Consider the following 144,179-nt stretch of genomic DNA (forward strand, 5'->3'; position numbering starts at 1 on the left):
GCTGCTGGGTGACAAGGGCTATCCCCTCAAAAGGTGGCTCATGATGCCTCTCCGCCATCCAAAAACAGAAACTGAGCAGTGGTACAAGAGGAGACATGCCTCCACAAGGCTGTGGTTGAGAGAGCCATCAGTCTTCTCAAGATGTGCTTCCGATGCCTGAACTGCTCGGGGGTGCACTCCAGTACCCCCCAGATCGAGTGACGGTGATGGTGGTTGCATGCTGCGCTCTCCACATCTTGCGCTGGAAAGGGGGGATGCAGTGGACAATGAAGACGTTGACACAGTGGCTGTGGATGCACACGATGAGTCCAGCAGTGAGTCCGAGGATGAGCACGCACAGGGAATCACCGAGGGGGTAGACGCTGACCCGGGCATACTGCAAGGAGGCAGGGACACCATGAAGGCTTTAATCCAACGAACCTTCAGCTAGCGCACCACAGATGGACCTCCAGGACAAGCCTGGGCTGTAGGCTCCATATTTGATACCTCAGTGCAAAATCTGCCAGGTTAGGAACAGTAACTAAGGATCTTGTTAATAAAGCTGAATGTCCAGGAAACCATACACATGCAGAAGAAAAGAGGCACTCTTAGCCATGGTCACATGTCTGAATTTAATATCACAAGAAAAGAAACTTAATCCAAAAAAATGACAATGGTGTTCCAATTCAAAGCAAATCATAAAGACCTCATCTCGGGCCAACACAAAAGCACCAGGGATAAACCTGTGGTGTGCCTAAGGTGCCTTATGTTTATGATTCTGGATGCTATGTCTTGGTGCTGCCCCATCGCTGGGAGTGGCATCTGAGACAGCCTGCTGACTCTGCTGTCCTGGACGACCTTGACGGTCATCCTCTGCCCTCTGGAGCCTGTGCTGGCCCTGCCTGAGAGGGATGTGTCAGTTCCACAGCTGGCATCTCCCCAGTCTTCGCAGTCTCACCGGATGATACAGTCACTAGGAGAGGGCCGGAGGAGCTGCCGCCCTCATCCGGAGCGCCCCGAGAGGTGCCCGCAGAGACGACAGGCAGCTGCTGCGCCTGTGAGGTCACTTCAGACCTCCCTGCTCAATGTGGATGGATGGGCACCGAGCTGGGAAACTTGGTGCCCAGACCATCTCCCACACTGACACTGACTAGCTAAGGTCAATGCTGATGTGAGGTACTTGCTGGTCGGAATGCATTCCCAGGAAGCCCTGACAGGTCTCCTGGAGGAGCCTCTCCAAGACAGTCGCCACTCACTCCATGGAGGACCCATGGTGCTTGGACATGTGGCTCATTGCTTCGGTGATCGTCCGTGTAGACTCCTCCACCACGGAGACCAAGCCAAGCATAGCCTCATGTATCTCCCCCAGATGCTCCCGCACATCCGGCCGTATTTCCTGTCCCTGCTGCGTTGCACACGTCTCCAGAGACACATCATCAGCCACATACTGAGCATGTGCCTGGTCCCCTGCAGCTCTCTGACTGCTGGCACCATGGGCACTCTTTGTCTCTGCCAGTTCCTCCAGCGACTGTGAAGTGCCCTCATTGCGGTGCCACGGGACACTAGCCGATGTTCTAATTCCCATTGGTGCCTGCCTGGCAGAGATGGTGTGACGCTGGTGAGACTTCAGGGCTCTCAGGTGTGAGAGGGGGCCTCTGTTGCTCCTCTTCCTGGACCTGCTGCTCTGATGCTGAAAGGAAGAACAAGGAATTAGGATGAGTTAATGTGGAGACAATTTCAATGTGCATCCTTGTCCCCTGGATCATTAAGCGCTCATCCTTCCATAAGCAATGGGTGAGCCATGTTGCAAAACTAAATCTTAACTTTCAGCACTGCTATGGCTGTTGGGAGAACAATGCTGACCTCACTGCTGGGCGAACATACCTGGCCGTGGCACCCCAGCCTCACCGACACCAGTGGACCTGGGCGCACGGTGCCTCTCTAAATCCGGGGCCTCCTGCTTAAACCGGCTGAGAATGGCCATCGCCAGTCCTCACAAACGCTGCAGTATTATGTGCATTCTTCTCCTGAAAATGAGAGAAAAGCATTGCTTTCTGCAAATTGCACACGGACTGTGTATCTGCACAGCCCACCCCAACCAGAGTGGGACATATCAGGGCTTCAGTGCCTCCTCACCCCGCTGCTGCTGAACACTCACACAAAAGGTGCTGGGCCTGTTCCCCAATCACCCCCCACCCCGCCACATGCTGCCTACATCACATTAGGCACACACGGTATATCCTTCCATAGCAAGGAGGCACAAGCACGTGGAGCGCAGAGGGCAGCAGATGGTTCGTTGCCATACCACCTTGAAGCTCCCCTCCCAGCATGTCATCACCCTGACCTGGACATGTCCTGGAGTTCCAGCACTGCGCCTGGGTGCAGCTCCTTCAGGTTGCCCCCAAAACAGTCATGTGGGTCTTAGTGTACCACATGCTGCGGGCGCAGAACCCATCTCTTCACCACCTCTCAGGCTGACCTCAGCATGGGCAATATCTGCTGGCCCACCCAGCAAAGGACACATGCTGTCAATGATTCAATGCAGTCACTACACTCAGACTTGGGGAGGGAGGAGGCAGCAAGGGGGGAAAGCCGACCTGCTGGGTTAAGTGACCAATGTCAACATTGTCCTCGCCCTTCCAGAGCGCAACAAGTCATTGAAGCGCTTGCGACACTGAACCCGGGTGCGCCACACCACGTCGCGGGAGCTCACCACCTCCGCCACCTCCTCCCAGGCAGATTTCGTCATCTGGGGGGGCCTCCTCCTCCCGTCCTGGGGAACCAGCACCTTCCTCCGTGCTGCCACCTCTTCGAGGAGGGCAGCAAGGCAGTCATTGGAAAAATGAGGGGCACACTAGCCTAGCATGTCCCGATGGCCTACCCTCCGGCTTGGGCTGCCTCGATGGCTTACCCTCCGGCCTGGCCTGCCCCTATGACCTACCCTCCGGCCTGGCCTGCCTCGATGGCCTACCCTCCAGCCTGGCCTGCCTTGATGGCCTACCCTCTGGCCTGGCCTGCCCCGATGACCTACCCTCTGGCCTGGCCTGCCCCGATGGCCTACCCTCCGGCCTGGCCTGCCTCGATGGCCTACCCTCCGGCCTGGTCTGCCCCTATGACCTACCCTCTGGCCTGGCCTGCACCGATGGCCTATCCTCCGGCCTGGCCTGCCCCGATGGCCTACCCTCTGGCCTAGGCTGCCTTGATGTCTTACCCTCCGGACTTGCGTCACCTCCATTGCCCCCCTGCAGAGCCCTTCGCCCAGCCATTGTGAGCAGCTTTTCCAAGGCTGCCAGGCCTTCCTTTATACAGGCTGCCAGGTCACTACTAGACTGGTGGGCTGAGCGTACCCGCCACCGCCCGCCCACTCCCGCTATGTGTGAAGTACGCTGAGCGTAACCCCCCTGCCACCAGCCAGAAAATTCTGCCCAATGTTCCATTCCATGACTGGGAGGACTACATGCAAGGGCATCACACAGAAAATTTCCAGACACATACCTGGGCTAAATCCGGATACAGAGTTGTCTCAGGCAATAAACTAATTCTGCAGTCATTGTAGGAGGTCCCACACAAGATGAAGTTATATCAGCCATGGCTGACCAGAAATCTCTCCCACTTATATCACCTGTCACTGGTGTGTGTTGGAAGGATTTAAAAATTATACTCAAAACTGTTTGGTACACGTTATGAACCTGAAGTGGGACTTGAACCCAGAGCATCTGGCTCAGAGATAGGGACACTGCCCACAGCACAAGACCCCTCCCTGAGTAAGATTAGCGGTGAGGATAACCAAAAGTTAAGGAAAGCTGTGAATTATTGTCCATAGTTTCTCATGGAGGAGATTAAAGCAGGATATCAAATAGGGGATTGAGAAGGAACTTCTTTGGAAGTAGTGGGAATGTGGAACTCGCCAGCAGATGGAATGGTTGAGGTCTAAGAGGAAGCTGATAAACACATGGGGAAAAATTTTCCCCTGTTGAGGGCGGGGGGGAAGTGCAAGAGCAGGTATGGACAGGCGCGCCTCCGATCGGTGCTTCCGATCCGGGGTGCGCTGCTATTTTATGTGGGCAAGCCAATTAAGACCCTATTAAGGCCCGCTATGTGCTCCCTGTGCGGGCGGTGGGGGATTCCTTCAGCCGAGAGTGCGCTCTTTCGCGTGAAAGAGCGCATTGATCTCCCTGAGGCTAAGTGCCGCCTCAGGGAGATCGGCTCCAAATTTAAAAATATTAAACAGACAAAAACAAAATTTCCGTGACATGTCACCTCATGTGACACTGTCACATGAGTTGGGACATGTCCTTCACTTTTAGTGAAACCTTTATTAAATATTTTAAAACCCTCATCCCGCCGGTGGATGAGGTTTCATGCTTCTTCTTAAGCCCGCCAAGGCTCCCAGCCTACCCGCCAACCTTAGGGTTGGACGGGCAGGTCCATTAATTATGTTCAGTATTTTTTAAATGGTCTCAATAGGCTGGTGACAAGTTGGGGGGGTGCACAGCTGATTCGGCTGCGCCCCCACTGAAAATGGAAATGACGCGGGGTGACGTTGGGAATTCCATCTGATGTCATCCCGTGTTATTTTATGTGTCGGCGAGCGGTTCTCACCGCAACCACCCCCCCCACCCACCCTAAAGATCCTGCCCATGATGAGGAAGGGAATTGAGGGGTGTGCAGTTAAGATTAGATAAGGAAGGGTAGGAGGAGCCTTTTGTGGAACATAAACACCAACATGGACTTGGCTGAGGCTGTTTCTGTGGTTGTATATTCTAAGTAATCCTATGGAATAAACAAAAGCTAAGTGATAACAGAAAATGCTGGAAATACTTAGCAGTTTAGGCAGCATTGCTGGAGAGAGAACAAGAATTAACAGGCTGGATTTTAACTATCCAACTGGCTCATAATCGGGAAACCCGTAAGTTTCACAAGTGTATTTGTCAGTTGTGCCACTGGCCCTGATTTCCCTGGTGAGTTCCAGGAAGCTCAGGAAACCCATGCACAAACATTTTGCCAACACAAAAATAAAAATACCTGGAAAAACTCAGCAGCTCTGACAGCATCTGCGGAGAGGAACGCAGTTAACATTTCGAGTCCGTATAACTCTTCAACAGAACTAAGGAAAAATAGAAAAGAGGTGAAATATAAGCTGGTTTAAGTGGGGGTGGGACAGGTAGAGCTGGATAGAGGGCCAGTGATAGGTGGAGATAACCAAGAGATGTCATAGACTAAAGGACAAAGAGATGTTGACGGTGGTGATATTATCTAAGGAATGTGCTAATAGGTGACATTAAGGATAGAAAGCAGGACGAGCAAAGTACAGATAGCCCTAGTGGGGATGGGGTGGGGGGAAGGGATCGAAATAGGCTAAAAGGTAGAGATAAAACAATGGATGGAAATACATTTAAAAATAATGGAAATAGGTGGGAAAAGAAAAACCTATATAAATTATTGGAAAAAAGGGGGATCAGAAAGGGGGAGGGGATGGAGGAGAGAGTTCATAATCTAAAATTGTTGAACTCAATATTCAGTCTGGAAGGCTGTCAAGTGCCTAGTCGGAAGATGAGGTGCTGTTCCTTCAGTTTGCGTTGAGCTTCACTAGAACATTGCAGCAGGCCAAGGACGGACATGTGGGCATGAGAGCAGGGTGGAGTGTTGAAATGGCAAGCGACAGGGAGGTCTGGGTCATGCTTGCGGACAGACCGAAGGTGTTCTACAAAGCGGTCACCCAGTTTACGTTTGGTCTCTCCCATGTAGAGGAAACCGCATTGGGAGCAGCGAATGCAGGAGACTAAATTGAAGGAAGTGCAAGTGAAATGCTGCTTCACTTGAAAGGAGTGTTTGGGCCCTTGGACGGTGGGGAAGAGGGGAAGTAAACAGGTAGGTGTTGCACCTTCTGCAGTTGCATCGGAAAGTGCCATGGGAGGATGCTTACTGCACAGTGCACATCGCACTAAGATTAAAAGTTAAAGTTAGCAGGTTGTTGCACGCTTCCTGGCAATTTCAGCCTCCTTACTCACTGCAAACCTGCAAACCCACCCAGCATTTTCGGATAATATTCAACTGCAACTACACCTGTGACTCTTCACACACCCTCCCCTCACTTCAACAGTTTCCAATTTCCTGGCCCTAACCATCAATTTTTTTCACCATAAATGTTCAATCTCTCTCTGCACCACTATCCCCAAGCCTGACAACTCTCCGCTTCTTCTTTTAAAAGGAAGGTCAACCAGTTCCCCATCCGCTCCTTCACTTGGCTGAACTTATTCTCAAATTAAACCACTTCTCCTTTCACCCCACTTCCTCCAAATAACAGCTGCTGCTAAGAAGGCAAATGGAATATTGCTATGGGGTTGGAGTTTAAAAATGGGGAAGTCTTGTTACACCTGTACAGGATGTTGGTGAGGACACACCTGGAGTACTGTGTACAGTTTTGATCCCAGTATTTAAGAAAGGATATCCTGGCATCGAAGGCAGTTCAAAAGACATTCACTAGGCTAATTGCTGGGATGAAGGGTTGATTTATCAAGAACGGCTAAACAAGTTAGGCCTTTATTCATTAGAGTTTGGAAGAATGAGGGGTGATCTTATTGAAACACACAAGACTCTGAGGCGGCTTGACAGGATAGATGTTGTGAAGGTGTTTCTACCAGTGGGGGAATCTTGAAGTAGGGGATCTCATTACAGAATAAGGGGGCACTCATTTAAAACTGAGATGCGAAGGAATTTCTTCTGTCAGAGGGTAGTGAATGTCTGGAATTCTCTAGCTCAGAGAGTTTTGGAGGCTAGATCACTGAAAGTATTTAAAGAGGAGGTAGATAGACTTTTGAAATTTTGGGGAGTTGAGGGCTATGAGGAGCTGATGCGAAAGAGGAGTTGAGGCCTGGGGCAGATCAGCCATGATCTTATTGAATGGTGAGGCAGGCTTGAGGGGCCAAAGGGTCTACTCCTGCTGCTATTTCTTATGTTATTATGCTATGGAAACCCATAGAGGGCCTGTCTGTTTTTGGGATATGTGGAATGTTACTTGTTCAGAATTGAGTCTATTTTTGAAGGACGAAGTTCCGTGTAGAGTTGCTCTGAGAAAGGCGAGCCGAATAGTCACATTGTTTACCTTGAGACAGGATCTGCAAAAACTACAGGATCAATTACCACTCCCTTCTCCTGGTGTTAAAAGGATAGTAACGACCTCAAAATTGGGTTGGTAGCCTCACCACCCCATTAACATTGGCGATGATTTTGAAAGGGGCCTCCTGCCAGGTGTCCAAAGCATTGCTTGGTTTAGGCAATAGGCTCCTGTTGAACATGGAAATCGGGTCCCATGATGCAAATAGCACCTCAATTGTCATTTCAGGTCGGAACAGATCAGAATCTGTGATGTGCAGAATCCAAAAAATTCCATTGGTAATGGAACTGAAGAGGCCCCACTACAGTTTGGTGTTGAATTTTTGTGGCCCCTGGAGGAGCAGAAGTGACCCACAAAAATAATCTGGGCCGCTAGTGGCCCGGGACCCCCACCCTCTCTGATTGTGATCCCTCCTCCCCCAATGCACCTTGCTGATGGCTTCCCTGCCCTGACCTTGAGGCTTCTATCCACGAAGTTATACTGGGGTGCTTGTCTGTCCTCTTACACATCCCTGATTTTAATTGCTCCACATTGGCGGCTGTGCCTTCAGTTGTCTCGGCCCCAAGCTCTGGAATACCCTCTCTAAACCTCTTCACCTCTCTCCCGCCTTCTTTAAGACATTCATTAAAGTTTGTGTGTTCACAATGAGGCAGTTTTCATACTTAAACCAAAAGTTCTTGAGCCTCAGTCAAAGCAAACATAAAACAGATATAAGACTCAGAAATATAACTGTGTGTTTGCAGTAATCAGACCTAGTCTCAAATGCTCATAACAAATATTATTAGTAAAAAGAACATGAAGCACCAACTTTAGTGAGACACTGCCAGACTTCAATAAATAGAAATTCTTGCCATTTTTAATACCTTTTTATTCATTTAGTGGAAATCATTTGAAAAGGAGTTTGATTAACAGAGCTATTATTCCTTATAGCACAGAATTTTAATGGCACAGGAGGCCATTCAGCCCATCGTGTCTGCATCAGCTCTCCAAATGAGCATTATGACCTGGTGCCATTGCCCCTGCCTGTTCCCCGTACCCCTTAGCATTGTTTCCATTCAAATAATCATCTTATTTCCTCTTGAATGCTTCGATTGAACCTGCCTCCATCGCACTTCCATGGGCCATTAACTTAGTTTAATAAATGAGCTTGGTTGTATAGCATTTATACTTAAACTCTAGTTGGAAATGTGGTGGAGAGTCTGGCAGTAACTGCAATTTTTGTCTTGCATGTTGAACAGCAAAGAACACTTTGAACTTTGCTTAACATCTCTGTGCAATCACCCAGTTTCTGATGGTGTGAATTTTCCAACAGGGAAGTGTACTAGACTACAGAGAGTGTTCTTCTTTTCACTTCTGTAGGCTTTCCATGTTATTGTCATTTAACTTTGGAAGGAAGTTAATAGGGGGTGAAATATGAGCTCACAATCTAGCCTCTGTTTAAACCCACTGCTAACAACTAATTCTGAAAAGATGAATTCACTGTTCGCCTTTGACTTTTCATAATGAGTCACACAGAGGAATTTTAACACATTGAGATGCACGTCGGTTTGGTGGAGGATTGGAGGAGGGGTGGGGGGGGCAGCGGGGTTGCAGGTCAAATTGGGTGCAAATGTCAGCTCAGAAGCCGGCTCCAACATATTGCCTTCTGACGGTAGGGTGTGTTTAGCTGCATGCATTAGCAATTGGAGTATTTAAATCAACATATTTCAGCGACATTTTAACCAGCGTTTAAATTTAACAATACACACACTGGTTTCCCTGGACTTCTGAAACTTGCCATTGAAACCAAGGCGAGAACAGAATGGCAATTCATGGGGAGCATTAATAGTTGGGCAAATGCAGCAATAAATACTCAGCGTTCATAGCTGCTTTCTTACCCACCACTGGGCGCTATGACCAATGCAGTTGTTAAAGTGGAGTTATTTGAAAATCCTGAAATGCTTCTCTCTCCACAGATTCTGCCTGACCTGCTGAGTGTTTGCAGCATTTTCTGCCTTTATGATTATTATTATTGAAAGAAGTATACTTTAGCTGTGAGCCGCTGCCACATTAGTCTGCCTGCAGGTCCAAAGAGGTCAGGGAGGTTGGAATTGTCACAGGTTGGAAGCTCCTTGGGAATCTGAATCACACCTGCCAAAGTATTTTCCAACTGCATGGAATGGGAGCTGTTGCTTTGGTGAATACTCCTGGTTGTCCTGGGCTTGTGCCTTTGGGAAGCCAGCCAGAGACACAATCCCGAGCACCCACTCTTTCTGACTGGCGTTATCATCGGCAACGTTAACTGAAGGTGAAGTGAGGAGGAACAAGAATGTTCTCCACATTGGAAACATGGGTCATCCCATCCCAATCTCCTCCCCCTATCTCACAGACTTTCTGGGAGCTCATGAGCTATTGTCCCTGATGACCAACTTTATCCTTTCCAGGGCTGCCTCTTGTGACATGCTTGGTGACTCTAGCACTCCAATAATGTCCTGAAAATGCAAGACGATCAATTTTTGCGTGCTCCTCTTACTCAACGTGGTGGTTACTTGTGGCAATTGGTTTCATTCACCCATCACCCCCTATGCTCTCTGACTACCTTGGCTCCCGGTCTGGCAATGCCTTGTTTTCAAACCCCACCATGCCCTTGCCCCTCCCTATCTCTGCAATTTCTTCCAACCCCACAACTGCTCTGTATCTCTGCACACCTTCTTCGGTCTCTTGAGCATCCCTAATCTTAATTGGTCCATTAATAGTGGCCATGCCTTCAGCTGCTAAAGTCCTAAGCTCTGGAATCCCTTCTCTAAACCTTTCCACCTCACTACCAAACCTCTTGCTTTATGACACTTCATTCCTATTTCTTTGATTAAGCTTATCCTAATATCTTTTTATAAAGCTGTCAAATTTTGTTTGATAATGCTCCTGTGAAGCACCTTGGGATGGTTTACCATGTTAAAGGTGCTATATCACTGCATGTTGTAGTTACTTCCATCATTCTCCATCCAGCATTATGACGGGAGAGTGAGTGAATCTAGGTGAAATGGTAGAGTCTGTCCATCTGTGCCACTTCCCCTCAGCTCTTGTTCATTACAATATCCATGTCCACATTCATTATGGGAACTGTCTATGTAAACATCACAGGAGGTGCACCACCATATTTAACTTTCATTCTTGGCATGTGGATATCACTGGCAAGGTTTGCATTTTCATCCATCCCTATGAGGGTTGTAGTGTAACTAAGGGGGGAGTTTTATGCGGAAGCAGTGAGTCCCCCAGCTTAAACGTAGAGGGCGTGCCTGCCTTTGCTTGACCGGGTTGCCCCAAGCCAATTTAATGGCTGTGGGGTTGTTGCTGGGGACAGGACTTCTGCCCCATCTGAGAGGCCCTATTTCCGACAGCTGCCAGCCAATCAAGTAACTAGCAGCTCTTTAGTCCCAGCAGCATCACCAGAAGCAATGGCCACTAATCCCAGTCTCCAATGCAGCGAAGGCGCGGAGACCCAGGAAAATCCAGGGTTTTGCTGCGTCCAGGCAAGCAGGCCCAAGTGAGAGATTGGTGGAGGCAGAATTGGGAGGGGAGTAGGGAGGACCCTGTGGGGTGATGCTTTGGGTGGGGGAAGGACCTCTGTTGGGCACAAGATGCCTGAACAGGAGGCAACCCCCAGCCGACAACAAGGCCATTAGTGTGCACCATGCGGACCATGCAACAAACGCTTCTGGTAAAATACCAGCAGTGACAGGATGAGGCCTTTAAGTGCCATTTATGCTCAAACAGCTCCTATAGGGGTTCTAGCGAGATGCTAACAAGAAGGAACACACATACAATACATGCCTGGACATAGTTGGAAAGGAAGGAAGATTGATTTGCATTTATATAGGCCAGGATTTTTCATTGGTCGGGTGGGCTCGACAGGGGCGGTTCCCGAGCCGCCCACCGCCCGCAATCGGCTCCGCACCGCGATTTCATGCAGGTGGGACAATTAAGGCCCGCCCAACGTGAAACAAGAATGGTACCTGTGCAGGTGGGGGAGGGGAGGGAGAGTCGAGTCCAGCGCTCTTTTGCGCGTGCGCGTGAATGAGAGCTTCAATCTCCCTAAGGCACGGAGCTGCCTCAGGGAGATTGAAGTGATTGTTAAAAGAATATCTGAAAACATAAAAAATTTAATGAAACATGTCCCCTCATGTGACTGTGTCACATGAAATGGGAAATATTTTTATTTTTCACAGAAACTTTTTATTTAAGTTGTAAAAGCATTAGGAAACCTCATCCTGCTCGTGGATGAGGTTTCCTAAAAATCACAAAGGCCGCTTTGCCTTTGCACCTGCCGCCAATTGAAAGGTTGGACAGGCATCGTAAACTCGAAATTAATCACTTCATTAATGGCCTTAACAGGCCTTTCAATTATCGGCGGGCGCACAGCCGACTCTGGCGTGTGGCTGCCGAATGAAATATCGCGAGACAGCGTGATGACGTCGGGATGCACGCCCTGCATCATCACGCGTCATTTTATGTTCCGGTGTGTTGGGCCCGCCCCCGCATGCCGAAAGTAAAATCTTGGCCAGAGAGTTTTTCACAACCACCTGGCGTCTCAAAGTGCTTTTCAGCCAATGAAGTATTTTTGAAGTTTAGTCCCTGTTGTAATGTAGTAAACATGGCAGGCATTTTGTACACAGCAAGCTCCCACATACAGGAATGTAATAATGAGCAGATGATGTATTATGTGATGTGGATTGAGGGATAAAAATTGGCCAGGACACCAGGGATAACATCCCTGCCTTTCTTTAAAATAGTGACATGGGATCTGTTACATGCAATTGAGAAGGCTGAAGGAACCTTGGTTTAATGTCTCATCCAAAAGATGGCACCTCTGACAGTGTAACATTTCCTCAATACTGGAGTTTTAACCCTTGATTTTTGCACTCAGTTTAGGCAGGTTTTTGATTTGAAGTGTGCTGTATATTACATATCTCAGACCTGTGCAGAGATGACACACCAGCTTATATGTGTGCAACAGTTTTAATTTACAGTGCTTTAAAATGTCTACTCCATACTTCTAGCTCTAGCTTCCGGCTGTTTCTACAGCTTTGTTTACTTTTCTCTGAGTCTATACCCAGGCTAAATCAATCAAGCACAGTGAGCATCTAGAGTAAGCAGACTCATGCTCAAACACAGAGTCATTGAACAATACAAAGTGAATATGTCCATATTTGGCAGCCTTGAAACTTGGTGAAGGGGCTTTCAAATATGATTGAAGCTTATTAATACAGACTTAAATTTTTAAACCGGGATACAAAAATTCAACAAGAACCCTCTAATATATTTCAATAACTAATAGGCACATAACATGAATGCTCCTGAAACCTATCAACAGGAATATAATGACCTAAACTTTATTAATTATCTACTCAAATATATAAAAACTATTGGAGTATGTGTTATCAAATAACACTGGAACAGATGTTCCATGTTATTGATCTTGTTTGATGTGCTTCAAAGGAACTGAGATCTTTGCTAAATCTTAAATTGAACATAGCATTTTAGAATTTATTATCAATGAATCAAACATTGAGCTAAAGGTCAGACACCCATGCCTTGGGGGGAATAGTGAAGTGGTCACTTCAGGATAACAGTCTTAATTAACAACCTCCATGTCCAGGAAACTCAGAGTCCAAGCCAAGCCACAACTACAACAAAAATCGCACTGGATGCCAATATAACCATCAAGTTCAAAGAATTATTCCTTAAGTGGTGAAGAAACTCAGTTATACAATTAAACAGAAAACTATTCTGAAAGAGTTCAAGAACAGGGCAGACAGATCCAACATTCCAATTCCTTTTTCAGATGAGACAGACATACATACATATACATACGAGTTGGGAGCAGGAGTAGGCCGCTTGGCCCCTCGAACCTGATCATGATTGATCTGTATGTAACCCCAACCCTACATTCCTGCCTACTCCTGATAACCTTTCACCCCCTTGAAAATCAAGAACCTATCTAGCTCTGCCTTAGAAATATTCAAAGACTCTGCTTCCAGCGCCTTTTGAGGAAGAGAGTTCCAAAGACTCACAGCCCTTAGAGAAAAAATTTCTCCTCATCTCCGTCTTAAATAAGCTTATTTTTAAACAGTGACCCCTAGTTCTAGATTCTCCCACAAAAGGAAACATCCTCTCTGCATCCACCCTGTCAAGACTCCTCAGGATCATAAAGGTTTCAATTAAGTCGCCTCTTTACTAAATTCCAGTGGATACAAGTCTAACCTGTCCAGCCTTTCCTCATAAGACAACCTGCTCATTCCAGGTATTAGTCTAGTAAATATTCTCTGAGCTGCTACTAATGTATTTGCATCTTTCTTTAAATAAGACCAGTACTCTACACAGTACTCCAGATATGATCTCACCAATGCCCTGTACAACTGAAGCATAATCTCCCTACTTTTGTAATCAATTTACCTCACAATAAATAACATTCTATTAGCTTTCTGAATTACCTGCTGTACCTGCATACTAACCTTCAGTGATTCATGCACTAGGTCACCCAGATCCCTCTGAATCGCAGAGCTCTGCAGACATTGAAATGATCTGCTTGCTTGGGTGGATGTAAAAGATCCCACATGTGTTATGTCTTCTGGTTCCCATAAGTTATAAATGATCATATTTTAAACTTAAAATGCTGGAGCTGCGTCCAGTGTATTTGTTGGTGCTTCCATGTGGCTGCTGGACTGATAGACCGAGACTTGGCATATGAATGAGTGCAGCAGTGAAATGTGGCACCCCGGATGTACATTCTCATAACAAATAGTTCCTATTTCTTTACGAATAATGTAATCAAATAAGATCATGGCACTATTTTGAAGAAGAGCAGGGGAATTCTCCTTGATAATCACGTCAATATTTATCCCTCAACCAGCATTGGTTGAGGGATAAATCAAAACTGACATCTGGTCATTATCACTTTGTTGCTGTGTGGATATTGGGTGCCATGTTTCCTATATGCAACAATGGTTATGCTTTAAAAAGTACTTCATTGGCTGTAATGCACTTTGGGTTGTAGAATTACAAGTTATTCTTTCTGTCAATGTTCTCCCCTATCACAATCAAATCACTGCTGACCACCCCCAATGAGTGGATATGTCTCCATCGCCACCCCTGCGCTCACCGGCATCCCATATCTGCTTCCGAAGTGTCTCAGAGCCCTTTGTCATCCTTCCAACCCTACAACCCACTCTGTATCTTCAGCCTATGTGTTGACTCCCTCCCAGTCACACAAACATGTCTGCTCCTGAGCTGCAGCCTCTCCTGCAGCTTTCCTGTTCGACATGTGAAGATCCCAGATTTAAAAAAAAACACTCATTTGTGGAGTCAAATCTTCACAGCGTTTGATGAAAACGCCTCCACTTTGCTTGGAAATTCCTTCATCTCCCCAGTGATCATTGGGAATGTGGGCTGATGTTTGCTTTAATCAAGTGCCTTATCAAACACAGCTTTGTTCTGGCTACAAATGAAATCCATCAAAGTCACACTGGAATGGATGTTTAATATCTTTGTGAGCGTGCTTATTTCATTGCATTTAGGCAACAGTCTCCAATTTGCAGCAAAATAGCAAATGAGAGAGGACCAATGGTGCCCCCACATCTACCTGAATCACCAGACAGAAACTCAAGACAATGACACACTCTTGGAGCTCTAGAGCATCAACCCAGACTGTACCCTTAAACCCTGGAGAATGGCTCAAACCTATAATCTTCTGACTAAGGGGTAATAGTGGTATATACTGACTCACTTGAAGTAATGGTGGAGATATCTGAGAAGCCTATATCCCACGGAGGAGTTCACCATGTTTTCAAACACATACAAGGGGTTAAATTTTACATACACAAATTAGTCGGGTCTTGTTACCCAACCCTGCCTCCCAACATGAACATAAAATAGTGGGGATGTTGTGTTGACAATACAACGTCATCACACCAGCCTTGCAAATTATGAAGGTGGGCGGGCCCAGAAATCGACACCCCGCCCAACATTTTTAAATTAATAATGAACAAGTTATCGAGCTTCTTAACTAACGATCCAATCATCTGCAATTTTTTGTTGCCCGCTAGATTTTGGGCATTGGGCATGAAAACGTTTGGGAGTCTTTTATGGCAGCAATGACGAGGATATACAAGAGTGGAAGAAAAGACCTGCCACTGGGACCACAGTTGAATGGAGCGGCAGTTTCTGATGGGAAGGTAGAAACCTCTATGTTTTTTTTTTATTTTTAAAATTATCTTGTTTTGTCTTCAATACAAAAAAAACACTGATTCTGAGAGCAGACTGCGTTTACAATTCTAGCCGTGACCGACTTTCTGTTCACGACATTACACCTCTGCCTCATGTTCCGACCTACAGTGCCAATTGGGTGCAGAGCACCCATCCCCCACCACATCCCCACCCTTTGCTTCTCTAATTGGCCTCCATTCCGCTGAACGGGCACTAATTGGCCATCCGACGCTTGTTTGGACAAACTGCGACAGTGGGACCAAGCGGACTCCTTAGTCTTCGTTCTGCCTCCCTGACCCAGTTTAAGGTGAACTTGAGTAAAAACTCTTTTGTCCTCAAGCAATCACTTGAACCAAGTGGTGAAACATATGCCTGAGATCTTCCGGTCTCTGGATTATTGGAGACTGGACGTATGACACAAGATGAGCGTCAGGACCCCGTGGAAGTCCCGATGTGCTGAGTACTTTACTCAGGAAATGTTAGACAGAAAAATCCCAGTCTAACTCCTCGGTAACTACAAAACTGACGCCCTCCCCCCAATCAGTCACGCTGTTCCCCGAGTCCCCCCTTGAATCCCAGACTAGCCCTCATGACCTTTGCCCAATCCAACAACTCCACTGACCACCCAAATGCCCCAACCTCCGATTACCCTCCCGACTACGTTAACCACCGACTGCCCCCCGACAACACCTGACTGCTCCAGACCCACTTCACCCACCTGCCACCCTACCCACATGCCACCCTACCCATCTGCCACCTGCCCACTTACCTCACCCACCTACCCACCCTATCACCCTAGCCATTCACTCATTCATCTACTCACCCATTCATTAACATTCACATTGGACATTTAAACTTACATTATGGCACACTAGTGCCATAAAAAAAGGGGCATGTCCGATCTTCCACGTAAATGATTTGGAGGAAAATGTAACTGGGCTAATTAGTAAGTTTGCAGACGACATTAAGGTTGGAGGAGTTGCAGATAGTGAAGAGGATTGTCAAAGGATACAATGGGATATAGATCGGTTGGAGACTTGGCCGGAGAAATGGCAGATGGAGTTTAATCTGGACAAATGCAAGGTAATGCATTTTGGAAGGTCTAATACAGGTAGGAATTATACAGTAAATGGCAGAACACTTAAGTGCATCGACAGGCAGAGGGATCTGGGTGTATAGGTCCACAGGTCACTGAAAGTGGCAACGCAGGTGGATAAGGTAGTCAGGAAGGCATATGGCATGCTTGCCTTCATCAGCAGGGGTATTGAGTATAAAAGCTGGGAAGTCATGCTGCAGCTGTATAGGACCTTGGTTAGGCCACACTTGGAATATCGCGTGCAATTCTGATCGCCACTTTACCAGAAGGATATGGAGGCGTTGAAGAGGGTGCCAAGGAGGTTTACCAGGATGCTGCCTGGTCTGGAGGTTATTAGCTATGAGGAGAGGTTGGAGAAACTCAGATTGAGGGGCGACTTGGTAGAAGTTTACAAAATTATGAGTGGCATGGACAGAGTAGATAGTCAGAAGCTTTTTCCCAGGGTGGAAGAGTCAATTATTAGGGGACATAGATTTAAGGTGAGAGGAGAAAACTTTAGAGGAGATGTGCGGGGCAAGTTTTTTATGCAGAGGGTAGTGAGTGTCAGGAATTTGCTGCCAGAGGAGGTGGTGGAAGCAGGTATGATAGTGGTGTTTAAGAGGCAGCTTGACAAATACATGAATAGGATGGTAATAGAGAGATATGGACCCCGGAAGTGCAAAATGTTTTAGTTTGATTGGCAAAATGATCTGCGCAGGCTTGGAGGGCCGAAGGGCCTGTTCCTGTGCTGTACTTTTCTTTGTTCCCCTTACTTTAATCCGCTGCAATGGAGTTCTCTGATGGACTTTGTGCCCTGTATTTCTGGAGAAGCCGGGTTGGGAAGTCCTGGCCAGAAATGCGGAACTGCGTCAGAGTTAAGAAAAGCGTGGTGGGAGTAGTAATCTGAAGGTGATTGCTGCTTCTCGGAAGATCCCAGCCAGTTTTCATACAACAGGAATATTATGGTCTGTGGATCGTCAGCTAGAGCATTCTTTGCATTGCACTGTGGAGTACTGATGTACAAACACTTAACCACCTCAAACATTGTCTCCCTCAATTAAATTGGGAGAGGTATCAGTTAATTTATTTTAAATTGGTTAAACCAAGGTTGCACATACAAGACTAAAAACGGTGCGGAAGAGGTTGGTTGATTGAGCTAAGAGATTTCCTGCAAGTCATAACAGCTGCAGATTTAGATAACCTCAGATGTGGCAGTAAATATACTTGTCAATAGCGTAAACAGGATGAATGGTTGTTAATTCAGATACTCAGAATTCACCACTTGGTTCAAACGATTGAGGGCAAAAGAGTTTTTTCTGGAGTTATGCAGAAAAAGCAAGGAAGCGGTTTTCATTGGCAATCTTTATCAAAGAGCTAGCACAGACACGATGGGTTGAATGGCCTCCTCCTGTACTGTAAGACCATAAGACATAGGAGCAGAAATTAGGCCATTCGGCCCAAGTCTACTCAGCCATTCAATCATGGCTGATAAGTTTCTCAACCCCATTCTCCCCGTAACCTTTGATCCTCTTACCAATCAAGAACCTATCTATCTCGGTCTTGAATACACTCAATGACCTGGCCTCCACAGCCTTCTGTGGCAGTGAATTCCATAGATTCACCACTCTCTGGCTAAAGAAGTTTCTCCTCATAGAGTCTATGAATCTATGATTCAGAGTGTGTGTTCTATTTGTGACTTTATCTTCTGTTTTTTTCTTATATCTACTTTGCATCAAGGGTGAGATTTACAGAAGCTGATAAGGAAGTATCAGGAAGAACAATTATTTATCATGTATCTTTCACATCTTGAATACATGCAAGTTGGTTCACTAAATTTGTCCCATACTGTCACAGTGTAACTTCTACAAACTATCAGTTTTTTTTAATTAATTCACAGGATGTGGGCTTCGCTGGCTGAGCCAGCATTTATTGCCCATCCCTATTTGTCCTTGAGAAGGTGGTGGTGAGCTCAGTTCCATCTGCTATTCTGACCCACAAGCAACTTAATCTCCTGAGAAGGCTAAAAAAAACCCAAAAAAAACCATGGAGTGAATTTTATGGGCGACATATCCCTCGTTCCCCCCCCAGTCGAAATGTGGTGTTGACTTTAAATCTGAGGTGCCCTGCAGCAATATTGCACTGTGGGTGGGGTGGGGGGAGAGGATGACCTTAATGAGGTAAGAACAAATCTGATTGGCCAGCAGCTCTGAACAGCCAGCTGTGCCAGAACACAATCGTAGGCACTGCTGGGATTACAGGGAGTCCCAAGAAGAACTGAACATGTCTCCTGGTCTCAATGTTTGTTCAGGAATGAATTGGCCCCAGTGAGGGGGGTTGGTGGGGTGGGGGGGGGGGGGGGTGGGGGAGGTGGCTGCAGGATAGAGGGTTGGGTTTTAAAGGTCAGGTTGGAGGCACAAAGAGGGGGGGGGGGGGGGATACCATCTTGGTGTTGGTGCCCCTCCGTGGGACACTGGGGACGCCCCTCCCCCCCAAAGGAGGTAACTCCATTCCTTCCTGCCTCTACAGTGAAACCTGCTGGGCTGCTCGCCTTCCTTCCATGTCATTGCGCCTTCCCCTGCCGCACATATTATAGCAGTGGAGGTGGTATGAGGTCCTTAAATGATCATTAATTGGCCACTTAAGGGCCTCGACAAGCTGAAGGTTGGGCAAGCTGCTTGATGCCTTACCCAAGCCCCTGTAATATGGGGGACAGGGCGGGAAGGTGATGGTCTGGCCACCTGCTTTATTTTACGTGTACCCCCACCTTCAAACATGCTGGCGGGAGGCTGTAAAATTCACCCCCGTGTTGCAATTTAGGAAAAATCTTTTTGATATTATTGCAGAGAAGTGTGAAGTGATTCATGTTGGTAGGCAGAACGAGGAGAGGCAATATATATCAAAGGATACTACTGTGTATTGCACTGACAAAAGACTAATACGGAGATTCACTGTAAAGAGCCATTATGAAACTAACTTTATTTACACCTCACTAACAGAGAGGATAGCAGAAAGGGTTCTATGCTACACTCCCTCCTCATTTTAAAAAGAAACAATATATACATCAAAATCTTAAATGCAATGTGTGCATAATTTTCCAGAATATAATATGACTAAACCAATATCAACAATGCTTGAAATTTAACAGGTTGAGTTTCAAATTTGTTTTTACTGTAATCACAACTAAAACATATAGGACCAATACTTCCAGAATAATTTACATGTAAAAATGCTTTTCCTTAACCTCAGAATGTACTTAACAAAAATGTCATCATTGGACAAGAAATAATGAAAAGAACAATCTTTTCTTCTTCCTTTCTACATACTTTCAATTAATTTATCTGGCTTCTTTCTGTCTGGATATCTTCATTATTTCCATGGGCTTGACTTTGCTCTCTCAACATCTCTGTATCAAAACTGAACTTTGACTTTGGCTACCAATTTCACCTAATGGTTGGGACTGAGACAATATGATTAGTCTTAATCAAAGATACTGGTTTACTTTGTTCTACTGGTAGATTTTGTGATACTGACAAAATTTCAGTTTCTTTCTGACTTTCCTTTTCGTTCTGACTTTCACTTTGGACTCAAGGAGGAATTTGGACAATAGGAGGGTTATCATGCTCTTCTCTTGTCTGATTTCCTCTCTCAAGCAAATGATCTACATGACACGGATACAGATTCTCTCTAATCTTAACTAGATACGTTAAGTTCACCCAATCTCTTTACAACAACAAGGGCTCAACATTTATGTACTTGCTATAGCTACCGACCAAAACAAGGTACTCTTTTCCTTCCATCTGAAAGAAATCAACATACACTTGTTCCCATGGTTTTCTTGTGTTTGACCATGGAATGAAAGGAACATTGGTTGGATCATTTCTCATTCTGAACACACTTCACAACTTTCCCCTTCTTAATTGTCCCTGTTCTTTCTAATCTAACCCGCTATTTACTTACAGCTTCTAAATGTACATACACTCGCCTAGCCTTGCAAAATGTTGGCTGTATATTGCCCTATCCCTTGACTTCAGCCTTGTAAGGCCTAATTTATTATTTGGTCTGCCTTGCTCAAAGACCACTTTGTGTTCTCTTAACACTTTTCCAATTTCAGGCATACTGTTACTGGTCCCTATTGTAAATAACTTGGCCCAATTTAACCATATCTGCTTTAGCCAATTCCTTCACATCAGGGAAACTTTGTTCCCTCCTGTGACTACAATGGCAAGAAATAAGATGTATCACCATATTCCACCCTAACACAAAGTTGACCTAACAGTGGATTACTGTTATTGGAGTAATAGTTTCACACCAGTTTTTATAGAAGGGAATGTGACTCAGGGATTTCTTGCATATCTCCGACTCTCCTGTCTACTGAAATCCTATGGACCTTCCCTGCTGGCTCAAGAAAAGAATTCCTTTGCAATTTGCAACTCTCTCTTTCTGCCATTTCCATGGCAGTGGCCTTATCACTGGCCTCAAGCCTTCCAAGTCAGCTTGGAAACTTGGTCTGGATTTTATTGTTCTTTAGGCCTACTCCGAATGTGTCTCTAAGGTTGAGTACAACTCTTGATCTTCCTGCTTGATAACATCAACTTCTGTTTCCACGGTTAGAATCGTCCCAGATTTGCACTAAGCGCAGTAGCGGCTGCTAAAATGACATTTTACCTGCTGGCCGCAATGGCGGGCTTTCACGCTGTATTGTCCGAATCCCGCCACATTACTTATGCATTGCCAGGAAACACACTGTTTCCATGGGGGAAGAGATCTCATTCACCTGCCCACCATCACCTTGCCACTTCATCACGCTAGGGGCCATATTTAAAGCCCAGCCACATGCTCACATCTCAGTGCTTCCACGACTGCTGCAGAGAAGATGATCACGACAGGTAAGAAGACTGCAGTCCCCAGGTTTGGCGACACAACCCTCGAGCTCGTTTTGGATACCGTGGTGTCCCACTGGGATGTCTCGACCCCGCTCTGGCCATAGGGTGGGCAGAGGCATGACCAGCCAGGCTTGGGAGGTGGTGGCAGTGGTGGTCAGCGCCAACGCCCTTCAAAATAGGACAGACACCCAATGCTGCAAGAGGATGAATGATCTCCTCCGTTCCACCAGGGTAAGTCACTCTTCTCATCACTCTCAACTCACACACTCACAAACCCATCACACACCCACAGGGATCTCACTCACTGTCTGTTCAAGAGACATCACCATTCACTCTCTCACACTTACTGTCATTGTCCTCATCATGCCCATGGGACCACTCACTACCCACACATGCCAGGCATACATATCATCCACCTGGCAAGCATCCTGCTTACACTTTCTCCACCTCTACTCATGCAGGACAAGCTGGCACACAACAACAGGGAGAGGTCACAGATAAGTGGAGGAATGCCTGAAATCAAGGTCCTCATGGACTTTGAAAACAGAGCCATCCAGCTGACCAGTGATGATCTGGACCAGTCCTGTGCTGATGGCGAGGTCGGCACTGCTCTACTAAGTGAGGGTCCAGCAGTGCAACATCCATCAGACAACCATGCTGTGAGTGATGTGTCCTGCTTCACAGGCCACAGCCATGCACTAATTATCTCCCCTTGCTTCTGCAGGAACATCTGGGAAACAGCCGATGGAGTCATGATCCAGGGCCTCCAACCTCAAAGAAACCTCTGAAGAGGAGTCTGGAGGCACTCTCCTTGAAGTCCCGTCACAGTGCTCATCCACACCCTCCACCAGTGCAGAGATGCACACCTAGGTCCTTGGTGGGACCTAGCTTTAGAATAGCCTCGGGATCACAACCTGGTGAGCACGTAGCACTGTCTGATCCATAGCAGGCGGAGGCAGGGACTTCCCAGGTGTCCAGCACTCGGAGGACTGCTGGAGGCCAGAAATTTGCTGAGTCCAAGTCGGATGAGGAGCCTCTGGACTTGGTCATGTTACAGTTGCTGGAGCTGCAAAGACAAGCTCGGCAACATCAGGAAAGGATGCCCGCTGCACTCCTCAGAATGCAAAGCATGATGGAGGAGTCCACCTGCCTTCACTCTGAGGTGATAGCATCGGCATGCCAAAGCAACGAGGTCAACACTGGTAGGATGGCAGCTATCATGGAGACCTTGGTCCTGGACGTCACTCCTGCACTGCTGCGCGGGCTCAACTCCATCACTGATACCATAGTTGCCTTCCAACAGTGTGTATGTGAGAGGGGTGCCAGGCAACTCAATCTCACTCCAGATACCCCTCCTCCTCAAGAACTCAATCTGGGGCCCTCGGACACCTATAGGGAGGAGGATCAGCAGGTGCACACCCTGGAGCCAATAACCAGGTGACTCCAGGAGTGTCCAGCCCATCTGAATCCCCTCTTCCTGCAACCCCAGCAGTTCCAGGAGAGTGCCACTGCCCAACAGCAGGACCCTGAAAGCAGGCTGGGGTCCTCCACAGCTCTGCCCTCCAGAGGACGCCTGCCAAAGTCCTCACAGACAGGGTGTTGTAGTCAGCAGGCTGTTTCCACCTCTGCTGTGGTTGTCCGAAGAGCACCAAGATGTAGCGGTGGGGTTAGCAAAGTTAAGAAGAATTGGTTGCACAGCCTGGGTGTCAATCACTTGTACATACTGTTCACTATTGTCAACAAGCTCTGGTGAAGAGTCATACGGACTCGAAACATTAACTGTATTCCTCTCCGCAGATGCTGTCAGACCTGCTGAGTTTTTCCAGGTATTTTTGTTTTTGTTTCAAACTCCCAAGAATGTCTCTCTGCCTATGGTTCCTTCTTCAGATGAGTAGTGTTCTTGTCACTCAGATGTGAAACCGTTCTGCATAAAATAAAGGCAGGTGTCTCAGTCCAGGGCCTCTTATCTGCGTTTTGTGCAGCCTTCAGTCCAAGGTGATGGCCCGACCTCACACTCCCTGGACACATGCACCTTGATGGTGCTTGCCATTGCTGTCAGAATGTAGTAGGCAGGTGCCAGAGTTCCGTCATTCTCTGTGTGCTCTCAGCACCTTTAAGGTAGGGTTGGCCCCCAGCTCTCCAGCATCTGTGACCAGTGATGCTGTGCTCCTGAACGGCTCAGGTGCTGAAGGCAGACAAAGGATCAGATGCTTCTAAAGATTCATCGCTGCGTCTCTATGATATGACCCTGATCACAGAGCACAAGTGAGCTGCCCTCAGCCAGACAGGAGTCATAAATTCTCAGAGGCTATGTGAAGATTTATGGAGTGTCCTTACTGCATGTTGTCATCATCCTCCTGCAATCAAGCGAATATTAGGGCCTCCATTCGTCTCCACGACAGGAGCATTCTCACAGGGGGTATTCGCGCTATCATAAGCCAGACTGGAGTCAAACGTTCAAAGATGCAATGTGAGGATCTATGGGGTCACCTCACTACATGTCGTCATCATAATCCACAAATCTAGCAGCTATGAGGGCCTCCTAAGCACACCTGTCTCGTCTGGCCATTGCGAGGGCTTCATCCCCATCATCATCACCTTCGAGGACTCCTCACCCTCATCCCCGTCAGCGTCCTCATTGGAGGAGACCTCCAGCTGCTCCATCTCCTGCTCAGCCAGCTGCTCTCCCCATTGCAATGCCCGGTTGTAAAGGGCGCAGCTGACGACAACGATGCGTGACACTCTGTGTGAACTATATTGCAGGGCTCCACCAGACCGATCCAGGCACCAGAACCTCATTTTCAGCATCCCGATGGTCTGCTCCACTAAGTTGCAGGTTGCAGCATGAGCCTCATTAAACCATCACTCTGCTGCAGTCTGAGGCCACCGCATGGGTGTCATCAGCCATGTCCCCTGCAGGAAGCCCTTGTCTGCGAGGAGCCAAACCTGCAGCTTCTGTGGACCCTGGAAGACATGAGAGATCTGAAACCTACTGAGGATGTAGGAGTCGTGCACACTCCCTGGAAACCGTGCACACACCTGCAGGATGCGTTTCTGTTGGTCACACACCAGCTGCACATTCAGCGAGCGGAACCCCTTGCGGTTGATATGGTTCACTACATGTTGCGGTGGAGATCTGAGCACTACGTGAGTGCAGTCAATGGCACCCTGCACATGTGGGAAACCCACGATCTGGGCGAATCCAATCGTTCTTGAATCCTGGTTGTTCTAGTCCCGGGCAAAATGCACAAAGTTGTGTGCCCTCACAAAAATGGTATTCACGACCTCATGGATGCATTCGTGGCTGGAGGCTTGTGATATCCCACAGAGGTCACCTATGGAGCCCTGGAAGGAGCCACTGGCGTAGAAATTGAGCACTGGCAGTGGATGCCCTCCATGCCCCCGTGGCGCCAAATCCTGCAGTAGCTCGCAGATGTGACCAACCAGTTCCCTAGACGTACGCAGTCTCTGGCGACACTGTTTCTTGGTCATCTGCAGGAATGAAAGGTGGTGTCTATGGACCCTGGGTGCCGGCCAGTGATGGCTGGCTGTGGTTCTTGGGCAGCGTGTGCAGTAGCCCCAGCTGCCCCTTCTTCCTGAGGTTGCTGCTCCTGCCTCTGCACAACCAGGAGCCTCTCTCCTCCATCATCTTTGATCTCTGTAGGCCATCGGGCATACAGCTAGTTCACCAGACTCCATGATCCTCTGGTACCCCTCCTGCAGGATGAAAGAGAAAGACGTTTGGCTAGCATGGGTATACTAAGAACCTGTCCTGTTTTAACGCTTCCTGGATAGTGCTGACCACCACTTGAATGGCCAGAGATTAGTGCACTGCATGGCTGCTCGTAACCCCGCTCCACTCCACCTGACCGATTGGCGGCAGCTTTGCCCATTGGACAGCATGCTGTGCTCTTAGCTCAGGTACAGGCATTCTCCTAACCCACACTGCAAGGCTGCACTGTTAGCTTGAACCATCAGGGAGACTGGTCCAAACTGGGATTCGGATATTGCAAGGGGCTGTGAGCGCCTCCAGTAGTGACTGCTCCTTGGCCAGCTTTAGCAAGGAGATTGTATGATGTGTGCAGTTGTCCAACTGTTCTGCAGTCCACCTAAAATGCTCGTGACTTTGCAGTCTGTGCTGGGGGGGGTGAAAAGCTTTGGAGCACTTGGTGGCATTTTGATTCCTCTGCGTTGCTTGAGTGGGCAAAGAAACTAGAGGCCCGACTCCAATCATACCAATGAGGCTGCGCCTGAACTGTCTCAGCTGAAGAGGAATGGTCACTTTATACAAGTTTCTCCAATGCTTGGCTGCTTCCTTCGCCCACCGTACCCCCCACCCTGAATGCTTGTGCGCTATATTCAATGGCAGGGCCACCCTCACCTCCCCCCCCACCCCCCACCCCCCATGTCGCCTCGACCGTAAGGCAGCCCTTGCACGCCACCCCCCCCACTATCAATGCTCCTCAAGCTTGAAGTCCAAAGGCGACCCTGGCGAGCGCTGCACATTGTTGCTGTGTACTCAACTCTGACTTCCCCGCCAAGTGCTTGCCTTTTATGTGCTGTTGTGAAACATGTTAGCGGGAAGGATGGATGATCCAGAGCGGGCGGGAGAGGGGAATGATTCCGGCGGGCTGGCCTAATAATGATATGCAGATGTATTACAGTGAGGTTCCCAATGTCCGATGGTGGGAAACGTGGCCCACTGTCAGCGGGCTGAGCAGATGATTGTGAACTGGTTTCACACTTGATATTGTCCGCTCACGCCACCAAACATGCCTGACGTCGGGAGGGCATGGAAAATCCCGGCCCATATCTATCATATGTGCACTGATTTCCAGCCTCCTGAGCAAGCTTTTGATCGACCACAACCCCAACTTGGAGCATTCCTGTGATCTGGAGCAAATGGGGGCATTTAAATGATTGGTGGCCACCATGGCGACAATAACATCTAAATTTCTGACTCTGAGGCTGTGAACTTGGCTGGCGTAGCCTGATTCCTTTTGAAATCCAGTGGACCTCCCCTGCCAGTTCAGAAAAAGAACTCTCTTGCAATTTGCAACCATCTCTTTCTGCCATTTCCATGTCCATGGCCTCAGCACAGGTCTTCTTCCATGTCAACTTATTACCTTTACTCAAAAGCTTGGCCTGGGTTTTATTGTTCTTTAGACATCATATGAATGCGTCCTTAAGGTTGATTTCTAACTTTTGCAATACCACCAACAGCAATGAGAGAATTTCTTTAACTCGAGAAAGTAATCTGCAATAGTCTCACCGGACAACTGTTTTCTTTGACGGGATGCAACTCTCAGTGTCATTTCCAAATGTCATTCTTAGCCATAATATGAGTCCAGGATTTCATTAATTTCAGCATAGTCCATAGTACTGAGGTCTCATGGACAACACTAATTAAAAGCTACATCAAAAGCATGTAGCTCCATCATGTGAGGAAAACATTTACTTTATTCTCATCTCCTACTTTATTAGTTTTCAGCCTCTGTTTATAATTACACAACTCCTCTTTCTGAGGGCTAAATTTCACCACTCTCTCCAAATATGCATTCAGTTCCATCTTTATCAATTGCATAATGTACTGACTCACTGAGCTGTAAAGGGACATGATGTACATACACAAAGCCTATTTTAATTCGCTCAAACTTCCCCAAATCAATTTTAGAATTTTGAAAAAGTGCATCACAATGTTCTTCAGTCCTCAATTTCTCAAATGAAAGGGAAAAGAGTTCTACCCCATCCTTGTCACCTTTCTGTCATATATTGCATTGAGAAAAGACTAACATGTGAATTCACTGCAAGCAGCTATAGTAGCTGCAAACTAACTTCGTGAAGTAACACCCCCAACAGAGAGGGCAGCAGCGAGGTCTCTACTCTACAGATACAATTCTAAAGGGAATGCAGGAACAAAGAAACCTGGGCGTATATATGCACAAATTATGGAAGGCGTTGAGAAAGTGGTTAAAATCCTGGGCTTTATAAATAGAGCCCTAGGATCCAAAAGCAAGTAAGGTTATGGTGACCCAACTCTGGTCTGACCTCAACTGGTTCTACTAGCAGTTCAAACCTCTATTTTGTCCAATCCTTCTAATATTCACTATCTTACCTCTTCATGAACTTTCCGTCTACAAAGATAAAAACAAAAAAACTGCGGATGCAAACCTGACTGACTGTTGTCAGATCTATGGATGAACTTTATCCATTATAACTCACTCTGTAGACATTTATAATAAACAAACTGGCTCTCTCCGCTTATCATGCTGTCAATACATCCTCCCACCAGAGCCCAGCTTTGCATTTGTTTTTATTTCTTTTGTGGGATGTGGGCATCGCTGGCAAGGCCAGCATCTGTTGTCCATTCCTAAAGAGACTTCCTAGGCTATTTCAGAGGACAGTTAAGAGTCTACCACATTGCTATGGGTCTGGAGTCTCATGTAGGCCAGACCAGATAAGGAGGGCAGATTTCCTTCCCTAAAGGACATTAGTGAACCAGATGGGTTTTTACAACTACTGATGATAGTTTCTTGGCTGAGACTAATTTACCATTACAGGTATTTATTAATTAATCAAACTTAAATTCCATCAGTTGCTCTGGTGGGATTTGAACCCATGTCCCCAGGCTAATACTAGTCTAGTCACATTACCACCAAATCTCCCAGTCTTTCAGCATGGGTTTTTTCTTTGTTTTTCATTAGCCCTCCCAGAAGACTACATGGTTGTGGGTAGGGCGTGGAGAGAGTGTGGGGGTGGAGGGGGAGATTGGAGTGGGGGAGATGGTTGTGAGAGGCAGAGAAATGTCCAGTCATAATATTCCAGCTATCCTGATAGCTGGGCCAGGTTTGATGTTAGAGCTGGTCTAATCTCCCCATCATCTTCTTCTGTCTGTATGTATACCCACCCCTCCTAAGTTTTGTACTTAACTAAAAATAATAAAATAAAATGGAAATGCTGGATACAAATAAGGGGAAAATGAATGAGGTTTAGATGAGGAATGATTTATCTGAGCAGGGTCAGACCCAAATCTTCCCCGGTCTCTTGCCCTGCTTCAGTCAAAGGTTACCACTCAACTAGATATATAATCTGTTGAAATTTTAACCATTTGACATTGAACCTGATGGGAGAAAATTGAGGCCCTGTTGGAGGTGCAGTCTTTCATAGGGGAGAAGGGAATGGAGGTAGATAATGATAGATTTAGATGAGCAAAGATGGGAAGATGATCAAGTGGAACATAAACACCAGTGTGGACTGGTTGGGCTGAATGGCCTGTTTCTGTGCTATATATCCTATGTAAGTGAGGATCCTCCTCCTCCTTTAGGTATAATGCCCTATGGACTTCGATTGCATTGGTCCATTATTATGAGTGGCAAAGAACTGCAGTGGTTTGCCATTGTAAGTAAAGATACAAAGACAAAATGAGGGCTTACCTACACCATGGGGAAAAGCTCATGCGATCTTAATTCCGAGCTGATCAAAACCTCACCAAATCTGGCAACCAGCATGGTCAAATGTTCCTCTTGGTCTCATCAGGAGGCCAAGGACTTCCCCTGACCTGGGCCCTCCACTGTCACTTCCACACCCCCTCCTCACCCACCCCTCCCCATTGCCTCATGCCTTGCTCACATACTTTGCAGGGGTATTTCCTTGATTCTACAGCTGTGTGGATTCCTGCTATCGCCTGTTGGCATCAGCACCCTCCCCGCTGGCTTCAGATGAGAGTCCATGAGGGAGTTAGGCCTGGGCCTCGTATTCCGGAGGGATTGCTGGATGGATTGTAGCTCTGTTTCCCACCCCAGGTTAAAATCGGGTCCTTAAGTATCAGCCGGTGATCTGACTTTGGAAAACTCAGCCAAGCCTCAATCTTGTCCTTGATTTTCCCACACACCACTTCTGTCTGGGGAGTTGTGTGGTGAGAGTTGGGCTGGACTGAATGCCTTTCCTCCTCTCTATCTATCTCTGGCTCTTTCACAATAAAAGAAGATTAGAATCTTCTTTTAAAAAGTAAAGAAAATAAATTTCTTCAGTAGCTTCTGTTAAGGGAGTGGTTTCTGCTGGGAAATGACAAACTTAAAAAAACTCCCCTTAGTAATTATACTACCTTCACCCGTGAGAATGCAGCTAGCTAGTGTAGATTATAACATTCTCATCCTTTACTTTCAGACTTCTCCATGGCCTCGCCCTGCCCACCACCATCCCCATTCTCTGTAACCTCCTCCAGCCCCACAACTCTCCAATGCCTCTGCACACCTCCAATTGTGGCCTCTTGCACATCCCTGATTTTAATCATTCCATCATTGTTGGCTGTGCCTTCAGTTGCCTGGGCCCTAAGCTCTGGAATTCCCTCTCTAAATCTCCCCACCTCTCTACCACTCCTTTAAAATGCTCCTCAAAGCCCACCTCTTCGATCAAGTTTTTGATCACCTATCTTATTACCACCTTACCTAGCTCGGTATCAAATTTTTGTCTGATTCTATAAATGTTTTACTCCATTAAAGGTGCCATATAAAGGCAAACCATTGTTGTCTTATCTTGTTTGAAGTTACTTCTTAGTCGGAGGAGATGTGATGGTCTCAGTTACTACTGGATCTTGTTGTCTAATAGGAACTGTCACGGCCTTTCACCTTTGAGGGAGAGGTGTTACATCTGACATTTCTCAGAGATTCAATCAATCCTTTGAGGAGTTGGGCTGAGTTGGGAGGACATGAGGATGTGGTCAGAGAGGAAGGCTCCTCTGGCAGGATTTTCCAGTGTTGCCAGGGCAGGACTCAGGGTGGGCGGGTGCACAAAATTTGCAGTGATGGCAAAAGTCTGTTTTCTCCCAGTGGGAAAATTAGTTGGAAGATTCCCCTCTGGACTTTCATGGAGGGTCGAGTTTCCCGCGGCTCCATGTCAGCAACCGCCTTTGCATTTCATGAATATGTATTAAAAACCCAGCCCGCCTGGCTCACATTCACATTCCAAATCTAATTGCGCTGTCAGTGGTTAATTAGACCAGTCTGATTCACGGCCTGATATAAGTGGCGTGCATCTGGCAACCTGCACTTTGAGGTTTAGAAACACAGTGTTCACCTATCTTTCACTGCACTGATCTCATGACTGCCCTGACTCCATGCCAAGGCTGCTCAGGCAAGACCAGCAGGAAGGGGAGGTGTAGAAGGCAGACATTTGTCTAGGGGGAAGGGTGGCTGAACAGAGGCAAGAAAAGGGGTGGAAGACAGATGCTTGACTGGAAGGGACGGGGTGGTGACCGGAACCCAGGAGGTAAGGTGTGGACAGAGACACATGACTGTGGGCATTGGTGGGACTGTGGAGCATGGGAGGGAACGGAGTGGACAGAGACACATGGCTGGAAGATGGGTGTTTTAAATGAAGAGGGGAATAATTGTGAGTCAGTCCTGGGGCAGGGAGCAGTACAGTGTTGGAGCCAGAATTTAAAGACTGTCCTGGGGCAGTGCAGACCATTTTATAGGGCTATGTCTGACACAGGTGCCTTGATCCCGGTCCATGGAGGGGACTGTCTGCAGTGTTAGTTGTGCGCAACATGGTGTGCAGGGTGTGGTCAGTTTCTCACACATTTGGGTCCTGGGGGTTGGTGACCTGGCACTGCCACAGTCAGGGGAGGCATCTATAATCTAAATGGAGAGCTGGTAAGTAAGAGGGGGGCACTCAATAGCCTCAAAGGCGGGAGGGGGTTCTCGGTAGGTCACTGTGCATAGGGCCTCAAGATAGGGAGGGGTGCTGTCGACATGGGGCATGGGGACATCAACAGAAAACAGTTCAAGAGAGAGTAGAAGGATATTGACTACAATGGCGATGGGCTCCAGGGTTAAAGGGGTAGGCAGGAGAGTAATCAGAGGGAGGAAAATCTACACATGATGAGCTTAGAGGATGATAGGAGGGACTTGAATGGTGACTGAGGGGAGGTTGGAACTGGTCTTGAAATAGAATCGAAGCAGTACCATCTCGACAGCTGATGGAATGATGCAGGTGACAAATAATCTTGGGAAAAAAAATCACTGGTTGCAGCAGTCTCTGTGGTGTCTTCCATGTGAATTACACCCATTATCATGGCACTTGGCAGAACCAGTCTGTCAAATGGTCCTGAGAGGGCAGGTGCCTCAATGTTTAACATATCATCTAAAAGTCATGCAGCACGCCCCAGGTATTGTTCTGGAGTATCAACCTAGATTTTGACCTCAAGTTCCTGGTGCAGGATCTGAACACATGACCTTCTGAATTGGAGGTGAGATTGCTGCCCATTGAGTTATAACTGACACCTTATGAGGTGCAATTTATCATCATTCAACTTGCCACTTGTTACAGGCTGCTGGAGTTTATGGAGACACGGTTCACAGGATAAATTATCACAGGGAAGGGAAAGAAACCAAGTGGGGGAATTCTTAAAGCAATGGTCACCGGAGATAAGTGCTGTTGGGATTGAAGAGCTGTCGGCCATCTGATTGGCTAGCAGCTCTTGGTGGCATGACATCTGGCCTCACAGAGGTGTCGGACATGACATCAGGAACAAATGGCCCTGAACCATGTAAAATGCTGTGGGTACCAGGGCAGGCGGAGGTGGACTTCTCCTGGACTTTCCAGTTGGTGGGCGGGGCTATCGCCTCTATGCCAAATCCCGCTTCCGTTTCCCTCTGCACAGATGTTGTCTGTCCTGCTGAGTATTTCCAGGGCTTTCTATTTTTATTGCAGGTTTCCAGCATTCACAGTATCTTGCATGAAGTGCCAGTATTTAGTCTTAGGTAGAGTTTACCACCTACTCTGGGCTACATTCACAAGCAATCTGACTTTGAGAAAACTTGAGCCAGGGGCTTCATACCATCCACAGGTTAAACCTCAATCAGATAAACTACATCACAGAATTTTAACGGTACAGAAAGAGGCCATTTGGCTCAGCGTGTCTGCACCGGCTCTCCAAATAAGCATTATGACCTAGTGCCTTTGACCTGCCTTTTCCCCATACCCCTGCACATTGTTTCTATTTGAATAGTGATCTCATGCCCTCTTGAATGCCTTGATTGAACCTGCCTCCACCATACTTCCAGGCAGTGCATTCCAGGCCCGAACCACTCATTGTGTGAAAAAGTTTTTATTCATGTCACATTTGCACATTTCATGAACTCTGTTCTCAAAGTTCTTCTCTATGAACTGTGGGGAGGATATTGATAAACTTCAAGAGGACATAAGTGGAATGGGTGGACACATGGCAGATGAAATTTAACGCAGAGAAATGTGAAGTGATTCATTTTGGTTGGAAGAACGAGGAAAGGCAATATAAAGTAAAGAGTGCAGGAGCAGAGGGACCTTCGGTTATATGTACATAAATCACTGAAGGTGGCAGGACAGGTTGAGGAAGAGGTTAACAGGATCCTGGGATTTGTAAGTAGGCACATACAAAAACAAGGAAATTATGTTAAACCTGTATAAAACACTGGTTTGGCCTCAACTGGAGTATTATGTCCAGTTCTGGGCACCACACTTTAGGACAGAGGGTAAGGCATTAGAGAGAGTGCAGAAAAGATTCACGAGAATAGTTCCAGGAATGAGGAACTTCAGTTGGGTGGATAGATTGGAATAACTGGAGCAGTTCTCCTTAAGAAAAGGAGATTAAGGGGAGATTTGATAGATGTGCTCAAAATCATGAGATGTCTGTCAAAAGGGAGAAATGGTTCCCATTGGTTCTCGATCCTTCCACTAAAGGACACTGATTTAAGGGAATAGGCAAAAGGAACAATGGAGACATGAGGAGAAATTGTTTTTAGGCAGCAAGTAGTTGGGATCTGAAATGCTCTTCTTGAGACTGTGATGGAGGCAAATTCAGTTGTGGCTTTTAAAAGAGAATTGGATAATTAGCTGAAGAAAAAAGATTTGCAGGCCTATGCAGAAAAGGCGGGTGAGTGGCACTAGGTGAGTTACTCTTGCAGAGAGCTGGCGCAGACACAACGGGCCTAATGGCCTCCTTCTGTGCTGTTCTATGATTCAAAGTGGAAGTGTATCTCAATGATATATTGCGATCCATACCTGTCAACAGTTTACTGAAGTGGCTGGTCCTTTGATTAATAATACAAAGTAAAGTGGCCATTAGAGGTTCTGTGTGTATGCATTTTGTGGAAAGCAAGGTCAGAACCAGAGATGGGAAATTCTGAACAAGAAGTAGAAGTTCTAAATGGGAAATAAAATCTAGAACAGTTGCAGTGAGTTCCTTACTTTGACTCACTCACTGGGCTGAATTTTCTCCAGGCTTCGAGGCGCTGAAGTCAGGAGTAAATTGGGACCCGAGCTCTTACTTGTCATCAGGGAAACTGGCAAAGGGATATTCCCAGAGACAGCACCCGATTCTCCCCCTCTGAGCTCAGTGTTGAATTAAGGATGGCGAGGATCTCCAAATGCTGCCGGCCCAATCAGGGGGCTGTCAGCTCTGAAGCCTCAGCAGTCCCACCTAGAGAGGTGGGCACTGCTGAGGCATGTCAGAGAACGTGAGGGTGCCTCAGCACGGTGAGTTTTAAATAAAAACTTAGAGGGGCCAAGTGAGCAAATGGAACTGCCTTTCCTGCCTGTCAGTCTCTCTTCACACTGAGGAGCCTTTGATGGCCCCATGGATTGCTCGCAGGGAGGCCGCTTCCACGGAGCTATTGGCCACCCTAGATTGTCCAACTGCAAACTGAGCATAATGGGGTGATACAACTGGGACAAGTACAGCAAATCATAATGGAGGCAACGGAGGTTCGCCAGATCAATCCCTGGGATGGTGGGATTGTCGTATGAGGAAAGATTGAGGAGACTGGGTCTGTATTCCCTAGAGATTTGAAGAATGAGGGGTGACCTCATTGAAACTTACAAAATTCTTACAGGGCGTGACAGGGTGGATGTAGAAAAGATGTTTCCCCTGGCTGCTGAGTCTAAAACCAGGGAACATAATCATAGGATAAGGGATAGACCATTTAATACTGAGGTGAGGAGAAATTCTTTCAGTCAGAGGGTGGCGAATCTTTGGAATTCTCTGCTCCCGAGGGTCGTGGATGCTCAATCACAAAGCATACTCAAGACAGAAATCGATAGATTTCTGGAGACCAGTGACATCAAAGGATTGGACATAGTGCAGGAAAGTGGTATTAAGGTATATAATCAGCCATGATCTAATTGGAGTGGGCTTGACAGGCTGAATGGCCTACTCCTGTTCCTAGGTTCCTATAACTGCTTCAAATCTCTCCAAAGGCTGAAGTTTATATCTGAATTATTGGCTATTTTAGGTCTTATTTTACAGAGTAAAATCATAACTAGGGCAGTCATATTGTAACTAGGGTTAGTTATATGGTGACCATTAGCGGGGTTAACGTTTCAGGTCGGTAACCTTTCATCAGATCATTACTTGACTTTAGTTGGTGAGTAAAATCACAACAACATCACTGAGAATCTGCAGTTAATTTCAGCATTTTCTTTGTAAACCAGCAAAGGTCAACCAAAAAGCTGCTAAAAGGAAAAAAAGAGGAAACTAGCCAGTAACATAAAAAGAGATTGTAAGAGCTTTTATAAGTATATAAAAAGAAGCGAATAGTTAAAGTTAATGTTGGTCCATTAGAATCAGAGACAGGAGAAATTATCATGGGGAATGATGCATGGTAGAAGCAGCAAACAAATATTTTGTGTCGGTCTTCACAGCAGAAGACAAGAGTTTCATTCCAGAAATAAATGGTAAACCAGGGACTAAAAACAGCGAGGAAACTAGACAAATTAATGTCAGCAGAGATAAAGTATTGGAGAAACTTAAAGGACTAAAATCTGACACATCCCTGCGGCCTGATGACCTACACCTTAGGGTTATAAAGGAGATGGCTGCAGGGATTGTGGATGCGCTGGCTGTGATTTTCCAGAATATGTTGGATTTGGGAATGGTCCCATCAGATTGGAAGTTGGCAAATGTTACACCACTTTTCAAGAAAGGAGGGAGAGAGAAAACAGTGAACTACAGGCCAGTTAGCCTTGCATTAATTGTTGGGAAAATGCTGGACTTTATTATTAAAGAAGAGTTAACATTGCACTTAAAAAGATTAGAACAAATCAATATGGTTTTACTAAATGGAAATCCTGTTTAACAAATTTATTGGAGTTTTTGAGGATGCAACTAGAAAGGTAGGTAAAGGGAAACTAGTAGATGTAGTATACCTGGTTTTCCAAAAGGTTTTTGATATAGTGTCACACAACAGGCAAGGTAAAATGTGCATGAAATGGGAGGTAATATATTAGCATGGTTAGAGGATTCGTTAACAGACAGGAAGCAGAGTGTGGGCATAAATGGGACATCTTCAAGTTGGCAGGTAGTGAATAGTGGAGGACCACAAGAGTCAGTGCTGGGGCATCAGCTATTTACATTCTGTATTAATGACTTAGATGAAGAGAGAGAGAGAGTAATGTTTGCTGATGATACAAAGATTGGTGCAAAGGTAAGCTGTGGAGAAGGCACAGAGAGGCTGCAAAGAGGTTAAGTGAATGGGCCACAAAATGGCAGGTGGATTATAATGTAGGGAAGTGTGAAGTTATTCACTTGGTTGAAAGAGTAGAAGAGCAGAATATTTTTTAAAAGGTGAGAAACTTAAGTGTTGATGTTCAAAGATACTTGGCTGTGCTCGTACAATGAGCACAAAAAGTTAGTACACAGGTACAGAAAGCAATTAGGAAGTCAATAGGCATGTTTGCCTTTATTGCAAGGGGAAGCGGTATAGGAATAAAGAAGCCTTGCTAGAGTCTTACAGGATTTTGGTGAGACCACATCTGGAAGTAGTTTTGATCTCCACATTTAAGAAAGAATATACTTGCATTGGAGGCGGTACAGTGAAGGTTTATTATGGGATGAGGGCGTAGTCCTATGATGAGAAACTGAGAAAATTGGGTATATTTTCTTTGGAGAATAGAAGAATGCAAGGTGACCTCATTGAAACGTACAAGATTCTGAAGGGGCTTGATAGGGTAGATGCTGAGAGATTGTTTCTGCTGGTCGGGGAATCTAAAACACAGGGGCACAGTCTCAGGATAAAGGGCCGATCATTTAGAACTGAGATGAGGAGAAATTATTTCACTCAAAGAGTTGTAAATCTTTGGAATTTTCTACCCCAGAGGGTTGTGGATGCTCCATCGTTGAACACATTTAAGACTGGGATAGACAAGTTTTTGGTCTCTCAGGGAATTAAGGGATAAAGGGAGAAGGCAGGAAAATGGAGTTGAAGCCCAAGATCAGCCATGATCGTATTGAATAGCAGAGCAGGTCTGACCAGCCGTGAGGTCTAATCCTGCTCCTATTTCTTGTGTTAAAATGTTCAGTTTTAGTAAAATGGCAAAAGACTTAAATCAGGCCAACTAGTTAAAGAAAGATTTGCACTGGTATAGCGTCTTCCATGACTGGAGGACACTCCAAAGCACTTTAGTAAGGAATTGCGATTGAAGTATAGTCATTGCTGTGATGTAAGTACAGCAGCTGGAAATGCGATAATGAACAGACAATGGGGATGATATTGGTTGACACCCACAGCCAATTGGCAGCCGATTTTTCAATGCGCCAGGTTTTATTTTCCATTGATTTGGAAAATATTGTCAAGGTTTTTTTATGGCAAACCAAGTAAAAGCAAAAGTGAGACTAGGAAGCGAGTCTCCAAAAACAGCTGGAACTATTGTCCAGTGAACTTCAGTGGAAAGAAGATCAGGCATGGTGAAAAACTGATGAGCCCATTCTGCACTGCCAAATTCCACCAATTTCACTCCCAATCTCTTGTCAGTGATGGCGGTGGAGGGATAAATTTTTTATCCAGGGTTCAAGGGAGAACTCCCCTGCTCTTCTTTGAAATATCAGCATGGGATCTTCCCCATCATCCATCTGAGAGGGCAGGTTTAACAGAAAAGCAAAATACTGTGGATGCTGGAAATCTGAAATCAAAGCAGAAAATGCTACAAAAACTCAGCAGGTCTGATAGTGGAGAGAGAAACAGAGCTAACATTTTGAGTCCAATATAAAAACTGAAAGTAGTTCAACATCTCATCTTCAAGACATTATTTCTGATAGTGCAGCACTCCCACACGCCTGATTTTAAATTTCACTGTGATGAATAGTTCTGCAATAGTAGTTCAGTTTATTTTTTTTAATTCAACCTTTTACTTCAAAGAGCAATTAATTCCAATATATATCTTTGCTTAATTCACCTCAGGGGATAATTGACCTCATTTACCTGAAAATTGTGAATCATCAGTGATAGACAGCATAAAGAAAAAAAATCAAAATCCCATTGGTAAGTGAAGTAATTATGGTATTTGCCACTTGAGTTTTGTCCCTTTGAAGAAAGATTTACTGAGAATTTTCTGCTGGGAACTGAAACATCCAATAAATTTTTTTAAATGTGACTTCTGAGGCCAATAGTTAATTTAGGTGATGGGGGGGGTGGGTGAGAACCTCACGTCGCCTCCTTTGGGAAAGGCCAAACAGGTACTTAAGTGGTCAGCTGGGGGCTTTCCTCAGGAAGGACCCTAGGAGATGAAATCCTGCCCCCTCGCCCACCATGAGAGCTGTCAACCAATCAGAGGTCGGCAGCTGCCCATTGCAGGCAGCGCCAGTGGGAGTGCTGGTAGCTGCTGGTAATGTATCCACCTAAATGAGGGATCCGAGGCCACAGGTGAGGGAGGCTGTGGGATGGGGGTCTTAGGAGGGCAGGGGATTTGACAGCAAGGGCATGGGGTGTCTCTCATTCCTTACCCATTCCCTATTCATGTTCCTTTGATCAGGCAATGAACGCCTGACAATAAGGGACCCCTCCACCAACTCTCCCCATCCCCTGGGAGCCCACAAGCAAATACAACAGGGTATGCTTTACCTGGGCTTCCTGCGTGGTGACTGCCCCACCCACCACTGGGTGAATACTATTAAATGCTCACTTAAGGGCCTCAATAGGTGGCAGGGCAGCAAGGTGGCTGGGACCCCATCCAATAACCTCATGTCAGATTAAATGCCCCCACCTCCAAACTTGCCTTGAGGGCATTAAATTCTGCCCAGAATCTTTCCCACAATTGCTCTGTTGCTTCAGTTTTGGATATTTTCTTTATTTATTCATGATATGTCGGTGTCACTGGCTTAGTCACCATTTATTGCCCATCCCTAATTGCTCGAGGTGATGGTAAACGGCCTTTTTGAACCACTGACGTCCATGTGGTGTATGTACACCCACAGTGCTGTTAGGGAGGGGGTTTCAGGATTTTGACCCAGCAACAGTGAAGGAATGGCGATATATTTCCAAGTCAGGATGTGTAGTGTGTGTATTGGAGGGGAACTTGTAACTGGTGATTTTCCCATGCATCTGCTGCCCTTGTCCTTCTAGATGGTAGAGGTCATGGGTTTGGAAGGTGCTGTTGAAGAAGCTTTGGTAAGCTCCTGTAGTACATCTTGTAGATGGTTCACACTGTATGCTATTGGGACAGTCTGAGACAATGAACTGAAAACCTAGAGGGTATACCCAAAACATAACACTAAATCAAGAAACCTGGTGCTCTTCGAAAGGCACTTCATAGGGCAACAACTTATCACTTTTGATACAGACATTTTCCTTCTGTAAAACTTGGAACTTTTTGACAAAACAAAATCAATATTTGTAGAAACAATTTAGGCACTTATTCCAGATTCCACCTTATTTTCTTTGCTGAACATCTCTCTTCATCCATCTGTCTTTCTCTTTTACTCTCTCTACCTCAATCTCTCTCTTCCCCTAGTGTTGTCTCCACCTCAGTTTTCTCTTCCTCAGTTCCCATTTATCTCTCCATCATTATCCTTCTTTCTCTTCTGCCTCAATCTTCCTCTGTCTCTGTCTCCATCGTGACTTTTTTTTTGCCTGGCTCTCTCCTCAGATCATTTTTCTCCACATGCTCTTCGTCCTGCTCCATCTCTCTTTGGCTTCATCATTCTCCTCCTTTCTCTTGCTTCCTTGCATTGTTTGTTGTTTGATCATTCTCAATTCTCCTTTTAATCCCTCCCCATTTTCCTTTATTTTCTTTTGCCCTTTCTATTATTTTATTGGGAGTGTTTTTCCCCCTCATGCATGTGATATTTTTCGTCACTATATTTTTGCGCAACACCAATTCTGGCCCCTTGAACATGCCTGATATTAATTGATGTACCATTGGTGGCCTTACCCTCAGCTGCCTCACCCCTAAACTCTGGAACCTCCTCCCAAAACCTCTCCACCTCTCTTTCCTCCTTTAAGACATTCCCTAAAACCTTTCTCTTTGACCAAGCTTTTGGTTATCTGGTCTAACATCTCCTAGCTATCAAATTTTCTTTCATGATAATGCTGCCAAGTGTTTTGTATGTTTTACTATGTTAAAGGTGCTATATAAATGCAAGTTTTTGTTGTTATATGTCTGAAACTATGAACCCAAGTTAGATTTCACAAAACAACATTTTCCCGCCATGGCAGATGGTGGAATCCGAATTCAATAAAAAAATTCTGGAATTAAAAGTCTTATGATGAGCAAGAAACCATTGCCGATTATTGTAAAAACCCATTTGGTTCACTATAGTCTTTTAGGGAAGGAAATATGCTGTCCTCACCTGGTCTGGCCTTGCAGATGACACAAAGATTGGCCAAGTAGTGGACAGTGTAGACGATAGCCATAATCTCCAAAACGATATAGATGGGTTGGTGGAGTGGATAGTAAAGCGGCAGATGGATTTTAACATAGAGAAGTGTGAGGTCATACATTTAGGGAAGTCAAACAGTTGCAGGGATTACAAAATAAATGGGAATATACTAAGAGGGGTAGATGAAGTGAGAGATCTTGGCGTACAAGTACACAGGTCCCTGAAGGCAGCAGTTCAAGTGGATAAGGTTGTAAAGAAGGCATATGGAATGCTCTCCTTCTTTGGCAGAGGTGTAGAATATAAAAGTAAGGATATAATGTTGGAATTGTATAAAACACTGGTGAGGCCACAACTGGAGTATTGTGTGTAGTTCTGGTCACCACATTACAGGAAGGATGTAATAGCTCTGGAGAGAGTGCAGAGGAGGTTTACAAGAATGTTGCCAGGGTTAAAAAAGTGTAGCTACGAGGAGAGATTGGATAGGTTGGGGTTATTTTCCTTAGAACAAAGAAGGCTGAGAGATGACTTGATTGAGGTGTACAAAATTATGAGGGGAATAGATAGAGTGGACAGGATAAAATTGTTTCCCTTGATGGAGAATTCTAGAAGTAGATTCAAGATAAGCGGCAGAAGGTATAGGGGGGACATGAGGAAGAACTTTTTTACGCAGAGGGTAGTGGGTGTCTGGAATTCGCTGCCCAAGTTGCTGGTAGAGGCAGAAACTTTAAACTCTTCTAAAAAGTACCTGGATCTGCACCTAAAGTGCTGTAAGCTGCAGGGCTATGGGCCAGGTGCAGGAAGGTGGGATTAGAAAGGGTACTTCGGTGTCCTCGGGCTGGCATGGACAAGATGGGCCAGATGACTTCCTTCTGTGTTGTAACTTTTCTATGGTTCTATATGGCTCCAGACCCACAGCAATGTGGTTGACTCTGATATGCCCTCTGAACAAGGGCAACGAGGGATTGGTAATAATTACTGGCCTGACCAGTGATGTCAACATCCAATTTTTCACTGAACAAATTTTTTAAAAAAAACTACACATCATAGAATCATAGAATGATGCAGCACAGAAGGTGGCCATTCAGGCCATCATGCCTGTGCTGGCTCTTTAAAGAGCTATCCAATTAGTCCCACTCCCACATTCTTTCCCCATAATCCTGTGAAGGATTTATCCAATTCCATCTGAAAGTTACTATTGAACTCTCTTCTGCTACCTGCTCAGGCAGCACATTCCAGACTATAACAAGTTGCTGCATAATAAAAATCCTTTCATCTCGTCTCTAGCTTTTTTTTGCCAATTATCTTAATTAATTTGCACCCACATTTCCCCAGTTACTCCAACTTTCCAATAATATTTACAGTAGAAATTCCTGGAGTTGTTGTCACTTGTATAAACAACTCCCTGTCTATCTTGGCATCTAAAGGTGGGGAATAGTTATTATTTCAACCCTCATCATGATCAAGTTCTGTGTGGCATAGAGCATTCATTGTAGGATTGCTACAGCTAAGCTTGGAACATTAATGAAGAGGATGGTAACAAATAGAGCAAATGGGGCACGAATCAAATCCTTTGACCATGCCTGGATCCTTTTGGGTCAATGACATGATGAAGATGTGAACGTGTCCATCCAGTACTTTATTTAACTTTCAAGTACAGGAGGGAAGGAAAATTAAAGGGCTAACAGGGTTAGCCTCAATATGACATAAGATATTAAAGAAGGATTTTTTTGCATGGCTACATGAAGGCAGAGAAAGATAATGGAGGGTGTTTGGGAGGGAGGAAGCGTTTTGTGATGATGTTTCAGCTAGGATGGTGTGGGACAATCTTGCTGATCTTGTCCGGACGTCAGTTTCATAGGCTGGCGCATCGAAAAGCCCATGGAAAGGAGTGGGTAAATCCCATCCCTCCATTTGAAGTGCCCCATCCCATAAGTAATGTCAGTATATGTCCATCCAGATGGCAGTAAACCTCTCCACCCCCAGCCCATCAGCTGCCATTTCAGTATAGAGTCCCAGTAAAGGGACTTAGGGGATCACTGTCACGTGCCTCGCCCTCCCACCTGTCACTTACAGGCTTTTTTTTAATTCTTTCATTGGACGTGGGCATCACTGGCAAGACTAGAATTTACTGCCCATCCCCAATTGCCCTTGAGAAGGTGGTGGTGAGCTGCCTTCTTGAACCGCTGCAGTCCATGTGGTGTAGGTACACCCACAGTACTGTTGGGGAGAGAGCTCCAGGATTTTGACCCAGCGACAGTGATGGAACAGCAATATATTTCCAAGTCAGGATGGTGTGCAGCTTGGAGGGGAACTTCCAGGTGGTGGTGCTCCCATGTGTCTGCTGCCTTTGTCTTTCTAGGCAGTAGAAATCACAGGTTTGCTGTGAAGGAGTTGCTGCGGTGCAATTTGTGGATGGTACATGGTGCTGTGGAACATCCCAGAGTCAGCCACCATCCACAGAAATTTCTGACCCTTGGTTCATGTTTAATGCCACTTAATTTACCACCAGGGATAAGTTATGCCAGCCAATCACAATAACAGGCAAACACCAGGAAAAGACAGGAAGGATCTGTTAGATGAGACTTCAAAACCGAGGTCTTGTTTATCTTCACAGGTGGACATAAAATCACATGACTACTATTTGAAGAATAGCAGGGGAGTTTTCTGAGGGATATCCTGGCCAATATTTAATGTCAGTAAAACAGATTACCTGCTCATTATCACAGTGCTGGTTGTGGGATCTTGCTTTGCAAAATGTTCTGCTGCTTATCCTGCGTTAGAACAGGGACCACACTTCAAAAGTTCTTCACTGGTTGTAAGTGCTTTGGGGTGTCCTGAGGTTGTGAAAGGGGCTGTAGAAATGCAGCTTTTTTTTTAATCATGACCCTACCATATCTGGAGTTTAGATGAGTGGTGATCTCAATGACACCTGTAGGGTAGATGCTGAGGGGCTGTTTCTACCTGGCTGGACAGTCTAAAATGAGGGGGCCACAGGCTCAGGATAAGCAGTTGGACACTTTAGATTGAGATGAAGAGATATTTCATTACATAGAAATTTCTTCACGTAGAAAGTTGTCAATCTCTACCCCAGAGGATGTTCAGCCATTGAGTACATTCAAGACAGAGGTGGATAGATTTTTGGATGGATAGATGGATAGAGAGAACTGGGGATAGGGTGGAAAAGTGGAGTTGATGTGGAAGTTGAGCCACGAACTTATTGAATGGCAGATGAGACTGAATGGGCTGACAGGCATCCTCCTGCTCCCATTCCTTATGGTCTGAGTTATGCAGCTGCAGAAATCTTGCAGCTGACCAACTATTTCAATGTCATTTTTTTCTGAGAACACAACCCACAGAAGGAAAGAGGTGTTAGGAAACAAAGAGAATGGTAGGCTGAAGGGCTCAAAACTCTATGACTCTATTTATCGGGGTGAATATATTTCCATTATGTCACACGCCTAATGATATGCTTTGATGTAATTTTTTGTCTTGCCCATTCTTTGTAAGAAGACAAGAACATATACTAACACTTATATGAACACTGTGCTCATTTTAAATCTGCAAACATGCATCTATATTTAACTAGCAGCATTGTGGCTTTTAGACCTGAATGCATTCTTAGAAATCAGTCACAAAACCAGACATGCATCAACAGAATAAGGCTCAGTGTGCACAGACCTGTCAATTCAGTCTTAGATTTTGTTGATATACATAGAAACAAGTGACTTGGAATTTTAAAAGAGCCCTGATAACTTTTTAATTGTTGTGTAGAACTGACACTGTTTTTCCATAAACCTTTTGTTATTTAATTGCTTCCACTCTCTGCTCTTCAGTCAATTTGCTTCAGTTTTTTCCTTGCCCCACTTTCCACATTTGCTTAAATCCTGTTCCTCCTTTAACATCTACCAAATCTGACAAAAAGTTACCAACATGAAATGCTAGCTCCACTTATCTGCCTACAGATGTTGCCTGACCTGCTAAGTGCTCCCAGCATTTTGTTTCCATTTCTGCATTTGTAATATCAACGGCAACACCTCTACCAATCAGAGTCCATATGCCAACCAAGCAGAACCTTCTTCTCATGCAATATAAATTGTTGTTCCATTTACAATTGGCATTCTTGCCTATCTGTCCTGATGAGTGCAAGATGAAAAGCTTCAACAGCATGTCTCTTTTTTCAGCAAGATTAAAGGGCATTGTTAAAAATTACAGCTTGTTTTTGCTGCTTCATTTTCTTAGAATGGGTGAATAACACCCACCGAAGAAACCAATGGAAGTGGTAATTGTATTTGGTCATACCCTTTGAATGATCATGAATTTGCAGTTAGAGAGAGACACACAAAATGAAACAGATGTGTATTCCCTCAGCATCTGACACCCACTCTGGTTTCCCACATTGTTTTCCATCCTGTTTGGCTTTCCATTTCCCCAAACCTTCACCAATTGTTTACACAAACATCAGGAAATAAGAAAAGAATAGCCAAGGTTGAGCGAAAGCCATTGTACTCGGTTAACTCTACAGTCTGACTCTCTCAGTCTTCCATTTCCAAATGCATCTTAAACTCTCCTTCATTCTCGAAACACCAGCACTGTTGAAACAACTTTATAAGATATTTGCTCATCCTCTATATCCGGGCTGGCTGCGGCCCGGTTCAAAATAAACAGCTTCTGCTCACAAATCTCATCTGGACCTGGAAAAATTTATTAATTTTGCTTCCAATCTCCACCCCTCCATCATTTTCACATGGTCCATCTCTGACACTTCCCTTCCCTTCCTTGGCCTCTCTGTCTCAATTTCTGGTGATAGGCTGTCCACCAATATCCATTACAAACCCACCGACTCCCACAGCTACCTCGACTACAGCTCCTCACACCCCACTTCCTGTAAGGACTCCATCCCATTCTCTCAGTTCCTTCGCCTCCGTCGCATCTGTTCTGATGATGCTACCTTCAAAAACAGTTCCTCTGACATGTACTCCTTCTTCCTTAACAGAGGTTTTCCACCACGGTGGTTGACAGGGCCCTCAACCGTGTCCAGCCCATTTCCCGCGCACCTGCCCTCACACCTTCCACTCCCTCCCAGGACCATGATAGGGTCCCCCTTGTCCTCGCTTATCACCCCACCAGCCTCCGCATTCAAAGGATCATCCTCCGTCATTTCCGTCAAATCCAGCATGATGCCACCACCAAACACATCTTCCCTTCACCCCCCCGGCGGCATTCCATAGGGATCATTCCCTCCGGGTCACCCTGATCCACTCCTCCATCACCCCCTACACCTCAACCCTCTCCTACATCACCTTCCCATGCAACCGCAGAAGGTGCAACACCTGCCCCTTTACTTCCCCTCTCCTCACCGTCCAAGGGCCCAAATACTCCTTTCAAGTGAAGCAGCATTTCACTTGCACTTCCCTCAATTTAGTCTACTGCATTCGCTGCTCCCAATGCGGTTTCCTCTACATTGGAGAGACCAAACACAGACTGGGTGACCACTTTGCAGAACACCTTCGGTCTGTCCGCAAGCATGACCCAGACCTCCCTGTCGCTTGCTATTTCAACACTCCACCCTGCTCTCATGCCAACATGTCCATCCTTGGCCTGCTGCATTGTTCCAGTGAAGCTCAACGCAAACTGGAGGAACAGCGCCTCATCTTCCAACTAGGCACTTTACAGCCTTCCGGACTGAATATGGAGTTCAACGAGTTTAGATCATGAACTCTCTCCTCCATCCTCACCCCCTTTCCGATCCCCCCCCTTTTCCAATAATTTATATAGATTTTTCTTTTCCCACCTATTTCCATTATTTTTAAATGTATTTCCATCCATTGTTTTATCTCTACCTTTTAGCCTATTTTAATCCCTTCCCCCCAACCCCACACTCACTAGGGCTATTTGTACCTTGCTTGTCCTGCTTTCTACCCTTAATGTCACCTATTAACACATTTCTTAGCTAATATCACCACCATCAACACCTCTTTGTCCTTTTGTCTATGACATCTTTTGGCAATCTCCACCTATCACTGGCTCTCTATCCAGCTCTACTTGTCCCCCCACCCACCCACCTTAAACCAGCTTATATTTCACGTCTCTTCTATTTTTCCTTAGTTCCACTGAAGAGTCATGCGGACTTGAAACGTTAACTGTGTTCCTCTCCGCAGATGCTGTCAGACCTGCTGAGTTTTTCCAGGTATTTTTATTTTTGTTTTTGTTTTGGATTTCCAGCATCCGCTGGAAACCAATGTGTCAGTGCGTGGTGCAGTTTAACATTCAGCAGATTCTGTTTAATGTTTCATCTGGGAAACGGCACCTCTGGCAGTGTAGCACACCTTTATGTGTTCACATCCCACCATTCACTCAGCCAGAGACAAGGATATTTACTGAAACAGTTGACCTGGTCATTATCCCATTGCTGTTTGTGGGATCCTACTGTGTTAAGTTTGACAGTGGTTCCTGTATTATATCAGTGGCTGCACTTCAAAAAGTGCTTCATTGGCTGTAGAGTGCTTTGGATGTCCTCTGGTCATGAAAGGCGCTATATAAATGCAACTATTTCCCAATTTCTTTCATAACAGTGGGAGCTTACTAAGGAAGGTTCCGTGTTTTCTCCTCTTTATCTTTTTTCTATCTTATAGACTGTAATTTCTAATTTTGTTCTAATGGTTTGTTTCTCAGTCTCTCAGAATCTTCTTAATGACTGAACACGGCATCTGTCCGCCCTCTACTGGAGACTTCAGACAGTGCAGTATCTTATATATACAGTTCAGCAAGCTCTCCCCCTATCAGCAAATGAAAATGATGACATAGTCCTTGTTATATGGCACAAAAAGATCCCACAAGCAGCCACGTGATGAATAGCCAGTTAATACTGGTTTTGGTTGAGGGAGGAATCGTGGAATAATGTCAGGGAAAGCCCCATGGACACTTAAACATTCAGCAAACTCTATTTAACATTCCATCTGACAGATGGCACCTCAGACAGTGCAGCACTCCCTCAGTGCTGCACTGGAGTGTCAGGCCTGGAATATGTGCTCAAGTCCTGGAGTGGGACTTGAACCCATAACATACTGAGCTCAAGTTGAGGTCGCTGCCAAGTTGAAGTTTAAGTCATTATGATACCAAACAGATATATAATTAGACCAAAAAATCTACGATGAGTTAAAAACTTTGTGTAAGCATGCTGCTTACTTCCTGTCACTGTTGAGATGTCACATATTAACATATTCTGTTTCTCTGAAAAGCTCTTAAATGTGTTGTCACCTCCCAAATCGGTGTCTATTAGTCCCACAACTCCATGTATGATTTCCTCCAATTAGGTTTCTGCCCTTGCCACAGTATCAAAATGGCTCTTATCAAAGACACAAATGACATCCCATGTGACTGTTTCAAAGGTAAACTTTTCCCTCCTTGTCTTTCTCGATCTGTCTGCAGCCTCTGACACGGTTGACCACACCATCCTCCTCCAATGCCTCTCCACTGTTGTCCAGCTGGGTGGGACTGCTCTCACCTGGGTCCATTCTTATCCATCTAATAGTAGCCAGAGCATCACCAGCAATGGTTCCTCTTCCTGCTTCTGCACTGTTAGCTCTAATGTCACCCAAGGATCTATCCTCGGCTCTGTCTAGTTCTCATCTATATGCTGTTTAGTCATTCTAGTTTTGGATGAGCAGAAACTTCATGGAACTGTGCCCAGCACAAACCCCGTTCCCTAGCCACTGACTCCATTCCTCTCCCTGGCAACAAACTGAGATTGAACCACACTGCTCGCAACCTTGGTGATATTTGATCCTAAGATGAACTTCCGACCATGCATTCGTGGTATCAGTAAAACCACCTATTTCCACCTCAATAACATCGCCTGATCTCTCCCCTTTCACACCTCATCCGCTGCTGAAACCCTCATTCATGCATGTGTTACCTCTAGACTTGACTATGTGAACACATACCTGGCTGGCCTCTTCCATCCTCCGCAAACTTGAACTCGTTCAAAATAGCACTTTCAGCGTGGCAAAACATCGTAAGGCGCTTCATTAGTGTGTTGTTCCTCAAAGCCTAACAGCGAGACACAGAAGGAGCTATTAAAGCAATTAAATAAGAGAGAGGTGGAAAGGTTTAGGGAAGAATTTCCAGAGCGTAGGTGTTGTAGGGTGGCTGAGTTGTACTATTAGTAACAGAGCTGAACTGAAGACACTTAAGTGGAAACATTAAGTTTATTTATAACATACTCAGCAGCAACTATGCGTGTGCTTTCAACTCTAACCCGAGCTCTACACTGACTGCTGAGGGAGCCCGCACTACTCTCCTATTGGTTACTACAGATCATGTGATCTTTCCTAACAAGCATTATTCTTAAAGTTATGTTACACACTAAATAAAACCATAATTATTACAGCTGAAAGCATGGCTGCCAGATGTGTTCTAAACTCACCATTAGCAATATCAGGACAGATCTATTCATGGTATTTGGAGGCCAATTCTTTGTTCACATTCAGCTGTTCTCAGTATTTTGTTTGGCGTTTCACAAAAATCTTCTTCTCTGTCACCGGATCAGGCAAGTTCAGAGTGATCCACAATTGCTCTGCTGCTGTTTTCTTAGAAACTATCACCATCAGCTGGAACCTCTGCAGTTTATCCATTTGCCTCTGGAGAGCTTCGGAGAATTTGAGACAGATCAATGCTGGCCTCTGTTGGTGAGCAAAGGGACTGCAGCTGTATTTTTTTTTGCCTGGACAAAATGTTCTTCTCCTTAATGTAACTGAAAGCTCCAATTTAGACACATTCTGTAATAAAAAGGTGTTCCAAGCAACTAGACTGAAACAGGCGATATGACCACTATCTGTTTGTGGGATCTTATTGTGCTGAATTTTGCTGCCATGTTTACTACACTTCTAAAAGTACTCCGCTGGCTGCAAAGCACTCTGGGTCATCCCGAGGTTGTGAAAGGTTCTATATAAATGTCTGAAACCCGGAAAGCTGTGTAAATATCTTGGAGACTCTAAAGAGCTAGGTGTTTTACCAGAAGTGGCTAAACTGTGAACTGAGCTGTTAATAGTTGGCTGGTTGTAAAGGAACTCTGGAAAGCTATACCTTCAGGGCTGTCGTGACCTGACGTAGGGAGAGTTTGTAGAATGTTCCTTGCTGATGATAATTATAATTGTGAAAATAGACGGTAAAATCTGTTATTGGGTAGGCCTCCTGACCTAACCTATGTGAATAAAGAAAAGCATATTGTTGAGCTGTGTAGCTACATGGTGCCACATTTGTGCACGGAGTGACGTGGATGCAAGTGGTTGTGTAAGACGTACCTTTGTTGTATCGACAATTTAAAGTGAAATTTACCTTTTAATTTGAAGTTTTATTTGCCTGTTAATTCATATTTAATTTGTGTTGGTTCCGATTCGTATCAAAGTAAGAGTTACAAAAATTGTTGGAATTTCTTCATTTGGAAGTCATTCAGTAAATTTGGTTATTTTAGTTTACAGATCACCACCATTCCTCTGTTCCTCACCTTATTTTTGTTAATGGTATAGATTGTCAGAGATGCCCAGGAAATGAGACTGCACCTCAACAAAATGCATCCGCCCCGCCTTCATTGTTCAGAATTCGATCATCATAGACATGATGGATCCTAGTGGGCCGGAGGAAAGTCATGGCTGATGACACCGTCCTGTTCCCCCACAATGCAGCTTGGGAAGGCTCTCACTGAACACCCGTCAGGCCATGGAGGCGGGTGACTCCTATTGGACAGCTGACTATCTGTGCCAGGTGGGCAGGTTCAGGGGTGTACAGCGGAAGAAGTAACTCAAGACAGTTGTAGGCTCCCTGTCCACTAGATTCTGCCTTTAACATGGCTGAGAATTCTGACGCACGGGTCCAGGAACCCAGGGGGTGAGGGCCATTTGGAGGAATCATCGCTTACAGCCGGTAGGGGGCAGTCTCGAACAGGGGTGGGGGTCACGAATTGATTGTCCTCAAGCTTCAGGGGTGTAATGTCAGTTATGTCAGATGACAGGGCTGTGATGGCAAAGATCAGCAACACAATCTTGCATTTATTTAATAAAATGAAATGTCCCGACATGCTTCACAGGAGCGTTATCAAATCATGTCCGACACCAAGCCACATAAAGCAGATGAATAAAACCTCAGTCAAAGAGGTTCAATTATGTCAAGAGGACCTCAAAATAATTTAATCGGGGTCTGATTGAGGAAACTTGCTGTTTTCTGCTGAGGTAGCAGCAGGACTGGAAGGGGCTCTTCTGGTAAGTGGACAAGTTTCCTCATTCAGCTGTAGCTCAATGGGTAGCACGCTGGCCTCTGAGTTAGGAGGGTACGGGTTCAAGTCCCACTCCAGAAACTTTTAAACCCAGTACTGAGGGAGTGCTGCACTGTCAGACATGCTGACTACCTATCAGCACCTGACCACATTCTAGAGACATCTACAAACACCTTACCATAGACAGTGCCATCGGGCATCTCTGGGCCAAGTTCCCTTAATCGCTCCATCTAACAGCTCCTGGCTCCCAATCTCAAAACAGCAGCACCTACCAGAACCTGCTGATGTTCCTTAAACAGTGCAATCTAACAGCACCTGATGACATTGCATAAACACTGCCATCTACTGCTGTTTTTCAGAACTGCGCCATCTGTCAGCAACTGGCAACATGCCCTGAAGAGCACCATATCTACTAGTATCTGATCACATTTCCTGAACAGTGCCATCTACCAATAAATGGCCACATACAGTAAACAGCGCTAACTACAAGTGCCCTGTCACACTCCATCGACAGCAACATAAGCTGCACCGCATTTCTGGATCAACACCATTTACCTGGAACCTGACAATATTGCCTAAATAGTGCCATCTACCAGCAAAAAGACCACATTCCCTAAAAAGTGCCAGCTGCCAACGCGTGACAGTGGACTTTAACTTCTGAGCTCCAGGGAGTCATATTGCGGGGGTACCCCAAAGGTGCGCTGGGGAACCCCACTTGGAAGTTCACAGGCAAGAATTGCAGAGCAATTGCCTGGAAGCATGAACTTCCCATGGACAATTTAAATTGCAAACTTCAGAAGGTTCCAACTGTGGTACCAATACTTGCCCAGAAAAAGTTGGAAGAATTAAAACCTCTTCAAGCTTCTGGGTAACTATTGTACAGTCCCACATCGACCCCTAATAGGTTTCCCACTGTACCTCCGAATCCCCAGTGGACTCCCTTCAGCCACCGACTATTCCCCCCACGGGACTCCCCCATCCTCCTGACCCCCAGGGATCTCCCCACACCCCACAACTACCCTCCCATGGGACTCTCCTCACCACCCCCAAGGAACTACACCCCACCGACGGAATCTCCCCAACCAATGGGAATCCCCCCCACCCCATGGGGACTCTTCCAACTACAACAACAATGAGGCCCGACCCAATATGACTCCACCCCTCCTCTGAGGCCAAACCCGACCCAACAGCTCCCCCCACCTTGCCTAAGGCCTGATCTGACCATGCCCCCCAACCACACCCCCCCCCCCCCCCCGACCTGATCCTCCCCACCAGACTGATCCGACTCGATTCCCCCAGATTTAATCCCCCTGAATCCTCCCAACACTCCCACCCCCACAAATCCTATCCACTTACCTTAGACATTTAAAGGATCCTTGACAGGCCAGGGGGAAGTTAACTTTCCTGGTTTACGACAGCTGGCACCGTAAAAAAGGGGGTGTGGCTTCCTTCCCTTCAACTCTCCTGCGCTTGACGCTGGGCCCCAGGGACACTCTTCACTGCCTGGATCTCACCCGGCCTAAGTCAGAAAGTTGGGCGAGACAGGATTGAAAAAGGTTCAGGTACAAAACCAGGAGTGGAGAGGCAATCCGACGCTGATTGCCACTCCGAGGAAGTTCAGTCCCAGTGTTCCCAAAACAACACCAGCTCCCATACATGATCACATTGCCAAAAGAATAATCTACCAGCATCTGCTCACACAAACACTAAACAGTAGCGTCTATGAGCCCCTGACCACATTCCTTGAGCAATGCCAGCTATTAGCACCTACCCACATTGTCAAACTGGAGGTATTTACCAGAACCTCATCATAGTTGCAAAACAGCGCGATCTACCAAAAACTGCCAACACTCCTGAAGAGCGCCATCTACCAGAACTTGACCACATTTCCTAAGCAGTGCCATCTACCAGAGCCCAGCTACATTCCAGAAACTGTGCCATTCACAAGCACCTGGTCACTTTGCTTAAAAGAGTGACATCTACCATTACCTGACGAGTTCCCCGGGCAGAGACAGCAACCAGAAACTTTCCACAATCTTTCCTGAACAGCGCGATCTACCAACATATGAGCACAGTGGATAAGCAGTGCCACCTCTCAGCCACTGCACAAATTCCACAAATCCCCACCATTTCCCAGCCCTCCTGACAACATATACTTAACAGTATCACCTTTCAGTCCCTGGTTACATTCACTCAACAGCGCCTTCTAATATCACTAGGTCACATTGCCGAAACAGCAGCATCATATGCTCTGAACAACGCCAATTACCAGCACCTGGTCACATTCCCTAATTGACACCATTGATCAGAAACTGGTCATATTCCCAAAGAGCTCCCCTATAGCAGCACCTGACAACTTTGCTAGAACAGCAAATTTACCAGCACCAGAACACGTACACTAAACACAGCTGGTTACCAGCCCCAAGGCCACAATCCCTCTACAGCGTCTTATACCAGAACCTTGAATATTCCCAGAACAGCTCATTCTACTGTGGGGGTCCAGCACATAAAGGGTTAATGTGGAAATGAGTACACGACCGCCACACAGTGATGTAAGAGAACACACGACCCGCACCTAGGGGTCAGTGTTGTGTTGGACAGAGCTGTTTGTAAAGCAAGCATGGAGACAGCTTGTAGTTTGGACCTTTACTGTACCTATGTATATAGTTTCCAGTAGTTAATAAATACTTCCTGTTGAACTAAGACTACGAATATCTTGTACCTACCGAACTATGCCCAACACCTTACAACATGGTGGCAGCGAATGGAACAACTCAAAACCCTGCAGAGACTGCAGAAGAAAATTAAAATCCTGGAAAACTGAAGGAAAAATCAAAGGAGCATTCTTACCTGAAGAAAAGCTCATGAAATGAAGGCATAGAAGGAAATTGCCAAAGAAAAGCTCCAAAGAAAGGCTTGGAAACTGAAGGCAGAAATTAAATTCTTCACTGCAGCAGAAGGGTCCACTGAATCCTGTGGAAGACCAACTTCAATCCAGAGTATACAGAGTCAATGAACCTATCAGGGGTGAACTAAAAATTTAAAATTCCTGGAGAACACAAGTCCTGAAAATATTAAAATGCTGCAGTGGTCAGAAATTGCTGATTAAGTCGCAGTCCAAGAAACCCAATTCCCGAGTTGGTGCCTGAACATGTGGCAACCGAACTCGCTCTGAACAGAGAGATAAAAAAAATTAATTAAAATGAATTGAGACTGAGTATGCCGCTTAAAAACTCAGCAAAAACTGCAATTCCAAGACCCGGGAGCTTTGTGCTAGAGTGGGAAAGACTCTAACCAGCCGATGCAGGCAGCCATTGTCGCAAAAATTTAAATGCTGAGATCATTAACTCATTACCGCGGGAGCCCACCAAAACCAGCAAGTGCAGGAAAACCCTGTGTGAAGAAGAGTATGGCAGCGCCATCTTGGATTTTCGGAAACTTCTTAAAGCTTTAATTTTGGATCAGAAATCCACTCTTCCAGATCAATTTGGACTTATCCAAGGTCCAGATCACTTACAAAATTGGGGGCTTTGGATAAAGAGATTCCTTAGATACATGATTGTTTCAGTCCTGGATACAAAGCTGAACAAGTTAACACACTGCTTTAATCGGTAGGCCCAATAGCTGATGGTAAACCAAGGAACCAAAGAATCATTGGCAAAATTTGACGAGGTTTTAACCTCAGAAGTAACAAAATCCTTGAAATGGGTAAATTTAATAAATGTGTTCAGCAACCGGGAGAACCGCTGATTCCTTTGTTAATAAGCTGTACAGAATGACTGAAAGCAGTGACTACAGTGACCTGAAATCTGAGCTAATCAGGGATAGAATAGTTGTAGGAGTAGCGGATGACGCACTCTGAGACATACTTCAAGCGAAGAAAGATCTAACTCTTGAGAAGGCCACCCAGATTGTCAAGCAATCTGAAATCTGTTTGCAACACAGGTCCATATTCAGGGAAGAAAGCAAGCTGTGGTATAAGTAAAACCCCAGTGCCCAGTTAATGAAACAACACAGAAACAGGAACACTCCAAGCTAAGGGAAACAATAGACTAACCAACCAGTAAAGTGACCATGCCAGCGTCCCACAGGGATGATCAATGTCCAGCAATTTTCAACCCAATGTCTTCAATGTAAAGGAATAGGACACCGGGCAAAACATTAAAATGCACAGAAGATCCCAAGAGGATTCACGAGGTCGAGACAACAAAATAACAGGGCATACAACCATGCTTCGTGGGTGAGGTCAAATATCCTGGATTTTCATTCTGGAATGCAGATATCTCGGTTAATGGCCATCTCACAAACTTTAAGTTGGACATGAGAGCCAGTGTTACTCTCCTATCGGACAGAGAACTGTGGCTGAGAGACCTCTGGCTATGAATAACAGACATACCCCTTGATGGGCCCGGAGGAATCTGATTTCCGGTCATAGGCATGATTCTGGAACCACTAAGGTATGGCAGCAAACAAATCTTCGAGCTGATGTACATTATCCGTAACCAGTCTTTTTCTCTCTTGAGCAGAGATGCCTACGTAGCCCTGAATCTCCTCAAAATGGCAGAAGATGTCAAGACAACCACTGTTGTAAATCATACAGAACTGCACATTCCCAATAGCTCCAACAAGAAAGATTCCTTTGACTGGGACTTCAGCTCTGAATTGTCTTCCTCTCTTTGCAGAGCAGGTTTGTCCACTTTCATTACAGGTGCCAGAAGCCTCTCATTGGTCAGACCAGCCAACCACTCAGATGGTTACCATGGCACCTCGAGAAGATGACAGTCAAGAGAGGAACCAGCAATGAGAAGAGCCTCAACCTCTGGCTCTGATGCCAGTTGGAGAGAAAAACCCTGAGATCACAGAGCAGAGATAACAATCCCCAGCCAGCATAACAGAGCCATAAACATTGCTGCAGCCGAGTAGTAGCCTTCCATTGACAACAGAACACCACACAGCCAAACGCAGAGGTGACCTGACCACCAAGTAACAGAACAGAAAGAGCCACCTTCCACCCTAGTTTGTGTCATGGCAAACCGCATGAAGGGAGAAAAAAAACACTATATAGACAAGCCCAGAGCTTGTTCGCCCAATAAAGAGTGGGATAGACCAACTGCCATCTATCACTACAATTGGGGAATTGACGAGGGATTCAATGTCAAAGATCAGAAAAAGAGGATGAAAAGACACCTAGACCCAGAACAACCTCCAATTCAACAAAGTTTACCTGCAGCAACAGACTCTACCACTCCTTTGAGAGTAATGAGAGTAATAATCTGGAAGGGTTATAAGGCCTCCAGACCGCCTGAACCTATGAACTATGAACTCGGAGGCTTAAGGGATGGGGTTGGGAGATAGGCTGGTAATGGTGATATTGTAAATACATGGGATAACTTGGGTTAACTTTTAAGTACATTGGATGAAGACTTGGGTGGGGTGGTGGGGGGGGTTTAGTATAAGGGTCTGGCACATAAAGGGTTAACGTGTGACTGAGTACAGCACTGCCCACAGTGATGTAAGTGAACACATGACCCACACCTAAGAGTCAGTGTACTGTTGGACAGAGCTGTGTGTAGAAGCAAGCATGGAGACAGCTCCTTGTTTGGACCTTTACTGTATCTATGTATACAGTTTCCTAGTAGTCAACAAACTTACTGCTGAACTACCTATGACAATGAATACCTTAATAAGACCTACCAAACTACTTCCAACACCTTACAACATCTAACAGCACTAATCACCTTCTCTAAACAATGTCAGCTTCTATGAGGAAATGCCAACATTCCCTAAACAGCACCATACCTGAGCATCTGACCAAAAGCCCAAAACAGTGACATGTATCAGCACAAGACCACATTCCCAGAGGCAAAAAACATCTACTAGTATCTGGCCACATGCATTAAACAGCGCCATCTATAAACACCTGAGCATATGCCATGAATAGCACTTTTTCAACATAGCTGTAAAAAAAACACACTGTCGAAGCTTTTCATCTTGTACTCATCACTCAATGATCTTAAGTTCCACTGAGAGGATGCTGTCGTTAAGCCAAAAAGACACTGTGCCTACTACACAAATCAGTAATGTGGTATATGTATTTCAGTGCTGGTGCAATGCCACATCCAAAGGCCATAAGTCCCAATGACTGGCCTTTGGCTGTTCACAATAGGCAGAGTACTGACCGTACTCAATCAACCTGTGCTTGCAAAACTCAGAACATAATGTCTAATGTTAGAAATGATTCTGTGATTAGACAGCATTTGTTGAACAATTCTGAGTGCCAAGAATTACACTAACAACCAATTTAAGATTATCAGTCTGGCTTGCAATGTGGCTCACTCTTACACTTTTCTCATATATTCATATGCAAGGGCCTGGCCTCTGCAGGTAAAAGGAACATGTCCAGGCATTGCGCTTTTTTGAATTAAACAAAAGTATTTCCCTGGTGCATTCTCTATGGCAATGCCTCAAGCAATCAGAGTCAACTTGCTAACCAATCAGCACCCTCTTCTCATACAGTATAAATTCATGCTCGCTTTGAAATTTGGTATTTTTGGGTCTGTCCTGATGAGTGCAAGATGTAAAGCTTCTGTAACATTCAAGGTCTGTGCTACCAAGTGAATATTTCAACATTTGTTATTTTTCATCTCAAAGGGCTGGAATTCAAACAGTTGGAAACTGTGCCCCAGTTGCACAATGCTCCATTAAGACGCATCTGGAATATTGTGTTCAGTTCTGGGCACTGCATCTAAGGAAGAATATATCAGTTCTGGAGGGTTGCAGTATAGATTCACCAGAATGATACTGAGGATTAGGGGGTTAAATTATGAGGATATAATGTGTAAGATTAGGCTTGTATTCCCTTGCGTATAGAAGCTTAAGTGTTGATCTAGTTGAGGTGTTTGAAATTTAATCAAGATAGATAATATCATAGATTAGATTGAGAGAAATTATTTCCTCTGGTGAGCGAGTACTGAACAATAGGCATATTCCTAAAATTATAGTTAAGACTGTTCACGGTCTAATGTCAGGAAGCACTTCATCACACAAAGGGTAATGGAAATCTGAAAGCCTCTCTGCCAAAAAGATGTTTTTTGGATAGGTTAATTGAAAAGTTTAAAAATTTGAGTGATATATTTATTATAATTAGGTTATTGCAAGTTATGAAAGCAAGGCGACTAGATTGAGTTAAAGGTGTAGATCTGTCATGAGCATGGGAACAAGCTCAAGGAGATGAAAGGGCTATTCCTGTTCCTATGTTCCTAAGTTTATCGAGGAATATGGATCAAAGGCATGATAATATATTTGAGGTTACAGATCAAACATGATCTAAATGGGTGGTGAAATGTGCTTGAGGAGCTGAATGGTTTATTCCTGTTGCTGTAAATGTATACAACTACTTCACATCAATTGTTGGAGGTAAAGAATCCCATTGCTGCCCATTGCTTGCCCTCCCTGTACTCTAGGATGTCAACACATGGAAACCTCTTATTACATTCTAGCACAGTAATTCATCATATGCTAAATGAACCCCAGGGGCTTGCCAAACATAATTTCATCAAGACCCCTTTAACTGAGGGGTGAACCCGTGATATCACAATGCAAGTCTCCCCTCACAATGCATATCACAGTGAGATCAGACATCACAATACCTTTGTAAATTTGGGTAAATGAGGTAGCAGGCTTGTTTTCTTTATTCATTCATAGGATGTGGGCTTTGCTGGCTAGGCAGCATTTATTGTTGTTCTGTTGAAGGGTCATGAGGACTCGAAAGGTCAACTCTTTTTTTCTCCGCCGATGCTGCCAGACCTGCTGAGTTTGTTCAGGTAATTCTGTTTTTGTTTTGGATTTCCAGCATCCGCAGTTTTTTGTTTTTATCTCAGCATTTATTGCCCATCGCCCATCCCTAGTTGCCCTTGAGAAGGTGGTGGTGAGCTGCCTTCTTGAACCACTGCAGTAGGAACACCCACAGTGCTGTTAGGGAGGATTTTGACCCAGCGACAGTGAAGGAATGGTGATATATTTCTAAGTCAGGATGGTGTGTGGCTTGGAGGGGAACTTCTAGGTGGTGGTGTTCCCATCTATCTGCAGTCTTTGTCCCTCTAGATGGTAGTGGTCGTGGGTTTGGAAGGTGCTATCTCAGGAACTTGGTGAATTCCTGCAGTGCATCTTATAGATGGTACATGCTGCTACTATGTGTCGGTGGTGGAGGAAATGAATGCTTGTGGATGGGGTGCTAATCAAGTGCGCTGCTTTGTCCTGGACGGTTTCTTGAGTGTTGTTGGAGCTGCACTCATCCATCACACTCCTTGTGCCTTGTAGATGACGGAAAGTCCTTGGGTAGTCAAGAGGTGGGTTACTCATCGCAGGATTCCTAACCTCTGACCTGCTTTTGTAGCCACAATGTTTATATGGCTGGTCCAGTTCAGTTTCTGGTCATCCCCAGGATGTTGATAGTGGGGGATTCAGTGATGGTAATGCCATTGAACATCAAGGGGTGATGGTTAGATTCTCTCTTGTTGGAGATGGTCGTTGCCTGGCACTTGCGTGGCACGAATGTTACTTGCCACTTGTCAGCCCAAGCCTGGATATTGTCCAGGTCTTGCTGCATTTGGACATGGACTGCTTCAGTATCTGAGAAGTCGCGAATGGTACTGGAATGTTGTGCAATCATCAGCAAACATCCCCATTTCTGACCTTATGAGGGAAGGAAGGTCATTGATGAAGCAGCTGAAGATGGTTGGGCCGAGACAACTACCCTGAGGAACTCCTGCAGTGATGTCCTGGAACTGAGATGACTGACCTCCAACAACCACAACCATCTTCTTTTGTGCTAAGTATGACTCCAACCTGTGGAGAACTTTCTCTGATTCCCATTGACTCCAATTTTGCTAGGGCTCCTTGATGTCACACTTGGTCAAATGTGGCATTGATGTCAAGGGCAGTCACTCTCACCTCACCTCAGGAGTTCCACTCTTTTGTCCATGTTTGAACTAAGGCTCTAATGAATTCAGGAGCTGAGTGGCCCTGGCGGAACCCAAACTGGGCATCAGTGAGCAGGTTATTGCTAAGCAAGTGCCACTTGATAGCACTGTTGATGACCCCTCCATTACTTTACTGATAATCGAGAGTGGACTGATGGGGCGGTAATTGGCCAGGTTGGATTTGTCCCGCTTTTTGTGTACAGGACATACCTGGGCAATTTTCCACATAGCTGGGTAGATGCCAGTGTTGTAGCTGTACTGGAACAGCTTGGTTAGGGGCGCAGCAAGTTCTGAAGCACAAGTCTTCAGTAATTTTGCTGGGATATTGTCAGGGCCCATAGCCTTTGCAGTATCCAGTGCCTTCAGCTGTTTCTTGAAATCACGGAGTGAATTGAATTGACTGAAGACTGGCATCTGTGATGCTGGGGACCTCTGGAGGAGGCTGAGATTGATCATCTACTCAGCACTTCTGGCTGAAGATTGTAGCAAATGCTTCAGTCTTATCTTTTGTTCTTATGTACTGGGCTCCCCCATCATTGAGGGTGGGGATATTTGTGGAGCCTCCTCCTCCAATGAGTTGTTTAATTGTCCACCACCATTTGCGACTGATGTGGCAGGACTGTAGAGCTTAGATCTGATCCATTGGTTGTGGGATCGCTTAGCTCCGTCTATCACCTGCTGCTTATGCTGTTTGGCACGTAAGTTGTCCTGTGTTATCGTTCAACAGGTTATCACCTCATTTTTAGGTACGCCTGGTGCTGCTCCTGGCATGCTCTCCTGCAATCTTCCATTGAACCAGGGTTGATCCCCTGGCTTGACGGTAATGGTAGAGTGGGGGGATATGCCGGGCCATGAGGTAGCAGGTTGCACAATCATTAACACTGTACAGTAGATTCAACTTATGGTTGCTTTCATTGAAAGGTTTGTCTCAACACAGTTATCCTGTATTTTAAAATGTGAAGGACTTAAAATAACTCAGTAATACTGCTGCACTATGTGGTGGAATAGTTGTATTTTTTCTCACAAGTAATTCTTTCGTGTTCCTGAAACCTGATTTCTGATGGTTACTCAACTCCCTTGTCAGGTTCCTCCTTGGAGTTCCTGACTGACTATCTCACTTTCAGTCTGTGAGTTTGGTGCTCATGCCTTGACCTTAAATATACTCAGTTACTGAACATCATTGATTGATCTCCCATGGCATTGTTTGGATTATTCTGGGGGTTGGACCAAAGTTATCAATTAGCTTTGTCGACAGTCTGAAGCGCCAGGAAGACATTTATCCCCTGTTATCTGCATGTACAGAATAGAACATAATGAACTGGTTCATCTCACATAGCTTTCTCTTTGCAAGGACTTATTGAAAAGCCTCAGCTCCAACAGCAGGTAGAACCAAGCAAGAATTGATTTAGCTCCATGTAAGGCCTGCAACAGTATCAATTGCACTTGGCCCCATCACTGGCACCAAGCCAACATCAGTGGATCCTGCTCAACAATATCCGGGATCACCGATGATCTGGAGTGCTCAACTCCACAATGCTCCAAACCCAGGAAGCTACAAGCACTGTTTCAAAGGACACTGACGAATTGAAATCAGCCTTTAAGAGAAAAAAAATGCCAGTTTGTACCAGAAGTTGCCCCTATCCCCTAAATGGTGCCATCTCCTAGCATCTGACCAAAAGCCTGATACAGTGCCATGTATCAGCACATGACCATATTCCCAGAAAAAATGCTGTCTACCAGTACCTGGCCATTTGCATTGTACTGTGCCACGTACCAGCCTATGACCACATCCCATGAGTAGAGCTATCTTCACAAGGTTTTAATCTCAGAAAGGCTGCAATACAAATGGTTTGAAGCTGTGCTGCAGTTGTACAATGTTCTGGAGTATTGTGTTCCGTTCAGGGCACTGCACGTGAGGAATAATATATTGGTGCTGGAGGCTTGTATTGTAGATTCACCAGAATGAGGACATGTGTAAATTAGGCTTGTATTCCCTTGAGTATAGAAGCTTAAGCATTGATCTAGTTGAGGTGTTTGAAATTTAATCAAGATAGGTGATACCATGAGAGAAATTATTTCCTCTGCTGAGTGAGTACTGAGCAATGGGTACATTCCTAAAATTAGTTAGATTGTTCATGGTCTAATGTCAGGAAGGACTTCATCACACAAAAGACAGTGGAAATCTGATAACCTCTCTGCAAAAAAGCTGTTTTTTGGTTAGGTTAGTTGAAAAGTTTAAAAATTAAAGTGATATATTTATAATATTTAGGTTATTGCGAATTATGGAAACAAGGCGGATAAGGTTGAGTTAAAGGTGCAGATCAATCGTGATCTAATTGAACAGGGGAACAAGCTCAATGAGCTGAAAGGACTATTCATTTTCTAAGTTTATCAAGGGATATGGATCAAAGACGGGATAATGCATTTGAGGTACAGATCAAACATGCTCTAAATGGGTGGTGAAATGTGCTTGAAGAGCTGAATGGTTTATTCCTGTTACTGTAAATGTATACAACTACTTCACATCAATTGTAGGAGGCAAAGAATCCCTTTGCTGCCCATTGCCCAGTTCTCTTATTGCATTCTAGTACAGTAGGCTATTCTAACCTCAATGAAACCCAAGGGTTTGCCAAACACAATTTCATCAAAGTGTGGCCCCTTTAACTGAGGGGTGAAACTGTGATGTCACCGTGCAATTCACAATGTACATCACAGTGAGATCAGACATCACATTTGTAAACTGGGTAAATTTGAGGCAGGAGGCTTATGTGAAGGAAATGGAGCTGCATTGACGGTTTCTATCTGGCTGATCTATCTAGGAATGAAAGCGGTCAGCTGGAACATCTGAATAAGTTTACTTTGTGGAGGGAGTGTGAACAATGATAGCATTATCAACTCATAGGTTCAATGAAAGGTTATGGACATCGAAAGATTTGTCTTAGTATAGTTACACTGTCTTGTGTTTTGTGAAGCACATAAATTAATTCATTCTGCGGCACTTAGGGTGGAATATTGTATTTGTTGTCACAAGTAAATCCTCCATGTCATTGCCCATAGGTAGTCAAGTGCCTAAAGCCTGATTTCTGATATTTAATCAGCCCCATTTTCAGGTCCCTCATTGGTGTCCCTGACTGACTGTCTTGCTGTCAGTCTGAGTTTGCTGGTCGTGCCCTGTTCAGCTATTGAATAACATTGATAGATCTCCCATGACATTGTGTGGGATATTCTAGAGGTTGGGTCAAAATTATCAATATTTGCTAGACCTACTCTGAAGTCCCAAGGGTACATGTTCCCCTGCTACAGAGCTAAATGAAAATGATTTATCTCCCATAGCCTTTCTCTTGGCAAGGACTCGTTGAAAAGCCTCTGCTCCAAAAACAGGTTTAGTGCAATAAGAAATTGATTTAACTTGATACAAGGCCCCAGTTGCACCGATTGACTCCTCTGTCTCTGGCACCAACTCAGTGTCAGTGGATCCTGATCTATGGTATCCAGCAGCAATGATGATCTAGTGTCTAGCTCTACAATGCTCCAAACCAAAGGGACATATTTCAAAGAACATTGAAATCAACCAACACCAAGAAAAGGAGGCACAGAAAAGGCAAACAATTCCATCGAATCTGCCTTGTTCATTGGGTTCTATTGGAACCTCATTTTATATTCTAGCTCATTCTGGCATGATCACCTAAATTAAAGCCATGGTTGCTTGCCCAACACTTACATCAAGGTGAGCCTCTTTAATTGGTTGAATCAAACCATGACATCAAAGAACAAGCCTCACCCTTACACTGCACATCAAAGTGAGATCACACATCACAATAAACTGGGTAAATTTGAGGCAGGAAGGCTACACAACCAGTTTCAATGAAAGACATGGAACTGCAGAGATTGGTACTAACTAGCTGATCTATCTAGGAGTGAAAGTGGTCGGCTTGAAGAACTGAACAGGTTTACTTTGTGAAGGCAGTATGACCAAAGGCAACATTATCAACCCATTGATTGGACAGAGAGCTGAGGACATTGAAAGGTTTGTCTCAACATGGTTACCTTGTATTGAAATTTGTGAATGTCATAATGAGCAATATGAACAGAATATCAGACCCATTAATACTGATGCAGAGTCGGGAGGATTAGCTGAAGTTGCTGTTGCTAGTAAATCTTCAATATTGTTGCTTATTGGTAATCTGGTTACTGATGGGTACACAGCTCCACACTCAGGTATTTCCCTGTCGTCCCTCACCGACTGGCTGCTCCCTGCCCTTAAACTTGGTGCTCACTCCAACTACTTAATATCATTGGTGGATCTCCCCTGGTGTTGCTGGTGTCCATCTGAAGGTTGGGCAGTAGTTACCAGTTTTTACTGGGCCCCATGTTAATGCCCCATGAAGGCATTTACCCATCCACTCTCTGCATGTACATCATAGAGCTTAACAGAACTGGCTCATCAACTGTGGCCGCATCTCAGGGCAATAACTTGTTGAAAATTCTCTACCTAAACAACACATATGGTGCTCTTGGAATTGGATTCACTACCATGTAAGACTCTGACCATCCCTCACCTTACTGATACCAACCAGCATCAGTGGGTCCTGATCAATGGTCTCTAGCACCATCAATGATTTGGAGTACACACTCTACAATGTTCCAAACCCAAGAAACACAACCGCTGTTTCCAAAGGACATTGGTGCCTGAATGATCATTCACCAAAAAGGAGGATATGGAGAATGCAAACATTCCACCACTGCCCATTGTCCTCGGGCCCTGTTCTCTGGCTTGTAACAACATGGAAACCTGTAACTCTTTCGAGTAAAATCACCTGTAACTCTTTCGAGTACAAACACGTTTCCATCTGTTCCTATTCAGATGAAGTTACATTGTTTCATAGTTTGCCATTGTGAGATTTGAACTCTTGATACCTGTATTTACATTCTATCTCATTCTACCATTATGACCTAAATGAAGCCCAGGTTGTTTGCCCAACACTTTCATCAAGGTGAGGCCCTTTAACTGGATGAGGGAAACAGTGACATCACAATGAGCATCACAGTGATGCCAATTGGGTAAATTTGAGGAAGGAGGCAGCACAACCAATTTCAGTGATGGAAATCAAGCTGACCTGATTCTTACTCCCTTTAGGATCTAATTTAATGCAAGAGAGAGCAAATCCTGACCAATAACCCATCAACGTCAATAGAGATGACACAAAGGAGGGGAAAGTGCAAATGAAATTCTCCTAATGTCATCCCTCTGTGACCCATCCATTTCTTAGTGCCAACTTGACAACCTTTAATTTATTTTTTAATTGACAGTCAACAACTACCCTCCCCATGACTTATCCAAATACTTTGTTAAAGGGAATGATTGAGGCAAAAACCACTGCATCATTTAAGAGAAAGTTGGATAGCTATTTGTAGTAGTGGACTTTGTTGGTCAGACTGTAGAGTCTCACAGAGGCTTCCTATAGTCTGTGATGTATTCATCCTATCATCTCCACTATTTTATTTCAATTGTTTATTGTAAAGCGCCCCCACCCATTTAAGGCTCGCTACATATTGGTACTGGCGCTTCACCCAATGATGCAGACTGCAATGGTAGGGTTTGGCTAACCCTCTCTCGCGCTCTCTCTCTCTCCAGTGCTCAGGTCCTTGATTGCTATCAAAAACCAACGCTACTCCCACCCCAGGATTGGTTTGGCACTGCTTGGAGTTAACCGCAATAGCACAATCTCAGACATCTCTGAACGATGTCAAAACTGAACAGGAGAGAGCGCGAGCGAGAGCGTGCGCGAGAGAGGGAGATAGATGCCCCAGTTGTTACCTTGATGGTGTAGGGTGAGATGGGCTCATTAAGGTTCGTCATTAGCCAAACCCTGCCATTGCAGTCTGCATCATTGGGTGAAGTGCCAATACCAAAAAAGTAGCAGGGACTCCCAGAATAAAGAGGAAGCTCCTCCTTTGGCACCAGCTCTGAGGTGGGCTGCGCATACTGGTGTCAGAATGAGCTCCCCCAAGCACCACCAACTACTGTCGGTGTGTCCTTCACCTGAGGCATCCACTGTCCCTCAGAAGTCTGGACCCTGCTCAGGGTCAGTTAACTGTTGTTGAATTTTAGTGAAGGCAATCGCAGATCTTTTTTATTGGTTGGTAACTCCCTTCGCCAAACCTCAACCTGCCACTTTGGAGCCACCTTCAGCCGCTCCCTCTATTCAGTCATCTAGGTTCCAAGGGCTCTCACTCGCAGGGGCTCATACCTTGAGGGTTTAAATTGATTGGTACTAATATTTATGGATCAGAATTTTTATGATGGTGAGGGCTCAGCCCGTCACCTGAAGAGTTGGCAGGAACACATCCCTACCAACTCAGAGTCCTATTGCTATTTTACGCACTTAATGAGTGGTTATTGGCAGTAGGTGGGGCTTCATCTTGGGAGGAAGTCCAGCCTTGGAGAGTTGCTGGCTAGTCAGATGTGGCTGAGTTAAAGGGCCATGGTAACATCTGCTATTGAATCAAGCGGGTTCCCGGCCCACTAATGACCTCTCTGCTATGTGTGGGTCAGTTGGGGTAAGATTTTATCCACTGCTTCCCAATGGTGCTTGAATCTTGGGGATGAATTGTACAGTGTGGGGGCAGGCACACGAGCCTCCCAATGTGCCACAAAATAGTTCGTGATGATGTCGGGAGGGAGTCCCAATGTCATCATGCCGCATTATGCATGCCCTAACTCAATAAAAGGTCAGTAGAAACAATTAAGGAGCCAAGCCACTGCTAGTTTAAGCAGCTCGTGTGGTTTTACGGGCAGCATATGAGCAGGTGGGGACCTCACAAGGAGCAGTTTCTCCATCCAGGGTGGGTTAGAAGGCTGCGGGAGAAAAGAGTGTGGAAACAGGAGTTTAGATTCATTACTTCAGTTTAGCCTTTCTGGTTTTCAAGCCCATTTTGGTATTGTTGTTTTTTTTGGGTAAACAGATTTCTGGCTTTAAAGTACCACTAAGAGACTGACCATAACATCAGTCGGTCTGCACCTCAGCAATCCAATCCTCAGTGTGAAAGATGGACAAGGCACCTGGTGTTTTGCCTAGCTGCTTATCCATCTATGGTGAGCAGGGAGTTCCAAGCAAACCTCATGTTGGTGGATGAGTGGCAGCTCTCTGCATTGCTAGTCTCCTCTCAGCATGTTCCTGATGGTGATGGCAACTCTGCCACCCCTCTGCCTGTGACTCAGGATTCCGTAAGGACTGAGGACTGTCCTGCCACTCTCCAACCCTCCCACGTCCAGTCAGAGCCCTCACAGCTACCGCAACTAGGCCAATGGGGCATGTGAATCAGCAGCCTGCCTCCCATGCAGCTGCCAGTGATGGGGGAAACATCAATACAAAGCGCTCAGAAATAGTTTAAGAAATCTCAGTAAACACAGAAGCATAATTACAGGTGATATATAGTGTTGTGTAAGTTGAGTGGTGTGTTCTACTGCACTTTATTAAATGGATCTTCCACATGACATGTTGTGCTTGTGCTCTGAGTGGCATGAAGAGCGGAGGCCTGCAACTCAATCTCACAAAGTAATTCAGCATTAACATTGGGATTTATCGGAGGAGGCACAGGCTCAAAATGGCAACAGAAGTGATTCTTGTTTTCTGAGCAATGATGTAACTGCAGCTTTTTATTGACATGACTTTGGAAGCCTCATTGAAGGTCCTCTGAATGAGTGCTTCCCTGCTTCCCCGGCTCTCAAAAGCTGCTGCCTCCTCAACATGGCCCTGTGGCTGTGCTGGTTCATCTTCAGAGGCTGTGCTTGATTTGTCATCACACATCTGTGGCTATTCATCCCAGTCTACCTCCTCCATCTGACCTTTCCAAGAAAGAGCTAGATTGCGCAGGGCACACAACAATGAGGAATGCACAAATGTGATGGATCTTGAAATGAACCCTCAGACCAGTCCAGGCAATGGAACCTCATCTTGAGCAGCCAAATTATCCCTTTGATTATAGTTATGGGGCCATGGCTTGTGTTGTACGTCTTTTCAGCAGGAGTTGATGTCTGAGAAGTGTCATGAGCCATCTCTTCAGAGGATATCCTTTATCCCCCACCAGCTATCCAATCATGCAGGTGGCTGAAAAGCCTTGGGACCTGAGAGTGACTGGAGAATGTAAGAGTCACAGCAACCCCCAGGATGCCTTGTACAAACCTGGAGGACCAACTACTGATGATCATACACTAGCTGGACTTTGAGCGAATAAAACCCTTTACGATTCATGAAGGCCCCAGCTCCTGCGGGTTCTATAAACGCCACATGTGTGCAGTGAATGGTGCCCAAATTGACCTACACATGTGATCATTTCTTAGTGAACTAAATAGGCTCAACTCCCAATAAATGAAAGGAATGGCATTTGACCTGAGTGAATTAAAGAAATGGGATCAGCTTGATGTCTTTATTTATTTATCCATTCACAGGTTGCAGGTTTCACTGGCAAGGCCCAGCGGTTGGATAGGGAGCACACCAGGATTTTGAACCAGCTGCAATGAGAGCACAGTGACATAGTTCCAACTCAGGATGGTGTGTGGTTTGAGGGAAACATGCAATGGGAACTTGGGGCTGAGATGATTGGTCTCCAATAACAATAACCATCCTCCTTTGTGCTAGGTAAAACTTCAACCAGTGGAGATTTTTCCCCATGATTCCCGTTGATTCCAGTTTTGCTCAGGCTCTCTGGTGCCACACTCAGTCAAATGTTGCCTTGATGTCAAGGACAGTCACTCTCACCTCATGAATTCAGCTCTCTTGTCCATAGTTGGATCAAGGCTGTAATGGCGTCAGGAGCGAAGTGGCCCTGGCGGAACCCAAACTGAGCATCAGTGAATAGGTTATTGTTGTGTAAGTGCCGCTCGATAGCACTGACGATGGCACCTTCCATCGCTTAACTGATGATTGACAGGCTGATGCGTCATTCTCTCCTGACCATGTAGCACTGTGGCACCCTCTGAGGACATACCCAAGGACGGTGGTGAAGAATTTCTGGGATGCTGCGTGATGGGTGTGATTCTGTAACTTTCTGACTCTGCCAAGCTGTTGCTTAACTCATCTGTCAAACAGCTCTCCCATGTTTGGCACAAGTCCCTAGATGTTTGAGGAGGACCATCCAGGCTCGACTGGAGCGATGGTGCCTTTGTCGTGTCCAAATCTGATCCATGGTCAATTTTGTGCGGCCCAGCTATTATTATTTCTCTTTTTTCAAGTGATTTTGACAAAACTATGTGGCTTTCTAGGCCATTGAGAGTGGATCTAAAGTCACACATAGACCTGTTTGGGAAACCACGGCAGGTTTTCAGAAAAATCTGATCACCTCACGGTCAGCATTACTGATGGAAGTCTTTTCTCCTGAGGTTTATTTAACGAACTGAATTCAAATCCACAAAATGCCATGGTGGGATTTAAACTCCTGCCTCCCTTTATTAATCCAGGCCTCTGGATTATTAACCCACTAATTTGACCATTATATTTCCACACATGAGATTAATGTAATAGGATCAGATCCCACTTAAAGTTAATTGGATGTTAAAGCTGGCACTTTCAAAAAAAAAAATTGAACATTTTTGTTTAAGCTATAACACTGAAGTGATAACTCAAATGGACAACTTACCAACAGCTTTCAAGTCATAGACAAATATACAGGAAGTGGCTGCTGGCACTGAGCTTGACTGGAGATTGTTGGAACCCAGGAACTGAAGACCCTTTGTTGAGGTGGTGTCTGTAAAGCAGGAATGGAACAGCAATTTCCTTTGAATACATGATCTTATTAGGTCCAGAGTGATCTCCTGGATTAGTTTCTGATTGCCTAAGGAGGCTGGAGAGGAAATTCCCAGGAACATTTTTTAATCTGCTTAGTCGATTCACCCAGAGATCTTCTCCTGACCATCACTCTTCATATGTTCCTATGTTTCATTTCAATGACTTAAATGCGAGAATTTAAACATCCTAAAATAAACATGGAACGGAAATGAATGAATTGTTTACAGTCTGATTTGTTGATGGATCACAGCAAAGAACAGATAGAGGAAGAGATGAGTTCTCACCGTTGGGGGATTGCAGACTGGGGATTGTCACTGGGATCAGTTACTGACTGTGGGTGAACTCTCTGAGCTACACACCAGGCAGGGCCCAGCACCTGGTCACATTCCCTAAACAGCGTCATCTAACAACAGCTGACCATATTCCCAGAAAAATATGATCCACCAGCACCTGTCCATAGACACTAAACAACATCATCTCCCACTATCTCGCTACATACACAGAGAAGCTCCATCTACTGGAACATGGTCATATTCCCCAAACTGCGCATTCACCAGCCAATGGCTATATTGTAAAGACACTAAACAGTGCTAACCATAAGCTGCCAAATTAGCACCATCTCTCAGAGCCTCACCACCTTTGCAGAACAGCACCTGGCTGTATAACCTAACTATCACCATCTCTCAGAAACTGGTCTTATTCTCTAAACAGTGACATTGGTAACCAGAAACGGCCCCACTTACCACCAGCTGACCATATTACATAACTAGTGGGATCTGCCAGCACCTGACAAATGACCTGAGCGTCTCCATCTACGATCAACTTCACCCATTCCATAAACAGTGCCAACTAACACCACTTGGGCACATTCCCAAAACTGGCCCATCTACCAACATCTGATCACATCCCTGAACGGTGCTTTGTACCAGTAACGAGCTGAATTTACCAGCAACTGGTGACAGACCCTGAACAAATTAATCTGCCAACACTTGGCCACATTTCCTAAATGGCTCCATTGATCGGAACTTGGTCTCATTCCCAAAACAGCTCCCCTTACCAGCCCATGACAACATTCCTGGAACAGTGCCAATTCCCAGCGTCTGGCCACTTACACTAAAGAACGTCATCTGGCAGACTCAGATTATATTATATAAACAGCAACATGTCCCACCACTTGGCCGCATACATGTTACACTGTAATCTACCAGCACCAAAAGCTTCCCTGGCTAGCGCATTCTATCAGCAACTGGCCACATACCCAAGAAAGAACCATATACCAGCACTCGGTCGCTTACACTAAACATCAGTGTCTACAAGCTCGAGCCACATTCCCTAAAAATCTTAACCTAAACACTCTTAGAATCACTAGGCCACTCTGAGCAGAGCTGAAGCTGCAATAAAATGATCTTGGTCCCATGGCCGGACTCATTCCTGATGGAGATCAGTTAACAGAAACATCCTCTTCCGAATAATAAAGGGATCAGGGTGTCTGGCAGATTCAGACAGTAACACTGATGAGGAAAGCTCACATCACAACTCTAATCTCAACATTCCAGATTCCCCAAACACCTGCAGTAAGATATTCCCTCTCGGGGTGGAGAACAGAAGGTCAGGACTATTTCCAGGTCCCAAACTCACCCCTAGGGGAATACAGTCACTCACTGGGAGTTTCACAGGGGTGACTCCTTAATAGGTATGAAGACAAGTTCTCTGTCCAATTAATGGTGGTGGGTGGGCTCTTTAAGCTGCAGGCCAATTGGAGGCTTTCCTCCTTGAGAGGAGCAGGGTGCAATGGAAGGTAAGTAAGAGAGAGGTTGTGTCAAAATGGAGGAAATCTCTTGCCAACATTTTTAAATCAAAAGTGAGAGTCAGCAGCCCGGCTACTACTATCGAACAATTGAAGGGGGGGGGGGTGGGGAATCCTTCCACAGGGTGACCTGAGCCTGCCCTTTGCCCGGGCAGGGAGGCAGTATATTCAGGCATTTAAACTGACACCCATCACTGTGGGCAATTGGAAGGCAGTCAGTTTCTTTTAATTGGACTAAATGACCTGGAGGTGGAACGGAGCCAGGGAAATGGTTAATATTCAGCCATAGGGGCTAATTTTTGGCCTCAGCCATCTCCGATTCAAGTCCCCACTGGAATCAAAAGTCCAGCCCAAGGCATCTTTCAACTGCTGAAAACATATGTGTGGGGAGATGAGGAAAGTGGGAGGGTCTGGGCAGGAAGGCAATGATCAGGAGGGTCAGGTGAGGCGACAAGCAGGAGGGTCAGGACAGGGCAGGTGTGAGTGGGAGAGTCAGGTGAGATGGGGAACAGGAGGTAGAAAGGAGGAGGTAAGTAGAAACAGTAAGTTAGCGAATTAGTAAGATAATTTTTAGGCTCAAGACAAATAATAGGTTTCTCATGTAAAAGTTACAGGTCAGGAACCTAACCCACCCTTATTGCGTGATTTCTTATAGGAAAGTGATTCTCACATAGCATGCAGTTATTTAGAAATACATTAGGAATGTTAAATGAGGGTTGGTTTCTTTCTTAGTCGCAAGCCCAAGGAATATTCCAATCATTCAAATTAGTTTAAAAACCAACAATATTTCACAAAAACAATACACAACAGTACACTAAGAAAGAACAATTAAAAACTTAAAACAGGATACACTTGAGGAAAAGACATTGGTTAAAATTCTTAATATAAAAAGCTTAACATCAAAGTCTAGACTACAAGGGGTCAAATGGCTTTCTATTCTTTGAAAAGAACAGTGGGTGGTGCTGACACCGAAAACAAACATAACACAGAAGTCAGTCTTTAGTTCCTGCGTTAGAAAACTTTCCACATTCCCATATACTCCCAGAGAGTAAAATACTCTTTCTAAAGACAAAAAAGTTTTTAAGGTAAAAGGCATGGATGAGGGTTTCAGCTGGAGAGGAGCTGAGGTGCAGGTGGAGTTGTGACGTAATGGAGGTGGAAATAGTTAGGGTTAGTCATAAGTGGTTGGAACCTCACCTCGGGGTCAAATGTGACATCAAGGTTGCAAACACACTGGTTGAGCCTCAGGCAGGTGCTGGGGAGAGAGATGTGGTTGTTGACAAGGCACTGGAATGTGGCAGGGACCAAAGACAATGGCTTTGACCTTCCCAATATTTAGTTGGACAAAGTTTCTGGTCATCCAATATTGGTCGACAGACAAGCAGTCCGGTAGTTTAGACACAGTGGAAGTTCAAGGAGAGGGCAGTGAGGTACAGCTTGGTGTCATCAGTGTACATTTGAAAAGTAACAGTGATTTCAGATGATATCAGTGAGGGGCACCATACAGATGTGAGATTGAGTAGAATGGACCTATACTCTGACATTTGGAAGAAAGAAAGATAATCTCATTGAAACATAGAAGATTCTGAGAGGGCTTGACAGAGTAGATGCAGAGAGGGTGTTTCCCCTTGGCTGCAGAGTGTGGGACTGGAGGTCCCAATCTCAGGAAAAAGGGGTTGGCAATTTTGGGTGTAGATGAGAATTCTTCACTCAAAAGATTGTGAATCTTCTGAATTCTCTACAATAGAGGGCTGCAGGTGCTCAGTGGTTGATCATGTGCAAGGATGAGGTCAATAGTTTTTTTGGATTTTCAAGGAATGTAAGGATATGGGGATTAGTCAGGATCAGACATGATTTTATTAAATGGCGCAGCAAGCTTGAAGCATTTTAACCAATATCTTTCCTCAAGTGTATCCTGTTTTAAGTTTTTAATTATTCTCTCTTTGTATAACATTTCACTTGTGTATTATTTTTGTGAAATATTGTTGGTTTTTAAACTAATTTGAATGATTGGAATATTCCTTGGGCTTGCGACTAAGAAATAAACCAATTCTCATTTAACATTCCTAACGTATTTCTAAATAACTGCATGCTATGTGAGAATCACTTTCCTATAAGAAATCACGCGATAAGGGTGGGTTAGGTTCCTGCCCTGTAACTTTACATGAGAAACCTATGGCCTATTCCTGCTCTTATTTCTTAAGTTACGTTCTTATTAAAATTACCAAGGAGCCAAGGACAGATCCATGGGGACACCAGAGGTATTTCAATTGATATTCTGCCTACGGTTATATCGATAAGAAGAACCAAGGCGAGTGCAGTCCCACCCAACTGGACAACAGTGGAGAGGTGTTGGAGGAGGATGATGTGGTCAATCGTGCAAGACAGGTCAAGGACGGTGAGGAGGAAAAGTTTTTTTGTCACAGTCACATAGGATGTCATTTGCGACTTTGATAAGAATATTCTGCAGGGGTAAGGGATTGAGGTTTTCAGATGTTTGGAAGTTAAAAAAAGGACCTCAAATTTCTATATTACTCCCAGTGGTAGTGAGAGTAGAAGATAGGGATGATCAATGCGTGGCTTGAGCCATGGTGCAGAAGGGAAGGCTTTAGATTCTTGGGGCACTGGGGCCGGTTCTAGTGGTATTGTCGCTGGATTACTAGTCCAGCGACAATACCACCATGCTATCGCCTCCCCTTTGGGGGATCACTTGGGTAAGAGTGATCATTGTATCATAAATTTAGGTTAATAATGGAGAAGAGCAAGGAACAATCTGAAGTAGAATGTCTAAAGTGAAAGAGAGCTAACTTCAATGGGTTAAGGAGGGGTCTAGCCAGAGTGAGATGGAACACAAGAAAGAGGACTAGACCATTATGCCCCTTGAGCCTGTTCTGCCATTCAATACGATCATGGCTGATCTCGGGCTTCGACTCCACTTTCTCACCCGTTCCCCATATCCCTTGATTTCCTGTGAGATGAAAAATGTGTCTATCCCAGCCTTAAATGTACTCAACGATGCAGCATCCACAACACTCTGGGATAGAGAATTCCAAAGACTCACAACCCTTTGAGTGAAGTAATTCCCCCTCATCTCAGTTCTAAATGATCCTGAGACTGCGCCCCTGTATCTTAGATTCCCCGAGCAGTGGAAACAATCTTTCAGCATCTACCCTATCAAGCCCCTTCAGAATCTTGTACCTCTCCATGAGATCGCCTCAACCATCTAAACTCCAGAGAAAAATAGATCTAATTTGCTCAGCAAGTTATAGGTGATCATTAAGGAGGTGCTTCTGGCACAGGCTAGGTAGCCAAACATGGATGCAAGATAGGGGAATGAAAGCCAGGACTCCTTAGGTGACGAGAGTGATGGAGAAGGTGATGATATGTGTTCATGAGAGTGATGGAGAGGGTGATATGTGCTCACGAGAGTGATACGCCACTATAAGGTGGCCATTCGGCCCATCGAGCCTGCTCTGCCATTCAATGAGATCATGGCTGATCTGATAATCCTCAACTCCACTTTCCTGTCTTTTCTCTATAACTCTTAATTCCCTTCCTGATTAAAAATCTATCTCCAGCTTGAATATACTTAATGACCCAGCTTCTACAGTCCTCTGAGGTAAAGAGTTGCAAAGATTGACTATCCTCTGAGAGAAGAAATTCCTCATCTGTTTTAAATGGGTGACCCCTTACTCTGAGATTATGCCCTCTAGTCCTAGACTCTCCCATAAGGGGAAACAACCTCTCAGCATCTACCCTGTCAAGCACCCTAAGAATCTTACATGTTTCAATAAGGTCATTCTTCTAAATTCCAATGAGTACAGGCCCAACCTACTCAACCTCTCCTCATAAGAAAATTTCTCCATACCTGGATTCAACCTAGTGAACCTCCTCTGGACTGCCTTCAATGCCAGTATATCTTTCCTTAGATAAGAGAACCAAAACTGTTCACAGTATTCTAGGTGTAGCCTAACTAGTGGCTTGTATAGTTTTAGCAAGACTTCCCTATTTTTATACTCCATTCCCATTGAAGTAAATGTCAACATTCCATTTGCCTTCCCTATTACCTACTGAACTTGTATGTTAGCTTTTTGGGATTCATCCACAAGGATTCCCAAATCCCTCGGTGTTGCAGCCTTCTGCAGTCTTTCTCCATTCTTCCTGCCAAAGTGCATAACCTCACATTTTCCACATTATATTCCATCTGCCACTATTTTGCCCATTCACTTAACCTGTTTATATCTCTCTGTAGACTCCTCGTGTCATCCTCACCACTTGCCTTCTCACCCATTTTTGTATCATCTGCAAATTTGGCATGAGTACATTCACTTCCCTCATCTAAGTCATTAATATATATTGTAAATAATTGAGGCTCCAGCACTGATCCTTGTGGCACTCCACTAGTTACAGGTTGCCATCCTGAAAATGCCCCCCTTATCCCAACTCTCTGTCTTCTATTAGTTAGCCAATCCTCTATCCATGCTAATATACTACCCCAACACCATGGGCGCTTATCTTACTAAGTAGCCTTATGTGTGGTACCTTATCAAATGCCTCTTGGAAATCCAAACATATTACATCTACTGGTTCCCTTTTATCTATCCTGCTAATTACCTCCTCAAAGAATTCTAATAAATTTTTCAGGCATGATTTTCTCTTCATGAAGCTATGTGACTCTGCTTGATTAGATTATGTAATTCTAAATACTCTGCCATTACATCCTTTATAATAGGCTGTAACATTTTCCTAATGACAGATGTTAAGCTAACTGGCCTTTAGTTACCTGTTTTTGTCTCCTTTCCTTTTTGAATAAAGGTGTTCCATTGGCAGTTTTCCAATCCTCTGGGACTTTTCCAGAATCTAAGGATTCTTCGAAGATTACTACCAGCGCATCCGCTATGTCTGTAGCTACTTCCTTGAATATCCTAGGATGCAACCCATCAGGTCCAGGAGACTTATCGGCCTTTACCCCCATTAGTTTCCCTAGTAGTTTTCTCTAGTGACAGTTATTGTATTTATTTTCTCCCCCTCTTTTGCCGCTTGATTATTTAGTATTGAAATGCTATTAGTGTCCTCTACCGTGAAGACTGAAGCAAAATATTTATTCAAATCCTCTGTCATTTCCTGGTTCCCCACTATTATTTCCCCAGCTTCATTGTGTAAGGCACCTTCCCTATCACTCTCGTGAGCACGTATCACCTTCTCAATCACTCTCATGAGCACATATCATCACCTTCTCCATCACCCAAAGAGTCCTGGCTTTCATTCCCCTATCTTGCATTCATGTTTGGCTACCTAGCCTGTGCCTGAAATATCCCCTTAATGATCACCCATAATTTTGTTACTTTTCCCTGTCCAGTCTTAGTTGCTGAGCAAATTGGATCTATTCTTCTCTGGAGTTTAGAAGGTTGGTTAACAAAATTGAGGCTCATGGAGTAGGAGGGTCAGTGTCAGCTTAGATTTTTAAAAAATGGCTTAAAGACAGAAAACAGCAAGTTGTGACAAATGGCTGTTCTTCAGATTGGAGGATGGTAGACAGTGGCGTGCCTCAAGGATAGTGCTAGGACTACTGCTTTTTATATAAATATACATATAGAAGTAACTTGGATATTGTAATACAGAATAAAAATTCAAACTCTGCTAATGGGCAGACAAGTGGCAGATGGACTTTAATACACAGCAATGTGAGGTGATGGAATTTAGCAGAGGGATACAAGGAGAAGCAATTTAGCTTTAGTGACACAGTCTAAAGAGTGTGCAGAAGCAGAACGACAAGCTGGTGCACACGCATAGATCTTTGAAGGTAGCAAGACATATTGAGAACATAATTAACAAAGCATGTGGGATATTGGGTTTAATAAATAGTGGTATTGAATACAAAAGCAGGGAAGTAATGCTGAACCTTTAAAAGGGTTTGGTTAGGCCACAACTAGAGTATAGCATCCAGTTCTGGTCAGCAACTCTTTAGGGAGAAGGTTAGGATCCTTGCAGAGGACATTTACCAGAGTGGTCCCAAGGATGAGGAATTTTAGCTACAAGGTCAGGTTGGAGAAGCTGGGGTGGTTCTCTGTGGAGATTGAGAGGCGATCTGATGGAGGTGTACAAGATTATGATAGGTTTTGATAAGGTAGTCAAATAAAATTTGTTCTCATTAGCTGATGATACAAGGACTAGGGATAGAGATTCTGCTTACGAGCAAGAGATAATTCCTGGAATGGAGGGATTGTCCTCTGAGGAAAGCTTAAATAGACTGGGCCTTTATTCTCTGGAGTTTAGAAGAATCAGACGTGATCTCATTCAAACATACAAAATTCTAACAGGGATTGACAGGGTTGATGCAGGAAGGTTATTTCCCTTGGCTGGAGTAGGGGGTGTCTAAAACCAGGGGTCACAGTCTCATGATAAGGGGCAGGCAATTTAGGACTGAGATGAGGAGGAATTTCTTCACTCAGAGGGTGGTGAATCTTTGGAATTCTCTACGCAAGAGGACTTTGGAGGCTCAGTCATTGAGTATGTTCAAGACAGAGATCTATAGATTTCTACATATTAAAAACAGCAAGGGATACAGGGATAATGCAGGAAAATGGTGTTAAGGTAGATGGTCAGCCACGATCTCACTGAATGAAGGAATGGGCTCCAAGGCCTGCTCCTATTTCCTATGTTTTTATATAGCGAAGTTTTTAAAAAATGCAGCATGTAGTAATATCCTGGAATTTGCTGACTATGAGGGTGCTGAAAGCTGAGATGACAAATAATTTTAAAAGAAAATTGGACAGGCAGTTGAGAGAAATAAACTAGCAAGGCTACAGGGATAGAGGGAGGAAAAGGACTGACTGGATTGCTCTACAGAGAGCCAGCATGGTTTTGATGGGCTGAATGGCCTCCTTCTGTGCCATTAGGTACCATGGTAATTAATAGACTGGCCCTTAAGGTGTCCAAGATACCTGGTTTTGTACCAGGAAGCCCCTTTTTTAGCTGGATTGGTCACTACCCAGTACCAGATGGTTTAATATCTGGTATTTTGACCGTTTCTCAGCAAAACACCAGCAGGAGTTTGTGCTCTCTGCAGCAGCCTTGATGGGATGGGTGTTATAAAGGTTCATTCAGTCTCTCACTGAGGCTTTGAGACTTGTATGGTTAAACATTAACCATTTACTGTTAACCCACAACCATGTACATATTCCAGGCACTGCCATGCATGGGTGCTGCCTCTATAATTGTCCTTCCAGACCCTACTCCATCGTCTACTATCACATGACTCTTTACATCATACGGCGGGTGGTACTGTTCCCACATTTACCCTTGCTCTGCCTTTATACTACAATTGCATGCTATTACTGCTTAAAGTTATATACAACAGTGGGGATTCAAAAAATAGTTTTATTTTTAATACTTTTTTCCCGCTCTTCCCTCCCACCTGCCCACTGGCCATTGTCTGAAATGGCACCGAATCTCTGAACATGATGCTGTCCCTCACCCCACCTGTTGCTGCCATGTCTGTTAAATGATGTTCATTATTTTTGGCCTCTGACCACTTGAGCTGTCTTCAGGGTTGCCAACTTTGGTTGGACATACTCCGGGAGACATCATGGAAAGCCGGTGGTGTGGCGTGAACAGGTTTTAGGTCTATGAGTTAGCTGTACAAACAGAGATACATAAATACAAATCCTGCCCTACCTCCTCCTACTGCTGTCAATGTGCAATAATGGGGTGGGGGGGGGAGAGAGATACTGGAAAGATCAGCAAAATAAATTTCAATCTCATATAAGATAAAAGCAAAATACTGCAGATGCTGGAAATCTAGAACAAAAACAAAAATAACCGAGTTGCTACTTACCCTCTGCCATAGCCGTATCCAGCTGCTATTCTCACACTTCTGGTGTTTCATTTGATAAGTCACCAGTATCAGTACCAAACTAAGTTCACTATCCTGCTCTCACCCCACGGCCCTGGTGGTGATGTGTTACAGTTCACTCAAGGTGTCCGAGTTGCTGTGGCAACATGCACTTTTACAGGTTCTGGTCTGGGGCTATGGGTCATGTTTCCCATCACATGGCTGACCAGGAATCTCTCTGCTTCTTACCATCTGCCATTAGCGTGTGTTGGAGGCATTTATAAGTTGCTCCTCAACCTGTTTGGGCGCGTTATGAACACACCTGCCTTGGCCACCAATCCTGGAGTGAGACTTGAACCCGCAAGCTTCACTGATCCACAAGACCACCGCATAGCCTTGTACGAATCCTAAATTTTGCTGTTCTTTATACTGATATGAAGGGAATGGACATTTTGGAAGAAACTCAACATCCCCCAATTCCGTGCACAATCCAGAGTGGGCGAGGTGCAAAGTGCATGCGCAGTGTCGCTGTCCAGGACAGCACCCGCGCAATGTGTCGGGCCGGCGAAACGCCTGAGCAGTGTGCCGGGCCGGCGGGGCGCCTGCGCAGTGTGTGGGGCTGGTGGGACGGCTGCGTAGTGTGAGGTGTTGCTGGGCCCTGGCCATGGCGTACCAGTTGTACCGGAACACAACCCTCGGCAACAGCCTGCAGGAGAGTCTGGATGAGCTTATACAGGTACCGGGGGCGGCGGGACGGAGGGAGGCATGGACCCCAAGCGGAGCCCGCGGCCCCTATGCCCTCGCCCTGGCCAAGACGAGTAACCACCCCCCCCCCACCAAAAAATAAATTACCCCTAACCCTCCCCTCCCCTCCCCCCCCACAACTACCACAACCTTCTCTCCCTAACACCCCTCCCGACCAGCCCTCAGTTGCCCCCTGTTTCCTAATTACCCCACCCCCCTCACTTTGCCCCTGCGCCCGCCCCCAAAGCCCCCCCCCCCCAATGTCTCGTCACCCCGGTGCCCTCAAATTCGGGCCGCGACATTTGAACATTACTGTGATGGTTTTTGCTGTGTACTATTTCTCATGTACCATGTTTCACGCAGTCCCAGCAGATCACCCCTCAGCTGGCTCTTCAAGTCCTGCTGCAGTTTGACAAAGCAATCAACAACGCCTTGGCCCAGAGAGTTCGAAACCGAGTCAACTTCAGGGTGAGCTCCCTCTTCCATCTAGCAGATTCGTACATTTCTCAGTTGGACTTACGGTTCACATGGTTAAATTGTGTTTACAGAATCAGGCCAACCAGCCCATTCTTCACCTGTCCCGTCTCACACCGTTCTTCACCTCTGTGCAGTTTTGGTCTCTATATTTAAGGATATACTTCCATTGGAGGCAGTACAGTAAAGGTGCACTAGATAGGTACCTGGGTTGAGATGGCTGTTGCATGATGAAAGGCTGAGTAAATTAAGTCCATATTCTCTGGAGTTTAGACGAATGAGAGGTAATCCTATTGAAATATTCAAGATTCTGAAGGGGCTTGACAGGGTAGACACTGAGAGGTTGTTTCCTGTGGCTGCAAAATCTATAACATGGGGACACAGTCTCAGGATAAGGAGCCAATCATTCAAGACTGAGATGAGAAATTTCTTCACTCAAAGGGCTGTGAATCTTTGACATTCTGTACTCCAGAGGGTTATGGATGCTGCATCACTGAGTATATATAAGACTGAGATAGACATGTTTTTGGTTGCTCAGGGAACAGAGATTTGTTGAGTGGGTGGGAAATTTGAGTTGAAGCCAAAGATCAGCCATGATCGTATTGAATGGTGGCTCGCTGGGCGGTATGGTCTACTCCTACTTTTTTAATGTAATTACATTCTGACTCCATCAGCATTTTCCTTTCTTCCTCAGGTGTTTATCTAATTTTCCCTTACCATTTTTAAAATGTATTCTTTCATGAGATGTGGGCATCACAGGCAAGGCCAGCATTTCTCGTCCTTCCCTAATTCCTTGATGTGAGTGGCTTGTTGGGGGGTGCAGTCACCCTTGTTTCATGGCTGTGGGTCTGGAGTCACATGTAGGCCAGACCGGCTGGTTTCCTTCTCTAAGGGACATTAGTGAACCACACGGGCTTTTTTAACAACAATTGATGGTTTCCTGGTCACCATTACTGAGACTGGCTTTCAGTTCCAGATTTTATTAATTGAATTTAAATTCCACCAGCTGCCATGGTGGGATTTGAACCCATGTCTCCAGGGCATTAGCCCAGGCCTCTGAATTACTAGTCCAGTGACATTACCACTACACCACCATCTCTTTCACCTCATTACCCCGTTGTGGTAGCAAGCTCTGCATTCTTATTGTTGTCTAGGAAAAGAAGTTTCTCCTGAATTCCTGATTGGATTTATTAGTAGCTCTCTTATATTGATGTCCCCTAAGACTTGTACTCCAGAGTTAGCTGCACCCTTAGCCAAACTGTTCCAGTACAGCAACAACACTGGCATCTACCCAACAATGTGAAAAATTGCCCAGGTATTTCCTGTCCACAAAGAGGATAAATCCAAACTGGCCCATTATTCCCTCAATAGCAAAGTAATGGAGGGTGTTGTCGACAGTGCTATCAAGCAGCACTTATTCAGCAACAATGTACTCACCAATGCTCAGTTTGGGTTCCACCAGGGCCACTCAGCTCCAAACATGGACAAAAAAGCTGAACTCCAGATGTGAGGTGAAAGTGACTGTTCTTGACATCAAGGCAGCATTTGGCTGAATGTGGAATCAAGGAGTCTTAGCAAAATTGAACTCAATTGGAATCAGGGAAAACTCTCCACTGGTTGGATTCATAGCTAGCATCAAGGAATATGGTTGTGGTTGTTGGCGGCCAATCATCTCAGTCACAGGGCATTGCAGGAATTCCCCAGGACCGTATCCCAACCATCTTCAGCTGCTTCATCGATGACCTTCCCTCCATCATAAGGTCAGAAGTGGGGATGTTTACTGATGATTGCACAATGTTCTCTCCCTAATAGTGCTTTGGGTGTACCTATATCACATGGACTGCAGCAATTCAAGAAGGTAGCTCACCACCACCACCTTGAGCATTTAGAGATGGGGAATAAATGCTGGCCTAGCCAGTGACAGTAACATGCCAAGAACGAATAAAAAACACCATAAGATTAGAAGTGGGGATTTTCGCTGATTGCACATTGTTCAGTATCATTCAAATGACACTCATGTCTCATAAATGAATATAGAAAATTCTGATCAGCATTGTAACACATACAGATTTCAGTTAATATTCCATAAATTTTTCCATGCTATAAACCTGCTGTGTCTGTGTCACATTAATATGGAAAATATATCGTACGAATTTATTTTTGTAATCACATAATACATTGCATTGGCTAAGGCTCAGTATTTCTCATAGTGAAATTTGGTGGTGGTGTTCAAATTGCACTATCGGAAAAGCTTTAGGGTACTGAGGTGTAATGTGTAAATTCTTTTGCAGTCTGTTCCTAACTTTCTTGAAATAATTTTTGGGTTTGACACCTTTTGCATCACCCTTTGATACGCTCTGCAGTTGGTGAGTTGTTTCATGGTTTTATTTTAAAGGGCTCCTTGAATACATACAGATTCTGTGATAACGTTTGGACATTTGTCCTAAATGATGTGGAATTCCGAGAAGTCACCGAACTTGTTAAAGTGGACAAAGTGAAGATTGTAGCATGCGATGGCAAAAGTGAGTTGGAATTTGTTACAATTGAATGTACCTTTTTATTTGTGATTTAAATTCCATTGCGAGCTTATTCTCAGCTGTATGTGGAACATCCAGTGTTTTTCTGCATCCATGGGAAACTGTATATAGCACATCAATATTAGCAAGACCTGATAACTGTTTACAACACAAGGTGTCATTGAAGGGGGGCTTTTTGAGAAAGGCTTTAGTGAGAGTGTGTGGAGTTTTCTGGATGGGGAAGGATTCGTACCTTGAAATTCCATCACCAAAATTGGGTCCTATGGTGTTGCAATGAGCAAATAACCCTCCTTAGCTACCTTTTTCCCATAGTCTCTCGCCCTTTTTCCCATATCCAGTGTTCATGCTGCACACGAGGCTCCTCCGACCCTACATCACCTCAAATGTCTGCATGAAGAAGTTTCTTACATCTAGTCTTGTAATAATGTCATTGCTGACACCTCCCCTGCCCACCCAATCTGATTCTATCTATCCATCCCATTCTTAATTTTGAACACTTCTATTGTTCTTCCCTGTCATCTGTGTTTCAATGATAAAGGTCCAACTTCTTCACTTTCAATTATTTTCTTTTTAAGAATTTTTATTTCCTTATACCTGACAGCATGCTCACGTGTCTGCTGTACTTTCTCCAACTCACTGATATTGGCTTTCAACTCATTTCCCCATCTTTTCAATATCCCATTGCAGCTTTCAAAGATTTAACTAAACCCCTAATTTGACATCACCTGCAAATTTTAACACACTCTCTCCAGACCTGTGCTCTGATCACTGATCATTATTCCTGGACCTGCATCAATATCATCCCTCAAGTTCCGACATTGCATCCCTGACACTTTATCCCCTTTAACCAAACTAACTTCTCTGAAATGGTCCTTTTCTCCATCACAGTCCCCTCTTCCCCAATATCCTGCCCTTCAATAAAGACTGATGCAAATTACTTTTTAACAATTATTCCATGTTTTAATGAGCTACTCATTGATGATCATGTCCTCTGGCACCTCCGTATGTTAAAAGAATCATGCAGCTCAGTGTGAAGCCTTTTGGCCTGTCATACCTATGCTAATGCCCTTTTAAAATTATTTGCAAAATTGACTTCCACCACTTATTTTGGTGGAACATTGCAGATCTTGACAACTGAGTGGGGGAAAAAAACTTCTCACGTCCCCTCAAGATCCTTTGCCGATGATTTCAAATCTCTGACCTCTGGTTATGGCAGAGGTTTTTGAAAATTCAAATACAGCACGTTCACTAGCTGCCCCTTATCCATCCTACTGATTACATCCTCAAAACGCTGACAGATTTCACAAACACAGTTGTCCTTTCATTAATCCACTTTACTTAATTATACAATTTTCAGAATGTCCATTTATCATATCACTCATAATGGATTCTAGCATTTTGCCTACTACAGATGTCCAGGTAACTGTACTTTCTTCCTCCTTTCTTAGTGGAGGTTGTTTGCTACCTTCCAATCCTTGGGTACTGTTCTAGTATCGAAAGAATTCTGCGAGGTCAAAACCAAACATCCATTATTTCTACAGCTACCTCTCTTAAAACCCCAGGATGCAGGTTGTCAGGTCCAGGGGATTTGTAGCCATTTAGTTACAAACTCTCCAAAAAAGATATTTGCAGATGGTGAAATTGTCCATTCTGTCAGGCTGGCTTGAAATATGAGATGAAAGACCAGGGTCAGTGGTGGATAAATTGTTGAAAAATATTCTGAGGCAGTATGAATCGACATTTAGAAAGGCACTGATTAGTCAGGGACAGACAGCATGGATTTGTTATGGGAAGGTTGTCTTTGACTAACTTGATTGATTTTTTTGAGGAGGTAACAAGAGGATTGATGAGGGTCACGCATTTGATGTAATCTACATGGATTTCATAAAGGCTGACAAGTGAGAATCAGTGGGATCCAATAGCAAGTGGCAAGTTGGATAGTGACTGGAAGGTTGTTTCCAGTGGGGTTCTACAGGGCTCAGTATTAGGCCCCTCATTTTTTTGTGGAATATATAAATGGCTTAGACTTAAATGTAGGGGCCATGATTAAGAAGTTTGAAAATAAAACAAAAACTGGTTGGTTGATAGTGAGGAAGAAAGCTGGCAAGAAGATATCAATGGGCTGGTCAAGTAGCCAGAAAAAATGGTAAATGGAGTTCAATCAGGAGAAGTGTGTGGTAGGATACTGAAAATAGTATAGAGGAGCAAAGGGTCCAAAGACCCCAGAAGTAGGACAGGTGGATAACGAAGGTGGTTAAGAAGGCATACGGGATACTTTCGTTTATAAGCTGAGGAACAGAATGTAAGCGCAGGGAGGTCATGCTAGAATTGTATAAATACTTGATCGGTACAGTGAGCATATTGCATACAGTTCTGATCACCACATTACAGGATGGATGTTATCGAATTATAGAGGGCACATGGAGATTGATAAAAATGTTACAAGGAAATGAGAATTTTAGGTGAGGAAAAATTGGATAGGCTAGGGTTGTTTCCTTACATGCATACATATGAACATAGAGCAGGAGTAGGCCATTTGGCCCCTTGAGCCTGCTGCGCCGTTCAATAAGATGATAGCTGATATGATAGTAACCTCAAATCTGCATCCCACCAATTCCTGACCACCTATCGCCCCCTTGTTTACCAAGTTTTTATCCACCTGTGCCTTAAAAATATTCAAAGATTCTGCTTCCACTGCCTTTTGAGAAGACAGTTCAAAGACTCACAGCCCTCTGAGAGAATTTTTTTTTTTTGCCTCATCTCCATTTTAAAGGGGCAACCCCTTATTTTTAAACAGTGACCCCTAGTTCTAGATTCTCCCACAAGAGGAAGTAGCGTCTCTACATGCACCCTTTCAAGACCCCTCAGGAACTTGTATGTTTCAATCAAATCGCCTCTTAACTCTTCTAATCGCCAGCAGACATAAGCCTAGCCTGTCCAACCTTTCTTCATAAGACAACCCAGTCATTATTGATATTAGCTTGGTAAACCTTCTCTGAACTTACATCCTTCCTTAAATAAGGTGACCAATACTGTACACACTACTCCAGATGTGGTCTCACTAGTGTTGTGTATAACTGAAGCATAACCTCCGTACTTTTGTATTCAATTCCCCTCGCAATAAATGATAACATTCTATTAGCTTTCCTTATTACTTGCTGTACTGGCATACTAGCCTTTTGCGATTCATGTACTAAGACACCCAGATCCCTCTGCATCTCAAGAGCCCTGCAATCTCTCGCCATTTAGATAATATGCTTTTCTTTTATTCTTCCTGTCAAAATGGACAATTTCACATTTTCCGCATTGCACTCGATCTGCCAGATCTTTGCCCACTCATTTAACCTATCTATATCTTTTTGTAGCCTCCTTATGTCCCCTTCACAACTTACTTTCCTACCTATCTTTGTGTCATCATCAAATTTGGCATCCATCCATTCATCAAAGCCGTTTATATAAATTGTAAACAGTTGAGGACCCTGCAATGCTCCCTGTGGCACACCATTTGTTACACTTTGCCAACCTTTTAAAGATCCATTTATGTCTACTCTCTGCTTCCTGTTAGCCAGCCAATCTTCTATCCATGCCAATATGTTACCCCCTACACCATGAGCTTTTATTTTCCACAATAATCTTTGATGTGGCATTTTATCAAATGCCTTCTGGAAACCTAAGTAAATTACATCCACCTTTATCCACAGCATATGTTACTTCCTTAAAGAACTCCAATAAGTTGGTTAAATATGATTTCCCTTTTACAAAACCATGTTGACTCTGCCTGATTACTTTGAACTTATTGAGGTGCCCTGCCAAAGTTTCTTTAATAATAGCTTCTAACATTTTCCCTATGACAGATGTTAAGCCAACTGGCTTGTAGTTTCCTGCTTCCTGTCTCCTTCCCTTTTTGAATTATGGAGTTACATTTGCTATCTTCCAATCTAATGGAACCTTCCCTGAATCCAAGGAGCTTCGGAAAATTAAAACCAATGCATCAACCATCTCACTAGACACTTCTTTTAGGACTCTAGGATGAAGTCCATCAGGATCCGGGTGCTTGTCAGCCCACAGCTCCAACAATTTACTCAATATCGCTTCTCTGGTGACTGTAATTTTCCTGAGTTCTTCCCTACCTTCCATTTCCTGACTTATAGCTTCTTCTGGGATGTTACTTGATACTTGTTCATCTGCCATTTCCTAGTTTTCCATTATCAATTTTCCAGACACACACACTATAGGAGCAACACTCCATTTGTTAACTCGTTTCTTTTAAGTATTTATAGAAACTCTTGCTATCCATTTTTATATTTCTGGCTAGCTTTCTTTTGCACTCTAATTTTTTCCTCATTAATCTTTTAGTCATCCTTTGTTGTTCCTTATATTCTGTCCAATCTTCTGGGCTTCTACCTATCTTTGCACAATTGTTTACTTTTTCTTAAGTTTGATACTATCTTCAACCTTTCTAGTTAACCGTAGCTGGATGTGTCCGTCCTTTGGACTTTTTCTTACTCATTGGAATGTATCTATTCTATGTATTTTGAAATATCCCCTTAAAGTTTGCCACTGCATCTCTGTTGACCTATCCCTTAAACTAATTTACCAATTCACTTTAGCCAGTCTGCTTTATGCCCTCATTATTGCCCTTATTTAAGATTAAAAAGATAGTTTCGGACTCACTCCTCTCTCCCTCAAACTGAATGTTAAATTCAATCATATTGTGGTCGCTGATCCTTAGGGGCACCTTCCCTATGAGGTCATTAATTAATCCCATCTCGTTGCACAATACCAGGTCTAGTGTAGTCTGCTGGCTGCAGAACATGCTGTTCTAGGAACCTATCCTGGAACCATTCTCTGAACCCTTAGGAACAAAGGAGGCAGAAGGGAGTTTAAATTGAGGTGTATAAGATTGAGGGACCTGCATAGAGTGGAGGAGGTCCTGTGACGTGGTGGATAGAGCCCCTGCCTCTGGGCCAGAACTCTGGGTTCAAGTCTCCCTCCAGGACTTGATGGTCAAGGAAGGTGTGTTCATAATGTGGTCACACAGATTGTGTATCAATTTGTAAATCCTTCCAACACACACCAATGGCAGGCAGTAAGAGGAGGAGAGATTCCAGGTCGGCCATGTGATCAAAAGAAATTGGAACCTCTACCATCACTATCCAAAACTCCAGACTACAACATGCATGTAAAAATGTATGCTGCCACAGCAACTCGGACTCCTGGGGCGGCCAGTTGGTTCAGTTGGCTAGTGTGGATCAGTTTGATGCCAACAGCATGGGGTTTGATCCCTTTTCTGGCTGGGGTGAATTTGGGACCTGCCTCCTTGTCCCACCTGTGGTGGAGATTGCGGCACTGTGGGTCAGACATGTCTTCAGGCAGAGAACTGAAAATTACAATGATCGAGTGGAAGGGAAGCACCTGTTTCTCTTAGCACAGAATTAAATTATATTTAAAGCAATTGGCAGAGGATCAGAAGGGGAAGTGAGATGACTTCACTCAGTAGGTGATCGGGGTCTGGAACTCATTGCCTGAAATGGGAGGAGAGGCAGAAACCCTGACTGCTTTGGGAAAAGAAAGTTCTGTAAGTTACAGACCAAGAGCTGGAAAGCAGGATCAGGCTTGATAGCTCTTTTTCGAATAGTGCAACACAGTGGACTGAATGGCGTTCATCTGTGCTGCAAATTTTCATTTCCATGTCTTACTAGTGTGAAGCACTGTCACATCATCCAGTTCTGGGGAGTTGGGCTTTAAAGGCTGAAGTGAGTTTTCATGCTGTTTTTTCCTTTGTTTATAGACACTGGTTCGAATGCTGCAGAATAATCCCATACTGGATGAAGGCTTTTCAATGAAACAGCATACACAGCAGACATATTGTGAATAACCCTGACTATTATTTAGCAGCTACCTGATCTGTAACTGCTTCGTTCAACACAGGACAAGTGGTGAGGGGTTAAATGTATCCCCAGATGTACAATATCAGTGAGAATATTACTTTTTATAAATTCAACTTCTGGCTCTTTTTTTATGTTTGAAAGATGAATCTGTAATAAAGTTTTACTTAACTGTTTTCCTTGCTTATCTTGGACAATATATTTTAGCTTTGTTTAGGAGTGACGAACTCTCAGTTCTTCCCTAATAGATCTGTGCAAATGGACCTCCCAGCCCGCGTAGGGTGGGACTGGAGTCGCATCTAGGCCCAGTGGATTTCCTAGTGGGATAAAGAATATGTTGTCGCTTCCCAAATCCATGCCCATCTTTCCCAGAACTTCACATTTGAATTCCTCCAATCAGCTTTCTGCCTCCACAACAGTACTGAAATGGCTCTTTTCAAAGTCACAAATGACATCCTATGTGACTGTGACAAAGAGAAATTTTCCCTCATCCTTCTTGACCTGTCTGCTGCCTCTGACACAGTTGACCATACTACTCTCCTCCAACTCCTCTCCACTGTCTTCCACTTGTGTGGGACTGTTGTCAACAGGCTTGATTCTTATCTACCTAATCATAACCAAAGTATTATTTGCAATAGCTTCTCCTCCTGCTCTCACATTGTTACTTCTGTTGTCCCCCAAGCATCTATACTTGACACTCTGCTACTTCTCATCTACCTAACTGCAGCTTGGCGACATCACCTGAAAGCATAGTTATTTTTCAAGTCAGTCATTGCAGTACAGAAGTATTTGGTCCATCAAGTCCATGCTGGCTGTCTGTAGAGCAATCCAGTCAGTTCCATTTCCCCCATTCTATCCCTGTAGCCTGGAAAGTTTGTTTTCCCCCAAGTGCCCATCCAATTTCCCTTTGAAAGTATTGCTTGCCTCCACTTCCACCATCCTCATATGCAGTGAGTTCCTTCTCTATACCAGTAGCAGTGTTAAAAAAAGTTCTTCCTTACATCCCCCTCCCAATATCCTTAAATAACCTTAAATCTGTGTCTCCAACCCCTTATACCATCAACTAATGGGAATGGCTTTTAATTTACAACAACAAAAAAAGCTGGAAAAACTCAGCAACGTATGTGGAGAGAGAAACAGTTAACTTTTCATACAAGCAGGAGTAAGCCACTTGGCCCCTCGAGCCTGCTCCGCCATTCAATAAAACCATGGTTGATTTGAATGTAACCTCAACCCCACATTACTGCCTACATCAATAACTGTTCACCCCCTTGTTAATCAAGAATCTATCTAGCTCTGCCTTAAAAATATTCAAAGACTCTGCTTTCACTGCCTTTTGAGGAAGGGAGTTCCAAAGACACTCAACCCTCTGAGAGAAAAAAAATTTTCCTCTGTCTTAAATGAGTTACCCCATATGTTTTGTTTCGAATGCTACATGTGTTTAGGTAGATAGAGCCTTTAGTTTTGTCCTTTTATTATTTTTGTAGTGCCTAGCCTTATGCTGATTTACTGTTAGATTTGTACTCTCTGTCCCTTCCTCTCTGTCTGTTTATCATTTCCCATATTAATACCTTTCTCTTTTGCCTTGTCTCTACTCTTTGCTTTATGCTTGCCCCCACTATTCAGTTTAAAACCCTCTCTACTTCCTGAGTTATATGGCTTGCGAGGATACCAGCCCCAGCAGTTTAGGTGTAGACCATCCCAACAGTATAGACCCCAGTTTCCCCAATACTGCTGCCAGTGCCCCATGAACCTAGCCCACTTCTCCCACATCAATTTTTGAGCCACGCATTCATTTCTCTAATCTTTTGCTCTCTACTAATTTGCACATGGCTCAGGAGAACTATTATTACCTTTCAGAAATTATTACCTTTGAGGTTCTGCTTAATTTGGTGCCTAGCTCATCATACTGTCTATGCAGAACCTCCTGCATATGTTGTTGGTACCTACATGGACCACGACCACTGGACCCTCACCCTCCCACTGCAAGTTGCTCTCCAACCCTGAGCAGATTTCCTGAATCCTGGCAGCAGGCAGGCAACAAAGCCATCTGGACTTTCGCTCTTTGCTGCAGAGAACAGTGTCAATCCCCCTTACTATACTGTCCCCTATTACCACTATGTTCCTTTTTGCTGCCCCCACTTCAATGGCTTCCTGTACCATGTGCCATGGTCAGTTTGCTCATCCACCCTGCTCTCAGCCAAACAAGCTGAGAGAACCTCAAACCTATTGGATGATTACAGAGGCTCACACTCCTGCTCTCTGGGTCCCCTTAACTGCCTCACTCTGTCACATTCTCCTGTCCCTGGCCACTGACCAAATCAGAAGACCCTATCCTAAGTGGTGTGACTGCCTCCTGGTATAAAGTATCCAGGTAACTTTCCCCCTCCCTGATGTGTCACAGTGTCTGCAGCTCAGCCTCCAGCTCAATGGCTCTGAGCCGAATTTCCTTAAGCCACAAACGCTTGCTGCAGACATATTTGCCCTGGATCACACTTATCCAAGAACTCCCACATGCTGCAGTGTTGACACATCACCTGAGCTGCCATTCTTAATGTGTTTTAAATAACTACTTAATGATATTAATCACTTATTTATGTTGCTTTGTTATATATTTTGTTAACTTTACTACCAATTTCTATACTATTTTAAACCTTAGGGATAGAATAAAACTTACCCACTTTCTCATAACCAGAGACTCACCAAACAGCTAGCTCCACTCCCTGAGATAGAGCGAGAATCAATTTCTGTGGGGTGAGAAAGATAGAAAAAGGAAACAAACACGTCTCCCCTCCTTCACTGAACTGCCCCTCTCACCAAACTCCCAAGTCTTCACTTAGTTAGCTCAGCTGCATTCTGTTTGCCAAGGCTACACTAAAGAACCCTGAATTTATTGCGAACTGAACTGTGGCCACAGTAACCAGATTCAACCAGTTAGCTAATTACCTATTCAGCTCATATAGCTGAAAGTGAGTTTACCCTGCCTAAACTGCAAGAAAGAATGAACTTAGCCTGCTTACGCAGTTACTGCTAATTACAATTTGTAAGAGAAAAATCTAAGCACAAACTTAACGCTTAAAACTCCCCCCTCACCAAACTCCAAGTCTTCACTCAGCTCAGCTGTGCCCTGTTTCAGAAAATATTGAACTTGGAATGTTAACTCTGTTTCTCTCTCCACAGATGACACCAGACCTACTGAGTTTTTCGAGTACTTTCTGTTTTTATTTCAGATCTCCAGCATCTGCAGTATTTTGCTTTTATTTTCCTTATTTACATTATCTAAACCTGTCAAAATCTGTACACCTCTATCAAATCTCCTCTAAACCTTCCTTGCTCTAAGGAGAACAACCCCAGCTTCTCCAACCTAACCTTGTAGTTAAAGTCCCCCATCCCTGGAACCATTCTGGTAAATTTCTGCACCTTCTCAAGGATCCTCATGTCTTTCCTAAAGTGTGGTGATTAGAATTGGACTTATTATTCTAGTTACAGCCTAACAGAGCTGCATAAAGATTCAGCAAAACATCCTGCTTTTGTACTCAATACCTTTATGAAGTCCAAGATCCCATATACTTTGCTAACTTCTCTCTCAATATGTCTTGCCACCTTCAAAGATCTGTGCACATGAACCCCCAGGCTCTTGCCTCTCTGCCCCTGCAGACTGTTTAGAACTGTTATGCCATTAAGTGTATATTGGCTGTTCCTATCTGCTCTTGTCAAAATGCATCACTAGAGAGTCAGAGCTGATGGAATGAATGAAATAACATAACTTAAGAAATAGGTGCAAGAGTAGACCATACTCGAACCGGCTCTGCCATTCAATATGATCATGGCTGATGATCTAGCTCAGCTCCACTCCCATCCGCTCCCCATGTCTGTTGATTCTTTGAGTGACCCAAAATCTCTATCTCAGCCTTAAATATATTTAACGATGGAGCATTCACAACTCTCTGGGGTAGAGAATTCCAGATTCACAACCCTTTGACTGAAGTAATTTATCTCAGTCCTAAATGATCGGCCCCTTATCCTGACATTGCCCTGTGTTTTGGATTCCCCATCCAGGGGAAACAACCTTTCAAGTGTCTACCCTGTCAAACTCCATCAGAATCTGCTATGTTTCAATGAGATCATCTCTCATTCTTCTGAACTAACCCCACTGTCCCATCTGCATTGCCCGTCTCCTATCTTAGGTCTTTTGTCCCTTGTATCATATCTTCTATAACCTGGCTCCAGCCTCCATTGCAGCCATGTCCCAATCTCCTTTCTTCTTCCTCCTGAAGTGGTGTCTCCTGCCTTCTTTCCACTCCACCCTCCCCTCCCCCACTCTTGTCCCCAGTCCTATTTGACTGTCTCTTGTCACCATGTATTCTACTCATCTGTCGTCTGTCCCTTGTTTATGTATCTGTGCTCGTTCTTCTTCCTATTCTGCTCTTTTCTGTCCAACACTGTCCCATTCCCCTGGCTCCTAGTACCCATTTCCTCTGTTTCTTTCCTTTTCTACCTGTCCCATGTCTTCTGTCCTCTGAACTTGTCCTACCTCATGTGTCTTTTCCACTGTCCCCTACTCATTTATCTCCTGTCCCCCATCTCTTTGATTCTCCCTTTCTGATCTTCCCCTGTTTCCAATTCCTCTATTTCATATCCTCCTATTCCTCTGTCCTTTGCCTGTTGTTCCCTTGTTTCAGTTCCCCTTTTCCGATTCTCCAATCCTGTCTCTGGTCTCTGCCTCCTATTCTCCTTCCAATTGATCTGTCCTTTCTCTGCTTGTCCTCTTCTCTCTTTTCCTGTATCTTCTGCCCCATCCTCCCCTGTCCCTTTGTCCCCTGACCTGTCTACTGTCTTCAGTTCTCCCATTCCACCGTCTCTCATTCCGATGTCCCGTTGTTTCCTGTTTTCTGACACCTCTCTTCTATCTTCCTGTCTCCTCTGTTCGATTCTATTGTTCCCTTATCCTTGTGTCACCCTTTCTACTCTCTCCTGTCTTGTGTCCCTTATGTCCCTATTTCTCCTGTTCCCCCTTTTGCCCCGTTCTGCCTTTCGTACCCCTTCCCCAGATTCCCCCTTTCGCCCCATTCCCCCTTGCGTCTCTGTTCACCCAGTTCCCTGTTCCTCCTTTCCCCATCCACACTTTCACTCCCTTTTGCCACCGTTCACCCTTTCGCCCTCACTCTCCCTTCCGCTTCTGTTTTCCCACTCCCTTCCTGTTTCCCCCCCTTGCTTGCAGTCCCCATTTCCTGGCTTCTGTCCCCCTGTCTCCTGTCCCTTCTCTGTTAATTCTCTGAATTAACATTTGAATAAAGTTATTTGGACATTTGTCTTATTGTATAATGGTAGCAGAATTCAGTTGAAGGAAATGATTTGCTGATTCACGTTTGAACATTGATGCTGGCTTTTTAAGTTCTGATCCCCTTAGTTTCAGGATTGCAAGAAACTTCACCGTGCTGACAGTGGATAATGTATTTGCAATGGTCTATGAATACCATACATGAGCAGAGAGGATACGACAAGAGGCGGAGAGAGGTCTGACACATTGAGATTTGCTGAAATACAAGCCAACTGGAGCCAGAGATCATTACCCTTGTGACTGATGGGGAGAGAGCTGGGGCTGAGCAGTTTTATTTGGCAGTTCCAGCTGATGTCCTTGTTCAGGGGCTGAGCTGACAAGTCTTTCAAATCTGATTAGCACTTCAGTGACTTGATTGTAAAAAGTGTCTGTTCATTTACCCCCTTCAGCTGGGTCACCTATAAGGTCAGGCTCATGAACTGGAGAGCTGAAGATAAAAATCTCTCTGCTGTTTGTCAGTTTGAGGATTGAGAATACAGAAAGTGAAAATCCTCTGTGCTCTACATTGTGACCACTACAATAAGGTAACTGTTTGCAGGAGCACCATCTCCATAGTTATACCCTTTGGTGTCTTTTAGTTCACACTCACTTTCTCTTGAGCTCTGGGAGTATCAAGTTTATCACTCCATCTAATCAAAGTGCTGAACTCGGGAGGTTGTTTCTTGATAATCCTGGAGTCTGGCCCTGAGAACCTAGCTGCAGTGTCACAAAAAGTTCAATGACCTCATGTGAGTCGTCAAGGTCATTGAATGCATCTTCAAATGGAATCTCCTATCTAACATGTCATTAACCTTTCACACCGCCCAAGGCACCTCGCCCCCAACACTCACCCAGCAGCAATTTATCAATCATGACTTCTGTCTTACATTTTGATGCTCCACCTAACTGTCACACGCTTACCAACGCTACAAACCTCCAATCCTACATCTCATAGCTTCCACATACTTCTAGTGTTTGGGCTATTGTAGGCACATCACCCAAACACATTGCATCACACTCACTGACACCCTTGTCTGTCTTTTGAAGGACAAGGTGGCCTATAATAGGAGGGACAGCAATAAATCAGTGGGAGACAAGCATAGCTGCATCCCCTGAGCCTCATGGCTAATTTCTAAAATTTTAAAACTGGACAATTACCTATTAAAATGGCTGAAGCTGTGTCTGGCTGTAACCCTCGAACAATAAGAACTATTTGGCAGTATTGAAGAAATTTGCACCTCATTATCTCTGAAGGGATGGAAGTCATGTGGCATAAACCTGTAGCTAGGAGAATCAGTTATAATGCCTTGCGGTACTGCAAAGCCCAGTCTGCCATCTTTCCATCTTCCTAACAGCAGCACAGAAAAGGAGCCCTGTTCAGGTTTGAATGCCTAGCCCTATCTACACTGTTTACACTAGAACTTCTGAACCATTGCCAACAAGACTAATTCATTTCTGCGTGCCTATCTCAGCGTGGAAGTCAACGCTACTGGAAAAGTGAATTATCTCGCATCAGTTCAACCTGCCGACCTCTGTGAAGGACTACACCATTGGACTTTGATTCTGGACTCTGGACGCACATGAAACATTAATTCTTTTTTCTGTGGTCTTTGCCCTGTAAGTCTTTCTTTCTCTATCCCCTCTTTTATTGTTTGAGTGAAAAGGAGGCAATGTTGCTACCCTCCTCCCAACGTTTGAGCGTGTGCAAATAAACTAACCCTCTGAGCCCATCCTATCACGAGTTTGCTATGGGGTTATTTATAGAAATTGGATCACACCGAAACCGAGAAGTTGGGAAATACGCCGCCGCTTATAATGGGGGAGGCAAATCAAAACACCTTTCTGTTTACCTACTCGTGGTAAGAGGAGAAATCAGGGCTTTTAAAATTAAACACCTGCTTCCCTCTGTAACAAAAATTTGGAGCTCAAATCCAGGATAACCCGTTTGAATTTGACCAGAGTCCAAGTTAAGATGAGCCAAATCTGATATAAAAGAGTCAATTGGAAGCCAAAAAGGCGAAAACTTGGTGGCTGAAACAAATTTTAAAGCACAAGTAACTTACCACAGCAAATTCCTTTACCTGAATACTAAGGAAATGGCAACTTTTGATGCCCAGATGTGGGTCAAACAAGGGAATTTGAATGGCGAAACTTTGGCAATCAACGCAGAACAGTGCCAGCAGTAGCTAGGGAGGTACAGTTAAAGTTGCCCAGTAAAGTAAAGTGAACTGATCCAGTTGTTGGTAAAACATTTAGATTTCACATTACCAATAGAGCAGTTAGATGTAGCACTCAATCATGACTCCAAATCCCCTCCCTTAGCCAATTTCAAGCTGGAAAAGCTCAGATTGCAGCTAGAGTTTCATGAGAGAGAGAAAAGGAAAGAGAGGGGAAGAGAAAGTAAGGGAACAGGAAGCGAAAGAGAGGAAGAGAGAGAGAAGAATTCCAACTTTGAAAATTGGAAATGGAACTAGCAGCTCAAAGGGAGAGAGAGACCAGACAATTGGAAGCTGCAAGGAGAAATCCCCCTCTATCCTGTAGCACCTACTATCTCTCTAACTCTGAACCACTCTTTGAGGCCCTCAAGCATACTAGATTCATTCCCAAATTTAAAGAAAGTGATTTGGAGTCATTTTTTGAAATTTTTGAGAAAATACCAGTTCAGCTATAATGGCCCTCGGATATCTGGACATTTTTAATTCAAGAGCAGCTGTCAGCGAGGTCTACTCCTTGCTGGCCCCTGATGTGTCCATAAATTATGATATGCCATCTTAAGTGCCTATGAGTTAGTCTCGGAGGCACATTGCCAGCAATTCTAGAATGCTCATAAGAAGCCCAGACAAACCTACGTTGAGGTCGATCAGTTGAAGCAAATCCCGTTCGACTGATGGATAAGATCCCTAAGAATCCCATGCAGCTATGAGGGGTTGTGTGAGTTGGTATTGTTAGAAAAATTAAGAAATTAGTTACCCTCCAACCTGCGGATGCACTTAGAGGGGCAGAGAATCCTCACAGCAGACAGCTATGTTCTCACCCATAGGCCTGGAAACTCAGGCAGACCCTTTCCAAACCATTCCCATGAGCAGTGGAAAGATAAGCAAGGCGACCTAGGTAGGAAGGGCTTCCCCCAACCAGAAAAGCAAACAAAGAAGGGGGTGAGAAGCCCTCCTGCCATCCGAAAGGAGAACCCCTGGAGACCAGTGTGTTTTCACTGCAATAAAATAGGCCATTCCAGATCTGAGTGCTGGAGATTGTGAGGAAAGCCTTTTGGCCTACTAGGGCTCCAGATGTGTACTCCCCAAAAGAAGGCCCCAATGGGTAGTGCAGCAGAGCAGGCAGAGGCTCTTGGTACAGAGATTTACCCTTTGGAGGGTGTGGCACTCTGTGTATGTGAGCTGGACAATCCCCCAGAGAGCTTCAGGAGTTTTGTCCTTTCCAGAGAGCGTCCCCATACCCATCCCAGGCTGTGAGCAAGTCCGGGGTACTGCTCCAGGACACAGGGGCCACTCAGGATGGAAACTTAAACTTACCCCCCTCTGAGTCCTCCATTGATCAGTGGAATGGGAGCTTGCACCTCTCCATAAGGTCTATCTGGAGTGTGACCTTGTTTCAGGCTCTGTTACAGTAGGAATTGTCCCTCAATTACAAGCAGCAGGAACCGATTTCCTCCTTGGGAATGATTTGTCTGGCAGCCAGGTGAAAGAAGAGGTTAATGCCCACCAGCAGAAATCTGCAGGAGAGCCCAGGGGGCTGGGAAAGGTCCAGAGGTGAAACATCACCAATAAATATTGAGCGAGGGCAGTAAAGTTAAAAGAGGTCTAGGAAAGGCCACTAGAATCTAAAATAATTAAAGTGTACCCCAGAATTAAAGAGGAACCAGAGAAGTCCCAGAGCAGGGAAAGAGATAGTGAGGGAGATGCCAAACGTAGTCGATAAGCCTGAAAGAAGGCAAGCTTTTAAACTTGGAAATAGAAAGGTTAAGGAATTGTCTGAAGTATGACTGACATTAAATAGGGACAAAGGAAGTTCCCAAACCGATGAGCAGATGGGGAGTGAGAGGCTTCCCCCAATTAACAAGTCACAAAAGAGTGTAGCTGAGGGGGTGTCCACTTGAGGGTGCATCTCCACTTGAGGGTAGAAGTGTTCCGGGGCAAATGGAACAAATTAGGAGAGCGCCCCATCCAAAGCCAATGGTCCCAATGAGGAAATTATCGATTGGTTTAGCCAGCAGCTGTCTGGTGAATTTAAATAGGGACGAGGAAAGTTCCCAAATTGGCCCAGAAAGAGTGAGGGTAATACCTCACTTAGTTGAAAAGCCGCCAGGAGGTACAGGAAGAGCTGACCATCCAGTAGAGGGCAGTAGTGTCCCAAAAGCCACAGCGCCTGCCACCCAACTGACCAGCGGAGGGATCCCAACCAGATTGAACCCCTTAATGCAGAATCACAAGGTGACCTGACAGGTTTGCCCCCTGCAGTTAAAACGATCCATAACAACCCAACTCCATGACAGCATCTGATAGCTGATGTTTCAGCTTCCAGTGCCACCCAGGATCTGAATGCTACAGTCGAAGCTCAAACTGCGGTGGTGAAATCCATGCTTGCTTCTCTGCGATATCAAACTGCTGCCTTCATGGCTGCGGATCTCACTGCACAAAGGGCTCAGAACAGTCCAGCAATCTGGCCTCCAGCAGATTACTGTGATTGCTGAGACTCCGCCCAGGGGAGGTAGCAGTGGCTCAGTGGTTCGTGAAGCTGCTGCCCTCTCTCTCACAGGAGGACACCATTGTGCTGCCACACTGCCAATTTACCAGTGCCTTTGCTGCTGGCTGTAAGCCAGATAGTCCAGACTGCTGCTGCAGCCCAAAGCCAGAGCTGCTCGAGGGTATCCTGCCAGGTCATCTGCAGTTTCTCCCAGATAAAGTCAGCAGCCATACTGCAGCCCCAGGGTAGCACTGCATAGGAGCTGTAACAGGCAAAGGCACCTACAAGACAGGTGCTAGTTAAAGCAGGCAAGTGAACAGTTTTGTACGTATTATCGGAAGTGTTGTTGGATGAAGTTGTTATGAAATGGTTGTTTTATTGTGGCTTTCATTTCAGGATTTATTAGGGGTCGCTGAGATGGTTTGTAGCCACGGAGCTGAAAGATGGGGGATTTTGGAGAAACAGTGATGTGGGGTCTTTCCAGGAGAAATGGAGTCTGTTGAGCCACTCATGGGCAGAGTGATGATGTCCCAGATGCCTCCTCCTCTTCCCACTGCCTAGATGGCAAGGGCTGTGCCATCCTGATTGCCAGTTTGTGTAGGATGCAGCAAATGTGAATGAACATGCTCCAGTCAGTATTGGAGCACCCCCCCACCCCCACCCTACCCCAACTCCCTGCCCACAAGCCAGCAATCCAGCCTTCAGAACCACTATTCGAGAATGATAATCTAATATGAGTGCTCCACATTTAATCCAGGGACAAAGTTTAATCCCAATCAGTAATAGGTTTATTTTGCTATAAAGTACATTTTTTTAAAAAAAGCTGAACATTGGTATTTTTTTCAGAAGGTTTAGTGGACTCATTATGCTACACTGACCATTAATTGAAGCCAACAAATAAAGTAATCGACAGGGGGACTACTTTTTTTACATGTGTCAACCCTTTAGCTGCTCATCTTTTGCAAATTGTTCCATGGCATAACAAAGTGTTAGATTTCTTTAATTTTTTCAAAAGAAATGCAGATTGAACCATGACACATGCTCCGAATTCTCCTGTAGCCACAAGGGCAGTTAAGCTGAAAAGTGCAGTAATTGCACTGCATTTTTCCCAAGGGCCTCTTTATAACCTCAATAGTTCTTTTGATGCATCCGAAAAAGATGAATTATACTTAATACCTTGTGCGCCACTGATTTCAGTTTGGAGCATTTTTCTGAAATAAGTTCTGGACTCTTCTGGATGCAGTTATTTTAACTTTAATTTGAAATGTTTCTTACCGAACATTATCTTAATGTTTTCAAATTGTTTTAAAGTACAAGTTAAATTTAACAATTTACAACCACTGACAACCTCACAGTTGTCTCCTATTCTGAATGATATATTTATAATCCTCACAACTGTCAGATACTCCAACTTCACAAGGTTGAGAATAACAGGCAGTTTGGATAGAAGGCCCTGTTCCTACTTGTAAACAATTATTGATTTGTCAAGGTTCAACATTTACAATGAGCAGTTCTTTAAAAGTAATTCATTGCACAACAGCAATTGCACAGGTTTACATACAACTCACAACTCAGCAGCTCCACTCCCAACATTAATAGGAGATTCTGCGACTGGCAAGACTAGTACACACCACACATGGACAATACAAGGACCAATACTTTTTGGAGTTTAGAAGAATGAGAGGTGAGCTGATTGAAACATATAAGATTCTGAGAGGAAAGCAAAAAACTGCGGATGCTGGAAATCCAAAACCAAAACAAAAATACCTGGAAAAACTCAGCAGGTCTGACAGCATCTGCGGAGAGGAACACAGTTCTGTTGAAGGGTCATTCGGACTTGAAACGTTAACTGTGTTCCTCTCTGCAGATGCTGCCAGACCTGCTGAGTTTTTCCAGGTATTTTTGTTTTTGTTTAAGATTCTGAGAGGGTTTTGACAGGATAGATACTAAGACTGCTTCCCCTGGTTGGAGAGTTTAGTACTAGAATCATAGTCACAGGAAAAGGGGTCAGCCATTTTGGACTGAGATGAGAAATTCGTCACTTAGAAGTTGTGAATCATTGGAATTCTCTACCACAGAGGGCAGCAGATGATTAGTCATTGAGAATATTCAAGGCTGAGATCAATCAATTTTGGAACTCAAAGGAATCAGGGAACATGGGGGGTCATGTGGATTTGAGGTGGAGGATCACTCATGGGGCTGAGTCTTCCAGTCGGTGTGTGGGGGTGGGCCCGACACACTGATGCATAAAATGACGCGTGATGATGTCAGGCATGCGTCCCGACGTCATCGCGCACCATCGTGATATTTCGCTTGGCGGGCACGCGCTGAAGTCGGTTGCGTGCCCGCTGAAATGTCAACGGCCTGTTAAGGCCATTAAGAATGTAATTAAACTGGTTAAGAACACTGCCCGTCCAACCTTAAGGTTGGCGGGCAGCCAAAAAGCCCAAGTGGACTTTGCGTTTTTCAGGAAACCTCATCCACGGGTAGTATGAGGTTTCCTGAAGCTTTTATAAAACAATTAAATAAATTTCCCCACCTTTACAAACATGTCCCAACTCATGTGACACAGTCAGACAAGGGGACATGTTTGAATAATTTTTACATCATTTATTGAAGCTTTAAAATTATCTATTCAATCTCCCGAGACAGCTCCGTGTATGCGTGAAAAAGCGCAGGCCCCGACTCTCCCTCCTCCCCCCCGCCCGTACAGGTAGCACTGAGCGCTACCAGCCGTGCGTTGTGCTGCACGGGCCTTAATTGGCCCGCCTGCGTAAAATGGCGGGACGCAGCCGATTGGCTCTGCGTCCACCTCCGCCCGCTCCCGCCCACCACAGGAAAAATCCAGGCCATGATCTCAGTGAATGGCAGAGCACGTTTGAGAGGCTGTATGGCCTGCTCCTATTTCTCATATTTACATGATATATTGCCACACAGGTGATATTAACTGGGACACACTATACATTCCCATACAGAGGACACTGTCTGAAAAATTCGTCTCAGTAATGCTGGTATTTTCAGCACCACTGGTGTAGATTTAAAAGCAAAGCAGGGTCACCGCCAGTTCCAGCAGTACCCATGCTGAACATTATGTTGCTAAGGGTGTTAGTGTGGGCATTACATACCTATGCTGGAAGTAGGCAGCACAGGCAAATTGTGACTTCAACCAGTGTCTAATGGTGATATTATGCCAGTGCTGCCAATTTGTATCTTGCTGCTTTAGCTAATACTCTGTCTTAAACATACACACAGCTGAACATGCATTCAATAGCACGAGGAACCTACTTAAAGGGAATGCTAACAATTTGAAGGTTATTTCTGACTCCTTTCTACTGGCTCTGCCTGAGTTTGTGTAAGTACTGGCAGTATTGAGGAGCTGGGTACAGTTGATGGAGTCTGCAAGGAATGGTGTTGCAGATGGAGCTGTTGGTTGGTACTGCAAGACTTTGGGGCACAGCACCTACTCTCAGTCATGTGCGCCATTGCGCAGGGGCTGCAGCATGAGAGGGAAGTGAAGCAGAGGCAGCCAAAAGGAGAAGCTGCTTGGAAGAGAAGGAAGAGGAGGATGGGGAGAGGGGCTGTCAGCAGGAGGGCTTATCCACCGAGCATCTTCAGGGAGCATTTCTTTTCCCGTCACCTAAACCAGGAGCACCAATTCGATGTTGACATTTTATGAAGAAGGTGCTCACTGAACTCTGCCACCTCTTGTAACCAGACCTGCAGGGCAAGGGCAGTGCTGCCAGTGGCTGTGAAGGTGACCGTCACACTGAATCTCTTCATGAGCAGGTGACATATCCAACATCTCACAGTTTGCCATTTGCAGAGGGTCAGCGAAGTGATAAAGTTTCTGTGTGAAAGCAGACTTCATGGTTTTTTTCTCAGAGAGAATCAGGAGGAGTGAGTATGTGACTCTGCTCAACTAGCAGCCTTCCCACAGGGTGCCATGAACTGCAAGCACATGGATTTGTGAGTGCCACATCTCAATGCCGAGATACACTGAAAACACAAAGATTACCATTCGCTGGCTGTGCAGTTGGTGGGGGACCACTCCCAGCACAGCACACTGGCGAATGCCCACTACCTTGGCAGTAGTTATGCTGCACTCAGCCTGTAGCAGTCTGTTGCTCCAAAAATCTTTCAGCTACCAATCACACAGTGGCTGTTGGGCGACAAGGGACCCTTCATCTGTCTGATGACATGGAATGCTGCAGATCACAATGAAGTGAGACACCCCCACAACCTGGCCATCATCAGAGACCCCACCACAGATTCAGCGGCAACCTCAGGAAGAGGAGGCAGCCAGTGCATCCACATCAGTCTGTTCATCCTGACGATAATCCCAGGTCCTCATTATACAGCAGTCCCACATCATACTGTTCCTCAGTTACAATCGCCACAGTGTCCTCTTTGCCACATTCCTGAAACAAAAGCACCACAAAACAGCTATTCCATGTCAATTTTGTATGACAAAGAATCCAATAATCCAAACAAATCTCAACTAATCAACCTTGTGCATTGGCTGTCTTGTGGGTGGCTTTGCCTGTCCTAGTGCTCCTACACTGCACTATCCCAGTGACTGCACCATGGCTGGGGGAAGGCTGGTGACTTTCACCAGGGGATCCTGCGCATGGCCTTGCAGGACCACCTCGATCAACTCTGGGCCTTGAAGATCTGGCTTTGGACTGCATCACCTGGACATGGGCAGCAGCTGTCTGGGCCGGTTGGAGGACAGGCAACAGAAAGGGCACTGGCAGAGTGCCAATGGTGGGCACACGAATGCTGTCATCCTGAGACAGGGCTGCAGGTTTGTGCTCCATGGAGCCACTGCCAATCCCCCAGAGCTGTACCTACCAAACTGAGTAATCAGTTAGAGGACAGATGGGTGGGCTGTTAATACAGCTTGAAAGCCTCCTTAAGGCCCTCAGCCATAATAGCAGTGGTCTGAGCCTGCACGTCAACAAGCTGAGATTGCATGACCTGGGTCTGAGTTTCCACAGCAACTTCTTGACTGTGCTGAAATGGAAGCTGAGACATTGGCCATCAGGCGCTCCGTCATGGGCAGCTCTGCAAGTGCTCTCCTGGAGTTAGCCTCCACTTACATGCTGGAAAGGAGGGACTGAAAACTCTTTCCAAGGTCCTGTGGAGCCAGACTCCTCCATGTTTCTTGACAGTGACTAGTCTTTCTGGCAGGCTTACCAATGCACTGTGCATATCCATCAGCCTTTTTCTGTATGCCACTTCATCAAACTCCTCACCATTGAAATGTATAAAATTCTCAGCAGTCTTAACACGGTAGACATTTCTCTCTGGCTGGGGAGTCTCAAATTGGTGGTCATAGCCTCAGGATATTAGGTAAACCAATTAGCACTGAGATGAGGAGAAATTTATTCACTCATTGGGATTCTCTACCCCAGAAAGTTATCTCTGCTCAGTGGTTGGGCATATTCATGGCTGAGATCAGTGGAGTTTTGGACTTTAAAGGAATCAAGGAAAATGTGGGTTGGGCAGGAAAGTGAAGTTGAGGTAAAATTTTAGACATGATCCTATTGAATGGGGAGCATGTTCAAGGGACATGCTTATGCATATGCAGAGAGATACACTTGGTGCATTGGCAGGCCTGTCAGAAAGACTGTTGTGCTGTCAGTTCCCTCATCCAAGCCATTGACAGTGCTTGTAAATAGGTCAGGCACAAACACTGATCCTTCCATCAGGAGAAGGGAGTGAGCCAAATGTTGTGGTACACATTGGTACTGATGATGTAGAGAGGGTAGGTATTAAGGTCCTACAGTCAGATTTTCAACAGCTGGGGTGCAAGTTAAAAAGTAGGACCTTGAACGTCTGCCAGCACCCCCAAGTTAGCAAGAATAGAAATAGGGATGATCAATGTGTGGTTTGAGGCATGGTGCAGGAGGGAGGGCTTCACATTCTCGGGGCACTGGGACCAGCTCTGGGACAGGAGGCATCAATTCAAAAGGTACGGGTTGCACCTCAACAGGATTGGGACTAATGTCCTTGCAGGGAGGTTCACAAGTATGGTTGGGGAGAGTTTAAACTAAATTCACATGGTGATAGATGGGCACCAGCATATAGAAGCAGAAAAAATAAGGTGCTTATAAGGTGTGATCTAGTAGGTGAAATGGGCTGTGTTGCTAGGAATCACGTGAGTTTAAGACATGCCCACACACAGCAGATCCCGTGTAGCAAATGACAAAGATGGCGAACACCGACACCCATGCGGACAGTTTGCTTTTAAATTCAGCATCTCAGTTGACCCCCGTTTTTGAAGAGATCTTTTGAGGCTTTAAGGGTCTACTTTTACGCCTATGTCAATATATATAAAAAATTGCGGATGCTGGAAATCGAAAACAAAAACATAAACAGAAATACCTGGAAAAACTCAGGTCTGGCAGCATCGGCGGAGAAGAGTACAGTTGACGTTTCGAGTCCTCGTGACCCTTCAACAGAACTAAGTAAAATTAAGAAAGGGGTGAAATATAAGCTGCTTTAAGGTGGGAGCGGGGGGTTTTGTTGGGACAAGCAGCCAGTGATAGGAGGAGATAACCAAAAGCTGTCACAGACAAAAGAACAAAGAGGTGTTGAAGGTGGTGATATTATCTAAAGGAATGTGCTAATTAAGAGTATAAGACAGGACAGATAAGGTACAGATAGCTCTAGTGGGGGTGGGGGAATACTAAAAGGTGTAAATAAACAATGGAAATACATTTAAAATTAGTGGAAATAGGTGGGAAAAGAAAAAATCTATATAAATTATTGGAAAAAACAAAAAGGAGGGGGAAGAAATGGGAAGGGGGTGGGGATGGAGGAGAGAGTTCAAGATCTAAAATTGTTGAACTCAACATTCAATCTGGAAGGCTGTAAAGTGCCTAGTCGGAAGATGAGGTGCTGTTCCTCCAGTTTGCGTTGAGCTTCACTGGAACAATGCAGCAAGCCAAGGACTGACATGTGGGCAAGAGAGCAGGGTGGAGTGTTGAAATGTCAAGCGACAGGGAGGTCTGGGTCATTCTTGTGGACAGACCGAAGGTGTTCTGCAAAGCGGTCACCCAGTCTGCATTTGGTCTCTCCAATATAGAGGAAACCGCATTGGGAGCAACGAATGCAGTAGACCAAGTTGGGGGAAGTACAAGTGAAATGCTACTTCATTTGAAAGGAGTGTTTGGGCCCTTGGACGGTGAGGAGAGAGCAAGTGAAGGGGCAGGTATTGCATCTTCTGCGTTTGCATGGGGACGTGCCGTAGGAGGGGGTTGAGGTGTAGGGGGTGATGGAGGAGTGGACCAGGGGGTCACGGAGGGAACGATCCCTATGGAATGCCACCGAGGGGGTGAAAGGAAGATGTGTTTGGTGGTGGCATCATGCTGGAGTTGGCAGAAATGGCGGAGGATGATCCTTTGAATGTGGAGGCTGTTAGGGGTGATAAGTGAGGACAAGGGGGACCCTATCATGTTTCTGGGAGGGAGGAGAAGGCGTGAGGGCGGATGCGCGGGAGATGGGCCGGACACGGTTGAGGGCCCTGTCAACTACTGTGGGTGGAAAACCTCGGTTAAGGAAGAAGGAGGACATGTCAGAGGAACTGTTTTTGAAAGTAGCATCATCAGAACAGATGCGATGGAGGCGAAGGAACTGGGAGAATGGGATGGAGTCTTTACAGGAAGAGGAGCTGTAGTCGAGGTAGCTGTGGGAGTCGGTTGGCTTGTAATGGATATTGGTGGACAGCCTATCACCAGAAATTGAGACAGAAAGGTCAAGGAAGGGAAGGGAAGTGTCAGAGATGGACCATGTGAAAATGATGGAGGGGTGGAAATTGGAAGCAAAACTAATAAATTTTTCCAGCTCCCGACGAGAACATGAAGCAGCACTGAAGTAATCATCGATATACCAGAGAAAGAGTTGTGGGAGGGGGCCGCATTAGGATTGGAACAAGGAATGTTCCACATAACCCATAAAGAGACAGGCATAGCTGGGGGCCATGCAGGTACCCATAGCCACACCTTTTATTTGGAGGAAGTGAAAGGAGTTAAAGGAGAAATTGTTCAGTATGAAAACAAGTTCAGCCAGACGGAGGAGAGTAGTGGTGGATGGGGATTGTTCGGGCCTCTGTTTGAGGAAGAAGCAGAGAGCCCTCAGACCATCCCAATGGGGGATGGAGGTGTAGAGGGATTAGACGTCCATGGTGAAGAGGAGGCGGTTGGGGCCAGGGAACTGGAAGTTGTTGATGTGACATAAGGTGTCAGAGGAGTCAAGGATGTAGGTGGGAAGGGACTGAACAAGGGGAGAGAGAAGGGAGTCAAGATAGCGAGAAATGAGTTCCGTGGGGCAGGAACAGGCTGACATGATCGGTCTGCCATGGCAGTCCTGTTTGTGGATTTTGGGTAGGAGGTAGAAGCGGGCCGTCGGAGGTTGGGCGACTATCAGGTTGGAAGCTGTGGAAGGAAGGTCTCCAGAGGAGATGAGGTCAGTGACAGTCCTGGAAACAATGGCTTGATGTTCAGTGGTGGGTTCATGGTCCAGGCAGAGGTAGGAGGAAATGTCTGTGAGTTGATGCTCAGCCTCTACGAGGTAGAGGTCAGTGCGCCAGACAACAACAGCACCACCCTTGTCAGCGGGTTTGATGACAATGTTAGGGTTGGATCTGAGAGAACGGAGTGCAGTAAGTTCAGAGAAAGAGAGATTAGAATGGGTGAGAGGAGCAGAGAAATTGAGACGACTAATGTCACGCTGACAGTTCTCAATGAAAAGATCAAGAGAAGGTAAGAATCCAGAGGGAGGGGTCCAGGTGGAGGGAGAATATTGGAGGTGGGTAAAAGGATCCGTTGAATGGGGAGAGGACTCCTGCCCAAAGAAGTGAGCACGTAGTCGAAGGCGGCGGAAGAAGAGTTCAGCATTGTGCCGAGCCCGAAATTCATTGAGATGAGGGCGTAAGGATATGAAACCAAGTCCTTTGCTGAGCACTGAATGTTCAGCGTCAGAGAGGGGAAGGTCAGGGGGTATAGTGAATATACGGCCGGGACTGGGATTGGAAGACGGGGTGGGGACAGAGGGACAGGCAGGGGTGGAGGGTCCTGGATGGGTGTTGGTGTCGATGAGTTGTTGGAGCTTGCATTCCTTAGCACTTGAGAGAAAGAGAAAAGGTTTCTTGTTGAGACGTCAGATGAGACGAAGAATAAAATGAAACTGGGGGCACGCGCAGCTTTGAAAAAGGGAGCGGCGGTGCTGCTGGAAGGAGAGGTCGAGTGTGTTCATATGGCGGCGCATGGCACTGAGTGTGGATCTCACAATGCGACGGGAACAGCAATCCGAGGAACATTATATGTTCCGGAGATACCTGTAATCCTGGGTGGGTTCGAAACATGAGGGATGGAATTTCAGTTGAAATCCACGTGGGGTAAGTCGGAGATGGAGACAGTCACTGAGGAAGGAAATATGGCTGTGAAAATGGGTTTTCGTAACCACCTTGTCAAACACCAGGAGAGAAATGGAAAGCAATGAAGGTGAATGCCTACATCAATGTTGGATGGTACTCAAGAAGGATGCAGTATCATATTAAATCGGAACAGACAAAGAAGGACTATGAGGAATAAAAAGGCAGGGTTATACCAAGCATGTCAATGCACAAAGTATGGTGAATGAGATTAGTGAGCTACAAGTGCAAATAACCATGTGGGAATATGATGTGGCAATAACTGAAACGTGGCTTAAGATAGGTGAGGAATTGGCACTTAATATACGAGGATAAAATTGTTTGGAAAAATATAGAAGGAAAAAGGGAAATAAAAAGAGAAAATGCTGGAAATAACATCGATGAGGCGTATAAGTCGACATTTAAAGCCTCGAAAGATCTCTTCAAAAATGGGGGTCAACTGAGATGCCGAATTTAAAAGCAAACTGTCCGCATGGGTGAGGGTGTTTGCCATCTTCGCCATTGCCACATGGGATCTGCTGTGTGTGGGCATGCCTTAAACTCCTGAGCATCCTAGCAACACATTTCGCCTGTTTGATCACAATGAAGTGAGACACCCCCACAACCTGGCCACCATCAGAGCCCCCACCACCAAGATTCAGCAGCGACCTCAGGAAGCAGAAGAGGCAAACAGTGCATCCACATCCTGGATGGTTATAATATACCAGGAAGTAAAACATCCACTTGCTGGGTGAAAAATTGAGGCTCACTACTAATTCGCGTATAGCATGTCGTGGCTGAAGCTTATATGCTGAGTATATGCAAAAACATGGTTTTTGGGGCCAGTAAATGGAGTCGGTTTATATGCCGCAATTATGGCAGTCAGCAGGTTTGGCAGTATCTGTGGAGATAGAAACAGATTTAATGTTCCACGTTGTGACCTTTCATCAGAACCATCTTGCTTAAGGAATAAAGGAGTTGTGGTGGCAGTACTGATTGGGAAAGATATTGGGCCAGACTTCCATGGAGTGACAATCATAGTTCAATTGGCACTCCGCTCCTTTTTACTTACACTAGAAAACAGATGCTCCTTTTTCACCCAACCTTCTGCCTTGGGTCGGGTGAGGAAAGTACAGTGCAGTGGGTTTCCCATGCCTTCGGTCGAGGACAGCAGTAGGAGGAAAGGAAGCCACACCTGTTCTTACAGCTCTAGCTGCCATAAAGTAGGTAAGTTTAAAGGTTCCAGCCACTTTGAGAAACCAGGGAGAAGGTATGTGTGTAAGGTAAGTGGGTAGGATGGTGGGGGTTGGTCAGTGAAGAGGGGGGCCGGGTTGAGTGGCCAGTAGCGGGGGGAGGCTTAAGATGGGTCAGGGGGCTCGGGTGGTTTGGGGGATGGGGGTTTATTGGGAGGGAATGGGAGGGCAGTTGCGGGGTGGGAAAGTTGGAGGTTGGGAGGATAGTCAGGGGTCACAAGTAGTAGTCAGGGAGTTGGGAAGGCAGTCAGGGGGTCAGGAGGGTAGACGGGGGTGGGTAGTTGAGAGAGTAGTTGGGAGTCGGGGTAGTCAGGCGGTCAGGAGGGTGGGTGGGGGGATAGTTAGAGAGGTCAGGAGGGTTGTTGGGGGGTGGGATTTAGACAGGGGCTGGGGAGTCTCATGGGGGCTCAGTACTATAGTTACCCAGGAGTTAGAAGTGGTTTTAATTCTTCTAACTTTTCCCGGGTAACTATTCTGGTAAGAAAGGCGGAACAATCCGAAATCTCCGATTTAAATTGGAGTAACAGATGGCTCCCAGTACAGGTTAATTCCCTACAGAAGTTTGAACTTCCCGTGCATTTCCCATGCAGTCCTTGTGTGGGGACTTCCAGGGATTGGGTTGGGGGTCTCCCAGTGCATCTTCTGGGGTACTTCTTGGGTATGACCCTCTGGGGACTGAAAGTTATGGGCCATTGTAGTGTTGGAAAGAGATGATGTCCTTGAGGGAGCAAGGACAGAATCCATTTGGTTAAAGTTAAGAAGCAAAAAAGTTAAGATTACCATGAGACCATAAGACATAGAAGCAGAAATTAGGCCATTTGGCCCATTGAGTCTGCTTCGCCATTCAATCATGGCTGATAAGTTTCTCAACCTCATTCTCCCACCTTCGCCCCGTAACCTTTGATCCCCTTACCAATCAGGAACCTATCTATCTCAGTCTTAAATACACTCAATGACCTGGACTTCACAGCCTTCTGTGGCAATGCATTCCATAGATTCACCACTCTCTGGCTAAAGAAGTTTCTCCTCATCTCTGTTCTAAAAGGTCTTCCCTTTACACTGAGGCTGTGCCCTCGGGTCCTAGTCTCTCCTACTAATGGAAACATCTTCTCCACATCCACTCTATCCAGGCCTTTCAGTAGTCTGTAAGTTTCAATCAAGTCCCCCCTCACCTTCTAAACTCCATCGAGTATAGACCCAGAGTCCTCAAATGTTCCTCATATATTAAGCCTTTCATTCCTGGGATCGTTCTCGTGAATCTCCTCTGGACCCTCTCCAGGGCCAGAACATCCTTCAAGAGGGATGGGGCCCAAAATTGCTCTCAATATTCTAAATGTGGTCTGACCAGAGCCTTATAAAGCCTCAGCAGCACATCCCTGGTTTTATATTCTAGTCCTCTCGAAATAAATGCCAACATTGCATTTGCCTTCCTAACTACCGACTCAACCTGCAAGTTAATCTTAAGAGAATCCTGGACAAAGACTCCCAAGTCCAAGTGCAAATTGGCATAGGGACGCGAGAATAAGGGAAGTAAACACGTGGCTAAAGGAGTGGTGCGGGAAAGAGGGGTTCCATTTCATGGGGCACTGGCATCAGTATTGGAACAGGAGGGATCTGTACCGTTGGGACGGTCTCCAGCTGAACAGATCTGGGACCAATGTTCTAGCGAAAAGGGTAAATAGGATGGTCAGAGGAGTTTAAACTAGAAAGTTGGGGGGGAGGGAAGGGTAAAACTCCAAGAAGTATGACTAATGGGAAACAAAGCAGCAGGTTAGCATGTGGGGGCGGTGGATTCAACTTCATGGAAAATTATGAAAAAACTGAAAAGAGAGGAGAGCCCAGGAGAGGCTATTAAAGTCCCCAGAACACAAAATAGGACAGAGTGTTTGGAAAGGGCTAGGCATCTAACTTCAAGCACATCAGATAAAGGGACGACAATGAGAAAGGGGACAGGAAATACAGGACTGAAGGTGTTGTATCAGAAAGCACGCAGTATATGAAATAAAGTAAATGAACTTGTGGCGCAGATTGAAATTGGCAGGTATGATGTGGTGGGCATCACGGAGACATGGCTGCAAGGGGATCAGGACTGGGAGCTAAATATCCAAGGATATACATCCTATAGAAAAGATAGGCAGATTGGCAGAGGGGGTGGGGTTGCTTTGTTAGTAAGAAATTAAATCGATAGCAAGGAATGACTTAGTGTCAGATGATGTAGAAACTGTGTGGGTAGAGTTGAGGAACTGCAAAGGTGAAAAAACCATAATGGGAGTTATGTATAGGCCTCCAAACAGTAGTCAGCATGTGGGCACAAGATACAGCAGGAGATAGAAAAGGCGTGTAAGAAAGGCAAGGTTACAGTGATCATGGGGGATTTCAATATGCAGGTAGACTGGGAAAATCAGGTTGGTAGTAGATCCCAAGAAAAGGAATTTGTAGAATGTCTACGAGATGGCTTTTTGGAGCAGCTTGTGGTGGAGCCCACTAGGGAACAGGCAATTCTAGATTTAGTGATGTGTAATGATAAGGGAGCTTAAGATGAAGGAACCCTTAGGAGGAAGTGAGCGTAATATGATAGAATTCACCCTGCAATTTGAGAGGAAAAAGCTGGAATCAGATGAAACAGTATTACAGTTGAATAAAGGCAACTACAGAGGCATGAGGGAGGAGCTGGCCAGAATTGACTGGGAGATGAGCCTAGCAGGAAAGACAGTGGAACAGCAATGGCAGGAGATTCTGGGAGTAATTTGGGAGACACAGCAAAAATTCATCCCTAGAAAGAAGAAGCATACTAAAGGGAGGACGAGGCAACCATGGCTGACGAGGGAAGTCAGGGACAGCATAAAAGCTAAAGAGAAAGCATACAATGCGGCGAAGAGCAGTGGGAAACCAGGGGATTGGGAAGACCACAAAGACCAACAGAGGACAACTAAAAAAGAAGTAAGGAGGGAGAAGATTAAATATGATGGTAAACTAGCCAGTAATATAAAAGAAGATTGCAAGAGTTTCTATAGATATATAAAAGGTAAGAGAGAGGCAAAAGTGGACATTGGGCCGCTGGAAAATGACGCTGGAGAAGTAGTAGTGGGGAACAAAGAAATGGCGGAGGAACTGAATAGGTACTTTGCGTCAGTCTTCACGGTGGAAGACACGAGTAACATCTCTAAAGTTCAAGAGAGTCGGGGGGCAGAGGTGAGTATGGTGGCCATTACCAAGGAGAAGGTGCTAGGAAAGCTGAAAGGTCTGAAGGTGGATAAATCACCTGGGCCAGATGGATTACACCCCAGAGTTCTGAAGGAGATAGCTGAAGAGATAGTTGGTGGTGTTAGTGGTGATCTTTCAGGAACTGGAGTCAGGGAGGGTCCCAGAGGACTGGAAAATTGCTAATGTAACCCCCCTGTTTAAGAAGGGAGTGAGGCAAAAGACGGGAAATTACAGGCCGATTAGCCTGACCTCAGTCGTTGGTAAGATTTTAGAGTCCATTATTAAGGATGAGAGTTCAGAATACTTGGAAGTGCATGATAAAATAGGGCAAAGTCAGCATGGTTTCATCAAGGGAAGGTCTTGCCTTACAAATCTGTTAGAATTCCTTCTGCAGCCTCCCTGCCTCCTCAATACTACTATCCCTCCACCTATCTTTGTATCATCTGCAAACTTAGCCAGAATGCCTTCAGTTCCTTCATCTAGATTATTAATTAATTATTAGTGAAAAGTTGTGGTCCCAACACTGACCCCTGCGGAACTCCACTAGTCACCGGCCGCCATCCTGAGAAGGACCCCCTTATCCCCACTCTCTGCCTCCTGCCAGACAGCCAATCTTCTATCCATGCTAGTACCTTGCCTCTCACACCATGGGCTCTTATCTTACTGAGCAGCCTCCTGTGCAGCACCTTGTCAAATGCCTTCTGGAAGTCCAAGTAGATAACATCCACTGGCTCTCCTTTGTCTAACCCTATCCAATACCTCCTCAAAGAATTCTAACAGATTTGTCAGGCATGACCTCCCCTTGATGAAACCATGCTGACTTTGCCCTATTTTACCATGCACTTCCAAGTATTCTGAAATCTCATCCTTAATAATGGACTCTAAAATCTTACCAATGACCTAGGTCAGGCTAATCGGCCTGTAATTTCCCATCTTTTGCCTCATTCCCTTAAACAGGGGGGTTACATTAGCGATTTTCCAGTCCTCTGGGACCCTCCCTGACTCCAGTGATTCCTGAAGATCACCACTAACGCCTCCACTATCTCTTCAGCTATCTCCTTCAGAACTCTGGGGTGTAATCCATCTGGCCCAGGTGATTTATCCACCTTCAGACCTTTCAGTTTTCCTAGCACCTTCTCCTTGGTAATGGCGAACATATTCACCTCTGCCTCCCGACTCTCTTGAACTTTGGGGATGTTACTCGTGTCTTCCACCGTGAAGACTGACGCAAAGTACCTATTCAGTTCCTCCGCCATTTCTTTGTTCCCCACTATTTCTCCAGCGTCATTTTCCAGCGGCCCAATGTCCACTTTTGCCTCTCTCTTACCTTTTATATATCTAAAAAAACTCTTGCAATCTTCTTTTATATTACTGGCTAGTTTACCGTCATATTTAATCTTCTCCCTCCTTATTTCTTTTTTAGTTGTCCTCTGTTGGTCTTTGTGGTCTTCCCAATCCCCTGGTTTCCCACTGCTCTTCGCCGCATTGTATGCTTTCTCTTTAGCTTTTATGCTGTCCCTGACTTCCCTTGTCAGCCATGGTTGCCTCGTCCTCCCTTTAGTATGCTTCTTCTTCCTAGGGGTGAATTTTTGCTGTGTCTCCCAAATTACTCCCAGAATCCTGCCATTGCTGTTCCACTGTCTATCCTGCTAGGCTCCTCTCCCAGTCAATTCTGGCCAGCTCCTCCCTCATGCCTCTGTATTCAACTGTAATACCGTTACATCTGATTCCAGCTTTTTCCTCTCAAATTGCAGGGTGAATTCTATCATATTATGCTCACTTCCTCCTAAGGGTTCCTTCACCTTAAGCTCCCTTATCAAATCTGCCTCATTACACATCACTAAATCTAGAATTGCCTGTTCCCTAGTGGGCTCCACCACAAGCTGCTCCAAAAAGCCATCTCGTAGACATTCTACAAATTCCTTTTCTTGGGATCCACTATCCACCTGATTTTCCCAGCCTACCTGCATATTGAAATCCCCCATGATCACTGTAACCTTGCCTTTCTTACACGCCTTCTCCATCTCCTGCTGTACCTTGTGCCCCACATGCTGACTACTGTTTGGAGGCCTGTACATAACTCCCATTATGGTTTTTTTACCTTTGCAGTTCCTCAACTCTACCCACACAGATTCTACATCATCTGACCCTACATCATTTCTTGCTATCGATTTAATTTAATTTCTTATGAATAAAGCAACCCCAACCCCTCTGCCAATCTGCCTATCTTTTCGATAGGATGTATATCCTTGGATATTTAGCTCCCAGTCCTGATCCCCTTGCAGCCATGTCTTTGTGATGCCCACCACATCATACCTGCCAATTTCAATCTGCACCACAAGCTCATTTACCTTATTTTGTATACTGCGTGCTTTCTGATACAACAACTTCAGTCCTGTATTTCCCGTCCCCTTTCTCATTGTCGTCCCTTTATCTGATGTGCTTGAAGTTAGATTCCTAGCCCTTTCCAAACATTCTGTCCTATTTTGTGTTCTGGGGACTTTAATAACCTCTCCTGGGCTCTCCTTTCTTTTCAGTTTTTTCGTAATTTTCCATGAAGTTGAATCCACCCCCCTACATGCTAACCTGCTGCTTTGTTTCCCATTAGTCATACTTCTTGGAGTTTTACCCTTCTCTCCCCCCCCACTTTCTAGTTTAAAGTCCTATTGACACCCTATTTACCCTTTTCGCTAGAACATTGGTCCCAGATCAGTTCAGGTGGAGACCGTCCCAATGGTACAGATCCCTTCTGTTCCAATACTGATATGCCAGCACCCCACGAAATGGAACCCCTCTTTTCCGCACCACTCCTTTAGCCACGTGTTTACTTCCCTTATTCTCGCGTCCCTATACCACGCTAATGGGATATTCCACAGGTCTCCAGATAGTGAGTGAGAGAGAGAGATAGAGAAACAAATCTATAAGAACTATAGAATTGTGATATTGGGAGACATTAATTACGCAAATACCAACTGGGATAAAGTTACAGTAAAGAGTAAAGAAGGTGAGAAATTTCTGAAATGTGACGGATACAAGGCCAAATTTTGAGACATTTAAGGAAGGACATTAAAGTTTTAGAAAGGGTGCAGAGGAGATGTACACCCTCACCAGGCTGAGGGACTTCAGCTGTAGAGAGACTAGAAAGATTTGTTTTATTTTCCCTTAAGCAGAGAAGGTGAAAGGGGAGATTTAAGAGCGGTGTTTAAAACATAGAAAAATAGGAGCAAGAGTAGGCCATTCGGCCCTTCAGCCTGCTCCGCCTTTCAATATGATCATGGTTGATCCTCTATCTTAACTCCATACTCCCAGTCTCTCCCCATAGCCCTTGCTGCCTTCAGAGTATAGAAATCTATTTATTTCCTTTTTAAATAAATTCTGTGACTTGGCCTCCACAGCCTTCTGTGGTAGAAAATTCCATAGGTTCATCACCCTCTGAGTTAAGAAGTTTCTCCTCATCTCAGTCCTAAATGGTCTGCCCCATATCCTGAGACTGTGGCCCCTTGTTCTAGCTCCCCCCCCAGCCAGAGGAAACATCATCCCCGCATCCAGTCTGTCTAGTCCTGTCAGAATTTTCTATGTATTCAATGAAATCCCCTCTCATTCTTCTAGACAGTCCAATCTCTCCTCATACAACAATCCTGCTATCCAGGAATCAGAGCCTTCACCACACTTCCTCTATGGCAAGTATATCCTTTCTTAGGTAAGGAGACCAAAACTGCACACAATACTCCAGATGTGGTCTCACTAAGGCCCTGTATTGCTGCAGTAAGACATCCTTGCTCCTGTACTCAAGTCCTCTTGCAATGAAGGTCAAATACCATTTGCCTTCTTAACTGCTTGTTGCACCTGCATGCTTGCTTTCAGTGATTGGTGTACAAGGACACCCAGGACCCTTTGTACATCAACATTTCCTAATCTATCACCATTTAAATAATACTCTGCCATTCCGGTTTCCTGCCAAAGTGGATAACTTCACCCTTATCCACAATAAACAGCATCTGCCATGTACTTGCCCACTCACTCAACTTGTCTAAATCACCTTGAAGCCTCTTCACATCCTTCTCACACTCACATTCCCACCTAGTTTTGTGTCATCAGCAAACTTAGAAATATTACATTTGGTTCCCTCATCCAAATCATTGATATATATTGTGAATAGCTGGGGCCCAAGCACTGATCCCTGTGGTTCCCCACTAGTCACCGCTTACCATTCCGAAAAAGACCCATTTATTCCTACTCTCTGTTTCCTGTCTGCTAACCAATTCTCAATCCATGCCAATATATTATCCCCAATCCCATTTGCTTTAATTTTGCATACTAACCTCTTATGGGACTTTATCAAAAGATTTCTGAAAATCCAAATACACCGCATCCACTTGTTCTCCCTTATCTATTTCGCTAGCTACACCCTCAAAAAATTCCAGTATATTTGTCAAACATGATTTCCCTTTCATAAATCCATGTCGACTTTGTCTAATCTCATTGATATTTTCTAAGTGTCCTATTATCACATTCTTTATGATAGACTTTAGCATTTTCCCTACTACTGATGTTAGGCTAACTGGTCTGTAATTCAATATATTTTCCTTTCCCTCTTTTTTAAGTAGTGGGGTTACACTTGCCACCCTCCAATCTGCTGGGACTGTTTCAGAATCTACAGAATTTTGGAAGGTGACAACCAACGCATCCACTACTTCCATGGCCACTTTCTTTAGTATCCTGGGATGTCGATTTTCAGGCCCTGGGGATTTATTGGCCTTCAGTCCCATTAATTTCTCCTGCACTTTTTTTTAGTAATACTAATTTCCATCAATTGCTCCTTCTCACTAGACCTTTGGTTCCCTAGTATTCCTGAGAAGTTCTGAAGACAGAACTAAAGTAGTTATTTCATTGCCATGTCTTTGTTCTCTATTATAATTTTTGATGAAAGGGACCTACATTTGTCTTCATTAATCTTTTTCTCCTTGCATACTTATATAAGCTTTTATAGTCCTCTTTTATGTTCCTTGCAAGTTTATTCTCATACTCTATTTTTTTCCTCTTAATCACTCTCTTGGTCCTCCTTTGCTGAATTCTAAACGGCTTCCAATCCTCAGGCTTGCTATTTTTTCTAGAAACTTTATATAACTCCTCTTTGGATCTAACACTATCCTTAATTCCTTTTGTTAGCCATGGTTGAGCCACTTTTCCTATTGTGTTTTTGCACCAGAGAAGGAATATATGACTGTTGCAATGCATACATTTGTTCCTTAAATATTAACTATTGCCTACCCACCATTATGCCTTTTAATGAAGTTCCCCAATCTATCTTAGCCAACTCACACCTCATACTTTTGTAGTTTCCTTTGTTTAGATTTAGGATCCTAGTTTCAGATTAGACTACTTCACTTTCCCTCCTAAGGAAGAATTCTATCATGTTATGGTCACTGTTCCCTGAAGCACCCCACACAACAAGATTATTAATTAAGCGCTTCTCATTGCAAAAAAACAAATCTAGGATAGTCTGTTCCCTAGTTGGTTCCATCTCGTACACGCTCCAGGAATTCATCTGCCACAGTATTATTGCTAATTTGGTTTGCCCAGTCTATAAGTAGATTAAAATCACCCATGATTACTGTAGCACCCTTGTTATATGCATCTCTAATTTCCTGTTTAATTCGGTCCCCTACCTTACCATTACTGTTTGGAGGCCTACATACAATTCCCACAAATGTTTTCTGCCCCTTGTTGCTTCTTAGCTCCACCCAGGCTGATTCTGCATCTAGAGTTTCTGAGCCAATATCTTTTCTCACTATTGCACTGATTTCATCCTTAACTAACAACCTAATTTTCCTTTTTGCCTGTCCTTCCTAAATATCAAATACCCTTGGATATTCAGTTCCCAGCTCTGGTCATCCTCAGCCATACCTGTGTAATTGCAATCATATCGTACCCGTTTATATCTATTTGCACTATTAATTCGCCTACCTTATTGCGAATGCTCCGTGAATTCAGATACAGTGCCTTTAGACTTGTATTTTTAACATTTTTACACACTCTTTTGTACCATGGCCCTATTTGCTTCTAGCCCCCCCCTTTCCTCTGTCTTCCACTTTTGCTTTTTACTTTTCTGTCTTTCACTTCTATCTTTGTTTCCCTCTCTTGTGTCTCCCCACTCAGGTTCCCGACCCCCTGCCACTCCAGTTTAAACCCTGCTCCACAGTACTAGCGAATACCCCTGCGAGGATATTATCCCTGGTCCTGCTGGGGTGCAACCCGTCCAGCTTGTACAGGTCCCATCTTCCCCAGAATCAGTCCCATTGCCTCAAGATCTAAATCCCTCCCTTCTACGCTATCTTTCCAGCCACGCATTCATCCTGTCTATTCTCATATTTCTTATATCACTAGCACGTGGTACTGGAAGTAATCTTGAGATTACCACCTTTGAGGTCTTGCTCTTTAATTTATTTTCTAGCTCCCTTTATTCTGCTTGCAGGACCTCATCCCTCTTTTAGCCAATGTCGTTGGTACCGATATGGACCTCGACCTCTGGCTGTTAACCCTCCCCCTTCAGAATGTCCTGCAGCCGCTCAGTGACATCCTTGACCCTGGCACCAGGGAGGCAACATACCATCCTGGTGCCATGTCTGCGGCTGCAGAAATATCTATCTGTTCCTCTTATGATAGAATTCCCCATCACTATTGCTCTCCCACTCTCTTTTCTTCTCGCCCGTGGAGCTGAGCCACTTGTGGTGCCACGGATTTGGCTCTTGCTGCATTCCCCTGAGAAACCACCTCGCCCAGCAATATCCAAAATAGAAAATCTGTTACAGAAGGAGATGGATCCAAGGGACTCCTACACGACCTGCTCAGTGCCTTTACTCTGTCTGGTGGTCACCCATTCCCATTCTGCCTGAGCACTCTTTACCTGCAGTGTGACCACCTCACTGTACGTGCAATCCACGAAGATCTCAGCCCTGTGGATGCTCCACAGTGACTCCAGCCGCTGCTCCAGATCTGAAACACGGATTTCAAGTTGCAGGTGGATGAAATTCTTGTACACATGGTCATCATGGACACTGGAAGTGTCCCTGACTTCCCACGCAGGAGGAGCATTCCACATGACCGAATTGCCCTATCATGACTTATCCTTAAATTACTCCCTTTACTTTTAATTTCTCTAGTTTAGAGAGTATTAAGGACTGTAGAAATACTCACCAAGTCCGACTTACCAAGGAAAGGTAAAAAATGAAAGGATCACCTCCTTCCCTCTTGAGCAAACTCCCTCACTCACCAAACTCCAACTGAAGCACTCAAATTAAGCTCAAAGCAGCTCTGGTGCAGACAAAAGCAACACTGTAGATGCTTGCTTTTTTGCTGTCTGAATCTAGCTTCTGAAAACCTGTTTAGGCCAGTTAACTAATTAACTAGCTGCAAGCAGAGCCTGAATAAGCCCTGTTTCAAAGCTAGAATAAAACTCACCTTCTCCCAAGCCAAAGGGCAACTTTTAGTTAATTGCTTAATTAAAGAAAGACTCGACTGTAGATAGAAATTAACCCTTAAATTAAATGAATCCTTAAAACTCCCTCACTCACCAAGCTCCAAATGAAGCACACAAATGCAGCCCAAAGCAGCGCTCCAGTGCAGACCTATTATGAAGGGTTTTGATCGAGTAATTAACTAAACCAGGTCCAGTGTTGGAAGGGTTGGTAACCAGGGGACACAGATTTAAGGTAATTGGCAGGAGAGCCAGGGGCAAAATGGAGAAAACGTTTTTGTTTAAATACAGCGAAATATGATCTGGAATGTGCTGCCTGAAAGGGCGATGGAAGAAGATTCATTTGTAACTTTCAAAAGGGAATTGGATAAATACTTGAAGGGGAAATTTTACAGAGCCACGGGGAAAAAGCAGAGGGACTAATTGGAGAGTTCTTTCAAAGAGCTGGCACAGGGACAATGGGTGCAGACGTCTCCTTCCATGCTGTAAGTTTCTCTTATTCTAAAAACAGGGGAGTTCTCTCTCCCTGGTGCCCAGAGCAATATTTATTGATTAACCAACATTATTAAAAAAAAATGCAAAGTATCTGTTCATTAGCGCATTGTTGTTTGTGGGATCTTGCTATGCATAGATTGGCTGCTGTGTTTCCTACATTGATGGACAGACTGCATTATAAAAGCACTTCATTGGCTGTAAAACATTTTGGGACATCCTGAGGTTGTGAAAGGTGCTATATAAATGCACAAATATAAATTCTGTCTTTTGGCTGCATTGCACTCACCATATTCTATTATCACCATTATTACCTCCACTGCCATCTCTCTGTGTGTAGCTTACAATTGTAGATAATGTTGGCCTGATATCCCATGAGTATCAAATACTCACAAGAATTGACCTCCACTTATTCACTTCATTTTAATGACCGGGTGATTTATAGTACAGCCCTGAAGAGTTGACAGGCAAGAAGCTGAAGTTGATATAAAAATGTAAAAATATTACCTTATCTTGTCCTAGAGGCAGGAGAATATGGTAAAGAGGGCTGGAGGACAAAATGTCCAGTTGGTATTGCATGAATGGCACTGGTGAGTTTGGGGATTTCAGTACAGTCAGTGTCACCTCCCTGCCTTCTCAGGGACAGAGGATGGAGTGTGAACAGTGAGGGAACTATAACCCAGAACAAGGTTTCAGGTAGCTCCCATTGGCATAGATGGAAAAACTGTCAGGTAAACACTTGCTATTCAGAATTGGCAGTTTAAAAAAAATTGAATTCAAAATGACCAAAAATGACAATTTTGAAAATAATTAATTTGTCCTAAATCCTCCCAAACTGCTAAAAGTAAAAATTCTTCAACCATATAACAATGTATATATAATCTAATATTCACTGCAGTACCTTTTGGAATCCATTGTACAGTTGGTGAAGAAAGTAAATGTGTGTCAGTCAGTACCAACACGAGTACACAAAACAATCCAAGTGCATTGTACAAGCGTCTGTGATTAAAGAGTTTCTGTCAATTAATCCAATCCCACAGCCAACTGTTGCTGTCTTATGACAGCCTCTCGCAGCCTAACATTAAACTAATATGTACTTCCTTCAAAATGATATGAAGAATGTGGGACAGACTGAGATCCCAGCTTAAAGATTTCAAGGACAAACCATTCGAACAGATTAAACAATATTCACTCTCTGTCAAGAGCACAGCAACAAAGCTGCCAAGCAAGAGGGAAACGAGCCCCGAGTCAGACCTTGCTATGCATGGCAGCATAAACTAGCACGTTTCCCTGCCGCAAGGAATCTAGATAATGAAATAATCTTTAATCTGTGTCCCTTCAAGGCACTTTAACACCTGTTATCCTTGATAGTGTCCTGGGCAACACCGTGTGGAAATTCATCTTAAGCCTGGTAATTATTCCAGCTAATTATTCATTTTGGCTCAGGGTTTTCAAAAAGCTCCTTCAGGTGCTTCCCGAATCACTTTTATCTCAGCTGATCCACATAGCTGGAGCAATAAATTCCCTATTTTCCCCAGAAATATCTGACCGCATATTTATGCGATGTCTACTCAGAAAAATGCAGCAGGAAAAGTTAATTGGTGAACAAAGCCTCATTTTGTGACAATTGTAAGTGGCAGCCTGACCAGGAAGGGGTGGATTATCTTCAACCATTTTAATCAGGCAGTGTTAACAGTTTGTTCTGAAGAAGACTCATATTGGATTTGAAATGTTAGCTGTTTCTCTCTCCACAGATGTTGCCAGACCTGCTGAGTTTTACTCTATTTTACTTTTAGTAACACTTTGTACAATGGGTGTGCCTGCTGCACCACTGACTAGACACGTTGATTAAGCAACATTTGACATTTCAAAACAAAAACAGAATTACCTGGAAAAACTCAGCAGGTCTGGAAGCATTGGCGGAGAAGAAAAGAGTTGACGTTTCGAGTCCTCATGACCCTTCGACAGAACTAGGTGAATCCCAGGAAGGGTTGAAATATAAGCTGGTTTAAGGTGGTGGGGCGGCGGGGAGTGTTGGGGGGGGGGGGGGGGGGGGGGGGGGTGTGGGGGGGGGGGTGTGGTGCTTGTGGGGAGAGAATTGGAGGGGGGTGGTGTGGTTGTAGGCAAAAGCAGTGATAGAAGCAGATCATCAAAAGATGTCACAGACGGCAGAACAAAAGAACACATAGGTGTCGAAGTTGGTGATATTATCTAAACGAATGTGCTAATTAAGAATGGATGGTAGGGCACTCAAGGTATAGCTCTAGTGGGGGTGGGGGTGCATAAAAGATTTAAAAATATTTCAAAATAATGGAAATAGGAGGGAAAAAGAAAAATCTATATAATTTATTGGAAAAAAACAAAAGGAAGGGGGGAAGAAACAGAGGGGGTGGGGGGGTGGGGATGGAGGAGGGAGGTCAAGATCTAAAGTTGTTGAATTCAATATGCAGTCCAGAAGGCTGCAAAGTGCCTAGTCGGAAGATGAGGTGTTGTTCATCCAGTTTGCGTTGGGCTTCACTGGAACAATGCAGCAAGCCAAGGACAAACATGTGGGCAAGAGAGCAGGGTGGAGTGTTAAAATGCAAGCGACAGGGAGGTTTGGGTCATTCTTGCGGACAGACCGCAGGTGTTCTGCAAAGCGCTCACCCAGTTTACGTTTGGTCTCTTCAATGTAGAGGAGACCGCATTGGGAGCAACGAATGCAGTAGACTAACTTGGGGGAAATGCAAGCGAAATGTTGCTTCACTTGAAAGGAGTGTTTGGGCCCTTGGACGGTGAGGAGAGAGGAAGTGAAGGGGCAGGTGTTACATCTTTTGCGTGGGCATGGGGTGGTGCCATAGGTGGGGGTTGGGGAGTAGGGGGTGATGGAGGAGTGGACCAGGGTGTCCCGGAGGGAACGATCCCTAAGGAATGCTGACAGTGGGGGTGAAGGGAAGATGTGTTTGGTAGTGGCAACATGCTGGAGTTGGCGGAAATGGCGGAGGATGATCCTTTGAATGCAGAGGCTGGTGGGGTGATAAGTGAGGACAAGGGGGACCCTATCATGTTTCTGGGAGGGAGGAGAAGGCGTGAGGGTGGATGCGCGGGAGATGGGCCAAACACGGTTGAGGGCCCTGTCAACGACCGTGGGTGGAAAACCTCGGTTAAGGAAGAAGTAGGACATGTCAGAGGAACTGTTTTTGAAGGTAGCATCATTGGAACAGATGCGACGGAGGTGAAGGAACTGAGAGAATGGGATGGAGTCCTTACAGGAAGCGGGGTGTGAGGAGCTGTAGTCAAGGTAGCTGTGGGAGTCGGTAGGCGTGTAATGGATATTGGTGGACAGTCTATCACCAGAGATTGAGACAGCGAGGTCAAGGAAGGGAAGGGAAGTGTCAGAGATGGACCACGTGAAAATGATGGAGGGGTGGAGATTGGAAGCAAAATTAATAAATTTTTCCAAATTTAACATTTCATCTGTGTTAAGGACATCAGTTTAATTTCTTTATGCCATCTTTATGCCACTATCAGCACCTTCTTTAGCCCTTACCACTACCATTAATACTCCATTTGCCTTGTGTCCAAGACATCTTTGTCAATCTCTCCTTAGCACCCACCTATCCAGCTTCACCTGCTCCACCGCTCTTAAACAGTAAAAATTTCATCACATTTTTACTTCTCTTTAGCTCTGAAGAAGTCATACAGACTCAAAACATTAACTGTTTCTCTCTCCACAGATGCTGTCAACTTTGTTTCTCTATCCACAGATGCTGTCAAACCTGCTGAGCTTTTCCAGCATTTTCTGTTTTTATTTCAGTTTATCTAAAATGGTCCAGTGCTAAATCACAAATTGAAATGGACAAAGGTGTGAAATAGATTTTTTTCTTGGTTAAGGAATTCTATAAATCTTCCTTGAAGTCAAAAGCTAGCTTCTATTATAACATGAGTCTTAAATCCAAAATAAATTATAATATTTATTGTTTTCCAACTGAGTATGGATACATTTTAAACTGATCTGGCATATCTTCTCCTTAAATTATGCCTTGCTTTACCTTATGTTATAGAACAGGTGAGACGTTAAACAGGAACAAGCAAAACATGACTCTCACTCTCTCACCCTGTCACACATCCTTTCTTCTCAATCTGTGTCTGTCTCTGACTCTCACACTGTCTAGGGGTCTCACTTTCTCACACTTTCACATATTCCTTCTCTCTCACTCTCTCTGTATCACACTCTTTCTCACACCATCTCATTCTCTCGCTCTCTCACATTGTCACACATTTTCTCTCTCTCCCTCACTCACATTGGTTTGGATTTTGGTCAATGAGACAGGTATGGGAGTTGGAAAAATTCCCAGCTTGGCCCACCCACCTCAGTAGAAAGTGCCCACATTGCTGGAGCAGGGGTGGAGGACGGTGTGGGCTGGGGGGAGGCCGTGGGCTGGAGTTGGGCCAGCATATCCAGGAAAGAGGTCAGAGGCAGCCACAGGAACTTCCAGACGCTGAGATGGGCTGCTTAAAAGGCCCGCCTCAGTGCTGTGGGACTTTGTCCCAGTTAAAATAAAAAAAGAAAGGCCCTCCAGTCCTCATCCCTCACCCCCACACATCCCCATGCTCCATCCATGCCAACTTATGCCTCTCCGCACAACCCCTATGCCAAGCTATGATACCTCCCTGCCTATTGACCCGCTACATGCTGTAGAGAACCAATGAAACCTATAGTGACAGTAGTATGTAAAGTAATACAATAATAGCATAAAAAAGCTTTAAAAAATATCCCATCATTATTTTCCACTATGTTAAAAAAATTCCTTTTATCTAACCTTTTCTAAATCTTTTTGCAGCATCTTTGTGTCCTCCTCACCACCCCCTTTCCTACCCAATATATTGCACTCAGCCCCTTCATCTAAGTAATTGATATAGGTTGTAAGTTGCTGAGGCTCATGTACTGATCCTTGTGTATTCTACTAGTTACAGCCTGTCAACATGAAAATGACCCATTTATTCCTACCCTGTGTTTTGTGTCCATTAACCAATCCACAATCCATGCTAATATATTACCCCCAAGCTCAGGAGTCTTCATTTTCTGTGGTACTGTCTTATTTGGCACTTCATTGAATCCTATTGGTTTGCTCCCATTTCTGGGCTGCTTTCTGTGTTTTCTACCATGAAGGCAGATACAAGGTACTTGTAGAATATCTCTGCCATTTCCTTATTCCTCATTATAAGTCCTACTATTTCTACTTCAGAGGAGTAAACCCTATGTCTACTCTTGCTAATCTCTTCATTTTCACGTCCCTACAAAAGTTTTTACAATTTATCTTCTATTTCCTTAGCAATGTTTTTGCCATCCTTTGCTGTAATTTTAAAATCCTCCTAATCCTCAGGCTTAATATTCTTTTTGGCAACATTATCAACCTCTTTAACTTGATACTGTTTTTAACTGCTCTTGTTATTCACGGTTAAAGCACATTTTCTATGGGGGGGTTTTATTCCTACAGGGGATGTTTAATCACAGTGAATTATTAATTAACTAGCAGAGGCCCGCAAAACCCTTTGTGATGAAATTAGTATCCTTATTGCAACAGTACTCCTTTAAATCCCCATCCCATGCCATTCCACCTTTCCATGCCATCCCTCTTATGCCAGTCCCATCCCTTTCCTTTCACCCATTTCATCCCACCCCTTCTTCCAATGCCATCCTATCTCCTATTTACCCCCAACCAAGCATTTCCTCCCTCCCATGAATTTCACCCTCTCCCATGCTATGCCTCCCCCAGGTCATGAGCCCCTTAGGCCCCCCTCCCTCCATGTGTTCCCCTTCCGTGTATCCCCCCCATGCCTTTCCCCCTCACACATGGCCTCCATACCCCATGTCTTCCTGGTCTGGCCTGCATGTGACTTCAGACCCACGGAAATGTGGTTGACTCTTAAATGCCCTTTGAAATGGCCTAGCAAGCCATTCAGTTCTCAAGGACAATTAGGGATGGGCAATAAATACTGGCCCAGCAGTGATGTCCACGTCCCATGAATGAATAAAAACAAAAGGGCTAAAGGGCCCTCACTGACCATGAGCAACTGATTAGTCATTAATCAGATGGGTTGGTCACCCATCTCACTCATCCCATGCAGGGTTCAAGATGTTACATCTACAATGCCATCTTGGTCACCTCAATGTGTGTGCTAGTGTCTCAGAGACAAGGTGGCATTGACCACCATGCAAGAAGGTCAGGAAAAACTATGGACCCTTACAGTCTCCAAACATGTCATCTTCTGAGCTTTGCTTTCTTGCCCCTTGCATCATTAATGTCTTCAATGTTTCCTTTCAGAGAGAAGGCAAAAGCAAATATGGATCCAGGGCTCAATGCTGCCTTTGTCAGGGTCCTAATGCAATGGAGGTGGCGAAGGAGGGAGAGGTGACTCCGTGCTCCAGCAGGAGGGATATGGTCAAGCGGAAGCCACAGCATGAACAGGAGGATCAGGAGGAGAGACCCATACAACAGGGTGGGGGAGTGACTCACCAGACCTAGGGTTTATTGTCCAAGAGTCTCCTATTTTACAAATGAGTGAGAGGCAATGCCGTGCATGTCTGCACTTGTCCAGAGCTCTGGTACATCACATATTCCACATCCTTTGTGCAGACCTGACTCCACATGGAGTTGGAGGGTATCCCCTGCCAGTGGCTTTGAAGGTGACCGCTGTACTCAATTTCTTGGCTTCTGGTTCTTTCCAAGGATCTCTCAGTCTGCAATGCATCGATGTATAAAGGAGGTCACAGATGCCCTTTACAGGAAGGCCCATCATTATGTCAGGTTTTTCTGGACGAAGATAGCCATGCTGTGAGATTCACCAGCTTCGCTGCCACCTCAGGCTTCCCAAGAGTGCAGGGTGCAATATACTGCACTCATGTAGCCATACGGGCTCCATGGCAGCAGGTCCTAATGTTCATAAACTGCAAGGGCTACAATTTCGTCAGTGTACAACTGGTGTTTGAGATCACTGAAAGTACATACTGCATATTTGTGCATGGCACCCTGAGTGTTGCCATGACTCCTACATCCTGAGTCACTCCCAGGTGGCTGAGATTTTCGAGGGACCATTACAACTGCAGGGTTGGCTGCTTGGGGATAAGGGGCATCCTCTGAAATGCTGTCTGATGACACCAGTGCGTCACCCTCAGAGTTGTTTCGAGGAGAGGTAAAACGTTGCTCACAGCTCCACATGCTCCCTTATAGAGCAGACCATAGGACTTCTGAAGATGCGTTTCAGATGCTTGGACCACTCAGGTGGCTCACTCCAATACACTCCCGACAGGGTTTCTGCATCACCATAGCGTGTTGCGCCCTTCACAATCTGGCTATGCAAAGAGGTGAACCCCTGCGAGAGGGTGACCTAGAGGAGGATGAGAGCTCATCAGAGGATGAAAACACAGAGGCCCAGGAACCTCAGGAGGCTGCTGAGGGTCAGTATGAGCATGATCACTGCATGGAGGAAGGAAGATGTGGGAGACATGCCCATCCTACGTTAATCGCTGACAAGTTCCAGGAAGAGTGAAGTCAAATGAAGGAATATGGCCACATCTCTCCTAGCCCTCAATGCCATTTTCTTTCAACTCAGGAGATGTCCACCCACTTGCAGCAAGAACGAGTCCTACATTCACACTTGCCTCAAGAATCGCCAGGCCACGGTATTTGCTTTGGTCCATGGGGCCCTGTGAGTGAGCTCACTCTGGGAACTGAGAGTCCACTTAGGAACAAGAGCAATGCAAGAGAAGACTTGAAGCCTTCACTGCCATCTAATGATGCAAACACTGATGTGACGGAGATGTGGATACGCCTAGGGATCTCTTCCTCCCGTGCATGTCTTTTCTTCTGCCACTACCGCTGAGGAGGCACACATGCTGATAGATTATCAATGCTGATGAACTGCCCACGCTCAATAGTGTTCTTTGAGGAAGAAGAGTAGAAACACTTACATCACACACTTCCAATAAAGATTTAAAGCATCTCCCTGACATCACACAAGGGGTGTGGATACTAAGTCAACTGAGGTTGACATCACAGGAATGTGAATCTCACAGTGGGACACTATCAATGAATGGGAGGAAGGCTAAACCTTGAAAAAAGAGGATTCTAAAGTACAAAATCACAACCCCTTCAGCTGACAAACATTCAAATAGCCATCAAATATATTCGCAAAGTGCAATTTATTTACATGTCCAGCACATCTGTGGCCCAAAAATGACATCAATTTTTCTTAACTTTCCTAACCCAGTGTTACGCCTGGGCGCAGCCCCGACATCCGCAGCAGAGGTAGAGGCAGTCTCCTGACTGCTACGTCCTGATGCCTGTGATCACCTTGGGAGACGTCCTATGGTGGCCCATGGCCTGAAGGGTCCTAGCCTGATAAGGATCACTGGCTCAGGTAGAAGCGCCCTTGGTGGTCTGAGAAACTGAAGTAGATGGGGGTCGCAGGCAGAGGGGGCCGTGAATGGTTGCACACCCTTGGAATGTCCTGAGAGAAGGCCCTTGGGGTGACTGGCTGATGCTCATCCTCCCTGGAGGTGCCTGAGGAGCCCCCAATTCCTGCCCTCTGAGTGCTGGAGACTTGAGCTGTCCCTGCCTTCAACTGCTGCAGGGATGTGTCAGTGAAGTGTTCCCCAGAAAGTGAGCCCGAGCCTAATTCCACATCTGTGCCCCACCGACGTGTGTGTCTCTGAGTTGGTGGAGGGTGCATGTGAGTGCCGTAATGGTTCTTCCGGATCTTCCTCCATGGTTGAAGTCTGGGGGCTCACACTGGCGGTGCTGGACTGGATTGGGGGCCTCGATCTGCTGGTGCTAAGAAAATAGAGTTTCGGTTAATGAGCTAGATAAGACTGCATGTGACTCACCGTGAAGGTCAGGATTTGATGAAGTGAAGGAGCTATGATCTGTACTAGGTTGGTGAGAGAAGGACAATCACTGTACTCTCCAGCCAGCTCAGCTGCAGCCTCCTCAATCTTAGCGAGGGAGATGATGTCGGCTGTCCCTCCACCTATCTCTGCTTTTTTGTGCCTCAGCTTGGCCAGTATGAGGAAGAAGGAAAGGCATGTGATGAGAAGAGTTGGAGGGATGGAGCAGAGTTTGGGTGAGATGCACGTCCCTTGTGTGTGGTAAGCCCTCCCCAGAAGGGCCAGAGGATGGAGTGTGAGCAACATGACAGATGAAATGGTGGTGATGTGAAAGTCTTGGTGACAGAACACGTGCTGATATGTATCCCCCACTTATGGTTGTGTGAGATCACTGAAGAGAGTAGCCGTTTGCGTGCATGATGCCATGATGAGAGTTTGGTATTGGAGGGTGTTGAAGGATGACTTACCCTCTTCCTGGCTGGTACTTAGGACCCAGGTGCCAGCCGCGCTGACCTGCTCCGCAATGGTCTCCCAGGCCGGAGAGGTGAGGCTGCTATACTTGCTGGGATAGAGTACTTGCCTGTGTGCCTGCACCCCTCTGATCAATGCCTGGAGGGCCTGGTGCGTGAAGCGGGGTACAGCCTCCTCAGGCACTCGGCCTTCCCCTTCTGGCTGCCAGACATCTCTGTTGGGCTGGTGAGAGTGAGACTGTGTGTTGGATTGGCCTTTAAAAATGGTGCCCAAAGCTGTGAACCTGCCAGCTGATGGCGGGTGGATGAATCAACTCCCGACTCACCAGGTGATTCGGACAATATGTGCCTTTGCACAGTTAAGAGGCTCCAAGCGCAGAATCGGGCGCAAGTTCCTGCCATTCCAGCCAGCAGGATGGGCACTGCCGAAACCATCCAGCACCGCACTTAGTCTCATTTAAGGAAAATTCTGCCTGTGAACTTATTGAAACATATAGGGCAGGATTTTGAGGTCGTCAGGCAGGTGGGCCGGGAGCAGCTGGGAAGTGGCCCACTGCCGATGATCGGCCTCTGACCATGATTTAACGGCCAGCCAGCGTGAAAGGCGTGCTGAAAGCTCAGCGCTGCCAGGGTGGGGACGGGGGGAAGGTGAGCGCTGAAGTCAGCGCAGGCACGGGGGAGCGCACAATGAAAGCTCCCTGAAGGCAGTGACCTGCCTCAGGGAGCCAAAGAATTTTAAATTAATGAATAAAGCTATTAAAAATGTGGAAAAATGTCCATACATGGGACTCACTCACCCTATCATATGGATGACAGAAATGCTGCACAAATATTTTTATTTCAATTTTAATTAATATTGGAAACCTCAAAAATTCAAAGGCCGCTTGGCCAATTTGCTGGCCCTCCGACCATAAAGTTGGACAGGCAGCCAAAAATTGTGGCTAATTAATTGATTAATGACCTTAATAGGCCTCTTAATTGTCAGCAGGTGCACTGTCGACTCTCGTACATTCCTGCCGACTGAAATACTCGTGAGTGCGTGATGACGTCGGGATGCTCGCTCAATGTCATCGCGTATTATTTCACACTTGCACTCGGGCGCGCATCTGATTGCCAAATGGAAAATCCTGTCCTAGGATCCTCAGGGGACTTGACAGGATGGATGCTGAAAGGATGTTTCACCTCGTGGGAGAGACAGGAATTAGGGGACACTGTTTAAAAATAATGAGTTTCCCATTTAAGACGGCGATGAGGCGATTTTTTTCTCTGAGGGTCGTTAGTCTGTGTAATCCTCTTCCCCAGCGAGCAGTGGAGGCTGGATCATTGAATATTTTTACAAACATATGAACATATGAATTACAAAGCAGGAATGGGCCACTCAGCCCCTTAAGCCTACTCCGCCATTCAATAAGATCATGGTTGATCTGATTTTAACCTCAACTCCATATTCCTGCCTACCCCTGATAACTTTTCACCCCCTTGCTTATCAAGAATCTATCTACTTCTGCCTTGAAGGTATTCAAGGACTCTGCCTCAACCTTTTTAAGGTTATTAGGTAGATTCTTAACTGACAAGGGAGTCAAAGGGTATAGGAAGTAAACAGGAAAGTGTTGAAGCCACAATCAGACCAGCCATGATCTTATTGAAAGGTGGGGCAGGCTCAGGTGGCCAAGTAGCCTACTCCTGCTCCTAATTCGTATAACTCCTTGTTTTCTATCCTTAAACCAATTTCTTATCCAAGCTGACAATGACACTCCAATTCCATGAGTCTCAAATTTTGTTAACCAGCCTTTTGGGTAACATTATGGCAAAAGCTTTCTGAAAATCCATATATTCAACATCCATTGCATTCCCTTCATCAGCCTTCTCTTTTCAATTAAAACACATTATGCTTGACTAATCTATCTCTTATAACTGTGATGGTTTTTCTTACTTAAGCCTCTCCAGTAATTTTTTCCCTGATTATTGTTTCTAAAACCTTACCCATCCTTGCTGTTAATCTGACTGACTTCCAGTTGCCTTTACACCCTTCCTTGAATAACAGGGTCACTTTTGCCACTTTTAAATCCTCTGTCACCTCCCCAATTTATCTAGGCGAGATTGGAAGGTTATGGTAAGCCCTTCCGTTATCTCCTTCTCCACTTCCTTTAGCAACCTGGGAAGCAAGACAGCTGGACCAGGTAACTTATTTACTTTAAGCACAGCCAACCTTTGCAATATATCTTTTCTATAAATTTTCACCCCATCCATCCCCCTCTACCATCTCCTTCTCGACTGATATTTTGTCCGCATCCTCTTGCTTAGTAAACATCAATACAAAGTACTCATTACTTAGCCTGTGGTTTAGCTTGGCCTGTGTCTCTAAGCATACATCACCATCTTTGGCACTAATAGGGCCTACCTAGCCTCTTACGAGTTACATTTCAGTAGAAGATTTTTGCGTTTCCTTTTATGTTATCTGCCAGTCTATTCTCAAAATCTCTCTCTTCCAGTCTTCTTTCCTTCTCAACTTATTGTTTTTGGCCTGGTTCTCGGTTGAAGAATTTACCTGACATGCATCATACTCTCTTCTTTTTTCTGTTTCTTCATGTTCTCTATCATACAGAGCTTCTCTAGTTTTGGCTTCTCTAGTTAGAATGTACCTAGGCTGTACCTGAAACATCCCCTCCTTAAAGATTACCCATCATTTCATTACAGTTTTTCCTGTCAATCTTTAGCTCCATTTTACTCTGGTTTGCTCCCTTCCCAACCCATTGACATTAGCCCTCTTCCAATTTAGGCATTCTATTTTAGATTGTTCCTTGCTTTTCCCCATTACTAATCTAAACCTTATGATACAATGATCACTCTTACTCAAATGTTCCCCCACAGACACTTGGTCCACTTGGCCCACCTCATTCCCCAGCACCAGGTCCAGCAACTGGTGCATTATTGGTTAGTGATCATGGACAGCGTGGGTGTGGTCGCACATCAGGCAGCTGAGGGGAACCCAGGTAGAGTGCTGGAGGAGTCTCAACCTTTGCCCTTATCCCATAGACATGAGATTCTTGCTGCCTTTGGAAGATGATGAAGCCTGAATTGTGAACGAGCTTACTGACCATGCCACCATTCAAGCGGGAGGAGTGAAAAGGAATTAGGTGGTGGTTGGGGATAGCGAATAGTCAGTGCAATAGCTACTGTTCTCTGCAGCCAAGACCGGGAATTATGAAGTTTGTGATGCCTGCCCAGTGCCATGTTAAATACCTCTCTTCGTGGCTGGTGAAGAACTTTGAGATAAAGAGGTGGTTGAGGATTGAGGGAAGGGTGGAGGTTGTCTAGTTGTCATGGTCCATGTTGGAACCAACAACATAGGTAGGATGAGGAATGATGTCTTGAGTGAATTTGAAGAACTAGGGTTGAAAATGAAACACAGAATCTCACAGGAAATAATAGAAACATAGGAACAGAGGACTTAGGAGCAGGAGTAGGCTATACAGCTGTTCAAATCTGCTCCACCATTCCATAAAATCATGGGTGGTGTGGTTGTGGTCTCAATTCCACTTTCCGGATGCCCCCATAACACTTGACTCCCTTGTTAGTCAAAAATCTAACTCAGCCTTGAATAAATTCAATGAACCAGCCTCCAATGCTTTCTGAGGAAGAGAATTCTACACATTAACGACCCTCTGAGAGAAAAAGAAATCTAATTTCTGCGTTAGAAGGGACACTCTTATTTCTAAACTGTCTCCTAGTTTTAGTCTCCCCCATAACAGGAAACATTGTCCCGGTATCCACCCTATCAAATCTCCTCAGGATCTCATATGCTTCGATAAGATCACCTCTCACTCTTCTAAACTCCAAGGAATATAGGCCCAACCTATTCAACTTTTCTTCATAAGATAAGTCCTTCATCCCAGGAATGAGTCAAGTGAACCTTCTCTGAACTGCTTCTAACGCAACCACGGGCAAAATTTTTCAGTCGGTGTGCGGGGGCGGACCTGACACGATGATGTGTAAAATGACGCGAAATGACATCAGGCTTGCATCCCGATGTCATCGCGCTGTCTCACGATGTTTCATTCAGTGGGCACACGCTGGAGTCGGCTGCATGCCCACCGATAATTAAACGGCCCATTAAGGAAATAATTCATGTAATTGTTAACGCTACCCATCCAACCTTAAGGTTGGCAGGCAGGCAAAAAGGCCAAATGGCCTTCACATTTTTTAGGAAACCTCATCCATGAATGGGATAAGGTTTCCTAAAGTTTTTATTAAATAAATTTTTAAAATTTATGAGATAATAAAAACATGTCCCATCTCATGTGGTACAGTCACAGAGGGGACATGTTTAATTAAATTTTTTCTCCATTTATTTAACTATTTCAATATCAATTCAATCTCGGCTCCGTGCCGCAGGGAGGTTGAAACGCTCTTTCGTGCTCATGCGCGAAAGAATGCTGGCCCTGACTTTCCCTCCTCCCCCCATCCACACAGGTAGTGCTGATGCTACGGCTCGTGGTTTACACTGGGCGGGCTTTAATTGGCCTGCCTGTTTAAAAAGGGGTGTGGAGCTGATCGCAGGCGGCAATTGGCTCTGTGACCACTCCTGCCTGCTCTCGCCAAGCCCGTCCACTGCCTGAAAAATTCAGGCCTATATCTTTTTACAAGTAAGGAGAACAAAACTGTACATAGTGCTCCAGATGTGGTCTCACCAATTCCCTGTATAGCTGCAGTAAAACATTCCTACTTTTATATTCCATTCCCCTTACAATAAACACCAACATTCCATTTCCCTTCCTAATCACTTGCTGTACCTACATAGTAACTTCTTGTGATTCATGTACCAGGACACTCAGATCCCTCTGTACTTTGGAGTTCTGCAATCTCTCTCCATTTAAGTAGTATGCTGCATTTCTGTTCTTCCTGCCAACGTGGACAAGTTCACATTTTCCCACATTATACTCCATCTGACGAATTTTTGCTCATCTACTTCCCTGTGCAGACTCTTTAAGTCCTCTTCAGAACTTACTTTCCTACCGATCTTTGTGTCATCAACAAATTTAGCAACCATACATTCATTCCCTTCATCCAAGACATTGGTATAGATTGTAAGTAGTTCAGGCCCCAGATCTGATCCCTGTGGCACTCCACTCGTTATATCTCGCCAGCCTAAAAATCACCCATCAACCCCGTTAGCTAACCAATCTTCTATCCATGCTAATATGTTACTCACATGAGTCATATTTTGTGTAGTAACTTTGGAGATGGCACCTTGTTGAATGCCTTCTGGAAAACCACATCTACAGGTTCTCTTTTATCTACGTTGTCATGGTAAGTGGTTATTTCTCAAACTGGTGGTGTTCCCCAAGTGTCAATACTAGGACCAATGACATTTTTGATATATCCAAGTGTCTTGAATATTGGAATGCAGAGTAAAATTTCAAAATTTGCTTATGATACCAAACTTGGAGGTGTGGCAGACATTGAGGCCGATACTAATTGACTGCAATAGGACTTAGGCTAGCAGAATGGACAAACAATTGGCAGATGGAATTTAATCTAGAGAAGTGTGAGGTGATGCATTTTGGTGGAAGAGAAAGGAAAATGCAATATACAAAAGCAAGGAAGTCATGCTGCACTTTTATAAAGCTCTGATTTACCATAACTAGAGTCCAGTTCTGGTGACCAGACTTTAGGAAGGATCATTGAGCGGGTGCATAGGAGATTTACCAGAATGATTCCAGGGATGAGGGAAAGTTTATCTACAAGGTTTGGTTAGAGAAGCTGGGGCTGTTCTCCTTGCAGCAAAGGGAATTGAGGGGAGATCTGATAGAAGTGTACAAGGTTTCGACAGTTTAGATAAGTTAGACAAGGAACAGCTCTTCCTGTGAGCTGATGGTACAAGGGCTCAGAGACACTGATTTAAGATTTTAGGCAAGAGATCCAGTGGGGGTGTGAAAAAAAATGTTTTCACACAGCGCATAATAATGACCTGGAATTCACAGTCTATGAGATTGGTAGAACAGGAGATGATGAATAATTTCAAAAGAAAAGTGAATAGGCCCTTGAGGGAAATAAAATCGCAGAGCCACGGGGATAGAGACATGGAATAGGACTGACTGGTTAGCTCTACAGAGAGCTGGCATGGACTCAATGGGCCAAATGACCTTCTTCTGTGCCATAATGACTCCCTAACCTAAGGGGTATTCTGGAACAAAATGTCCTGGTAATTAACCCTCCCTCTCCCTAATGCCTCTCAATGCCTGTATCTCAGAGTCTAGCTCAACAACTCAGTGCTGAAGTTCCTCAAGTTGCAGACCTTCACTGCACACATGCTTGTCCAGGATCACTATGCTCTGCACAAACTCCCACGGGCTGCAATTGTAACACCATCATGTGCAGTGCTGACTGTAAAAAAAAAACTTGATTTATATATTTATGCAGTTAACGTTAATGTGTTTAATCAACTTAGATCACTTTTAGTTTTTAAAGCAATTACTTGATCTAGTTATATATATATATATAAAGATTAAACTAAATGTTTACCTGTAGACTTAACTCCACACCCCTTCTGTAACAGCGTCCTCAGTTCTAGATTCCCACACATCCTCTCAGCATCTACTCTGCCAAGCTCCCTCAGAATCTTATACATTTCAATCAGTCCACCTCTTAATCTTCTAAACTCCAATGAGGTTAGGCCCAACCTACTTAACCTTTCCTCATAACACAGCCCCTTCATTCCAGCAATCAATCGAGTAAGCTTTCTCTGAATTGCCTCCAATGCAAGTATATCCCTCCTTAAGTAAGGAGACCAAAACTGTAATAATTGGGGTTTCACCAATGACCTGTACAGTTGCAACAAGACTTCCCAACTTTTACAGTCTATCCCCCTTGCAATAAAGGCCAAGATTCCATTTGCCTTCCTAAAAACTTGCTGTACCAGCATGCTAACTTCCTGTGATTCTTGTACAAGGACACCTTTGATTACCATATTTAAGAGTTTCTCACTATTGAAAAATCACTTTTTCTATTCTTCCACCTGCCACCAACTTGCTCACTCAAACCAGTTTACATTTGTTTGTGTTCTCCTCACAGCTTACATTCCCATCAAGTTTTCCAAATTGGGCACAAATATCCTTGACTCATTTCACTGTTGTAACAGATTGAGGGTGAATGTGTCAGCAGCAGTCTTTTGAGGGCTGTGATCTCAGAGGAATCGTAAAACTAGTTAAGTTTTTTTTATTTGTTCATGGGATGTGGGTATCGTTGGTTAGGCCAGCATTTATTGCCCATCCCTAATTGCCCTTGGGCATTTAAGAGTCAACTACATTGCTGTGGGTCTGGAGTCACATGTAGACCAGACCAGGTAAGGATAGCAGATTTCCTTCCCTGAATTGTCTCAATGGTTTTGTGGTCATCATCAAACTTTTTAAGTTCCATATGTTTATTGAATTCAAATTTCACCAGCTGCTGTGTTGGGATTCAAATCTAGGTCCCCAGAGCATTACCCTTGGTCTTTGGATTACTAGGCCAGTGACAATACCACTACGCCACTGCCTCCCCTTCTCTTTAAACAAAATTACACTTGGAGTGGAGGGAAAATTTCCCCAGACAGCAGAGCATAAACTTGGAAGGTCAAGAGAAATAAATCCTGAAAGTGACCAATATTGGAGATGAAAGTTGAACTTGCTTTGTGTTATGAACATTAAAAGAAAGCGTTTGGGACTTGAATTGAACAAGGACTCCTGTTCGTAAGGAAAATTAAATTCTGATACAGTCGAACATTGTGGGCAGAATTTTTAGTTTAGCATATGGGCCTGCATCCGACACATCAGAGTGAGAAATAAAGCGCGTGGACGTCAGCAGACCGTGCCGATGTCAACGTGCACTCTTGCGATATTTCGTTAGGTGCGTGATAAAGCTGGAGGCACACCTGGCATTAATTAAGTGCCAGTTAAGACCCTTGAGACACCAACTGTCTCAGAATTTACATAGCCTGTGCGATTTTCAGGCCGTCACCCGGGCTAAAAAGCCTCATCCATGGTCGCGATAAGAGGGGTCAGTGGGCTTGTAAATGCAAGTAATTTGTAGTTTAGAATATAACTTGCTGCTGCTTGCTTGTGTGAACAGGACATCTTCATTTCGCTTCAGAGCTGCTTTGACAGAAATAAAAGGCTTCAGGACTCAGTGTTGTTTTCCAGACCCATGGAGAATTCATACCACTTGGGGCCTTCCAGGTAGCAAACAGCCTTCCCTTACGCTGGGAATGGGGATTGTGGTCTCTGCTGGAGGCATCTCCCCTGAGGAGGAAGAGAGCGCCAGAAGGGTGAGGAGGCCAGGTGTCCCAGTGCAGCTTTCAGCGGAGTGACCTGTGGGAAGAGAGGCGTGGGCGCAAAGGGAGCAGGGCCAACAGGAAGTCCAAGGCGGAAGGGGCCGCAGAGTATGCCACTATCCTTCTGCCAGGGTTACAGGTGGCAATGCAGCTACCTCAATAAGTCTGAGGTGCAATGCCGAAGGAGGCTCCACATTTAATGCTGTGGTGCCTGGCATACAAAATACAAATGAAATTGAAAGGTGTTATCCATCACACCAAATAATATTTAATGTAAAACTGGGGGAAAAAAGTATCACCAGTGATAAGCCCGTGTTGTGGTTAAGGTGCTTTAACTTTTCGCTTGCGGGTGCTATGTCTAGGTGCTCCCCCCTCGCGGCACTGGCACTGGAGACAGCCTGCTCACTCTGCTGTCCTTTTGGCCTTGATGACCTTGGCAGGCGTCCCCTGGTCCGTGGAGCCTGTGCTGGCCCCACCTGGGAGGGAGCGGCTAGTCCCATGCTGGCATCTCCCCAGTCACTGCAGCCTCATCAGATGCCACGGTCACTGGTACAGGGGCAGAGGAGCTGCTGCCGTCATCCGGAGTGCCCTGACAGGAGCCCACAGAGACAAAAAGCAGCTTGTGTGCCAATGTGAGGTTGATGTGGACCTCCCTGCTCACCACTGATGAATGGGCACCTAGCTGGGATACTGGGTGCCCAATCCATCTGAAGTCATTGCCAGTGTGAGGGCTTGCAGGTCCAAGCCCTTTCCCAGGAACCCCTGATTCAGCTCCTGGGAGAGCCTCTCCATGAGAGCCACCGCTTTCTCCATGGAGGAGGCAGTGCGCTCAGCCATGAGGGTAATTGCATTGCTGATGGTCTGCAAGTACTCCTTCACAATGGAGACCATGGTATGCATTGTCTCTTGTATCTCCGCCAAATCCTCCCACACACCCTGCTGGTCTTCCACCATCTGCTGCCTCAGGGACGACTCCAGAGGCTCATCATCAGCCACTGACTGAACATGTTCCTGGTCCGCAGCGGTCCTCTGACTGTCGGTGCCTTGGGCACTCTCTGCCTCCACCTGCAGCTCAAGCAAGTGTGAAATGCCCTCACTGATGTGCACCAAGATATTAGCCGCCGATCTAATGCCAACCGAGGTGCTGGTATCTGCGCTGGTGCCTGCTTGGCTGAGAGGGTGTGATGCAGGTGCGTTTCCATGGTTGCTGTCCTCCGGGGTCAGTGGTGGGCCTTCACGCTCCTCATCCCAATGGGCTTCTGGTCAGCCTGAAAGGAAGAACAAGGACATATCACTGGTTGAAGTTATTACACTGTTACACTGCGTGTCTGTCGCCCGGATCAGGGTGCCCTCGTCTTTTCATTATCAAAGGGGATTCTATGTTTGAGGCTCACATCAATATAGACAATAGAGTGGAATGGCTGCTATTACAGACATTCTGACCTCAGTGCATGGCACTCTTACCTCCCTGTGGCACCCCAGCTCCACTGCGGCCACTTGACCTAGGTGCATGGTGCCCCTCCAGCTCCAGGGCCTCCTGCTCATATCAAGTTAAGATTAGAAGGTGGGGCAGTCCTCCGCCAGTCCGCAACCTCTCTGTATTGTTATGGGATGTCTTCTCCTGGAAGGACAGAGAAACATTGATTAGTCCACCCTGTTCCTGCATTGCCAATGCAGCCTGGCCAACCTCACCTGAGGAATACCTCGCAGGGCTCATCTGTGATTTGTGACTCTGGAGCCGCAAGACACTCATTCCAAGCAGTTAGGGCTCACCCCCTTGCCCAGATGCTGCCTCATTAATATTTGCCACCCACACTCTAAGAACTCTGAATCCGGTGTGCGGGATGGGGGGGGCTCCCAACTGCTGTGCTAAGTGACACATGCCAACATGGGACATGCCCTTCCTGATCGTAGGAGATCATTGAACCTCACCACATCATGGGTGCTCACCCTGGGTGCCACCTCCTCCCAGGCATTTTTGGTGAGATGGGGGAGAGGGGGGTCCTCCTCCTCCCATCCCTGGGGACAAGGATCTCTCTCTGTGCTGCCACCTCCTTCAGGAGGGTAGTGAGACACTCATCAGAAAAACCCGCGGCCAACTTCTCTCCTGCCTGCCATATTCACCAGTAACAAGCTACATGATGAGGTGCATCTGCTTCACTGGCAGCCTTTGCATGGCTGCAGTGGCTGCTTTTGAATCAGCTGCTGGGTCACCATTGAATCCGGCGGACGTTGAGCTCCTGCCCCTGCCTGCCCCTTCTCCCTGTTGCCGCTATCGCATCTTACACTGGGCGGGCCTTAATTGGCCCTCCCATGTAAAATTGGGTGCGGAGCTGATCACGGGCTGTGGTCAGTGGTCAGTTTCCCGACCGTAGATGTGGTGCACTTGGATTTACAAAAGACATTTGAGAAGGTGCCACATCAAAGTTTACTACACAACATAAGAGCTCATGGTGTGTGATGTAGCATATTAGCATGGATAGGGGATTGGTTACCTAACAGCAGGTTGGGATAAATGGCTCATTTTTGCATTGGCAAGCTGTAACTAGTGGAGTACCAGAGGGATTAGTTCTAGAGTCTCACTTATTTACAATCTATATCAATGACTTGCATCAGGGTGCCTTTGTCTTTCCATTATCAGTGGGGATTCCAGGTTCAAGGCTAATATCAATATAGAAACTACAGTGGAATGGTTGCAATTACAGACATTCTCACCTCAGTGTACTGCACCTCCCTGTGGCAATCCAACCTCACTGTGGCCGGTTGACCAAGGCACATGGCACCTCTCCAGCTCCAGGGCCTCCTGCTCATACTGACTGAATGAGTAGGTGGGGCGGTCCCCTTCCGGTCCGCGACCTCTCTGCATTGCTATGGGATGTTTTCTCCTGAAAGGATAGAGGAGCATTGATTAGTCTACTCTGTACCTGCAGCTCCATTGCAGCCTGGCCAACCTCACCTGAGGAACACCTCGCAGGGCTCAACCGATTTGTGACCCTGGAGCCGCAAGACACTCAGTCCAAGCAGCTCACCCCCTTGGCCAGCTCCTGCCTCACTGACATTTGCCACTCACACTCTAACACCTCTGAGGTCCACGGGGGAATGGGTAACTCTTAACTGCTCTGAAAAGTGACCCATGCCAACACGATACTCACCCTTCCCAATCGCAGGAGGTCGTTGAAGCAATTCTGGCACTGCACTCATGTGCTCCTCACCACATCGTAGCTGCTGACCCTGGATGCCTCCTCCTCCCCGGCCTTTTTGGTGAGGTGGGGGGGGGGAGGGGGGCCTCCTCCTGCTGTCCCTGGGGACAGGTGTTTCTCTCCTGGCTGCCACCTCCTCTAGGAAGCAGCGAGGCACTCATCAGAGAAAAGTGGGACCAACTGCCCCGCTGACCTGCCCACCCGCCTGCTGCCTCTGCCCACAATGCTGTCCATCATGAGTTCAACGTCCTTCGCTGGCAGCCTTCCAAGGGCTGCCACGGCCACATTTGAATCGGCTGCTGGGTCGTACCCGCTCCCGCCTGCCCCTTTGCGCTCATTAATTGGCCTGCCCACGTAAAATTGCAGTGCGGAGCCAATCGCGGATGGTGGTCGGGTTCCCCACGTGCCCCCACCGAGCACCCCACCAAGGGCAGGGGGTGTATCCTTTGCCCTGTGTGGAGTTTATCTAGCAAGATATTTTCTGAAGCTTTTTCAGACACAATGACCAGATTATAAAAAATACTAGTTCCAAAAATGTAGCAACTGGTGTAAAGCTGGATTTTACTGAATGCTATATAACAAATCATTAAATAAGAAATGTAGTCCCAGAAATCCACAGGTATATCTCTAAAATCTTTCCGAGGAATTGACAATTTCTGACAATAATTTGAGAGCATTTGTCACAGAGACCCTAATCTCAGGACTGGTAAAGATGCAGATTTACTCTCAGTACCACGACTCAAGACTAAATAGTCGCTCACACTCTTCTCACTGATTGCTCTGTTCTGCAATGTCAATTTTTCCCAAATAGCCACAGATGTGTCAAGTCAGAGTCAAGAGCTCTTCTGAACATTGCTACCTTTTCTCAAAGGCTGCTCCTAAAGCCCTAGTTTATTACAGTACAGACCCAGAGGACAGACTATTCAGTCTTAAGGGAAACAGAATAATGGTGTATTAGATCCTTAATGTCTCTGAGTTACAGGACTCGGGAGAGGAAATCCGCTCGTGACCCAAACATCCTCTTCTTCTCCTGGCATCTGCTGATTATGGAATCAGTACCTCAGCTCTGAAATCATAGCCCAAAGCGAGTTCTTCATAAACCATTCATCAAAGCCCTGACCCATTCACACTGCAATAGAAGTAGACAGAAGATACAATAGGCTAATGAATTTATTAAATTAAAAAAGAATCTATGTATGGTACAGGAAATAATGTGCCGAGGAAAAAGCAGGTGAAAGAATCTTCTTGTAAAGGGGCTAATTGTGGAAAATAACTGCAAACAGAAACACAATACAAGAAGTGTCATTCTTTCTATTTTTTTTGTTAGTTCAACAGAATAAGGTAACAATCTTGGAGGACAATCATGAATTGAAATTTGCAACAGAGTTCAGGATAATTAGTAAAGGCTGGGCAAGCCCAGTTTCTCAATATCTAATAATACTGCTTAAAGCTACACGGTTCAGTGATTTCTAGACAGTGCTTGTCAAACGCCAACCCTCCCACAAACCAAACACTTCCCTCAGTCTCTACCTCTCCCTCAGAGTCCGACACTCCTTCAAACCTCAACTCTCCCTCAGACTCCAGCCCTCTTTCAAACCCCAACCCTCATTCAAATCTCAGAAAACAATGCACTGTCCAATCTTACAGACAAAGAGGTTGTGCCATTAGTTTATTACAGTAACAGGAGTGGTGATAGAACAGCTGATCGGATACAATGCGTGAACTTGAAAATATTGTCATCCAACTACCAAACGGAGAGAATGAAGCCACACTGAAACCAAAGTAACTGCTGCGGGGTGGGGCAGAGATTAGGTAAATTGGGTAAATGCCTGCTGCTTCATATGATTGTTGTGTACAGCAGTGCCGCCGACAGTGTTCACTGACTGCACTTATCAGCAGGAGGCCTGAAATTGAGCAGCTAGCATTACAACATTGTGAGTGGCTAGCATTACGATATTGTAGGCAGCTAGCATTACGATATTGTAATAGCTAACATTATGATATTGCATTATGATATTGTGAGTGGCTAGTATTATGACATTGCAAGTAGCTAGCATTGCAATATTGCAAGCAGCTAGCATTACAATATTGCGAGTGGCTAGCATTACAATATTGTGAGTGGCTAGCATTATGAAACTACGAGGGCTAGCATTATGATATTGCAAGTGTCTAGCATTATGATATTGTGGCAAGCATGATGATAATGTAAGCGGCTAGCATGATAATATTGTGAGTGGCTAGCATTATGATATTGTAATTAGCTAGCTTTACAATATTGCAAGCAGCTAGCATTAGAATATTGTGAATGACTAGCATTAGAATATTGCAAGTGGTTAGCAGTACGATATTGCAAGTGGCTAGCATTACGATATTGTAAGCGGATAGCATTATGATATTGCAAGTGGCTAGCATTATGATTTTGCAAGTGGCTAGCATTCCGATATTGCGAGTGGCTAGCATTCCGATATTGCGAGTGGCTAGCATTACAATATTGTGAGAATTAGCATTACGATATTGAAAGTGGCAAGCATTGCAATATTGTGAATGGCTAGCATTACAATATTGTAAGTGGCTAGCATTATGATACTGTGAGTGGCTAGTGTTACAATATTGTGAGGGCTTGCATTATGATATTGCAAGTAGCTAGCATTACAATATTGTGAGGGCTAGCGTTATGATATTACAAGCGGTTAGCATTCCAATATTGCAAGTGGCTAGCATTACGATCAGGTTAGGAACCATTAACAGTTAAAGAAAAATTGGAACACCTACACCACAAGATTTCACCGATTTTTTTAAACAGTACAGACTTTATCGTATAGAAAAATTAAATAAACAGGCACTATTAACAATATGGTTTATAACTATGTATATTATGCACCCGGGTTTACCTCTTACTTACCCCAGAATTCTCTTACAAGCCACATCAATCTTATATTTATTTATTTCTGTAGGGACCACCCATAAGTATGCCACAACCCTTTGGATAATTTTCCTCAGCTGTTGCTATTCTCAGAAGTAATACTTTCATTTACCATCTGTTGTTCTGATTACTTTTCAATACTTCCAAGCTAATTCAGCTGATTACTTTATTTTGCAATAAGACACTGTGAGGACCACTGTACATTCTCCCACTAGCTTCAAATGAGGCAATCTTTCAGCTTCTGTTCCCTCATAAGATACAAACTGAGATTAAGCCTCATGCATATGCTGCACAA

General features: G+C 45.1%; 1 protein-coding gene across 2 annotated transcripts; it reads left to right on the forward strand.

Moving 5' to 3' along the window:
* The first annotated feature begins 15,130 nt into the window (after positions 1-15,130).
* On the forward strand, positions 15,131-88,425 carry gtf2a2 (general transcription factor IIA, 2). Of its 2 annotated transcripts, none has more exons than XM_041178277.1 (4): positions 15,131-15,306; positions 79,714-79,818; positions 82,220-82,346; positions 88,153-88,425. In XM_041178277.1, the coding sequence occupies exons 1-4, from the start codon at positions 15,217-15,219 to the stop codon at positions 88,176-88,178; spliced, it is 348 nt and encodes a 115-aa protein (XP_041034211.1). In that variant the 5' UTR covers positions 15,131-15,216; the 3' UTR covers positions 88,179-88,425. The 2 variants fall into 2 exon arrangements, with proteins under 2 accessions (XP_041034211.1, XP_041034212.1); XM_041178278.1 differs by lacking the exon at positions 15,131-15,306 and adding an exon at positions 79,181-79,342.
* Positions 88,426-144,179: the final 55,754 nt, after the last annotated feature.

This window comes from Carcharodon carcharias, chromosome 32 (genome assembly GCF_017639515.1).
Source record: "Carcharodon carcharias isolate sCarCar2 chromosome 32, sCarCar2.pri, whole genome shotgun sequence".
In the NCBI taxonomy this organism is placed as follows: Eukaryota; Metazoa; Chordata; class Chondrichthyes; order Lamniformes; family Lamnidae; genus Carcharodon; species Carcharodon carcharias.

Coding starts and splice junctions, on each gene's coding strand:
- gtf2a2 (XM_041178277.1), top strand. CDS start 15,217: ATGGCAGCAATGACGAGGATATACAAGAGTGGAAGAAAAGACCTGCCA. Junction 15,307..79,713: donor CGGCAGTTTCTGATGGGAAG/GTAGAAACCTCT, acceptor TGTTTCACGCAG/TCCCAGCAGATCACCCCTCA. Junction 79,819..82,219: donor GAAACCGAGTCAACTTCAGG/GTGAGCTCCCTC, acceptor TTTATTTTAAAG/GGCTCCTTGAATACATACAG.